This window comes from Hypanus sabinus, chromosome 11, assembly GCF_030144855.1.
Source record: "Hypanus sabinus isolate sHypSab1 chromosome 11, sHypSab1.hap1, whole genome shotgun sequence".
Classification (NCBI taxonomy): Eukaryota; Metazoa; Chordata; class Chondrichthyes; order Myliobatiformes; family Dasyatidae; genus Hypanus; species Hypanus sabinus.
The window spans coordinates 93,913,271-94,057,449 of NC_082716.1; the positions used below are offsets into that span (position 1 = coordinate 93,913,271).

At 41.5% G+C, this 144,179-nt stretch overlaps 1 long non-coding RNA gene across 1 annotated transcript; it reads right to left on the reverse strand.

Annotated features, from left to right (window-relative positions):
- Positions 1-29,867: 29,867 nt before the first annotated feature.
- LOC132401629 (uncharacterized) lies at positions 29,868-108,388 on the reverse strand. Its single transcript, XR_009514644.1, has 3 exons — positions 108,314-108,388; positions 32,909-32,973; positions 29,868-30,717 (listed from the first exon to the last, which is right to left on the reverse strand). It is a non-coding gene; the product is annotated as an uncharacterized LOC132401629 (long non-coding RNA).
- Between the last annotated feature and the right edge of the window lie 35,791 nt (positions 108,389-144,179).

The window sequence follows — 144,179 nt, forward strand, 5'->3', positions numbered from 1 at the left end:
TGTGTATAATAATAAGGGTTCCATCATGTTAGCACACACTAGTATTCAGCAAAATTGAACTGTCCACTCCATTGAGTTGAATGCATTTCTTTGTATTCAATGCATTTTGTGGTAAGGGTGTGTACATATCTACTCAGGGTGATTTGGAGCTGTCTAGATATTGCATGTAGAGTGATCAGTGCCAAGAAATACTCCAATGCAAGCTGAGTTCAGGAACCTAACAGGTACTATTTAGAGTGGAACGGCCAATGACTTCGTATTGCTCTGTAAACGCTAATGTTCCACTGTGTATGGAACGTGATGTTACTGAAAGTAACTTCTGGAGCTTACATAGCACACACATTATATTGGTTGCAGACAACTCTAAATCATATGGTGAGTATAATAATAACGGTTCCATCATGTTAGCACATACTAATTTTCAGCAAAATTGAACTAAACACACAATTGAGTTGAATGCATTACTTTCTATTCAATCCATTTTGTAGTAAGGTTGTGTGCAGAACTACTGAGGTTGATTTGGAAATGTATAGATATTGCATTTAGAGTGATCAGTGCCATGGAATACTCGAAAGCAATCTGAATTCAGGAACCTACCTAGTAACATTTAGAGTGGAACAGCCATAGACTTGCTTTAGTTATGTAATAGCTAATGTTCCACTGTGTGGAGAACAGTGTGTTACTAAAAGTAACTTCTGGAGCGTAGGTAGCACACTCATAAAATTGGTTGCAGTCTACTCTAAATCATATGGTGAGTATAATAATAAGGTTTACATCATGTTAGCACATACTAATATTCAGCAAAATTGAACTGTCAACTCCATTGAATTGAATGCATTTCTTTGTATTCAATGCATTTTTTGGTAAGGGTGTGTACATATCTACTCAGGGTAATTTGGAGCTGTATAGACATTGCATGTAGAGTGATCAGTGCCAAGAAATACTCCAATGCAAGCTGAGTTCAGGAACCTATCAGGTACCATTTAGAGAGGAACGGCCAATGACTTGGTCTTGCTCTGTAAACGCTAATGTTCCACTGTGTATGGAACGTGATGTTACTGAAAGTAACTTGTGGAGCTTAGGTAGCACACTCATTAAATTGGTTGCAGACTACTCTAAATCATATGCTGAGTATAATAATAAGGTTTCCATCATGTTGGCACATACTAATTATCAGCGAAATAGAACTATACACGCCATTGAGTTGAATGTATTACTTTCTATGCAATGCATTTTGTGGTAAGGTTGTGTACATAACTACTCAGGGTGATTTGGAACTGTATAGATATTGCATGAATAGTACTCAGTGCCATGGAATACTCAAATGCAAACTGAATTCAGGAACCTACCTAGTAACATTTAGAGTGGAACAGCCAATGACTTGCTTTACTTTTGTAAAAGCTGATATTCCACTGTGTGGAGAACTGTGTGTTACTAAAAGTAAGTTCTGGAGCGTAGGTAGCACACTCATAAAATTGGTTGCACGGTTCTCTAAATCTTATTGTGAGTATAATAATAAGGGTTACATCATGATAGAACATGCTAATTTTCAGCAAAATAGAACTAGACACACCATTGAGTTGAATGCATTACTTTCTATTCAATTCATTTTGTGGTAAGTTTGTGTACATAACTACACAGGGTGATTTGGAACTGTATAGGTATTGCATGAGCAGTACTCAGTGCCATGGAATACTCAAATGCAAGCTGAATTCAGGAACCTAACTTGTAACATTTAAAGTGGAACAGCCAATGACTTGCTTTAGTTATGTAAAAGCTAATGTCCAACGTGTAGAGAACAGTGTGTTACTGAAACTAACTTCAGGAGCGTAGGTAACACACTCATAAAATTGGTTGCAGACTACTCTAAATCATATGGTGAGTATAATAATAAGGGTTACATCATGTTAACACATACTAGTATTCAGTAAAATTGAACTGTCCACTCCATTGAGATTAATGCATTACTTTCTATTCAATGCATTTTGTGGTAAAGTTGTGTACATAACTACTCAGGGTGATTTGGAACTGTATAGATATTGCATGTAGAGTGCTCAGTGCCATGGAATACTCGAAAGCAAGCTGAATTCAGGAACCTACCTGGTACTATTTAGAGTGGAACAGCCAATGACTTGCTTTACATTTGTAAAAGCTTATGTTCCACTGTTTAGAGAACTGTGTGTTACTAAAAGTAAGTTCTGGAGCGTAGGTAGCACACTGATAAAATTGGTTGCAGACTACTCTAAATCTTATTGTGAGTATAATAATATGGGTTACATCATGATAGAACATGCTAATTTTCAGCAAAATAGAACTAGACACACCATTGAGTTGAATGCATTACTTTCTATTCAATTCATTTTGTGGTACGTTTGTGTACATAACTACACAGGGTGACTTGGAACTGTATAGGTATTGCATGAACAGTACTCAGTGCCATGGAATACTCAAATGCAAGCTGAATTCAGGAACCTAACAGGTACCATTTAGAGTGGAACGGCCAATGACTTGGTATTGCTCTGTAAACGCTAATGTTCCACTGTGTATAGAACGTGATGTTACTGAAAGTAACTTCTGGATCTTACATAGCACACTCATTATATTGGTTGCAGACAACTCTAAATCATATGGTGAGTATAATAATAACGGTTCCATCATGTCAGCAGATACTAATATTCAGCAAAATAGAACTAAACACACCATTGAGTTGAATGGATTACTTTCTATTCAATCCATTTTCTGGTAAGGTTGTGTGCAGAACTACTGAGGTTGATTTGGAACTGTATAGATATTGCATGTAGAGTGATCAGTGCCATGGAATACTCGAAAGCAATCTGAATTCAGGAACCTACCTAGTAACATTTAGAGTGGAACAGCCATAGACTTGCTTTAGTTATGTAATAGCTAATGTTCCACTGTGTAGAGAACAGTGTGTTACTAAAAGTAACTTGTGGAGCTAAGGTAGCACACTGAGAAAATTGTTTGCAGACTACTCTAAATCATATGGTGTGTATAATAATCAGGGTTCCATCATGTTAGCACACACTAGTATTCAGCAAAATTGAACTGTACACTCCATTGAGTTGAATGCATTTCTTTGTATTCAATGCATTTTGTGGTAAGGGTGTGTACATATCTACTCAGGGTGATTTGGAGCTGTATAGATATTGCATGTAGAATGATCAGTGCCTTGAAATACTCCACTGCAAGCTGAGTTCAGGAACCCAACAGGTACCATTTAGAGTGGAACGGCCAATGACTTCGTATTGCTCTGTAAACGCTAATGTTCCACTGTGTATAGAACGTGATGTTACTGAAAGTAACTTCTGGAGCTTACATAGCACACTCATTATATTGGTTGCAGACGACTCTAAATCATATGGTGAGTATAATAATAACGGTTCCATCATGTTAGCACATACTAATTTTCAGCAAAATAGAACTAAACACACCATTGAGTTGAATGCATTACTTTCTATGCAATGCATTTTGTGGTAAGGGTGTGTACATATCTACTCAGGGTGATTTGGAGCTGTATAGATATTGCATGTAGAGTGATCAGTGCCAAGAAATACTCCAATGCAAGCTGAGTTCAGGAACCTATCAGGTATCATTTAGAGAGGAACGGCCAATGACTTGGTATTGCTCTGTAAACGCTAATGTTCCACTGTGTATGGAACGTGATGTTACTGAAAGTAACTTGTGGAGCTTAGGTAGCACACTCATTAAATTGGTTGCAGACTACTCTAAATCATATGGTGAGTATAATAATAAGGTTTCCATCATGTTAGCACATACTAATTATCAGCAAAATAGAACTATACACGCCATTGAGTTGAATGTATTACTTTCTATGCAATGCATTTTGTGGTAAGGTTGTGTAGATAACTACTCAGGGTGATTTGGAACTGTATAGATATTGCATGAATAGTACTCAGTGCCATGGAATACTCAAATGCAAACTGAATTCAGGAACCTACCTAGTAACATTTAGAGTGGAACAGCCAATGCCTTGCTTTACTTTTGTAAAAGCTAATGTCCAACGAGTAGAGAACTGTGTGTTACTAAAAGTAAGTTCTGGAGCGTAGGTAGCACACTGATAAAATTGGTTGCAGACTACTCTAAATCTTATTGTGAGTATAATAATATGGGTTACATCATGATAGAACATGCTAATTTTCAGCAAAATAGAACTAGACACACCATTGAGTTGAATGCATTACTTTCTATTCAATTCATTTTGTGGTACGTTTGTGTACATAACTACACAGGGTGATTTGGAACTGTATAGATATTGCATGAACAGTACTCAGTGCCATGGAATACTCAAATGCAAGCTGAATTCAGGAACCTACCTAGTAACATTTAGAGTGGAACAGCCATAGACTTGCTTTAGTTATGTAATAGCTAATGTTCCACTGTGCAGAGAACAGTGTGTTACTAAAAGTAACTTGTGGAGCTAAGGTAGCACACTGAGAAAATTGTTTGCAGACTACTCTAAATCATATGGTGTGTATAATAATCAGGGTTCCATCATGTTAGCACACACTAGTATTCAGCAAAATTGAACTGTACACTCCATTGAGTTGAATGCATTTCTTTGTATTCAATGCATTTTGTGGTAAGGGTGTGTACATATCTACTCAGGGTGATTTGGAGCTGTATAGATATTGCATGTAGAATGATCAGTGCCTTGAAATACTCCACTGCAAGCTGAGTTCAGGAACCCAACAGGTACCATTTAGAGTGGAACGGCCAATGACTTCGTATTGCTCTGTAAACGCTAATGTTCCACTGTGTATAGAACGTGATGTTACTGAAAGTAACTTCTGGAGCTTACATAGCACACTCATTATATTGGTTGCAGACGACTCTAAATCATATGGTAAGTATAATAATAACGGTTCCATCATGTTAGCACATACTAATTTTCAGCAAAATAGAACTAAACACACCATTGAGTTGAATGCATTACTTTCTATGCAATGCATTTTGTGGTAAGGGTGTGTACATATCTACTCAGGGTGATTTGGAGCTGTATAGATATTGCATGTAGAGTGATCAGTGCCAAGAAATACTCCAATGCAAGCTGAGTTCAGGAACCTATCAGGTATCATTTAGAGAGGAACGGCCAATGACTTGGTATTGCTCTGTAAACGCTAATGTTCCACTGTGTATGGAACGTGATGTTACTGAAAGTAACTTGTGGAGCTTAGGTAGCACACTCATTAAATTGGTTGCAGACTACTCTAAATCATATGGTGAGTATAATAATAAGGTTTCCATCATGTTAGCACATACTAATTATCAGCAAAATAGAACTATACACGCCATTGAGTTGAATGTATTACTTTCTATGCAATGCATTTTGTGGTAAGGTTGTGTAGATAACTACTCAGGGTGATTTGGAACTGTATAGATATTGCATGAATAGTACTCAGTGCCATGGAATACTCAAATGCAAACTGAATTCAGGAACCTACCTAGTAACATTTAGAGTGGAACAGCCAATGCCTTGCTTTACTTTTATAAAAGCTAATGTCCAACGTGTAGAGAACTGTGTGTTACTAAAAGTAAGTTCTGGAGCGTAGGTAGCACACTGATAAAATTGGTTGCAGACTACTCTAAATCTTATTGTGAGTATAATAATATGGGTTACATCATGATAGAACATGCTAATTTTCAGCAAAATAGAACTAGACACACCATTGAGTTGAATGCATTACTTTCTATTCAATTCATTTTGTGGTACGTTTGTGTACATAACTACACAGGGTGATTTGGAACTGTATAGATATTGCATGAACAGTACTCAGTGCCATGGAATACTCAAATGCAAGCTGAATTCAGGAACCTAACTTGTAACATTTAAAGTGGAACAGCCAATGACTTGCTTTAGTTATGTAAAAGCTAATGTCCAACGTGTAGAGAAATGTGTGTTGCTGAAACTAACTTCTGGAGCTTTGGGAACACACTCATAAAATTGGTTGCAGACTACTCTAAATCATATGGTGAGTATAATAATAATGGTTACATCATGTTAGAACATGCTAATTTTCAGCAAAATAGAACTAGACACAGCATTGAGTTGAATGCATTACTTTCTATTCAATTCATTTTGTGGTAGGTTTGTGTACATAACTGCACAGGGTGATTTGGAACTGTATAGATATTGCGTGAACAGTACTCAGTGCCATGGAATACACAAATGCAAACTGAATTTAGGAATTTACCAAGTAATATTTAGAGTGGAACTGCCAATGACTTGCTTTAGTTATCTAAAAGCTAATGTTCCACTGTGTAGAGAACTGTGTGTTTACTGAAAGTAACTTCTGGAGCGTAGGTAACACACTCATAAAATTGGTTGCAGACTACACTAAATCATATGGTCAGTATAATAATAAGGGTTACATCATGTTAACACATAGTAGTATTCAGCAAAATTGAACTGTCCACTCCATTGTGTTGAATGCATTACTTTCTATTCAATGCATTCTGTGATAAGGTTGTGTACATAACTACACAGGGTGATTTGGAACAGTATAGATATTGCATGAACAGTAGTCAGTGCCATGGAATACTCCAATGCAAACTGAATTCAGGAACCTACCTAGTAACATTTAGAGTGGAACAGCCAATGCCTTGCTTTACTTTTGTAAAAGCTTATGTTCCACTGTTTAGAGAACTGTGTGTTACTAAAAGTAAGTTCTGGAGCATAGGTAGCACACTGATAAAATTGGTTGCAGACTACTCTAAATCTTATTGTGAGTATAATAATAACGGTTACATCATGATAGAACATGCTAATTTTCAGCAAAATAGAACTAGACACACCATTGAGTTGAATGCATTACTTTCTATTCAATCCATTTTGTGGTAAGGTTGTGTACAGAACTACTGAGGTTGATTTGGAACTGTATAGATATTGCATGTAGAGTGATCAGTGCCATGGAATACTCGAAAGCAATCTGAATTCAGGAACCTACCTAGTAACATTTAGAGTGGAACAGCCATAGACTTGCTCTAGTTATGTAACAGCTAATGTTCCACTGTGTAGAGAACAGTGTGTTACTAAAAGTAACTTGTGGAGCTAAGGTAGCACACTGAGAAAATTGTTTGCAGACTACACTAAATCATATGGTCAGTATAATAATAAGGGTTACATCATGTTAACACATACTAGTATTCAGTAAAATTGAACTGTCCACTCCATTGTGTTGAATGCATTACTTTCTATTCAATGCATTCTGTGATAAGGTTGTGTACATAACTACACAGGGTGATTTGGAACAGTATAGATATTGCATGAACAGTAGTCAGTGCCATGGAATACTCCAATGCAAACTGAATTCAGGAACCTACCTAGTAACATTTAGAGTGGAACAGCCAATGCCTTGCTTTACTTTTGTAAAAGCTTATGTTCCACTGTTTAGAGAACTGTGTGTTACTAAAAGTAAGTTCTGGAGCATAGGTAGCACACTGATAAAATTGGTTGCAGACTACTCTAAATCTTATTGTGAGTATAATAATAACGGTTACATCATGATAGAACATGCTAATTTTCAGCAAAATAGAACTAGACACACCATTGAGTTGAATGCATTACTTTCTATTCAATCCATTTTGTGGTAAGGTTGTGTACAGAACTACTGAGGTTGATTTGGAACTGTATAGATATTGCATGTAGAGTGATCAGTGCCATGGAATACTCGAAAGCAAGCTGAATTCAGGAACCTACCTGGTACTATTTAGAGTGGATCAGCCAATGACTTGCTTTAAATCTGTAAACGCTAATGTTCCACTGTGTAGAGAATGTGATGTTACTGAAAGTAACTTGTGGAGCTTAGGTAGCACACTGAGAAAATTGTTTGCAGACTACTCTAAATCATATGGTGTGTATAATAATAAGGGTTCCATCATGTTAGCACACACTAGTATTCAGCAAAATTGAACTGTCCACTCCATTGAGTTGAATGCATTTCTTTGTATTCAATGCATTTTGTGGTAAGGGTGTGTACATATCTACTCAGGGTGATTTGGAGCTGTATAGATATTGCATGTAGAATGATCAGTGCCTTGAAATACTCCAATGCAAGCTGAGTTCAGGAACCTAACAGGTACCATTTAGAGTGGAACGGCCAATGACTTCGTATTGCTCTGTAAACGCTAATGTTCCACTGTGTATAGAACGTGATGTTACTGAAAGTAACTTCTGGAGCTTACATAGCACACTCATTATATTGGTTGCAGACAACTCTAAATCATATGGTAAGTATAATAATAACGGTTCCATCATGTTAGCACATACTAATTTTCAGCAAAATAGAACTAAACACACCATTGAGTTGAATGCATTACTTTCTATGCAATGCATTTTGTGGTAAGGGTGTGTACATATCTACTCAGGGTGATTTGGAGCTGTATAGATATTGCATGTAGAGTGATCAGTGCCAAGAAATACTCCAATGCAAGCTGAGTTCAGGAACCTATCAGGTATCATTTAGAGAGGAACGGCCAATGACTTGGTATTGCTCTGTAAACGCTAATGTTCCACTGTGTATGGAACGTGATGTTACTGAAAGTAACTTGTGGAGCTTAGGTAGCACACTCATTAAATTGGTTGCAGACTACTCTAAATCATATGGTGAGTATAATAATAAGGGTTACATCTTGTTAGAACATGCTAATTTTCAGCAAAATAGAACTAGACACACCATTGAGTTGAATGCATTACTTTTTATTCAATTGATTTTGTGGTAAGTTTGTGTACATAACTACACAGGGTGATTTGGAACTGTATACATATTGCATGAACAGTACTCAGTGCCATGGAATACACAAATGCAAGCTGAATTTAGGAACCTACCAAGTAACATTTAGAGTGGAACTGCCAATGACTTGCTTTAGTTATCTAAAAGCTAATGTTCCACTGTGTAGAGAACTGTGTGTTTACTGAAAGTAACTTCTGGAGCGTCGGTAACACACTCATAAAATTGGTTGCAGAGTACACTAAATCATAAGGTCAGTATAATAATAAGGGTTACATCATGTTAACACATACTAGTATTCAGTAAAATTAAACTGCCCACTCCATTGAGGTTAATGCATTACTTTCTATTCAATGCATTTTGTGGTAAAGTTGTGTACATAACTACTCAGGGTGATTTGGAACTGTATAGATATTGCATGTAGAGTGATCAGTGCCATGGAATACTCGAAAGCAAGCTGAATTCAGGAACCTACCTGGTACTATTTAGAGTGGAACAGCCAATGACTTCGTATTGCTCTGTAAACGCTGATGTTCCACTGTGTATAGAACGTGATGTTACTGAAAGTAACTTCTGGAGCTTACATAGCACACTCATTATATTGGTTGCAGACAACTCTAAATCATATGGTAAGTATAATAATAACGGTTCCATCATGTTAGCACATACTAATTTTCAGCAAAATAGAACTAAACACACCATTGAGTTGAATGCATTACTTTCTATGCAATGCATTTTGTGGTAAGGGTGTGTACATATCTACTCAGGGTGATTTGGAGCTGTATAGATATTGCATGTAGAGTGATCAGTGCCAAGAAATACTCCAATGCAAGCTGAGTTCAGGAACCTATCAGGTATCATTTAGAGAGGAACGGCCAATGACTTGGTATTGCTCTGTAAACGCTAATGTTCCACTGTGTATGGAACGTGATGTTACTGAAAGTAACTTGTGGAGCTTAGGTAGCACACTCATTAAATTGGTTGCAGACTACTCTAAATCATATGGTGAGTATAATAATAAGGGTTACATCATGTTAGAACATGCTAATTTTCAGCAAAATAGAACTAGACACACCATTGAGTTGAATGCATTACTTTTTATTCAATTGATTTTGTGGTAAGTTTGTGTACATAACTACACAGGGTGATTTGGAACTGTATATATATTGCATGAACAGTACTCGGTGCCATGGAATACACAAATGCAAGCTGAATTTAGGAACCTACCAAGTAACATTTAGAGTGGAACTGCCAATGACTTGCTTTAGTTATCTAAAAGCTAATGTTCCACTGTGTAGAGAACTGTGTGTTTACTGAAAGTAACTTCTGGAGCGTCGGTAACACATTCATAAAATTGGTTGCAGAGTACACTAAATCATAAGGTCAGTATAATAATAAGGGTTACATCATGTTAACACATACTAGTATTCAGTAAAATTAAACTGCCCACTCCATTGAGGTTAATGCATTACTTTCTATTCAATGCATTTTGTGGTAAAGTTGTGTACATAACTACTCAGGGTGATTTGGAACTGTATAGATATTGCATGTAGAGTGATCAGTGCCATGGAATACTCGAAAGCAAGCTGAATTCAGGAACCTACCTGGCACTATTTAGAGTGGAACAGCCAATGACTTGCTTTAAATCTGTAAACGCTAATGTTCCACTGTGTAGAGAACGTGATGTTACTGAAAGTAACTTGTGGAGCTTAGGTAGCACACTGTTAAAATTGTTTGCAGACTACTCTAAATCATATGGTGTGTATAATAATAAGGGTTCCATCATGTTAGCACACACTAGTATTCAGCAAAATTGAACTGTCCACTCCATTGAGTTGAATGCATTTCTTTGTATTCAATGCATTTTGTGGTAAGGGCGTGTACATATCTACTCAGGGTGATTTGGAGCTGTATAGATATTGCATGTAGAATGATCAGTGCCTTGAAATACTCCAATGCAAGCTGAGTTCAGGAACCTAACAGGTACCATTTAGAGTGGAACGGCCAATGACTTCGTATTGCTCTGTAAACGCTGATGTTCCACTGTGTATAGAACGTGATGTTACTGAAAGTAACTTCTGGAGCTTACATAGCACACTCATTAAATTGGTTGCAGACTACTCTAAATCATATGGTGAGTATAATAATAAGGGTTACATCATGTTAGAACATGCTAATTTTCAGCAAAATAGAACTAGACACACCATTGAGTTGAATGCATTACTTTTTATTCAATTGATTTTGTGGTAAGTTTGTGTACATAACTACACAGGGTGATTTGGAACTGTATATATATTGCATGAACAGTACTCGGTGCCATGGAATACACAAATGCAAGCTGAATTTAGGAACCTACCAAGTAACATTTAGAGTGGAACTGCCAATGACTTGCTTTAGTTATCTAAAAGCTAATGTTCCACTGTGTAGAGAACTGTGTGTTTACTGAAAGTAACTTCTGGAGCGTCGGTAACACACTCATAAAATTGGTTGCAGAGTACACTAAATCATAAGGTCAGTATAATAATAAGGGTTACATCATGTTAACACATACTAGTATTCAGTAAAATTAAACTGCCCACTCCATTGAGGTTAATGCATTACTTTCTATTCAATGCATTTTGTGGTAAAGTTGTGTACATAACTACTCAGGGTGATTTGGAACTGTATAGATATTGCATGTAGAGTGATCAGTGCCATGGAATACTCAAAAGCAAGCTGAATTCAGGAACCTACCTGGTACTATTTAGAGTGGAACAGCCAATGACTTGCTTTAAATCTGTAAACGCTAATGTTCCACTGTGTAGAGAACGTGATGTTACTGAAAGTAACTTGTGGAGCTTAGGTAGCACACTGTTAAAATTGTTTGCAGACTACTCTAAATCATATGGTGTGTATAATAATAAGGGTTCCATCATGTTAGCACACACTAGTATTCAGCAAAATTGAACTGTCCACTCCATTGAGTTGAATGCATTTCTTTGTATTCAATGCATTTTGTGGTAAGGGTGTGTACATATCTACTCAGGGTGATTTGGAGCTGTATAGATATTGCATGTAGAATGATCAGTGCCTTGAAATACTCCAATGCAAGCTGAGTTCAGGAACCTAACAGGTACCATTTAGAGTGGAACGGCCAATGACTTCGTATTGCTCTGTAAACGCTGATGTTCCACTGTGTATAGAACGTGATGTTACTGAAAGTAACTTCTGGAGCTTACATAGCACACTCATTATATTGGTTGCAGACAACTCTAAATCATATGGTGAGTATAATAATAACGGTTCCATCATGTTACCACATACTAATTTTCAGCAAAATAGAACTTTACACACCATTGAGTTGAATGCATTACTTTCTATTCAATTCATTTTGTGGTAAGGTTGTGTATATAACTACTCAGTGTGATTTGGAACTGTATAGATATTGCGTGTAGAGTGATCAGTGCCATGGAATACTCCAATGCAAGCTGAATTCAGGAACCTACCTCATAACAATTAGAGTTGGACTGCCAAAACCTTTTATTTAGTTTAGTAAAAGCTAATGCTCCATTCTATACAAAAGGTGCTCCTACTGAAAATAACTTCTCGAACATTGGTAGCACACTCATAAAATTGATTGCATACTACTCTAACTCATATGGTAAGTGAAATGATGAGGATTACCTCCAGTTAGCACATAGTAGTTTTCAGCATATATCAACACTACACTGTATTGAGTTGAATGCATTACTTTCTATTCTATGCATTTTGAATTAAGGATGTGTACATAACTACTCAGTGTGTGCTGAACCTGTATAGATATTGCCTGTATACTACTCAGAGACATGGAATACTCAAATGGAAGCTAAATTCGGGAACTTACCTCCTAACATTTAAAGTAGAATAGCCAATATCATTGTTTAGTTCTGTAAACGCTAATGTTCCTTTGTGTAGAAAAGGTGATGTTAGGGAAAATAACTTCTCGAACATTCCTGGCAGACTCATAAAATTGTTTGCATACTACTCTAAATCATATGGTAAGTCAACTGATAAGGGTTAGATCAAGTTAGCACATAGTAGTTTTCAGCAAATTTCAACATTACGCTGTATTGAGCTGAATGCATTACTTTCTACTCTATGCATTTTGAATTAAGGATGTGTATATAACTACTCAGGGTGAGCTGTAACTGTATAGATATTGCCTGTATACTGCTCAGAGCCATGGAATACCCAAATGCAAGCTGTATTCAGGAACCTACTTCATAACATTTAGAGTGGAATAGCCAATATCTTTGTTTAGTTCTGTACAAATCAGTACAGACCCAAAGCTGCCTAAAAACTCCTCATGTGTAAACCACTTCATTCCCAGAATCATCCTTGTGAGCCTCCCCTGGACTCTCTCCAGTGACAACACATCCTTTCTGAGATTTGGGGCACAAAACTGTTGACAATACTCCAAGTGCAGCAATAGCCTCAGCATTATCTTCTTGAAGCAAAATATTCTATTGTCCTTGAAACAAATGCCAACATTGTGGTTGCCTTCTTTACTACAGACTCAACCTGTAAATCAACATTCTGGGAGTTTTGCTCAAAAACTCCTAAGTCCTTATGCATCCCTGATGTTTGAACCTTCTCCCCATTTAGATAATGGTTTGCACTATTGTTCCTTTTACTAAAATGCATCAGCATACATTTCCCAACACTCTATTCCATCTACCAGCTTTTTGCTCATTCTTCCAATTTGTCTAAGACCTGCTGCAATCACACTGCTTCCTCAGTACCCCTCCATTTATCTTCATATCATGCACAAACATTGTCACAAAGCCATCAATTTTATTATCTGAATCACTGATAAATAATGTGAAAAGTAACAGCCCCAATACTGACCCCTGAGGAAAACCACTGGTTTCAGGCAGCCAACCAGAGGCATGAATGACAGTTGAATAGGCCCCTTTTATTGTGACTCACTGTCTCCTGCCTGTCAGCCATTCCACTATCCATGCCAGTATCTTTCACGTAACACCATAATTCAATTGGAAGTATTATCCATGTGACTGTGGTAAGGAATTTTCATTCATGACTGGTATGGAGTCCACCATTCACTCAGTCCACAACCCCCTCAGCAGGGAAAGAGCCTGGAGAGGGGCTAATGCATGAGGCTCTGCTCTCTGAGGAGATATTGAGGAATGTTTCAGGAAATGCTGCAGCCCAGCATGTACAAAAGAGCTCTCTGGTCTGTCTACATCGGGAGGATGTGCAAACTCCACACAGTCAGAACATAGTACATACAGTATATAGTACATAGTACATAGAACAGTATAGCACAGGAACTGATACTTTTATATATGTTTTGCCAAACTTATATATGTTTTGCCAAACTAATTAAATCAGTCCCTTCTGCTTGCATAAATTCCATAACTCTACAATCCCTGCACATTCAGTGCTTATCATATTTACCTTCATCACCACCCCTAGCAGCACATTCCAGGCACCCAATTCCCTCTCTGTAAAAAAACTTTACCCCTCTCGCTGTTCTATAGTAAACTTATAAATCTTGCAAATAAAAATACCAACTGTCTATTCTATTCATGCCTCTCATTATCTTATACACTTCTTGAGTTTTTCCTCAGCCTCTGCCACTCCAGAGAAAACAGTCCAAGTTTGACAATCTCTCCTTCTCGCACGTCCTCTCATCCAGGCAACTGGACGTGATCATTGGCCCCAGGTCACTGCAGCCCTGAAGCAGCAGTTCAACCCACTGTACTATTCATTCACTATAACTCCTGCAGAGTGGATTCACATTTGGCCTGGGAGTAGTGTCAACAACCATAAGACCATAACAGAAGTAGAATTAGGCCATTTGCGTCACTGAGTCTGCTCCGCCATTTCATCATGGCTGATCCATATTTCCTGCTTTCTCCCTGTAACCCTGCATGCCCTGACTAATAAAGAATCTATCAACCTCTGCCTGAAATATATCCAATGACTTCCCTCTACAGCAGCCTGTGGTAATGAATTCCACAGATTCATCACCCTCTGGCTAAAGAAATTCCTCCTCATTTCATGAGTTGGTTAGAAACTGGCTCATGTCGGAAGAAGTTACACAATAGTTTTCCAGGGCTATCTTTATCCCTTGTAGTGTTGGATTATCTGAAGGGAGGTGTATCAATGATCATGATGTATCGACTCTGGATATTTTCTGCCTAATGTGTTTTCACAAGCTACAATAAAAGTAAATCTGAAACACCAATTAAGATCATCAGGCAATGTGATGGAGTCAGCTTGTGTTGGTCACAGCTGATTGAGAGTGCTACATTTTGTTGTGTGTTAGGATAGTGGTCAAGTCACTGGACTGTCAATAGAGCTGGGATCACTCATCCAGAGACATGAGTTCAACGTTGATACTGGGAACTGAAGTATTTCAATAAAATGGGTAATAAATTAAAATTGGGATTTATAAAATGTCTCATCATTTTAACAATGATGACACATTTTCTCCTTGGAGCGACAGAGATTGAGAGGTGACCTGATAGAGGTGTATAAGATGATAAGAGGCATTGATCATGTGGATAGTCAGAGGCTTTTTCCCATGGCTGAAATAGTTGCCACAAGAGGACACATGTTTAAGGTGCTGGGGAGTAGGTGCAAAGGAGATGTCAGGGTAAGTTTTTTACTCAGAGAGTGGTGAGTGCTTGGGTGGGGCTGCCATCAATGGTGGTGGAGGCGGATATGATAGGGTCTTTTAAGAGATTTTTGGATAGGTACATGGAGCTTAGAAAAATAGAGGGCTATGGGTAAGCCTAGTAATTTCTAAGGTAGGGACATGTTTGGCACAATTTTGTGGGCCGAAGGGCCTGTATTGTGCTGTAGGTTTTCTATGTTTCTATGAAACTGCTGGATTGTTATTAAAACCCATCTGATTGATTAAATTCCTTTCATAAAGTTTTGAATTACCAGGATGTTGCCTGGATCTTGAGGGTATGAGCTATAAGGAGAGGTTGGACAAACTTGGGTTCTTTGCTTTAGAGTGGCATAGGTTTATGGAATTCTGCAAGATTATGAGAGGGACAGATAAATGGGCAAAATCTTCATCTCAGAGGAGTAATACCTAATACAAGAGGGCATGCATTTAAGGTGGGGAGGGGGAGAGGTTAAACCAAGTGAGGCAGGTTTATTAACAGTCTGCAGAGTCAGCAAGTACTATAGTGTTGTTTCAGAAATTGTTATAAGCAGACAAATTAATATGCAGAAAATGGATGGATATGGATCATGTACAGGCAAAAGAAAATGAGACCATAACACTATAAGACCATAAGACACATGAACAGAATTAGGCTATTTGGCCCATTATGTCACTCTGCCATTACATCAGGACTCATTTATTATCCCTCTCAACCCCATTCTCCTGCCTTCTCCCCATAAACTCTGATGCCCTGACTAATCCAGAACCTATCAACCTCCACTTTAAATATACCTAGTGAATTGGCCTTCACAGTTATCTGTGGCCATGAATTCCACAGATTCACCACTTTCTGGTTTAAGAAATTCCACCTAATCTCTTTTTTAAAGGGACGCCCCTCTGTTCTGAGTCTGTGTTCCCTGATCCGAAACTCACCCACTATAAGAAACATCCTTTCCACATCCATTCTATCTAGGCCTTTCAATATTCAATATTCAATATTATTAAAGGATTTGATAGGATTGAGGCAGGAAATATGTTCCAGATGTTGGGAGAGTCCAGTACCAGAGGGCATGGATTGAGAATAAGAGGTCAGTTATTTAAAACAGAGTTGAGGAAGAACTTCTTCTCCCAGAGAGTTGTGGAGGTGTGGAATGCACTGCCTCGGAAGACGGTGGAGGCCAATTCTCTGGATGCTTTCAAGAAGGAGCTAGATAGATATCTGATGGATAAGGGAATCAAGGGATATGGGGACAAGGCAGGGACTGGGTATTGATAGTGAATGATCAGCCATGATCTCAGAATGGCGGTGCAGACTCGAGGGGCCGAATGTTCTACTTCTACACCTATTGTCTATTGTCTAATTGTGATCAGTATCTCCAAAATGCTCTCCCACTAAGAGACCTGACACCTAACCAGGTTCATTTCCCAATACCAGATCAAGTACAGCCTCTCCTCTTGTAGGCTTATCGACATATTGTGTCAAGACACCTTCCTGAACACACCTAACAAGCTCCACCTCATCTAAACCCCTCGTTCCAGGGAGATGCCAATTGATGTTTGGGAAATTAACATCTCCCACCATGACAACCCTGCAATTATTACACTTTTCCAGAATCTGTCTCCCTATCTGCTCCACTATGTCCCTGTTCCTATTGGATAGTCTATAAAAAAACACCCAATAGAATTATTGACCCCTTCCCGTTTCTAGCTTCCACCCACAGAGACTCAATAGACAATCCCTTCATGACTTCTACCTTTTCTGCAACCATGACATTATCTCTGATCAGCAGTGCAACACTCCCACCTCTTTTGCCTGCCTCCCTGTCCTTTCTGGAACATCTATAGCCTGGCACTTTAAGTAACCATTTCTGCCCTTAAACTATCTCTGTAATGGCCACAACATCATAGTTCCGAGTACTGATCCACAATCTAAGCTCATCCGCTTTGTTTATGATGATTCTTGCATTAAAATAGACACATTTCAAACCACTGGACTGTCATAATTCTCATCCCATTTGTTTTCCCTAAAAACCTGATCTGTTGTCCTGCTGGAAGTGTTTCTAAACAATCACTAATAGAGGGGTGGAAAGTTGCCAGGTCTCCCTGCTGGGAATGCAGGGGAACTTCCAGAGTTAAGGCATCATTCCCTTGGTCAGCAGTGCCCTCTTCTGGTGAGCAGGAGAAGTACCATTCCCAATCAGCAATATCAAGGAACGTGTCTCACACTAAAAACAAGCTCCTCGAGGATCAGCCTTCACATTCCTCAGTCCGAGTTCATGCAAGGAAGGCATGCCAGATTCTCTACTTTCATAAGAGGTTAAGGAGGTTCAACATGTCTCTATACAAATTTCTACAGATGCACTGTTGAAAATATTCTGACAGGTTGCATCATGGCCTGGCACAGCAGTTCAAACGTGCAGGAACATAAGTTGTAGAGAGTACTGGGCTCAGCTCGATACATCACAGGCAGATCCCATTGAACTATCAAAAGGGTAGTCATTGGGAGATTTTAACATGCAGGTCGATTTGGAAAATCAGATTGGAATGGGTCTCAAGAGAGTGAATTTGTTGAATGCCTAACAGGTAGCTTTTTAGTGCAGTTTGTCATTGAGCCTATTAGGGAATCAGCTATACTGGATTGGGTGTTACGTAATGAACCGTGGGCGATTAGGGAGTTTTAGGGAAAAGAACCCTTAGGAACCAAGTGATCACAATATGATTGAGTTCAAGTAGAAATTTGATAAGGAGAAAGTAACGTCTGATGTAGCAGTATTTCAGTGGAGTAAGGGAAATTACAGTGGTATGATAGAGGAGTTGGCCAAGGTAATTTGGAAGGAGCTGCTGGCAGGGATGTCAGCAGAGCAGCAATGGCATGCATTTTTGGGAAAAATAAGGAAGGTGAAGGATGCACTTATTCCATAAAAGAAGAAATACTTAAATGGTAAAGTCGTCCAACCGCGGCTGACAGGAGAAATCAAAGCCATTGTAAAAGCAAAATAAAGGGCATACAACAAACCAAAAAGGAAGATAGAGGATTGGGAAGTTTTTAAAACTTACAGAGAGCAACTAAAAGAATTATTAGAAGGGAAAAGATAAAATATGAAAGCAAGCTAGTAAATAATAAATAATAAATAATTTTGTAATTTTTTTATTCAAGTTCATCAAACAAACATTTCTATAAGATGTATTTCAGACATTGTACATATATATCACAAATCTCCACAAAGTATTTATCCGGGGTATACACTTATAGAAAAGAGTGGAAAGAAAAATCAAGCAAAAGGAAAGAACTATGTACAAGTAGGAAGTGATCTTTTTTTTACAACAGATTCATTGATTTATGAGAATAAAATCAGGCCTATGAGGCATTATGAAGTTAAACCATTTTTCCCAGTATGAATCAAATTGTTCCAGCTTATGGTTAACAGATGCTGTTATCTTCTCCATTTTGTAAATGTCCATTGTAATTTCCATCCATTTATTTAAAGTTGGGCTCTCCTGTGATAACCATTTCCTAGTAAGAGTCTTTTTACCAGTCACCAATAGTATATTCATTAAATATTTATCTTTTTTCAACCATTCTTGAGGTATATATCCAAAATATATGGTCTTACTCTCTAAGGGTATTTCACATTTAAAGATGTCTTGTAGGGAATTGTGTATCCCCCTCCAATAGTCTTTGATAACATGGCAGAAACAAAAAAATATGATAATGATTCGCATTTTGATTTCCACAATTTCTCCAGCAAACAGGGAGGTTACTATCATAATGGATTTCTGAGAGGGCGTAATAAAATATCTTATCAAGTTTTTCCATCCAAACTCCCTCCATTTCTGTGAACTGGTACACTTCCATTGATATCTCCATATTGTTGTCCATTCTTCCTCAGATATAATTATCCCTCCTTCGTTCTCCCATTTTGTTTTAATGTATGAAGTCGAATGTGTTTTAACATTGGACAACCCCTTATACATGCTTGAAATGATTCTACTACCATTATCTGAATTATATGCTTTTCTAAAGAGATCTATCAAGCATGTATTTGCCTTGTTTTGTTTTGTCTTGTTTTTCCAATAAGTGTTTCTCTTTAAGCATTTCAAAACTGAACAGTGTTCCTTCTTTCATTATGTTGCAAAGAACTGTTATTCCTTTAGCTGTCCAGTCCTTCAATCTAGCATCCAATTTATTTGGTGTAAAATCTGAGTCGTATGCACACCATTTAAGAATTGCAATATCTCCCTCTAGATTATATTCTTTTATAGTAGTTTTCCATATTTTAAGAGTCAATTTCACCCTTAGGTTATCAATAGTATTTATGTACCTTTGCAGGTTGTTATCAGCCAAAGTTGCTTGTATGGGGATGGAAAGTACTTGCTCCTCAATGTTTTTCCATTGAGTGTCACATAATGGGTTGTATCAACATATCACAGCTCTCAACTGTGCTGCAAAATAATAATCTCTAAGAGAAGGTAGGCCCCATCCCCCCTTTTCCTTTGCGAATTGCAAAGTTTTGAGATGAACTCTGGCTTTTTACCCTGCCAAATATACCTTGATAGCATCTTGTTCCATTTATTGAATTGATATTGATTAATCTCTATTGGTAGGGTCTGAAAGAGATATAACAATCTGGGCATTATATTCATTTTAATAGACTGGATCCTTGAACTGAGACTGAAAAAAGGAATTAGGTCCCATCTTGTTATATCTAGCTTAATTTTTTTATATAGAGGCTGACAATTACATTCTGATAAATTTGCCAAATCTTTTGGCATAATAATGCTCAAATATTTGAAAGACTCTGTTTGCCATGCGCAGGGGTAGTTATATTTCTCTTGGTGAGCTGTAGTTATATGAAAATAATTGGGTTTTATTTATGTTGATCTTGTATCCTGATAATTGACCATATTGTTCAAAGGTTTGCATCAATTTAGGTAAAGAGTATGTTGGTTGCCCTAAGTACATCAAAATGTCAGCTATGTAACAGGCCAATTTATGATCTGTCCCTTTAGCAGTAATTCCCCAATAGCTTCATTTTGTCTGATGTATTGAGCTAATATTCCAGATATAATATGAAGAGTATTGGTGACCATGCACAACCCTGTCTCACACCCCTTTCTAGGGTAAAACTATTTGACAAATATCCATTGATTTTAATCCTAGCAGTAGGGTTGTCATATAGATCCTGTATAGTTTTAATAATTGTGTCATGGAAACCAAATCTATGTAAACCTCTGTAAAGAAAATTCCAATTAACCGAATCAAATGCCTTTTTAGCGTCCACACATCACTATTGCTTTGATTTTATTCTTTGTATATGATCCAAAATGTGATGAGTCTTTCATAAATTATCTTATGTCATGTATTCAGGCAACAATAAATATATGAGTTTGGCAAGGGTTTTTTTTATAACAAACAACACATTTATTAAACACAGAAAACAAACCCCCCAAAAGTAAACAAACACTAACGTAACAGGAAATCAACTGTGGTGCGGCAGCTCTAACAGTTCTTAAAGCAATATTGCAAAAACAGTTCTTTAAAGTGGTATTGCCAAAAGTTTGATATGCTCACAGTCCATTTAAAAGGAGAGACTTTATAAGATGATTTAAATTCTCTTTCACATCGCTTTGCTTCGATCCCCGGCGTCGAACTTCCCACGAAGAATTTACGAAACGGAACGGCTTAAAGGCACTGACCTTTCCTTCCTCACTATCCTCAATCCTTTCTGGTAAACCCAGGGTAAATCCTTTCTGGTAAACGCGAAGATAGTCAACAAAATCCTTCCAAATAAGGACCAAACAAAGGTTGAAACCCATTTCACCGTAGAAAGTGATTCTCCTCGATCTTTAACTCCCGAACTTCGATCTTCACTCTCCACTGATTTCTCGAACTAGCAGAATCGTAAAGAACCTGCTGGCAATGACCTTTTAAACTTTAGGCATTAGATAAAAACTTCATCCTTCAACTAAACTGCGTCATCACTTAAATCACGCAGTGGCATGAAGTCAACTTGGCAAATCCAGCCCCGAACTGCCCCTCCTCACAGGGTGGGGTCTTCCTTTTATAACCTGTAAAAAAAACCTGTCACATGATCTCTACTGGTGGGAAAATGATGTCACTCCACCATCACAAGACCATTACCTCAAGTCCAGTAAAACTTCAACCCCAGTCACGTGGCAAGGGCACCACTGTCAAGTGTCACGAGTACGTAATACTTGTGCTTGGCATTGTTGTATAAAGCCTGTCTGTTCCTTACGTATCAGTATGGGTAGAAACTCTTCGAGTCATTTGGCCATGATGGTAAATAATCTATAATCTACATTAAGAATGGATATCGGTCTAAATGACCCGCATTCCATTTTATCCTTGCCTTCTTTCGGTATAGCTGAGATTATCGCTTCCTTCCAACTTGGTGGCATTTGTGCCTTTTTTAGAGCCCAGTTCAGTGTGGGGAGTAAAACAGGAATTAACTCATTTCTAAATTCTTTGTACCACTGTGCCATATACCCATCTGATCCTGGTGACTTGCTTAATTTAAGCCTACTAATTGCAGCTTTTAATTCATCTTCAGTTATGTGAGCAGTCATTGTCCTATTTTGTTCTTCACTTAGAGTGGGTAACTATAGAGAATTCAAGAAGGTGTCAATTTGGGTTATGCTTCCCTGTGGAACTTTGGAATATAGAGTTTTGTAAAACACTTCAAATGCTTCTTGAATTTCACCATTTTCATTCCTGGGTCCCTAATTCTATGAATTGTATTTTCTGCTATTTTTTTCTCAGTTTCCACACCAGTATTTTCATAGATTTTGATCCACTTTCATAATGTCTCTGTTTCAGAAAAATGAAGATTTTCCTGATTTCTTGCATTGCCAAATTATTTATTTCATTCCTAATTCTTTTAATTTCCCCAAATGTATCCTGTGCCAAATTCAATTTGTGTTTTTTACTCTAGGTCCTTCAGCCTATTTTGTAATTCATCTGATGTTTTATTCCTTATTATTTTCTTATATGAAGATATCACTATAATTTTCCCTCTTAAGATTGCCTTCAGAGTATCCCATAAAATGGGAGGAGAAACCTCTCCATTACCATTACATTCTAAGTAGAGACCAATTTCTTTTTTAATTTGTTCCTTAAAGTACGGATCATTGAGTAGACTTGAATTTAGTTTCGAACTAGTATTCTTTGGTTGTAGGTCAAAATCAACAGATAAATATATAGGTGCATAGTCACTTGCATCTATTGTCCCAATTCCACAGGTATTTATTTTGTCTTTGTCTTTTCCAAATGTTATGAAGTAGTCTGTTCTTGTATATACAGAATGTGGAGCAGAATAATGACTGTAATCCCTTCTGTCAGGGAAAAGGTCCCTTTATATATCAATTAAACCAACATCCTCAAAAAGTGTATTAACTTTCTTATGTAAAGATTTTGTTTCATAGGTTTTTCTATTGGAAGAGTCTAAGTTTGGTTGTAATTGTAATTTTAAGTTTCCCCCACATATCAGGAGACCTTCTGTTTCCGTTACCATAATATCAGTAATTTTCTGAAAGAAACCAATATCACTTCCTGGGGGTGCATATATATTCAATAGAGTAACTGGATTGCCGTCAATATTTCCCCCTTACCAGAATATATCTGCCCTCTTTATCTCCCATTTCGAATACTTTTTCAAAATTTAGCTTACTTGAGATAAGAATAGCAACTCCTCTCCTATGTCCTGATTTATATGAGGAGAAGAACAAATTAGTGAAGCCCATTCTCTTTAGTTTTTTATGCTTATTATCACTTAAATGAGTTTCCTGTAAATATACTGCACTGGGCTTGTTCTTTTTTCATTTTGGATAAAATTCTCTTACATTTGATTGGATTTAATAGCCCATTGACATTAAAAGAAATGAATTTCACCTTGTCCTTAGCCATCTGTCTTTATCTGTCAATGTATCATTGAAATTAGAATAAAACGTAATCTATCTACTCCCTGAACAAATAAGAACCAAGAAATGCAAATAATAACAAAAACGGCAATGAACGTGTGATTCCAGGGCTAAGGTCTCTAGTAGATGACCCTCCGTTGAGCTAGAGGAAATATCTAGATGTTGGGGATAACCCCTCCTACTTGTGAGTTGAGGGCCCCCATTGCAGTGTTCATAAAAGTCAGTGAACAAATCCATTACACAGAAAAGATTTCCCTGTGTACTCCTCCTATATATCACACACACACACACACACTCATATATATATATATATATATATATATATATATATATATATATATATATATATATATACATACATACACACACACATATCACACATATGCACACACACACACACACATATATATATATATTCTCATTTTGGTGGGGGAAAAGGAGTAAGTGAGCCACTAAAGAGTAACAAGTAAGTAATATAAAGTCCACACTATAAAAAGTATTTCTCGAGATAGGTATATCACCGTGTACTTTTGCTTCTGTTAAGCTTCTCAAAATTTTTTAAGTTAGCCAAACTTTATGGCTCTTCTGAAGGGGGTAAGGACTGTCTTTGGGAAACTCCCGGTCTCTTTCTGATATATTTCTCTCGGCCTCCTTCCGTCTACTGCCTTCTCAATTCTCGCACTATTTCCCAGGTGGAGCAGTATAATTCCTCAGCCAGGCTTTCCCTCGTTTTGGTCATGCTGACATGCAACCCTCTGGCCTTCATGTCTGTAGTCGCCTCTTCCACTGTCTGGTACAACCACATCCTGTTGTCATAAAACACTCGAAGCTTAGCAGGTACAGAGTTTGAAATCTAATCTTATTTTGTTTTAGTACTCACTTTATTTCAGAGTATTCTTTGCATTTCTGGAGGACCATGGGGGGTAATCTTGGTTGAAATATATTTATTTATCCTCTAAAAACACTCTCTTCTTACCCCAGGCCCTTTGTAGAATCTCCGCCTTGGTGCTGTACCGACGGAATTTAATTATTATTGAGCGTGGTTTTCTATCCCGGGTAAGTTTTGGGATGAGAGCACGGTGGGCTCTTTCGACTTCCAGCTCCATAGCCAAGGGAAGATCCAGCACATCCCGCAGTAACTTTCCGATAAACTCCATCATAGACGAGCCCTCTGCTCCTTAGGGAACATTGTAGATTCAGATATTTTTCCGCCATGATCTTCCCTGCGGGTCAAGCAGTTTACCTTCTTGGTGATGCAATATTTTTATTGTCTTACTCAGTATCCATTCCACATTTTGAACGCTATCTTCCACCTTCTCAATTCGAGTCTCTGCCACCGTTACTTTTTGATTGACGCTGGTGAGCTCTGACTTAATATCACAGAGCTGCTGCTTTATATCTTTCTGGACCTTCATTATCTCTTTCAGGATTTTGAAGATATTCGCCACTTTGCCTGAACGAGGCCCAGTGGCCTCCTCACGAGCACGTGGTTGGGTAGGAGAGCCGCTCGCTGCACTCCTCTCGGACGTAGGCTCTGCCGTGTCACTTTTTTTATTTCCATTTTTTTCCCCATTCTTGTACCTTTTTTCAGTTCAAATAGTTTTCAAAAAATATTATATTTGATGGGTTAACAGGGCTTAATATGTGTTTTTCCGGAGGAGCTAGTGACTTAAGCTGCCATTCTCAATGATGACGTCACCAGAAAACCCGTACTAATTATTAATAAGGTAAAAAAAATTAGATCAGCCATGTCCCATACCAAAGACTGAAAAGGTATAGAATGTACTTAACTCAGAAGATCCATAAACAAATCATACAGCAAATACTTCAAAATTGCCTATTGAGTAATCGGAATAACTTTAATATTTTATTCAGTAGGATTAACTTTAAGATTTTTAATGTACTCCCATCCCTCCTGAGGAAAGCGATGGGAGGGGTATAAATCTAATTCATTCAAAACTTCTCGATATTTCCTTCTTTCAGCAAAGATTTCAGGAGGATAATCTTCGACTATACGAATCTGTGCTGAATCAAAGATTAATTTCCGCTTCTTTCTGGCTTCTCGAAGAATAGCTTCTTTAGTCGTATAATAATGCAAAGAAAGTACAACTGGTCGAGGACGTAATTCAGATCCCTTCAGTAGACTGAAGGACGTAATTCCTTCAGTAGAAGTAATAAATCATTAAAGCTAAAAGGGATCTGTCGGTGGGATATAAAATATGTTAAAAGAGAGAGCCACTAGGAATGTGACTTCCTCCATATGCTACAAAATGGAGAATCCTGACTATCATCTAGGTTTCCAGAGGCAGTACGACTTAGGAATATAACAACTAAAACTGTAATATAGGCTCTTATAAAATTCTTTACTTATTTTGAGTTGCCTCAGGAAATACAATCTGATCAAGGTAGTAATTTTATGTCTGGATTGTTTCAACAGATAGTTTATAAACTGGGAGCTAAGCAGATTACCTCATCTGCATACCATCCAGAATCACAAGGAGCCTTGGAGAGGTTTCATTCTATCTTCAAGACTATGGTTAGGACGTATTGTGTGGAAAATGAAAATGATTGGGATGAGGATATATACTAAATTCTATTTGCAGTAAGGGAGTTGGTACAGGAATCATTAGATTTTAGTCCATTTCAAGTTGTATTTGGGCATGGAGTTAGAGGTCCTTTGGCCTTATTAAAAGAACAATGGATTAATAAAGAAGTACACACTAATTTGCTGGACTATGTTTTAAAATTTAAGGACAGATTACATAAAGTTTGTAGCTTAGTCAAGGAAAATTTAAAAATGGCTCATGAGAAAATGAAAACCTGGTATGATAAAGAAGCTAGGATGAAGTCATTTAAGCCTGGAAGTCATTTAAGTGTTGGTTCTTTTTCTGGTGCAAATGACTCCTTTACGAGCTAAATTTCATGGTCCTTATGAAATTATGTCTAAAATTAATGATATAGATTACGTGATAAAGACTCCAGATTGAAAAAGGCCAACACAACTTTGCCATATAAATATGATAAAACCAAATTATGGAAAACAGTCTGCTACTATGACTGTTGTGGTCAATAATAATGAGTCTGACCTCACTAGGAACTTAATGGATGATTCATTTGAAACTCATTCTAAACCCAATATTGTTTCTGCCAGATTACCAAGCTGAACCATTCTGGAAAATATTGATGAGAAATTAGCTCATTTACAGCCAGAGCAGAAGCAGCAAATGAAACAATTGATTTTTAAATATCTCGATTTATTTCCAGGCATTCCTGGAAGTTCCTAGTAGCTTCACATGATGTAGATGTTGGAGATGCCAAACCCATAAAGCAACATCCATATAGGATAAACATGGAAAAATGTGAACTTGCTGAGAAAGAAGTTAAGTATATGTTAGAGAATAATATTATTAAGCCTTCTGGTTAGAATTGGAGTTCACCTTGTGTTATGGTGCCTAAGTCAGACCGTAGTATTCAGTTTTGTACTGACTACAGGAAGGTGAACACTGTAATGAAAACAGATGCATATCCATTTCCTAGAGTGGATGATTGTGTAGATAAAGTTGGAAAAACAAAGTTCCTTACAAAGATTGATTTATTGAAAGGGTATTGGTGTGTTCCATTGACGGATAGAGGTAGAGAGATTTCTGCATTTGTAGCCCCATCTGGGTTATATGAATATGATGAAGATTTGGGATGAAGAGTGCCCCATGTACTTTCCAGCAGATGATTAACTCTGTGATTCAGGGGTTAAAAGATACAGGTGCTTATATTGATGATTTAGTTATGAGAAATGATACTTGGGAAGCACATATTACTGCGGTGGAGAAACTATTTGAAAGGCTTTCAAAAGCTAACTTAACTATTAACCTAGCTAAAAGTGAATGTGGGCATGCCACTGTGACTTACCTTGGTTCTGTTGTAGGTCCAGGCTTGGTTAAGGAAAATGGTTAAGGAAATTAATCAAACTCCAATTTAACAAGGTTTGATGTTACAGGAATATAATATTTTGATAACTCATATTAAAGGCAAAGATAATGTGATTGCTAATTGTCTATCTAGATGTTGAATGTACAATGTAATTTTTTATGAAGTGATATTTTAACAGTTGTAACACTCCTGCTGTATAATAATTTGTAAGGTGCTGTATAATAATACTATGTATACTGTGTATGTTGTAAATTTTTTACATTTTGTATTTTTTTTTGTAAAATTGTTGAAATTTTGGTCATGACAGACCAATTTTTTTTGGAGGGAGGTGTTACATACCCTTGTGGGTATCTTGTGACTGTCTTATGACCATGATGTAATTGAGTATCTGGTGAGCATGATGTAATGGTCTTGTGATGGTGGGGTGATGTAATTTCCTGCCAATGTGAGGTCACATGATGTAATTTTTCCACCAGTGAGAGGTCATGTGATGGCTTGTTTCAACAGGTATAAAAGGGGAAAGCCTTGCTGTGATGCAGGTCAGTTCGCGGGTTTAATTCGTTGGTGACTCCGTTATGCTGCGTTTTTGTCTCATGACTCAGTTTTGTTTTAAAGTGGAGTTTTACTTTCTACCTTAAGTCTCAAAGGTTATTGCCAGCAGAGTTTGCCACAATGCTGCCAGTTTTGATTCCTACCTTTGCAGTCCAGTCAGAGAGTGAAGATTTACTGAAGTACAGAAAACCCGAAGGATCGAGAAAAGTTGGTGTTGTCGGTAATAATGCAGGAACGACCTTATTTAATCTTCATTCAAGGAATTAGTAACCTGCATCCAAGATAGCTCCTGCATTGTGAAAGCAGAAAGAGCTGGACGCAGCAGTATTCACCAAGGAAAGATCAGTGCCTTTAAGCCATTTTACTTCCTTCGTCGTAAATCCTTCAGGCAAGGCATTCGTTACTTCAGGAAATTCTCTCCTAATTGACTGTATAAATCATTTGGACTTTTACATTTACCACTTTTAAGAACTGTGTTTGCACTTAATGCTTTAAGAACTATTCGAGTTGCTGTATAGCCGTTAACTTTGGGTTAAGTTAGTCATCTGTTTACCTTTGGTTTTTTATTGAGCAGTGTTTAATAAAAGTTTTATTTGTTTATGAAAAACCTGTCTCATTTCTATATTCATTGTTGCCATATCATAACAGTAGGTTCTTGATTGGACATGGCATTAAAGGTTATGGGGAGAAGGCCAGGAACTGGGGTTGAGGAGGAGAAGAGAAAAGGATCAGCCGTGATTGAATGGTGGAGCAAACTCGATGGGCCAGATAGCCCATCAGTAGTATCTTCTTGAGGCACCCAGATATCTTCACTTCTCACAGCTGGCATCAAGCAGGATGCACAGAAGCCTCAAGTCCTACATCCAAAACTGTTACAGTACTTCCATTCAACCAATCAGTTCTTGAACCAACCTGCCCAGCCTTAATTACTACCTCAGTTTCACCACACTATGACCAGTTTGACCATTTTGTTGTATAATGGACTGATTTTATTCCAATCATCTTTTTTCTTGTATGGTTTTGTATTATTTGTTTTTCTTGTGAATGTTGCTTCTTTAACACTGTGTGCTTGTGATACTGCTGCAAATTAGCTTTTCATTGCACCTATGTACTTACACAGATGACAATTAACTCAAATTTAACTTTGCAGTATTGGTCCCAGAAATTCTCCAAGCAGGGATTGCTATGGAAGTGCTTTAGTGTTGCAATGAACATTTTCAGAAGGGATAATACACCTGGGCCCTTCCTGCTCTCTAAGGTGAAGATAAAGGATTGCATCCATATATCTAGACAAGGCAGTCCTGCCCAGATTCCAATCAATGTCACTGAAAGAGAAATAAAAATAGAAATCTCTTTTCAAAAAGCTTTCCGAGTTAATTGCCTGCCATTTGCAAGATCATATTCTCTCTGCAAGGATTGGCTACTTTTCCACAATGACCCCTTCAATTGTATGGAGATGTCTGGGATCTTCCTGTATGCAGAAGGTACCAAGCATTGTGATTATTGCTGTTTTGACAAGGCCCCTTGAGAAGAACCCCAAGGGGATTGGAAATTGGGAGGAGGGGAATAATATTGAGGCAGCATCTCACGAACTACTCTGTTATGGATTTTGTACGTTATTGTCTACCTGGACAGCATTTTCTCTGAATCCATAACACTATATTCTGCATTGTAATTATTTTCCCTTGTACCTACCTCAATGGGGTGTAAAACCAAGTTTTCACTGCAGCTCAGTACGTGAGAATAACAAACCAAATTATCCTTCACCACTGGACACTGTAATCTGATGCTTTCTTTACCACCACTCTCACTACAAGCTGTGGACGTCCCCAAAATGTTCTCTCAAATTCACCTCCTTCCGCTACCCATTCTGTTAGGCTGGCTAGTGCTGTACTGTGTTGACTACACCAGTGTCACTGTACGTGCTGACAGACAACTGAACCCAGGAGCAGAGGAAGAATGGATACCCATATTAAGACAGAAACAAAAGTTTATTCATAGGAATTCCAACAGAACATGAGACAAATCATTCTTGACACACAAGGATCAGGAAACATATACACTAATCACAGCCTTCTTTAAATAATCAAGGTACACAGAAAACCTGTGCCAGTCAAAATAAACTTGACAAGATTAAACAGAAAGCAGAAGGGCTTAACAACTCTACACAAGGCAATAATTAATAAATGCAGATACTCAGGCCCATGGGGTTCATGACAGTACCTCCCTCCCTAAGGCCATATGGTAGCCCAGGGAGCCCTGGGGAACTTGAGACAGGGCCGGTAAATTCAAGACAGACCTGATGATCTTGAGATAGGTATGGTAACCTTGAGACAGGACGGTAAACTCAAAACACACCAAATGCTCTTGAGACAGGTATGGTAACCTGAGACAAAATGGTAAACTTGAGACAGACCTGGACTTCCAGTAAGATGGCTATTCCTTAGTTCTATGGTTTGCCTGGAGGTTCCCGTTGAGAGGGGAGTATTGTCACCGTCCTGACCATTGATTCTTCATATACTCCTAATTCCCTTTTCCCCGTGTTCTCCCAGGCTCCTTGATTGTGGCACACTTGATCCTCATCTAAACCTGCAGCATAAATACGCTGGCTTTGCATCCACTCATCGCCAGATCGTTGTTTCAGCAGTGTGGTAATTCACGTTCCCGGCTGCTTAGGATTGTGTATTCTAAGTTTTGTTTCAGCACTGTGGTTGCCTGTGTTAACTCTGTCTCTGTGACAAGAGAAGCATTGCCTCCTGCCTGCCTTTCCATTCATCCTCCGGTTTGCCGTTCAGCTCCAGCCACGCTCACATCCTCATTTGCGTCCCTCTATCTCCGTGTCATTGTCTTGCATTTGGGCTCACCCATTCTCTGTAACAAGAAGATGGCAGAGAGTTATGGACATAGCTCAGCACTTCACAGAAATCAGCCTCCCCTCTATGCACTCTGTCTACTCTTCCCATTGCTTGAAAAATAGCCAATGTAATCAAAGTCTGCTCCCACCGGATGCAATAGATGACCCCAACAGACTCACAAGTGAAGTGTTGCCTCACCTGAAAGGACTGTTCCCAAACAGTCATTTATTGCATCCGGTGCTCACGGTGCAGCCTCCTCTACTTCGGCAAGAGCCGATGCAGATTGGGGGACCGCTTCTTCGAGCACCTCCGCTCCGTCCGCTACAACAGACAGAATCTCCCAGTTGCCACCCACTTCAACTCTGCTTCACATTCTCATTCGGATATGTCCATACATGGCCTCCTCTACTGCCATGATGAGGCCAAACTCAGGTTGGAGGAGCAACACCTCATATACCATCAGAGTAGTCTCCAGCCCCTTAGCATGAATATTGAAATCTCCAACTTCCTGTAATTCACTCCCTCTCCCTTCTCCCATCCCACTTCCACTCTGCCTCCTCTTCCAGCTGCCTATCACCTCTCTTGTGATTCTGTCTTCTTCTATTACACATAGTGCTTTCCCCTTACATTCCTTCTTCAGCTTTCCTGCCTATCCCCTCCCTGCTTCCCCTCCCTCAACTCTTGATCTTTCCTCTGATTGGTTTTTCACCTGGCACCTTCCACCCTCCCTCCACCTTCTTTATAGGGTCCCTGTCCCCTCCTTCTTCAGTCCTGATGAAGGGTCTGGGCCCAAAATGTTGTCTGCTCCTTGCAACGGATGCTGCCCGACCTGCTGAGTTCCTCCAGCTTGTTTGTACGTGTTGATTTGACCACAGCATCTTCAGTGTACTTTGTGTTTCCAAACCACTGTTGTTAGGCTAAGCCCATAATTTCCTGTTTTCAGACTTCTTCCCTTCTTGAGGATTTAAATGACATTTGCAATTTTCAAGTCCTCAAGAACCATTCCAAAATCAAGTGATTCTTGAAAGGTCATTACTAGTGTCTTCACAATCTCTTCAGCTACATCTTTCTGAACACTGGGGTGTAGTCCTTCTGGTCCATGTGACATATCTACTTAATTTTCCACTTCTCAAGCATCTTCTCCTTAGTAATAGCAACAACACTCATTTCTGCCCCCTGACACTCTCAAAATTCTGGCATACTATCAGTCTTCCAATGTGAAGACTGATGCAAAATACATTAAGATCCTCCTCCATTATTACTTCTCTAGCATCATGTTCTGGCTGTCACTTTTGTCTCTCTTTTACTCTTTATATAACTGATATAGCTTTTTATATCCTATTAGCTACCTTACTTTCATATTTCATCTGTTTTCTCTTTATAGCTTTTTAGTTACCTTCTGTTGGTGTTTAAAAGCTTCCCAATCCTTTAACTTCCTGCTGTTTACTATATTATATGCCCTCTCTTATTTTTATGCTGTCTTTGACTTCCATTATCAGCCATGGTTGCCACATTCTAAATACTTCCTCATCTTTGGGATTGATCTTTCCTGCACCTTCCGAATATCCCCCCAGAAACACCAGCCATTGCTGTTCTGCCAATATCCCTTCTAACCAGCTTTGGCCAGCTCCTCTCTTATGCCTCTATAATTCCTAATCAAATTGAGGTAATTTTGCAACACCCATTCCAGCATTGCCATTCCCGTAAAAAGCCATCTCATAGGCATTCTACAAATTCTCTCTCTTGGGATCCAGCACCAATCTGATTTTTCCAATTTACGTGCACATTGAAATCCCCCACATCTGTCATAACATTGCCCTTTTTATATGCCTATTCTATCTCCCATTGTAATTTGTATCCGACACCCTAGCTTCTATTCAGAGGCCTGTATGTAACTCCCAGCAGGGTCTTTTTACCATGGGGCAATCTGTAATTAACTCTGATGGAATTGCTTTATTCTTGAGAGCTTCAGAACAGTCTGGGAGTGACTCTGGTGGATCTCCTATATTCCTGAGAACCTTGGAATAGTCTGGGATTGAATCTGATGGAACTCCTTTATTCCTGAAAAGCCTGGGAACAGTCTGGGATTGATTCTAGTGGGACTCCTTTATTCCTGAGAACCTGTGAACAGTCTGGGATTAACTCTGGAGGAACTGGAGGAACCTGTTGAAGGTGCGAGTGGGGTCTGCTGAGAAGTGACTACTCACCATGGGAAGTGGCAGGACAGATCCAGCTGCAGAAACTGGAGGCTGTCACATGGTGGTGCAACAATCTGAAATGAGAGTGAAACAACAACATAAAACCAGAGAGCAGCAACAACTTGACACCAGAATGCAGCAACAACATGAAACTGGAGTGAAAAAATAAACAATCTGAAACAAGAGTGAAACAACCTGAAACTAATTTGCAGCAACAACCTGAAACCAGAATACAGCAACAACCTGAATCTAGAACCATAGAATACTACAGCACAGAAAACAGGCCATTTGGCCCTTCTAGTTTGTGCCAAAACTTCATTCCGCTCGTTGACCTGCACCCAGTCCATATCCCTCTAGACCATGTATCTATCCAATTTACTATTTTTTTTTAATTTATTTTTTATTGAAGTTCATCATCAAACAAACATTTCCATAAGATGTATTTCAGATATTGTACATATATATCATATATTCATATTTGCCACAAATCTCCACATAATATTTATTGGAGGTATACACATAGAGAAAAGAGGAAAGAAAGAACAAGCAAAAGGAGAAAACTATCTACAAGTAGGGAGTGATCTCTTTTTTGCAGCATATTCATTGATTTGTGAAAATAAAATCAGGCCTATAAAGTGTTATGTAGTTAAACCATTTTTCCCAGTATGAATCAAATTGTTCCAACTTATGATTAATAGATGCTGTTATCTTCTCCATTTTATAAATGTCCATTGTGATTTCCATCCATGAGTTTAAAGTTGGGCTGTCCTGTGATAACCATTTCTTGATAAGAGTCTTTTTACTAGCCACCAGTATAGTATATTCATTAGATATCTATCTCTTTTCAACCATTCTTGAGGTATATAGAACATAGAACATAGAATAGTACAGCATGTTACAGGCCCTTCGGCCCACAATGTTGTGCCAACTCTCAAACCCTGCCTCCCATATAACCCCCCCCCCACCTTAAATTCCTCCATATACCTGTCTAGTAGTCTCTTAAATTTCACTAGTGTATCTGCCTCCACCACTGACTCAGGCAGTGCATTCTACGCACCAACTACTCTCTGAGTGAAAAACCTTCCTCTAATATCCCCCTTGAACTTCCCACCCCTTACCTTAAAGCCATGCCCTCTTGTACTGAGCAGTGGTGCCCTGGGGAAGAGGCGATGGCTGTCCACTCTATCTATTCCTCTTAATATCTTGTACACCTCTATCATGTCTCCTCTCATCCTCCTTCTCTCCAAAGAGTAAAGCCCTAGTTCCCTTAATCTCTGATCATAATCCATACTCTCTAAACCAGAATATATATGGTCTTATATATATGTGTATATTAATTCCATTCCTAATTTTTTAAATTTCCTTTAATGTCAAACTCAATTTGTGTTTTTTTTAGTTCCTTCAGCTTATTTTGTAATTCCTCTAATGTTTTATTCCTGTTTTTTATTATGTGAAGATATTGCTGTAGTTTTCCCTCTTAAGACAGCCTTAGAATGGGAGGTGAAACCTCTCCATTGTCATTGAATTCTAAGTAAAGACCAATTCTTTTTTAATTTGGTCCTTAAAACAGGGATCATTGAGTGGACTTGAATTTAGTTTCCAAGTAGGCATGCTTTGGTTGTAGGTCAAAATCAACAGATAAATATATAGGATGTGATGGGCAAACCGAGTTTGAGATGGGGTCCAGAATTGACCCTATGAACTGTGCTGCTATTGAGAGAGAGAGGGGGAGGCATCCAGTGCAAATGAGAGAAAAGAGAGACAAGATTTAATTTTATGGTTCCTCGGCTGATAGTTTACTTTTCTCCGAGGAAACTTTTGCCTGCTTGTTAAGATTCCTGCAGAACAGCAGGGCAGAGCCGGTTGATGGACAGCCGGTGTCCAGCATGTGGAGATAAAAAGCAGGTCTGTTAAGACACAGGAAGACACACTACGGGACACTGAATGAGCTTTGTGCACCCATTTGAAGTTGGGGTTTTTGGAGGATCGATTCAGGAAGTCGATCAGTGGCTCACAGTATGAGAATGTGCGACCGGTGGAGAACTATTTGTGTTTCCTCTCTTGCCTGGCTGATAGTTCTACCACTGAAGAACTGTCGTACGTGGTATGGTCATAGTCAGTGACCACAACAAAAAGACGACAGGAGGATCGACGGCAAATGCATCACCTCTCATCACCTCTCTCTCTCTCCAATGTTACTCAACCAACTACCTCGAACTGAACTGAAATCTGCATCACATCGTAAGACTGTATCCATTTACCCCTAGCTTTGAAAGAGCCTGGTTTTGGTTCCTATTTCCACACTTCTATATATGTATCATTGCTAACCTGTTTCATATATTTGCATTTTATAGTACCGTATTGCTTAGTTTACTAATAAACACTATTAGTTTACCAGGCTCCAAGGTGTTTTCCATTTCTGTTGGTTCGGTAACCCAGTCACGGGGTATGTGACAAGGTGCATGGTCACTTACATCTATTGTCCCAATTCCACAGGTGTTTATTTTGTCTTCATCTTTTCCAAATGTTATGAGATAGTCTATTCTTGTATATACAGAATTGGGGGCACAATAATGAGTATAATTCCTTCCGTTGGGGGAAAAGGTCCCTCCGTATATCAGTTAGACAAACATCCTGAAAAAACATACCAACTTTCTTAGGTAAGGATTTTGTTTCATAGGTTTTTCTATTGGAAGATTCTAACTTTGGTTGTAATTGTAAATTTAAGTCTCCTCCACATAGTAAGAGACCTTTTGTTTCTGTTACCATAATATTGGTAATTTTCTGGAAGAAACTAATATCACTTCCTGGGGGTGCGTATATATTCAATAGAGTAACTAATTTCCGTCTACATTCCTCCTTACAAGAATATATCTGCCCTCCTTATCACTCATTTGTTCAAACTTGTTCAAAATTTAGCTTGCTTGAGATGAGAATAGCAGCTCCTCTCCTATGTCCTGATTTATATGAGGAGAAAAGCAAATTAGTGAAGCCCATTCTCTTTAGTTTTCCATGCTCATTGTCACTTAAGTGAGTTCCCTATAAATACACTACATGGGCTTGTTCTTTCTTCATTTTTGATAGAATTTTACTGCATGTGATTGGATTTAACAGCCCATTGACATTAAAAGAAATGAATTTTACTTTGTCTTTAGCCATGTGTATTTATTTGTCAGTATATCATTGAAATTAACAGAATAGAACTTAATCGATCTATTCCTTGAACAAATAAGAACCAAGAAACACAAATGAAAAGAAAGCTAACGAAAGTGTGATTCCAAGGCTGAGGTCTCTAGTAGATGACCCTGGGTTGAGCTAGAGGAAATGTCTAGCTGTGGGGGATAGCTTCTACTATCTGTGAGTTGAGAGCCCCCATTAAAGTGAGTGAAAAAATCCATGTCCAGAAAAGACTTCCCTGTGTATTCCTCCCATGTATATATTCTCATTTAAGTGGGGAAAAAGGAGTGAATAAATGTAAAAAAAATAAAATAATTGAGTAATATAAAAGCCACATTGTAGTATGCACTTCTTGAGATAAATGTCTATATTTGCTTCTGTTTAGCTTATCAACACTTTTGAAATGATGGCTCTTCTGGAGGGGGTGGGGTCTGTCTTTTGAAAACTCAGTCTCTTCCTGATATTCTTTTCTCACTCTCCTCCCATCCCCTGCTTTCTCAATTCTTTCACTATTTCCCAAGCAAAGCAAGATAGCTGCTCAGCCAGGCTTTCCCTCAGTTTGTATCCAATTTATTCTTAAAACTTAAGAGTGAGCCTGCATTTACCACTTAAGATGAAAGCTTGTTCCACACTCCCACCAATCTCTGAGTGAAGTTCCCCCTAATGTTCCCCCAAACCTTTCCCCTTTCACCCTAAAGCCAGGTCCTCTTGTATTTATCTCCCCTAATCTAAGTGGAAAGAGCCAACTGGCATTTACTGTCTATACCCCTCATAATTTTGTAAACCTCTATCAAATCTCCCCTCAATCTTCTACACACTAAGGAATAGTCCTAATAAAGAGTGGAGGAATAACCTGAAACTAGTGTGCAGGAAGCACCTGAAACTAGAGTTCAACAACAACCTAAAATCAGTGTGTGCAGCAAAAACCTGAAACCAGAATATAGCAACAACCTGAAACCAGTGTGCAGTAACAACCTAAAACTAGTGTGCAGCAGCAATCTAAAACCAAAGTGCAACAACATCCTGAAGTCCTTGCACGTCAACAACCTGAAACTAGAGTGCAACAACAACCTGTACTTTCTCTGTAGCAGTAAGTGCAACTGTATATTCTACATTCTGATGTCGCTTTGTCAATTTATACCAACTCAATGTATTTCTTTATGAAATGATCCATCTGGGTGGCCTGCAAAACAAAGGTTTGCACGTCTTGGTACACGTGTAATTCTGATTGACCCATCACAGGAAGGATGTGGATGCCTTGGGGAAGTTCCAGAAGAGCTTAATCAGGATGCTAAATACAAAATACTCTGCAGATGCTGGGTCAAAGCAACATGCACAACATGCTGGAGGAACTCAGCAGGTCGGGCAGCATCCATGGAAATGAACAGTCAATGTTTCAGGTCGAAACTGCCTGCATTAGAACAGATGATCTATGAAGAGAAATTGGACAGACTTGGATAGTTTTCTCTGGAGTTTCAGAAGCTGAGAGGAGACGTGATAGAGGTTTATAAAATTACGAGAGTCCTAAAAAAAAGTTGTGATTGACATCCAATGAATTACATCAATGGATGGACAGGCAGAAGTTTTGAAGAGCTTTTTAGAACTTCTCAGATTACATAAATACATGAATACCCATAGATACAGCCAAACAAAACAGTGTTACTCCAGGGTTAAGGTGCAAAACACAATACCAATAGTCATACACAGCACAAAGCACACGTAGCACATACAAATAGCAAGCATGTGTAAGATATCAGTAAAATACAGTCATGCAAAAAAAAAATCCAGACACTCAATCCACAAATACATCAGATCTGCAGTTATCTTCTGCTGGGCAAACACTGGGGACAGCATCAGCTCCAGCCCAGATGCTGCACTTTACTGCCCCCAGTGGAGTGCACCAGCTCTCACTCCTCTCTCCTGGTGGCTGTAAACAGGCAATATTGCAGCTTGAGACTCTGCGTCCATGAATGCCACAGAAATCTGCATCCGACCACAATAAAGCTTGTCTTCTGCCAAGTGAATACTGGTGGGGGGGTGCAGGTAGCTCTGACTCCAGTCTGGATGTTGTGCCACACCGCCCCTGGTGGAGCGCACCAACTTCTATGCCTCTCTCCTGGCTACTGTAAACAGACAACACCATGACTTGAGATCTAGTTCTCACTACATCTGAGGCCACACAACTCCCCCATTGTCCACCCCTGCTGTCTGCCAATAAATCAGTAAATCAGACTTGCAGGTGAAAGACCACGATCATCCACGTCGCGCAACATGCCACATAATAATGATGATAACAGATAGGGTTGTCAATCAGAATCTTTCTCCCAGGTTAGGAATGTTAAGTACTTGCAGGCAAATATTTAAGTTGAAAGGGGCAAAGTGTAAAGGAAATATTTATTTATTTATTTAGAAATGCAACATGGAACAGACTCAAATGGCCCAATGAGCCACACCACCTGAGCAACCCATCTACTTAACCCTAGTCTACTCACAAGCCAATTAACCTCCAAACCAGTTTGCCTTTGGAACGTGGAAGGAAACTGGAGCACCCAGAGGAAACCACATGGTCACGGGGAAACATATAGACTCATTATAAATGGCAGTGGAATTGAACTCCAAACTCCGGAACGCCCCAAGCTGTAATAATATTACACTAATTGCTATGGTGCTGTGGCAAGAAGTGTGAGGCAATTTTTACATTGAGTGGTGGATACCTGCAACAAGCTGCTGGAGTGGTGATGGAAGCACATATTATGATTTTTTTCGAGGCTCTTAGACACAAATCTGCAGGATGAAGAGTGATGTGTGTCATGTACAAGCATAAGAGATTTGATTTACTTTTGTTTAATCGATTCTGGAATCCATTGGAAGTTCCTATTGTTACGTATTCAGGCAACAATAAATATATGAGTTCGGCAAGGGTTTCTTATAACAAACAACATGTTTATTAAACACAGAAAACAAACCCCCCAAAAGTAAACAAACACTACCGTAACCGGAAACAGCTGCTGAGCGGCTGTTCAAACAGTTCGTAAAGTGATATTCCAAAACAGTTCTTTAAAATGGTATTGCCAAAAGTTCAATATGCTCACAGTCCATTTAAAAGGAGAGACTTTACAGGACGATTTAAATTCTCTTTCACGTCGCTTGCTTCGATCCCCGACATCGAAATTCCCACGAAGAATTAACGAAACAGAACGGCTTAAAGGCACTGACCTTTCCTTCCTCACTATCCTCAATCCTTTCTGGTAAACCCAGGGATTAACACGAAGATAGTCAACGAAATCCTTCCAAATAAGGATCAAACAAAGGTCGCCCCCATTTCACCGTAGAAAGCGATTCTCCTCGATCTTTAACTTCCAACCTTGAATCTTCACTCTCCTCTAATTCCCTCGAACTAACAGAATCATAAAGAACCTGTTGGCATTAACCTTTTAAACTTTAGGCATTAAATAAAAACTTCATCCTTCAACTAAACTGCGTCATCACTTCAAACACGCAGTGGCATGAAGTCAACTTGGCAAATCCAGCCACGAACTGCCCCTCCTCACAGGGTGGGGTCTACCTTTTATAACCTGTAAAAAAAAACCGTCACATGATCTCTACTGGCGGGAAAATGACGTCATTCCACCATCACAAGACCATCACCTCAAGTCCAGTCCAGCTTCAACCCCAGTCACATGACAAGGGCACCACTGTCATGTGTCACGAGTACGTAACACTATGTTTTGCTGATGTTATAGTTACAACGCTATTCAGCCGTTCAAATTATATCACTCCTTGATGCCTCCTTGGCTTTTAAGGGTCTTTTGGATAGGTACATGGAGCTTAGAAACATAGAGGGCAATGGGTAAGCCTAGTAATTTCTAAGGTAGGGACATGTTCAGCACAACATTGTGGGCTGAAGGGCCTGTATTGTGCTATAGGTTTTCTATCTTTCTATGTCTGCGATTGGTGGTGTCAATGGTAAATTTGAGGCTTATTGAGAAAGTACGGAGGCATGGAATCCAAGGGGATTGAGATTAAGAGCTGAGAGGTAATGTTGCAGCTATATAGGACCATTTAGAGTACTGTGCTCAGTTCTGGTTATAAGAAGGACATGGAAACCATAGAAAGGGTTCAGAGAAGATTTACAAAGATGTTGCTTGGATTGGGCAGCATGCCTTATGAGAATAGGTTGAGTGAACTCAGCCTTTTCTCCATGGAGTGATGGAGGATGAGAGGTGACTTGATAGAGGTGTACAAGATAATGAGAAGCATTGATTGTGTGGATAGTCAGAGGCTTTTTCCCAGGGCTGAAATGGCAAGCATTTTTAAGGTGCTTGGAAGTAGGTACAGAGGAGATGTCAGGGGTACATTTTTTATGCAGAGAGTGTTGAGTGCATGGAATGGGCTGCCGGTGGCGGTGGTGGAGGCAGAAACAATAGGGTCTTTTAAGAGACTCCTGGATGACTACATGGAGCTTAGAAGATTAGAGGGGTATGGGTAAAGCCTAGGTAGTTCTAAGGTAGGGACATGTTCAGCACAGCTTTGTGAGCCAATGGGCCTGTATTGTGCCATATGTTTTCTATGTTTCTATGTTTTAACCACAGATTCAGCAGTGCAGCAGATATGGCAATTGCACTCATGAATATGCATGTGTCAGTTAATTATTATTTCATTGTGATAGTATTTAACTCCATTCTTTCTGTTGAAGTGCTTATCGAGACTTGAACCCAGCACTGCAACACTTTGCTGCCTGCTTGCATTTGGCCTTGCCTGAGAAATTAGACTGTTGAGTCAAGTGACTCTGAAGACGAGTGGTAATTCAATTTATATTTAGTTATTCCTTTCAGCCGCAGTGCAGGCTTCATTTTCTATTCGACAGTTTTAGTTAACGACCCTGTTTGGCCTAGAGTTTATTGTTTTCTTTCCCTCTGAATCTGTTCACATTAAAGACTGTGAACTATCGACCTGCTTCAGTGTCTCTCACTCTGCACTTGGGCCACATCTGACCCGGTGACAATGTTGAAGAGCTCACTACCAAATTCTGTGTGAAATCCTGGCCATTGAGGATCTTGTACAGGAACTCTGAAAAGTCGTGAGCAAATTTGTAAGGAAATAGCAGATACTTGTAGTAAGCACAAGGTTGTGATTGTGGGAAATTTTAACTTTCCACACATAGACTGGGAGGCCCATTCTGTAAAAGGGCTGGATGGTTTGGAGTTTGTAAGATGTGTGTAGGATAGTTTTTTGCAGCAATACATAGAGGTACTGACTAGAGAAGGGGCAGTGTTGGATCTTCTGTTAGGAAATGAAATAGGTCAGGTGACAGAGGTATGTGTTGGGGAGCACTTTGGGTCCAGTGATCACAATAACATTAGTTTCAATATAATTATGGAGAAGGATAGTACTGGACCCAGGGTTGAGAGTTTTGATCGGAGAAAGGCTAACTTTGAAGAGATGTGAAAGGATTTAGAAGGAGTGGATTGGGACAATTTGTTTGATAGGAAGGATGTAATAGAGAAATGGAGGTCATTTAAAGGTGAAATTTTGAGGGCACAGAATCTTTATGTTCCTGTTAGGTTGAAAGGGAAGGTTAAAAGTTTAAGAGAGCCATGGTTTTCAAGGGATATTGGAAACTTGGTGAGGAAAAAGAGAGAGATCTACAATAAATATAGGCAGCATGGAGTAAATGAGGTGCTCGAGGAATATAAAGAATGTAAAAAGAATCTTAAGAAATAAATTAGAAAAGCTAGAAGAAGATACGAGGTTGCTTTGGCAAGTAAGGTGAAAATAAATCCAAAGGATAACTACAGTTATATTAATAGCAAAAGGATAGTGAGGGATAAAATTGGTCCCTGAGAGAATCAGAGTGGACAGCTATGTGCGGAGCCAAAAGAGACGGGGGAGATTTTGAACAATTTATTTTCTTTGGTATTCACTAAGGAGAAGGATATTGAATTGTGTAAGGTAAGGGAAACAAGTAGGGAAGTTATGGAAACTATGATGATTAAAGAAGAGGAAGTACTGGCACTTTTAAAGAATATAAAAGTGGATAAATCTCCTGGTCCTGACAGGATATTCCATAAGACCTTGAGGGAACAGTGTAGAAATAGCAGGAGCTCTGACAGAAATATTTCAAATGTCATTAGAGTTGGGGATGGTGCCAGAGGATTGGTGTATTGCTCATGTAGTTTCATTGTTTAAAAAGGGTTCTAAGAGTAAACCTAGTTTGACGTCAGTGGTGGGTAAATTAATAGAAAATATTCTCAGAGATGGTATATATAATTATCTGGATAGACAGGGTCTGATCAGGAACAGTCAACGTGGATTTGTGCATGGAAGGTCATGTTTGACAAATCTTATTGAATTTTTTGAAGACGTTACTAGGAAAGTTGACGAGGGTAAAGCAATGGATGATTTTTTTTTAATCCAAGAGGCAGAGAGGGAAGAGATAAAAGAAGCTCAGAAAGAAGTTGTTTTTTTTTAACTGATCGGGGCAAAGAGGCTAGACTGCACAGGCACCTGACGTAGCGCGCCACAGGTTTAAAAGAAAGACTGCCATATACAGCAGCCATCGTTGTAGCGGCCATTGTCGGAGCAGACTGAGGCAGAGTGGGTCGTCCTTGGCTCAATCAGGCTTTGGCGAGAACAGGCAGAGGTGAGGTTGAACGGGGCACGACTGCGCAAACGCGTGAAGGTCGGCCTCTGAGATCAGCGGGAGAGTTTAAAAAGCGAGCAGAGGCTGAGTACGAGCTTCACTCCAGGTGAGATAAGGCCGGGTGAGCTCCTTTAATTAATCTAATTAGCTTAGGAGTAGGTAATGGAGGCAGCAGTTAGGGCAGTTGAGTGCTCCGTTTGCAGTATGTGGGAAGTCAGGGCGAGCACTGTTGTCCCTGATGACTACACCTGCAAAAGGTGCATCCAGCTGCAGCTCCTGACAAACCGTGTTAGGGAACTGGAGCTGGAGCTGGATGAACTTCTGATCATTTGGGAGGCAGAGGCAGAAATAGACAGGAGTTTAGGGAGATGGTCACCCCTAGGAGTCAGGAGACAGGTAGTTGGGTGACTGTCAGGAGAGGGAAGGGGAACAGACAGGAAGAGCAGAGCACCCCTGTGGCAGTTCCCATCAACAATAAGTATACCGTTTTGGATACTGTTGGTGGGGCCGACCTACCAGGGACAAGTTACAGTGGTTGCGTCTCTCACACCGAGACTGGACCCTCAGCTCAGAAGGGAAGGAGGGAAAACAAGAGAGCAGTGGTGATAGGGGATTTGATAGTTAGAGGGACAGATAAGAGGTTTTGTGGAAGAGATCGAGAATCCCAGATGGTCTGTTGCCTCCCTGGTGCCAGGGTCCGTGATATCTCGGATCGAGTTCTCAGTATTCTCAAGAGGGAGGGTGAGCAGCTGGATGTCGTGGTCCATATAGGGACCAATGATGTGGGTAAAAAGAGTGAGGAGGTCCTGAAAGGTGAGTTTAGGGAGCTAGGTGCCAAGTTAAAGGATCCTCCAGGATAGCAATCTCAGGATTGCTACCAGTGCCACGTGCAGGTGGGTTTAGAAGTAGTAAGATAGTGCAGATCAACATGTGGCTGAAGACATGGTGTAGGAGGGAGGGCTTCAGATTTATAGATAATTGGGCAGTTTTCCAGGGAAGGTGGGATGTGTTTCGGCGGGACGGTTTATATCTGAACTGGAGGGGGACAAATATCCTTGCAGGTAGGTTTGTTAGAGAGGCTCCAGTGGATTTAAACTAGATACAAGGGGGGATGGGAACCAGAGTGTAGGAGCAGATGTACGGGAGAAGGAAGAAAAAGAAGACAGTAAAGATCTTTGAACTGTTAGAGATAAACAGAGAGGAAGAGGTGGAGAATTTCTTAAATGCATTTATTTTAATGCTAGGAGCAGTGTAAGAAAGGTGGATGAGCTTAGAGCATGAATTGATACCTGGAAATATGATGTTGTAGCTATTAGTGAAACATGGTTGAAGAAGGGGTGTGATTGGCAACTAAATATTCCTGGATTTCGTTGCTTTAGGTGTGATAGAATCGGAGGATCAAGAGGGAGAGGTGTTGCATTGCTTGTCAGATAAAGTATTACAGCGGTGCTCTGGCAGGATAGATTAGAGGGCTCATCTAGAGAGACTATTTGGGTGGAATTGAGGAATAGAAAAGGTGTTGTAACACTTAGAGGCATGTATTATAGACCACCTAATGGGGAGCGAAAATTGGAGGAGCAAATTTGCAAGGAGATAGCAAATATTTGTAGTAAGCACAGGGTTGTGATTGTGGGAGATTTTAATTTTCCACACATAGACTGGGAAGCCCATACTTTAAAAGGGATGGATGGTTTGGAGTTTGAAAAATGTGTTCAGGATAGTTTTTTTGCAGCAATACATAGAGGTACTGACTAGAGAAGGGGCAGTGTTGGATCTTCTGTTAGGGAATGAGATAGGTCAGGTGACGGAGGTATGTGTTGGGGAGCACTTCGGGTCCAGTGATCACAATGCCATTAGTTTCAATATAATTATGGAGAAGGATAGGACTGGACCCAGGGTTGAGATTTTTGAATGGAGAAAAGCGAACTTTGAGGAGACGTGAAAGGATTTAGAAGGAGTGGATTGGAACAATTTGTTCTATGCGAAGGACGCAATAGAGAAATGGAGGTGATTTAAAGGAGAAATTTTGAGGGTACAGAATCTTTATGTTCCTGATAGGTTGAAAGGAAAGGTTAAAAGTTTGAGAGAGCCATAGTTTTCAACGGATATTGGAAACTTGGTGAGGAAAAAGAGAGAGATGTGTTACATACCCGTGACATGTGACAGTGGTGTACTTGTCATGTGACAGGTGTTGAAGCTATACTGGACTTGAGGTAATGGTCTTGTGATGGTGGAGTGACATCATTTTCCCGCCAGTAGAGGTCATGTGACAGGTTTTTTTTACAGGGTATAAAAGGAGGACCCCTCCCTGTGAGGAGGGGCAGTTCGTGGCTGGATTTGCCATGTTGACTTCATGCCACTGCGTGTTTAAAGTTACGACGCAGTTTAGTTGAAAGATGAAGTTTTATCTAACGCCTAAAGTTTAAAAGGTCATTGCCAGCAGTTTCTTTATAATACTTCTAGTTGATAATTAGTGGAGAGTGAAGGTCGGAGTTCAGGAGTTAAAAGATCGAGGAAAGTCGATATCGACGGTGAAACAGGTTTGACATTGTTTGATCCTCATTCGGAAGGTATTCGTTGACTGTGCTCGTGTTAATCCCTGTGAATAGCAGAAAGGATTGAGTACAGTTTTGTAAAGGAATGGTCAGTGCCTTTAAGCCATTTCATTTTCCATCTTCGTGAATTCTTTGTGGGAAAAGTATAGTTCAACTGGGAATTGCAACAACACAACGTGAAAGAGAATTTAAATCATCTTAAAAAGTCTCTCCCTTAAATGGACTGTAAGAATTTTGAACTTTTGCAATACTACTTTGAAGAACTGTTTAAGCTTCCTTGCTTTAAGAACTGTTTAAGCTGCCACACAGCAGCTGATTTCCGGTTACGTTAGTGATTAGTTTACTTTTGAGGGTTTGTTTTTCAGTGTTTAATAAACGTTTTGTTTGCTATCAAAACCCTGCCTTACTCATATATTTATTGTTGCTGAATCCGTAACAGATCTACAATAAATATAGGCAGCATGGAGTAAATGAGGTGCTCGAGGAATATAAAGAATATAAGAAGAATCTTAAGAAAGAAATTAGAAAAGCTAAAAGAAGATACGAGCTTGCTTTAGCAACTAAGGTGAAAATAAATCCGAAGGGTTTCTATGGTTATATTAATAGCAAAAGGATAGTGAGGGATAAAATTGGTCCCTTAGAGAATCAGAGTGGACATCTATGTGTGGAGCCAAAAGAGATGGGGGAGATTTTGAACAATTTCTTTTCTTCGGTATTCACTAAGGAGAAGGATATTGAATTGTGTAAGGTAAGGGAAATAAGTAGGGTAGTTATGGAATCTATGACGATTAAAGAGGAGGAAGTACTGGCGCTTTTAGGAAATATAAAAGTGGATAAATCTCTGGGTCTTGACAGGATATTCTCTAGGACCTTGAGGGAAGTTAGTGTAGAAATAGCAGGGCCTCTGACAGAAATATTTCAAATGTCATTAGAAATGGAGATAGTGCTGGAGGGTTGGCTTATTACTCATGTGTTTCAATTGTTTAAAAAGGGATCTAAGAGTAAACCTAGCAATTATAGGCCTGTCAGTTTGATGTCAGTGGTGGGTAAATTAATGGAAAGTATTCTTAGAGATGGCATATATAATTATCTGGATAGACAGGGTCTGATTAGGAATAGTCAGCATGGATTCGTGCGTGGAAGGTCATGTTTGACAAATCTTATTGAATTTTTTGAAGAGGTTACAAGGAAAGTTGATGAGGGTAAAGCAGTGGATGTTGTCTATATGGACTTCAGTAAGGCCTTTGACAAGATTCCACACGGAAGGTTAGTTAGGAAGGTTCAATCGTTAGGTATTAATATTGAAGTAGTAAAACGGATTCAACAGTGGCTGGATGGGAGATGCCAGAGAGTAGTGGTGGATAACTCTTTGTCAGGTGGGAGGCCAGTGACTAATGGTGTGCCTCAGGGATCTGTACTGGGTCTAATGTTGTTTGTCATATACATTAATGATCCGGATGATGGGGTGGTAAATTGGATTAGTAAGAATGCAGATGATACTGAGGTAGGTGGTGTTGTAGATAATGAAGTAGGTTTTCAAAGCTTGCAGAGAGATTTAGGCCAGTTAGAAGAATGGGCTGAATGATGGCAGATGGAGTTTAATGCTGCTAAGTGTGAGGTGCTACGTTTTGGTAGGAATAATCCAAATAGGACATACATGGTAAATGGTAGGGCATTGAAGAATGCAGTAGAACAGAGTGATCTAGGAATAATGGTGCATCGTTCCCTGAAGGTGGAATCTCATGTGGATAGGGTGGTGAAGAAAGCTTTAGGTATGCTGGCCTTTATAAATTAGAGCATTGAGAATAGGAGTTGGGATGTAATGTTAAAATTATACAAGGCATTGGTAAGGCAGAATTTGGAGTATTGTGTACAGTTCTGGTCACCGAATTAGAGGAAAAATGTCAATAAAATAGGGAGAGTACAGAGAAGATTTACTAGAATGTTACCTGGGTTTCAGCACCTAAGTTACAGGGAAAGGGTGAACAAGTTAGGTCTTCATTCTTGGGAGCATAGAAGGTTGAGGGGGGATTTAAACAGAGGTTTAAATAGAGGTATTTAAAATTATGAGGGAGATAGATAGAGTTGACATGGATAGACTTTTTCCATTGAGAGTAGGGGAGATTCAAGGGTTTTCGGTAAGAATGGTCATTGTGGAGAATGGCAGCTTAAGTCACTAGCTCCTCCGGAAAAACGCGTATTAAGCCCCATTAACCCATCAAACATAATATTTTTCAAAAAATATTTGAACTGAAAAGTGGGGGCAAGAATGAGGAACAGGAATGGAAATTAAAAAAGCGACTCTGAGAGGAGTGCAACGAGCGGCTCTCCGACCCGACCGCGTGCGAGCAAGGCAGGCTCTGGGCCTCGTTCAGACGAAGCGGCGAATATGTTTGAAATCCTGAAAGAAATAATGGAGGATATGAAATCCTGAAAGAAATAATGGAAAGATATAAAGCAGCAGCTCCGTGATATTAAGGCAGAGCTCGCCTGCGTTAATCAAAAAATAGCGGTGGCAGAGACTTGCATTGAGAAGGTGGAAGATTGCATTCAAAACGTGGAACAGATACTGAGCAAGACAATAAAAATCATACATCACCAAGAAGATAAACTGCTTGATTTGGAGGGAAGATCACGGTGGAAAAATATCAGAATCTACAATGTTCCCGAAGGAGTGGAGTTTCCATGACGGAGTTTGTTGGAAAGTTACTGTGGGACGCGCTGGATCTTCCCCCGACTATGAAGCTGGAAATCAAGAGAACACACCACGCGCTAGTCCCAAAATCTACCCAGGATAGAAAGCCACAATCGATTATAATTAAATTCCTTCAGTACAGCACCAAGGCGGAGATTCTATGAAGGGCCTGGGGTAAGAAGAGAGTGTTTTTAGAGGATAAATTAATATACTTCGACCAAGATTACCCCCACTGCGGTCCTCCAGAAAAGCGAAGAATACTCCGAAGTAAAGCGAGCACTAAAGCAAAATAAGATTAGATTTCAAACTCTGTAACCTGCTAAAAATTGAGTGTTTTATGACAACGGGATGCAGTTGTACCAGACAGTGGAAGAGGCAACTACAGACATGAAGGCCAGAGGGTTGTCCATCAACAAAACAGAAATGAAAGAAAGCCTGGCTGAGGAATTGTCTCGCTCGGCTTGGGAAACTGTGCGAGAATCGAGAAGGCAGGAGACGGTAGGAAGCCGAAAGAAACATATCAGGAAGAGAACAGGAGTTTCCCAAAGACTTTCCTCACCCCTATCAGATGAGCCATAATGTTTGGCTAACTTTAAAAATGCTGAGAAGCAAGACAGAAGCATAAGTACACGGTGATATACCTATCTCGAGAAATACTTATTTTAATGTGGGTTTTATATTACTTAGTTGTGGTACTTTATTCACTCACTTCTTTTTCCCCACCAAAATCAAAAAAATATATATATATGTATATGTGTGTAATGTGTGTGTGTGTGTGTGTGTGTGTGTATATATATATATATATATATATATATGTGTGTATGTGTATATATATATATATATATATATATATATATAGGAGTACACAAGCAAATCTTTTCTGTGTCATGGATTTGTTCACTGACTTTTATGAATACTGCAATGGGGGCCCTCAACTCACAAATAGGAGGGGTTATCCCCCACAGCTAGACATTTCCTCTATCTCAACGGAGGGTCATTTACTAGAGACCTCAGTCTTGGAATCACGCGTTTGTTGCCATTTTCGTTATTATTTGAGTTTCTTGGTTCTTATTTGTTCAGGAAGTAGATCGATTAAGTTTTATTCTAATTTCAATGATACATTGACAGATAAATACAGATGGCTAAGGACAAGGTAAAATTCATTTCTTTTAATGTAAATGGGCTATTAAATCCAATCAAACGTAAGAGAATTTTATCCAAAATGAAAAAAGAACAAACCCATGTAGTATATTTACAGGAAACTCATTTAAGTGATAATGAGCATAAAAAACTAAAGAGAATGGGCTTCACTAATCTGTTTTTCTCATATAAATCAGGACATAGGAGAGGAGTTGCTATTCTTATCTCAAGTAAGCTAAATTTTGAAAAAGTATTCAAAATGGGAGATAAAGAGGGCAGATATATTCTGGTAAGGGGGAATATAGATGGCAATTCAGTTACTCTATTGAACTTATACGAACCCCCAGGAAGTGATATTGGTTACTTTCAGAAAATTACTGATATTATGGTAACAGAAACAGAAGGTCTCCTGATATGTGGGGGAGACTTAAATTTACAATTACAACCAAACTTAGACTCTTCCAATAGAAAAACCTATGAAACAAAATCTTTACATAAGAAAGTTAACACACTTTTTGAGTATGTTGGTTTAATTGATATATGGAGGGACCTTTTCCCTGACAGAAGGGGTTACACTCATTATTCTGCTCCACATTCTGAATATACAAGAATAGACTATTTCATAATGTAACACTTACCCAACAGGCTGGTATATGTCTAGGGGAAAAGGAGATCCAGCCAAACACCAAGCCCACCTCCCGTACACGCAGGTGCTGTGAGAATCGAGTTTATGCCTCGTGCCCGCCCAAAGTATCAAACCCACAACAAATACCATTATGAAATACACTTTAAAGAGTTTACTAAAATTAAGAGTATTAGGCAATACAATATATATGCAAGGGAAAAAAACAAAAAGGCGCCAACTTATCAAAGTTTAGTCAGTTTAGTGGACATTGTTGGAGCTCAAACATCAAACCATTCGACCCCTCGTTGCTTGCCTCCGACCTCCACGTCTTTGCACCTAGGACCACCCCCGGTGGTCTTCCGAGCAGTGCAGCGCACGTCCACCTTCCTCTGCGTCTTCCTCCCGACTCCCCATCAAAAGCCCGCGAAAACCCCTCCCCCAAGTTCCCAGCTTCACAAGACAAAATAATGTTCCCTATTGGTTAACAAATGAATACAATTACCATATCAGCAAGTATAAAGCAAAACAACTGCGAGAGAAACACTTATCAGTCAAAGAAGCATTCCTACTCTTAACAAACCAAAAAAACCCATTTTGAGTAACATACACAGGACATTGTACAATAACATTTAGAAAAGACAAAGATAAAATAAACACCTGTGGAATTGGGACAATAGATGTAAGAGACCATGCATCTGTTACCATGCATATTTATCTGTTGATTTTGACCTACAACCATAGAATACTATTTGGAAACTAAATTCAAGTCTACTCAATGATCCGTACTTTGAGGAACAAATTAAAAAATTAGAATTGAATAATAATGGAGAGGTTTCACCTCCCAGTTTATGGGATACTCTGAAGGCAGTCTTAAGAGGGAAAATTATAGTGGTATCTTCATGTAAGAAAAAAATAAGGAATAAAACATTAGAGGAATTACAAAATAGACTGAAGGAACTAGAGAAAAAACACAAATTGAATTTGGCACAGGATACATTAGGGGAAATTAAAAGAATTAGGAATGAAATAAATAATTTGGTTACGCAAGAAATCAGGAAAAACTTAATGTTTCTGAAACAGAGACGTTATGAAATCTATGAAAATACTGGCGTGGAAACTGAAAAAAAAAGATAGCAGAAAATACAATTCATAGAATTAGGGACCCAAGAACGAAAATGATAAAAAATAAGCTAAGGGAAATTCAAGAAGCTTTTGAAGTGTTTTACAAAACACTATCTTCCAAAGTTCCAGGGGGAAGCATAACCCAAATTGACACCTTCTTGAATTCTCTAGAGTTACCCACTTTAAGCGAAGAACAAAATAGAACGATGACTGCTGACATAATGAAGTTGAATTAAAAGCTGCAATTAGTAGGCTTAAATTAAGCAAGTCACCAGGATCAGATGGGAATATGGCAGAGTGGTACAAAGAATTTAAAAATGAGTTCATTCCTGTTTTACTCCCCACACTGAACTGGGCACTAAAAAAGGCACGAATGCCACCCAGTTGGAAGCAAGCAATAATCCCAACTATACCGAAAGAAGGCAAGGATAAAATGGAATGCGGGTCATTTAGACCAATATCTGTTCTTAATGTTGATTATAGGTTATTTCCCTCCATCATGGCCAAATGGTTAGAGGAGTTTCTACCCATACTGATATGTAATGATCAGACAGGTTTTATACGACAACGCCAGACTCAAGACAATATATGAAGGACACTTCAAATTATGGATCATATACAAAAAATAAAATCGAAGCAATAGTGTTAAGTTTGGACACTGAAAAAGCATTTGATTTGGTTAATTGGAATTTTCTTTACAGTGTTTTACATAGATTTGACTTCCAAGACAAGTATTAAAATTATGCAGACACTGTATGATAATCCTACTGCTAGGATTAAAATCAATGGATATTTATCAAATAGTCTTACCCTAGAAAGGGGCACTAGACAGGGTTGTGCATGGTCACTACTACTCTTTGCATTATATCTGGAACCGTTAGCTCAAAAGATCAGACAAAATGAAGATAACAGGGGAATTACTATTAAAGGGACAGAGCATAAATTGGCGTTATGTGGATGACATTTTGATCTATCTAGGGCAACCAACATTCTCTTTACCTAATTTGATGCAATCCTTTGAACAATATAGTCAATTATCAGGATATAAGATCAACATAGATAAAACCCAATTACTTTCATATTACTATAACCCACCAAGAGAAATTGAAAGTCGATACCCCTGGGCATGGCACACAGAGTCATTCAAATATTTGGGCATCATTATGCCAAAAGATTTGGCAAAATTATCAGAATGTAGTTATCAGCCTCTATATTAAAAAAATTAAGGAAGATGTGGCAAAATGGAGCCTGATTCCCTTTTTACAGTCTCAGTTCAAGGATTGAGTCTATTAAAATGAGTATACTGCCCATACTGTTATATCTCTTTCAGACCCTCCCAATTGAGATTAATCAAAATCAATTCAATGAATGGACAAGATGCTATCAAGGTATATTTGGCAGGGTAAAAGGCCTAGAGTTTGTCTCAAAACTTAGCAATTAGCAAAGGAAAAGGGGGGATGGGGCTTGCCTTCTCTTAGAGATTATTATTTTGCAGCACAGTTGAGAGCTGTGATATGTTGGTGCAACCAATCATATGATGCTGAATAGAAAAACATTGAGGAGGGAGCAATTTTGGCTTATAACAACCTGCAAAGGTACATAAATACTATTGATAACCCATGGGTGAAATTGACTCTTAAAATATGGAAAACCACTATAAAAGAATATAATCTAAAGGGAGATATTGCAATTCTTAAATGGTGTGCATTTGACTCTGATTTTACACCAAATAAATTGGATGCTCGATTTAAGGACTGAACAGCTAAAGGAATAACAGTTCTTTGCAAAATAATGAAAGAAGGAACACTGTTCAGTTTTGAAATGCTTAAACACTTAGAAAAACAAGATTTTTATCGGTATTTACAGATGTGACAATATGTTGATAAGATGCTTAAAAAAGTAACCAAAGCAAATACATGCTTGATAGAGCTTTTTAGAAAAGCATATAATTCAGATAATGGTAGTAGAATAATTTCAAGCATGTATAAGGGGTTGTCAAATCTTAAAACACATTCAACTTTATACATTAAAACAAAATGGGAGAAGGAAGGAGGGATAATTATATTTGAGGAAGAATGGACAACAATATGGAGATATCAATGGAAGTGTACCAGTTCACAGAAATGGAGGGAGTTTGGATGGAAAAACTTAATAAGATATTTTATTACACCCTCTCAGAAATCTCATTATGATAGTAACCTCCCTGTTTGCTGAAGAAATTGTGGAAATCAAAATGCGAATCATTATCATATTTTTTGGGACTGCTCTGTTATCAAAAACTATTGGAGGGGGATACACAATGCCCTACAAGACATCTTTAAATGTGAAATACCCTTGGAGAGTAAGACCATATATTTTGGATATATACCTCAAGAATGTTTGAAAAGAGATAAATATTTTATGAATATACTGTTGGTAGCTGGTAAAAAGACTCTTACTAGGGAATGGTCATCACAGGCGAGCCCAACTTTAAATGCATGGATGGAAATTACAATGCACATTTACAAAATGGAGAAGATAATAGCATCTGTTAATCATAAGCTGGAACAATTTGATTCATATTGGGAAAAATGGTTTAACTACATAATGCCTCATAGGCCTGATTTTATTCTCACAAATCAGTGAATCTGTTGTAAAAAAAAATCACTCCCTACTTGTACATAGTTCTTTCCTTTTGCTTGTTTTTTCTTTCCACTCTTTTCTATAAGTGTATACCTCTCATAAGTACTTTGTGGAGATTTGTTATATATATGATTATATGATGTATATGTACAATGTCTGAAATACATCTTATGGAAATGTTTGTTTGATGAACTTCAATAAAAAAATAAATTACAAAAAAAAAAGGGAGTAGGGGAGATTCAAACAAGAGGACATGAGTTTAGAGTTGGGGGCAAAAGTTTAAGGATAACACGAGAGGGAATTTCTTTACTCAGAGAGTGGTAGCTGTGTGGAAAGAGCTTCTCGTGGAAGAGGCAGGTTCGGTATTGTCATTTAAAGTAAAATTGGATAGGTATATGGACAGGAAGGGAATGGAGGGTTATGGACTGAGTACAGGTAGGTGGGACTACGTGAGAGTAAGTGTTCGGCACTGACTAGAAGGGCTGAGATGGCCTGTTTCTCTGCTGTAATTGTTATATGGTTATATGGTTAAGTAACCGTGTTGTTCAGTGCTGAGTCAAGCACATGGCAAGGCTGAGTCTCAGCAGGAATGTGCTGTTGAAGATGCCTGCAAATGCTCAGTTTGCCACATGTTGTACTGCTCACGTTTTGTAATCGCACTTCTTATTATCAGGTTAAAAGTAAGGGAGCATGAGGTCATAGAGGAAAATGAATCACCACAGCAACCTTAGACCTTCCAGTCATCCATTCCCTTCTCACTCATGTCCTTCATGAAGAACAGTAGAAAAGTTTAATAATTGCATGGCAAACGACTTTGTCGTATAAAAGCCCTCACTGTGAAGTAGGGAATGTAGAGGAGACTGTGGACTGATTTGTTCAACAACATGCAGAGAACAAAACACCAAACATCTCTCAACAAACAAAGCTCTCCCCAGTGTTAATCCTAGCACTTTCAGAGGACATACACTGGGAAAGCAAATGATTATCCTGATGTGACCTATCTGGAACTGTGCCTGTTCATTACTGAGTTCATGAGCACACTTGTGGTAAAATCATGGGAAATTCAGTTGATTATAAAAGGATTAAGTTGGATCGCTCTTTCCAGTTGAGGCAGTCCTTCACAGGTGAACCATCTGTTGTCATTTATTACATCTGGTGCTCCCAATACAGCCTTCTCCACATCAATGCAGATTGAGGTTCACTTTGTCAAGCACTTTCAGTCTGTCTGCCACAAAAGCCAGGACCTCCCAATGGCCAGCTATTTTAACTTCCAATCACCCTCTACTGTCAAGTTGACACTAGGTGCAGATTAGAGGAACAGCGCCTCATATTCTGTCTTGAGTCTCCAACCCAAAAGCATTAACATCAGTTTCTCTAGCTTCCAGTAACCATGCTTCTTTGTCTGTTTTTTCCTTTACTACACCAGACCTCATCACCCTATATTTTTCACTTCCTCTGCCCTCTTATTTTACCCATCATCCACACGTTTCTCTCTCTGGTTTCTCTCCTTCTCTTCCTTCTCTTTATTTCATTATCCTCTCAGATTCCATTTTTAGCCCTTTGTCACTTCCACCTATCAGCTCCTCCCTCCCTTCTCCATTTGCCTTGCATCCCTCCCCCCTCACCTGGATCCACCTGTCACCCATCAGCACTCACTCCACCCACTCCTTTCCAGCACTATATACTAGCAATCTCCAGCTGGATGAAGGGTCCTCGACACAATGACAATTTTCCTCCACAGACACTGTCTGAGTCAGAGTCCCTCCAGTTCTTAGTGTGATGCTATAGATCCCAGCAACTCTTGTGTTTCCTCGGAGTTGGATCAAGTAGTCATTGCTTCTCTATTCCTACCACCCCATAGATAAATTAGGCTGATGTACCTGTTCCCTTGCTGTTTATCTAACTATCTCTCAGTTTCCCAAATCAATCCCTATCTAGACTGAGTTGTCTATTCAGAGTCTCCTTCACTTAACACTGGCGTAACAGACCTGCACCTTAACTTCATTAACTCAATTGCTCGATATAGTATGACTGCCAATTACAAAACTTTTCATTAATCATAACACCTGAGGGAAGCCTTCTCATAAAGAGGGTGGTGGGTATAGGGAACAAGTTATCAGAGGAAGTGGTTCAGGCAGATACAATAACGTTTAAGATATTTGGACAGAAAAGGTTTGGAGGGGTGTATATTAAAAGTGGGCAAATAGACTAGTTTAGATGGAGACTTTGATTAGCGTGGACAAGTTGAGGCAAAGGGCCTGTTTCTGTCTTGTTAAAGAGTCATTGAGTCATACAAGCATGTTTTGTTACAGTGGTGTAGAAAACAGAGAACATCTGTGACAGGGTGTGCAGATCAAGGTAGCTAAGATCAAAAGCAGTCTTAAAAAAGTTGGAGGCAGAAGAGAAAGGAAACAAAGTTAAGCTGGGCTATTCATCAACACTTGTGGAGACAATAAGAAAATGTCTACCTGAGATTGAGTCCATTGTTGGGCCCTGAAGGCTGACATGCCCACAGGCTGTAATATGTCCTCCATAGTAAAAATAAGATGATGGGGGCCAGGGAACTTGAAATTGTTGAAAAGATCCAGATCGTGTGAAGTGTCATGGACATAGGTAGGAAGAGATTTCACTCCCTTGCCTCCCCCCCCCCCCCCCCAGTTCAGTAGATTCACTCTGTTTTATGCCCCCTAGTTCAGTCATACCTCAACTTTGTTTTAACCCCCTCGTTCAGTCCCTTCCTACCTACAGGACATGAAAGTCGACCCATGTGGCAGTGGGAGAGTTTAAAAAGCAACCAGATTGAAAAGGGACGGTCATTTCTTCGATAGTTTGAATGGGGCATGACTGCACAAGCGCATGAAAGTCGGCCAATGAGGCAGCGGAAGAGTTTAAAAAGCATCCAGATTAACGGAACAGGCAACGGAGTCAGAGTAGGAAGGCTTTGGCTTGCGAGGCTTCAGCGAGCAGAGGCTGAGGACGAGCTTGCTCCCAGTGAGGTAAGGCCAGGTAAGCTCCTTTAATAACTCTAATTAACTGAGGAGTAGGTAATGGAGGCAACAGTTAGGGCAGTCGAGTACTCCGTTTGCAGTATGTGGGAAGTCAGATGTCCCTGATGACTACACCTGCAAAAGGTGCAACCAACTGCAGCTCCTGACAAACTGAGTTAGGGAACTGGAGCTGGAGCTGGATGAACTTCGGATCATTCATGAGGCAGAGGCAGAAATAAACAGGAGTTACAGGAAGATAGGCACCCCTAAAAGTCAGGAGGCAGATAGCTGGGGGACTGTCAGGGGAGGGAGGGGGAATAGACAGAATGAGCAGAGCACCCCTGCGGCCATTCCCATCAACAATACATATACTGTTTTGGATACTGTTGGTGGGGACGACCTACCAGGAACAAGTTGCAGTGGTTGCATCTCTGGCACTGAGACTGGACCTTCAGCTCAGAAGGGAAGGAGGGAAAAGAGGAGATCAGTTGTGATAGGGGATTCAATAGTTTAGGGGACAAATAAGAGGTTCTGTGGAAGAGATCGAGAATCCCGGATGGTCTGTTGCCTCCCTGGTGCCAGGGTCTGCGATATCTCGAATCGACTTCTCGGTATTCTCAAGAGGGAGGATGAGCAGCCAGATGTCGGGGTCCATGTAGGGACTAATGATGTGGATAGAAAGAAGGAGGAGGTCCTGCAAAGATAATTTAGGGACTTAGGTTCAAAGTTGAAGGACAGTACCTCCAGGGTTGCAATCTCAGGATTGCTACCCGTGCCACGTGCTAGTGAGGCTAGAAATAGGATGATAATGCAGCTAAATACATGGCTAAGGAGTTGGTGCAGGAGGGAGGGCTTCATGTTTCTGGACAATTGGGCCTTGTTCCAGGGAAGATAGGACCTGTTCCAACAGGACGGGTTGCGCTTGAACTGGCGGGGGACTAACATCCTTGCGGGAAGGTTTGCTAGTGCTGCTCCGGGGGTTTAAACAAGATTTGCAGGGGGAGGGGAAGCAGAGTGTTAGAGCAGATAGTGAAGTGGAGGAGCATAAAGGGAGAGCTGCAAGTATAGTGCATGGAGTAAAGCCAGATCTAACATATAAAGAGGTTTTGAGGAAAGAGAAAAAGAATAAAGGGTGTAAAGGTAGTAAGGTAGAAGGGCTAAAGCGCTTCAATGCAAGAAGCGTCAGGAACAAAGGTGATGAACTGAGAGCTTGGATACATACATGGAATAATGATGTAGTCGCCATTACAGAGACTTGGCTGGAACACGGCAGGAATGGATTCTCAATATTCCTGGATTTCAGTGCTTTAAAAAGGATAGGGAGGGGGGAGAAAGGGGAGGATCGGTGGTATTACTAGTCAGCGATACTATTACAGCTACAGAAAGGGTGGGTAATGCAGCAGTGTCCTCTTTTGAGTCAGTATGGGTAGAACTCAGGAACAGGAAGGTAGCAGTTACTCTATCGGGAGTATTTTATAGGCCCCCTGGTAGCAGCAGAGATACCAAGGAGCAGATTGGGAGGCAGATTTTGAAAAGGTGCAAAAATAACAGGGCTGTTATCATGGGTGACTTTAACTTCCCCAATATTGATTGGCACCTGATTAGTTCCAATGGTTTAGTCAGGGCAGAGTTTGTTAAGTCTGTCCAGGACGGATTTCTGTCACAGTATGTTGACAGGCCAACTAGGGGGAATGCCATACTAGATCTCGTATTAAGTAATGGACCAGGTCAGGTCACAGATCTCTCAGTGGGTGAGCATCTGGGGGACAGTGACCATCTGGCCTTTAACATTATCATGGAAAAGGATAGAATCAGAGAGGACAGGAAAAATTTTTATTGGGGGAGGGCAAATTATGAGGCTAAGGCCATAATTGCAGGTGTGAATTGGGATGATGTTTTTGCAGGGAAATGTACTATGGACATGTGGTCAATGTTTAGGGATCTCTTGCAGGATGTTAGGGATAAATTTGCCCCAGTGAGGAAGATAAAGAATGGTAGGAGAAGGAACCATGGGTGACAAGTGAGGTGGAGAATCTAGTCAGATGGAAGAAGGCAGCATAGGTGAGGTTTAAGATCAAGGATCCGATGAATCTATTGAGGAATATAGGGTAGCAAGAAAGGAGCTGAGGAGACCAAGAAGGGGGCATGAGAAGGCCAAGGTAAAGGAAAACCCCAAGGCATTCTTCAATCATGTGAAGAACGAAAGGCTGACAGGAGTGAAGATAGGACTGATTAGAGATAAAGGTGGGAAGATGTGCCTGGAGGCTGAGGAAGTGAGCGAGGTCATCAATGAATACTTCTCTTCGGTATTCACCAATGAGAGGGAACTTGATGACGGTGAGGACAATATGAGTAGGGTTGATGTTTTGGAGCATGTTGATATTAAGGGAGAAGAGGTGTTGGAGTTGTTAAAATACATTAGGACGGATAAGTCCCCGGGGCCTGACCGAATATTCCCTAGGCTGCTCCACGAGGCGAGGGAAGAGATTGCTGAGCCCCTAACTAGGATCTTTATGTCCTCGTTGTCTACGGGAATGGTACCGGAGAATTGGAGGAAGGCGAATGTTGTCCCCTTGTTCAAAAAGGTAGTAGGGATAGTCCGGGTAATTATAGACCAGTGAGCCTTACGTCTGTGGTGGGAAAGCTGTTGGAAAAGATTCTTAGAGATAGAATCGATGGGCATTTAGAGAATCATGGTCTGATCAGGGGCAGTCAGCATGGCTTTGTGAAGGACAGATCGTGTCTAACAAGCCAGGTAGAGTTTTTTGAGGAGGTGACCAGGCATATAGATGAGGGTAGTGCAGTGCATGTGATCTACATGGATTTTAGTAAGGCATTTGACAAGGTACCACACGGTAGGCTTATTTAGAAAGTCAGAAGGCATGGGATCCAGGGAAGTTTGGTCAGATGGATTCAGAATTGGCTTGCCTGCAGAAAGCAGAGGGCCATGGTGGAGGGAGTACATTCGGATTGGAGGGTTGTGACTAACGGTGTCCCACAAGGATTGGTTCTGGGACCTCTACTTTCTGTGAATTTTATTAACGAACTGGATGTGGTGGTAGAAGGGTGGGTTGGACAAGTTTGCAGATGACACAAAGATTGGTGGTGTTGTGGATAGTACTGAGGATTGTCAAAGATTGCAGAGAGACATTGATAAGATGCAGAAGTGGGCTGAGAAGTGGCAGATGGAGTTCAACCTGGAGAAGTGTGAGGTGGGACACTTTGGAAGGACAAACTCCAAGGCAGAGTAGAAAGTAAATGGCAGGATACTTGGGAGTGTGGGATCTGGGGGGGTACATGTCCACAGATCCCTGAAAGTTGCCTCACAGGTAAATAGGGTAGTTAAGAAAGCTTATGGAGTGTTAGCTTTCGTAAGTCAAGGGATAGAGTTTAAGAGTCGCGGGGTAATGATGCAGTTTTATAAAACTCCGGTAAGGCCACACTTGGAGTACTGTATCCAGTTCTGGTCGCCTCACTATGGGAAGGATGTGGAAACATTGGAAAGGGTACAGAGGAGATTTACCAGGATGCTGCCTGGTTTTGGAGAGTATGCATTATGATCAGGGATTAAGGGAGCTAGGCTTTACTCTCTGGAGAGAAGGAAGATGAGAAGAAACATGATAGAGGTATACAAGATATTAAGAGGAATAGATAGAGTGGACAGCCAACGCCTGTTCCCCAGGGCACCACTACTCGATACAAGAAGACATGGCTATAAGGCAAGGGGAGGGAAGTTCAAGAGGGATATTAGAGGAAGGTTTTTTACTCGGAGAGTGGTTGGTGTGTGGAATGCACTGCCTGAGTCAGTGGTGGAGGCAGAAACACTAGTGAAATTTAAGAGTCTACGAGACAGGTATATGGAGGAATTTAAGGTGGGGGGTTATATGGGAGGCAGGATTTAGGGGTCGGCACAACATTGTGGGCCAAAGGGCCTGTACTGTGCTGTGCTGTACTATTCTATGTTCCATGTCGTAAGATGGAGAACAATGCAACCCAACCATCAGTCACCTGGGCTGCACATTTTCTGAAATATCTCCATACAAAAAAATGCCCAATGAAGTCATTTAGTAACCATGGAGGTGTACAATGTTGCTAAGGTTCTTAAGGAGAACTTTAATCTAAGCTTCAGAAAATGGGAAAGATACACATTATATTGGGGAATGAAATAATGTATGGGAAAGACATAAGGGGGAAGGACTTGGCAACTTTGAAAAGTCAGTAAATCACAGGCTCATGATGAAGTGAAGTTTGGGTTGTTAAAAGAAAGCAGGAAATGGCAAAAGATCATTTTCCGACCAACTCTGGCAGAACAAGTAACATGACAAGACATGCGATTTTACAACATTGTATCATTTCTCTAAAATGACAAAGTAAGTAGGTAAACACGAGGAAGTCTGCAGATGCTGGAAATTCAAGCAACATGCACAAAAAGCTGGTGAAGCGCAGCAGCCCAGGCAGCATCTATAGGAAGAAGTACAGTCAACGTTTCAGGTTGATACCCTTCATCAGGACTAATTGAAAGAAGAGAGGGTAAGACATTTGAAAGTGGGAGGGGGAGGGGGAGATCCAAAATGATAGGAGACAGGAAGGGGATGGATGAAGCTAAGAGCTGGAAAGTTGATTGGCAAAAGGGACACACAGCTGGAGAAGGAAGAAGATCATGGGACAGGAGGCCTAGGGAGGAAGAAAGGGAGAGGGGAGCACCAGAGGGAGATGGACAGCAGGCAAGGAGTGATTGTGTGAGGGACAGAGAATAAAGGGGGGGTGGAATATTAAATAAACAAACAAACAAATAAATAAATAGACAAACAAACAAATTGATAAATAAATAAATAGATAGATAAGGAATGGGCTAAGAAGAGGAGGAGGGACATTAGCGGAAGCTAGAAAAATCAATGTTCATGCCATCAGGTTGGAGGCTACCCAGACAGAATATAAGATGTTGTTCCTCCAAAGTGAGCATGGCTTCATCTTGATAGTAGAGGAGGCCATGGATAGATATATCAGAATGGAAATGGGACATGAAATTAAAATGTGTGACCACTGGGAGATCCTGCATTCTCTGGCAGTCAGAGTGTAGGTGTTCAGCGAAACGGTCTCCCAGCCTGTGTCGGGTCTCACCAATATATAGAAGGCTGCTCCTTCTTAACCCATCCCTCATTTATTTATTTATTTAGTTTCCCTCCCCCTTTCCTTGTTTTCTCTCTCTCTGTTCCTCTCACAATCACTCCTTGCCTGCTCTCCATCTCCCTTAATCCAGCCTGCCAAGGCAAGATGTGTCTATTTTAATGCAAGGAGTGTTGTGAACAAAGTGGATGAGCGTAGAACATGGATCAGTACTTGGAGTTATGATGTGGTGGCCATTACAGACTGGTTACTTCAAGTGCCACGTGTTTTTTCTAACACACAAGTTAGAAAAGCATTTAATTGGAGTAAGGGGAATTATGAGGTTATCAGGCAGGAAATTGGAAGCTTAAATTTGAAACATGTTCTCAGGGAAAAGTACAGAAGAAATATGGCAAATATTCAGGGGATATTTGTGTGGATTTCTGTATAGGTACATTCCAATGAGTCAGAGAAGTTATGGTAGGGTACAGGAACTGTGATGTACAAAGGCTGTAATAAATCTAGGCAAGAAGAAAAGAAAAAGGTTCAGAGAGCTAGGTAATGTTAGAGATCTAGAAGATTATAGGGCTACTAGGAAGGAGTATAAGAAGGAAATTAGGAGAGACAGAAGGGGCCAGGAGAAGGCCTTGGCGGGCAGAATTAAGGAAAATCCCAAGGAATTCTACAAGTATGTGAAGAGCAAGAGGATAAAACATGAAAGAATAGGACCTATCAAATGTGACAGTGGGAAAGTGTGTATGGAACTGGAGGAAATAGCAAAGGTACTTAATGAATACTTTACTTCAGTATTCACTATGGAAAATGATCTTGGTGATTGTAGTGATGACTTGCAGCAGACTGAAAAGCTTGAGCATGTAGATATTAAGAAAGAGGATGTGCTGGAGCTTTTGGAAAGCATCGTTAGATAAGTTGCCGGGACAGGACGAAATGTACCCCAGGCTACTGTGGGAAGTGAGGGAGATTGCTGAGCCTCTGGTGATGATCTTTGCATCATAAGTGTGAAGTGGTTCATTTTGGTAGATCAAATATGATGGCAGAATATAGTATTAATAGTAAGACTCTTGGCAGTGTGGAGGAGCAGAGGGATCTTGGAGTCAGAGTCCACAGGATGCTCAAAGTAGCTGCATAGGTTGATTCTGTGGTTAAGAAGGCATATTGTGTTTTGGCCTTCATCAATTGTGGAATTGAATTTAGGAGCCGAGAGGTAATGTTGCAGCTATATAGGACCCTGGTCAGACCCCACTTGGAGTACTGTGCTCAGTTCTGGTCGCCTCACTACTGGAAGGATGAGGAAGCCATAAAAAGGGTGCAGAGGAGGTTTTCAAGGATGTTGTCTGGATTGGGGAGCGTGCCTCAACTCATAGGTTGAGTGAACTCGGCCTTTTCTCCTTGGAGTGAAGGAGGATGAGAGGTGACCTGATAGAGGTGTACAAGATGATGAGGTCTTGACTGTGTGGATGGTCAGAGGCTTTTTCCCAGGGCTGAAATGGTTGCCACAAGAGGACACAGGTTTAAGGTGCTGGGGAGTAGGTACAGAGGAGATGTCGGGGTAAGTTTTTTATGCAGAGGGAGATGAGTGAGTGGAATGGGTTGCTGGCAGTGGTGTGGAAGCAGAAATGATAGGGTCCTTTAAGAGACTCCTGGATGGATACATGGAGCTTAGCAAAATAGATGGCTATGTGTAAAGCCTAGGTAGCTCTAAGATAGGGACATGTTCTGCACAGCTTTGTGGGCCGAAGGGCCTGTATTGTGCTGTATGTTTTCTATGTTTTTATGTTTCCAATTGCAGAAGATTTCAATCATGTTAACCTGCAGGATATTTTACCCAAATTCCATCAACACATCACCATGGTCATGAGGGGAACAAACAGACTCAACTATGTTTATACAAACTGAAGTGGTACTTACAAAATCATCCCATGTCCTCATCTTGCCTCTCTGATCACATCTCCATGATATTAATCCCAGCCATACCAAATACAGCTGAAAACAGAGAAACTAGTCAAGAGGGACATCACTGTATGGCAAGGCAATCTCTTTGCTTCAGGGTGGCTTTCAATGGACTAACTGGCAGATGTTCAAGGAGGCGGCCACAAGCAGAGAAGACACAAACCTTGAGTATTATGCCTCACCTGTTTTTGGCTGCATCAGTAAGTGTGTAGAATATGTTGGTACCTCAAGAACTGTCATCTCTCAGTCAATAGACAATAGACAATAGGTGCAGAAGTAGACCATTCGGCCCTTCGAGCCTGCACCGCCATTCTGAGATCATGGCTGATCATCTACTATCAATACCCGGTTCCTGCCTTGTCCCCATATCCCTTGACTCCCCTATCCATAAGATACCTATCTAGCTCCTTCTTGAAAGCATCCAGAGAATTGGCCTCCACTGCCTTCCGAGGCAGCGCATTCCAGACCCCCACAACTCTCTGGGAGAATAAGTTTTTCCTTTACTCCGTCCTAAATGACCTACCCCTTATTCTCAAACCACGCCCTCTGGTACTGGACTCTCCCAGCATCTGGAACATATTTCTTGTCCAATCCCTTAATAATCTTATATGTTGCAATCAGATCCCCTCTCAATCTCCTTAATTCCACCGTGTACAAGTCCAGTCTCTCTAACCTCTCGGTGTAAGATAGTCTGGGCATCCCAGGGATTAACCTCGTGAATCTACACTGCACTTCCTCTATAGCCAGGATGTCCTTCCTTAACCCTGGAGACCAAAACTATACACAATACTCCAGGTGTGGTCTCACCAGGGCCCTGTACAAATGCAAAAGGATTTCCTTGCTCTTGTACTCAATTCCCTTTGTAATAAAGGCCAACATTCCATTAGCCTTCTTCACTGCCTGCTGCACTTGTTCATTCACCTTCAGTGACTGATGAACAAGGACTCCTAGATCCCTTTGTATTTCTCCCTTACCTAACTCTACACCGTTCAGATAATAATCTGCCTTCCTGTTCTTACTCCCAAAGTGGATAACCTCATACTTATTCACATTAAACGTCATCTGCCAAGTATCTGCCCACTCACTCAGCCTATCCAAGTCACCCTGAATTCTCCTAACATCCTCATCACATGTCACACTGCCACCCAGCTTAGCATCATCTAACCAGAACCCCTGGCTGAATGCAGAGGTGCAAGAGGACACAGGTTTAAGGTGCTGGGGAGTAGGTACAGGGGTGATGTCAGGGGTAAGTTTTTTACTCAGAGAGTGGTGAGTGCATGGAATGGGCTGCCGGCAATGGTGGTGGAGGTGGATACGATAGGGTCTTTTAAGTAGCTTTTAGGTAGTTATATGGAGCTTAGTAAAATAGAGGGCTATAGGTAAGCCTAGTAATTTCTAAGGTAGGGACATGTTCGGCAACAACTCAGTGGGCCAAAGGGCCTGTACTGTGCTGTAGGTTTTTAAAAAAAGGCCTTCTCATGGCGCCTTCTGGCTCTCCTAATTTCCTTCTTCAGCTCCTTCCTGTTAGCCATCCAAGTGTCTGTAATGGCACCACATCATAACTCCAAGTACTGATCCACAGTCTAAGCTCATCCGCTTTGTTCACAACACTCATTGCGTTAAAATAGACACATCTCAAACCTTCGGTCTGAGCGCATCCCTTCTCTAACTCCTATCTATCCTCCCTCTCGCACTGTCTACAAGCTTTCTTTATTTGTAAGCCAACCTCCTCTTCCCCAGTCTCTTCAGTTTGGTTCCCACCCCCCCCCCCCAACAATTCTAGTTTAAGCTCTCCCAGTAGCCTTAGCAAACCTCCCCTCCAGGATATTGGATCCCCCCGGGATTCAAGTGTAACCTGTCCCTTTTGTACAGGTCACACCTGCCCCAAAAGAGGTCCCACTGGTTCAGAAGTCTGAATCCCTGCCCCCGCTCCAATCCCTCAGCCATGCATTTATCCTCCACTTCATTCTATTCCTATACTCAACATCACATGGCATAGGCAGTAATCCTGAGATTACTACCTTTGCAGTCCCGTCTCTCAACTTCCCTCCTAACTCCCTGTATTCTTTTATCAGGACCTCTTCCCTTTTCCTACCAAAGTCATTGGTACCAATATGTACCACGACCTCTGACTGTTCTCCCTCCCACTGCAGGGTATGTTGGACGTGATCTGAAACATCCCAGACCCCGGCACTTGGGAGGCAAACTACCATCCGAGGTTCTTTCTTATCTGAGGGACAATATTATTCATCTCTTGGGAAGAAGCAGAATAAGAACAAACATTGTGGACTGGTAAGTCCTCAGGCCTGACCAGTTTGATTCAAGACACTGAAGAGTTCATAAAGAGGCTTGAGGTCAGCAGCACTTTTTGGACTGATGCAGAGATTTTTGCATGGCTTTGAATTGTCCCACCTGAAAGACCGGCTGGAGAAGGAAAAGTGCTATAATGGGTCTAAAATTGTCTTCTTGCAGACTGGGTTAACGGAAGGAGTAGGCTACTAATGTGGATTCAACTCTGCCTTTCATACTACAGGCAGGGTGTGACGGGTCTAGCGTTGGTACAAAGAACATTTGCAAGCATGGTGGATTGATTAGGTTGGTCTTTTCTATAGAACAGGAGAGGATGAGAGGAGATTTAACTTTGGAGTGTCAGAGGCCTGACAGAAGGAAACTAAACATTACGATAAGCCTAGATAGTTAGAACCTTTCTCCTGTGGTAGAAGTGTCAAGTACTGGAAGACATACAATTTAAGGTGAGAAGAGTAAAATTTAAAGAAAATATGTGGGGTGAACAGAGTGAACAGGCTGGTGGAAGCTGATATAGTAGTAATGTTTAAGAGGCTGATAGATTAAAGATTTTAAAGATGTACATCAGAACACTCAGTGAAATGCCATCACAGTCTGAAGATGTGCTGGGGATAGTCTGCAAGTGTCACCATGCTTCCAGCACCAACATAGCATGCTCATGTTTACTAACCCATACATGTTTGGAATATGGGAGGAAACCATACGGTCATGGGGAGAACATACAAACTGCCTACAGGCACTGGCACCATAAGGTGTTATGCTAGCTGCTATGCTGCCATATGAATAGATATGTGATAGACAGATGAAAATGACAGAAGAGATTTATTTAATTTGGCATTGTGTTCTGTGCCTGGCCCTGTGTATTATTTTTCTATGTTCTATATTCCATGCTAAATGAGACAGATAAAACCTGAAGAGACGAAGATTGAATGGGAAGTAGCTACTTCCCTGAACTCAGCAGTCTACAATTTGGGATGTGGGTTTAAAGTGATTGGTGAAATAATTATGGGAAATTTAATGTTTTTTTGTTTCAACATGCATGTGGTAGAACACAGTGCCTGGATGAATGCTTGGGGGTTGAAGTCTCACCATGGTTCCTTCTTGTCAGCAAATGGCAGCTCCTTGATTGACTGGGAAAAAGTGGGAATAAAGTTACAAACAATATCTAATCCATCACCTGCATGGTTTAAGTCAGGAGTGTAATAGAATACTCTCCATTTGCCCAGATAAGTGCAGCTTCAACAATATTCATGAAGCTCTACACCAAACATGACATTGCAAATCCATTGTTAGCATGCTCATCCACCACCATTCACTCATCCGCTATCTACTATAGCAGTGATAATTTCTACCATTGACAGAACACACTGAAGCAACTCACCAAAACTCCTTGGGCTGTACCTTCCAAACCCACCACCTCTATAGGTAAAAGGTCAAGGTCAGCACAAGTATGAAACAAAAATCTTTGGAGGTCAGGCATTGTGATTAGACAGTCAATACACATCCCACAATGCTCCTTGGGCAACAGTGTGATTACAACCACATTGTCTGCATTTAGGATTGTTTGAGGTTATAGATGTTGGTTAAGACCTGGGGAGATTTCTTCCGCTGCAAACTTTGATGGTCTTCTTCACTGTCCACTACACCCCGTAATCTTGGTGTCATCCACAAATTTGCTGGTCCAGTTTATCACATTATCATTTAGATCATTAATACAGATGACAAACAACAAGACCCAGCACCGATCACTGTGGCACACTACTCACACATTCCAATTTACTACTTCCTCAAAGCCAATGTCTAATTTAATACCTCATCTGAATGCTGAGCAACTGAACCTTCTTGACCAACTTCCCATACTGACCCTCATCAAAGGCCTTGCCAAATTCCATGTAGACAACACCAATTTTGGTTCAGAATGCTGTTGTTCATTTCAATTGTTAGCGTGATTCGTACTTTTTTTCTTTCTCTTGCGCACCATGTTGGTTTGTTATTTTTATTTTTATTCTTTTTTTCTTTTATTGGGTTCTTTCAGGTTTCTTGCTTTGGGGCTACCTGTGGGCAAGCAAATATTAAGGTTGTATAATTTATACATTCTTCGATAATAAATGCACATGAATCTTGAATCTGCTGCCTTGATGCCATCACATGGTGTTACATAGAAAATAGAAATTTACAGCACATTACAGGCCATTCAGCAATGTTATGCCAACCATGAGTAGTCCAGAGACTGCCTAGAATTTCCCTAGTGCATAGCCCTATATTTTTCTAAGTGTTAAGTGATCTTTTTGCCCCAGGAACCTACATCAATCAAAAAGTACAGCTAACACTGCCACCTACATGTTCTCTTTCACCATACCTGGGAAATATATCTCCAGTCTTCCACTGAGTCTAAACCCTGGAGCTCTCCACTACCATATGCCACCCCCAACGGAACTGAGAGAGTACCTCGACCAATGGTTCAAAGGAGGCTACTCACCTCCATCTTCTCAAGGTCAAAGTAAGATGGTCAATAAATGCTGCATTTTCAGTAATTATATGAGTGAATGAAAAATTATTCTACATCCACCTGAGTAGACGGTTGGTATGTAATGAAAGTTGCCACCTATGGTACTAGCTCAGTAACCACATGAGTGACAGCATGGTGCATTGTTCCACTCCTTGGACTCAGCAGTGAGTGGTCTACTGGCTGTGGCTGTCATCAGTGCTATCAAGGGTTTCGCCACTCTAACCAAAGAAAGGTAGGCATGCATATCCACCACCACCAGCAAAAACTCTGAGTCATTCATTTTATCTTTCTGGGCATGATGGTGGTGTCCCTGTCCTGGTTAACAACTATGATAGCATCCTAAAATGAATTCTTTGAATGAATCAGAATCCACTTGGAGTACTGTGCTCAGTTCTGGTCACCTCACTACAGGAAGGATGTGGAAACTATAGAAAGGGTGCAGAGGAGATTTACAAAGATGTTGTCTGGATTGAGGAGCATGCCTTATGAGAATGGGTTGAGTGAACTTGGCCTTTTCTCCTTGGAGCGACAGAGGATGAGTGGTGACCTGATAGATGTGTATAAGATGATGAGAAGCATTGATCATGTGGATAGTCAGAGGCTTTTTCCCTGAGCTGAAATGGCTATCATGAAAGGGCATAGTTTGAAGGTGCTTGGAAGTAGGTACAGAGGAGATGTCAGTTGTAAGTTTTTTATGCAAAGTGATGAGTAATGAGTGCGTGGAATGGGTTGCCGGCGATGATGGTGGAGGCGGATAAGATAGGGTTTTATAAGAGACTCCTGGATAGGTACATGGAGCTTAGAAAAGTAGAGGGCTATGGTAACTGGGTAATTTCTAAAGTAAGTACATGTTTGGCACAGCATTGTGGACCGAAGGGCCTGTATTGTGCTGTAGTTTTTCCATGTTTCTAGGTTTCTATGGATCAAGGATCTACATTGAGAAAGTTGCCTGGAATCTGTCTTGGTGCTGCTTATGTTACTTGTGTTGGCATTGGTGTTGGTCTGTTATTGTCACGTGTACCAAGGGACAGTGAAAAGCTTGCCTTGCATATTGTTCATACAGATCAAATCATTACCCAATGCAGTGAGGTAGAATAAAGTAAAACAATAACAATTTAGAATAAAGTATAACAGCTATAGAGTAAAGTATGGTACAGGTTAACAACAAAGAAGTAGATTTTGAGGTCAAGAGTCCATCTTATCATACAAAAGGTCCATTCAACAGCAGTAGAGAAACTGTCCTTGACTCCAGTAGTAAGTGCTTTCAGGCTTTTGTTTCTTTTGCCTGATGGGAGAAGGGAGAAGTGAGAATGTCTAGGGAGTGGGATTTTTGATGAGGCTCACTGCTTTACTGAGGCAGTGAGTATAGGCAGATTCCATAGAGGGGAGATTGGTTTTCATGATGTGCTGAACTGTGCCACAGCTCTCTGCAGTCTCTTACAGTGTTAAAGTAACAAGCTGTATGAGGATCATAAAGCTATCACTAGAAACCAATTTTTATGTTGCCAGGCTTTCTGTAAAGTCTTATTTTTGTTGATGCTCTACCCATGTCACTGCCGAGAGCTCTGGATGCAATTCTGTCCAATGGCTTCGTCTGCTTCCCAATAAGGCACTGAGAGAGAAGATTGTCCAGATTCCTTATTCTAACCTAGTAAACAAGCCAAAAGAAATTTCACAGAAAGTAATGTTACAAAAGGTGTCTGCAGGTTAATCTTGAGAGCTGTCCTTCTGTTCTGAGCAATGTTTCAGTACCAAAGAGAGTGGAGAACATTGTACAATTGTAGCTGCTCATGCCAAGTACAGCTGGATGAGATTACTAGGTCAACAGGCTTGAATGGTCCACTTACAAACCCCACAGTGGCCCCTCTTCTGTGTCCCTGTGCCCCAGCATGCTGAGGGTGATCCAAGCTGTGTACTGACCTCACACTCAGCAAACATCTCCTTTCCTATGTTTCCTCTTCTTCACATGTAGGTGGTCGGGAGAGACTCTTTGGGTAAATCCAAGTCAAATTTATTGCCATGTACACATGTACATTTTGGTTCAGTACAGAACACTTATAAAGTTCCTCACAGCAGCATCACAGGCACGTAGATACAGACAAAATACAGAATATCAATTACATATCAATTATACATCAACTTATACCATACAGTGAAAAAGACAGTGTAAAAGCAAGACCTTAGTGCAAAGCAAAACCAAAGGCACAATTGAAGACATGTCCATGAGGTGGTCTTATTTTTATATCATTGGAAAACCTAGAAAGTTTCCATTTTGTTCCCACCCTCTTGACATTAATGTAAATGACAAACAACTGATGGCCCAGAACCAATCAATGAGCTATCCCATTAATTACATCCACCCAGTCTGAAAAGGAGTCATTTATTCCAACTTCTCCAGTATCTTGAACTCTTAATTTATGCACGAGCCTCTTATCAAATACCTTTTGGAAATCTAAATACACATCAAAAATTTTAAATTAATTTGTCAAATGCTTTATCTTTCATAAAATGATTTTAACTTGATGACTATAGAAATGACATTATATTACAGGGGAGCCGTATAACAAGAAAACATCTGTATCATCATTTTTTATAACACAAATCCACATAATCTGTACATGCATCAGGGGACTCAACAGGAAATAAATAAATGTTGAATTGATTTATTAACATTTTTCATATAAATTGAAAGAGATATTTTTCTTTTTTATATCTCAAAATTTTCAATAGTGATTTATGTATTTCCATAACCCAAATGGCCATTACAGGGCAATCACTGTATCAATCTTCTCTAAATTATTTTTTTTTATTTGACTACTAAATCTAGCATTCATTTTGAGAGGCATAAACTTTAAAAGCAAGGAAGTAATGTTGAGGCTTTCCAAGGCAATGGGCAGACCACACATGGAATATGATGAGTAGTTTTCGGCTTTTTATATAAGAAAAGATATGTTGTCATTGGAGACGGTCCAGAGGAGGATCACAAGAATCATCCCAGGAGTGAAAGGGTCAAAATTCAAGGAGCATTTGATGGCTTTGGGCCTATGCTCATTGGAAATTAGAAGAATGAGGGGGGATTTCTTTGAAACCTATAGGGTTTCCTATAGTGGGGGAGTCAAGGACCAATGGGCACAGCCTCAGAATAGAAGTACTTCCCTTGAGAACAGAGATGAGGAAGACCTGCTTTAGCCAGAGAATCTGTGGAAGTCATTGTCACAGACAGCTGTGACAAGCCATTCACATTTTTAAAGAAGAGATTGATAAGTTGTTAGTTAGTAAGGGTGTCAAAGGTTATGGGGAGAAGACAGAATAAGGTTGAGGGGATAATAAATCATCCATGATGGAATGGCAGAGCATAATTGATGGGCTGAATGGCCTAATTCTACTCTTATGTTTTATGGTCTTATGGTCATCTTCTTGGTCTTATGATCACCTTCCTAATCTTCTAACTAACTGGCCTATAGTGACTTCACTTCTGTCTTTCTCTTCTTGCTTTTTAACAAGGGAGTCATATTTGTTGTTTTCCAGTCTTCTGGTACCCTTCTAAAATCTAGTAGGTTTGACTGAGTCTGCAGCCACTTCCTTTAAAACCCTTGAGTGCAGTTCATCTTTTGACCCATGTTTCTCTAATACTTTACCCTTTATCGTTGCAATTACTTATGTTCCTCCCTGTGAAGATTGCTGCAAATAACTGATTTATCTCATCTGCCATTTCTTTGCTTCCTGTATTAATTCACAACTTTATTCTATAGAGGTCCCACACATTCCTTGGCAATTTCTTCCTATGTACATAACCATAGGAACTCCTACTAATTGATTTGCTACCACTCACAAGTTTTCTCTCAAAAGCATTTTTCCCCTTCTTACGAGCTTTTTAGCTTTTCACGTCTACAACCTAAAAGCTAGTCCCCTGGTCTATCACCAGCCCTTGCAACTTTATATGTCCTGATTTTTAATTGTACATTTTCTATGACTTCCTTAACCATAGAGTTTGCCTCTCTCATGGAATCCTTTCTAATGAGAAAGGATTCCTGCTGTAAATTAAATTCCTGCTGAGTGTAATGGGTCAGCTCATTTACTGACAGATCTCTCAGACAGCTCTAGATCCATATGATCATAAATGCCCTTATTTAAGGTGAAGACGCAGATTTTGGTCCTGTGCTGTGAATCATCTCTCAAAATGTATCAGAAATTCTAGTATATTATTCCTTGGGGAATCTTTAACCCCATAATCCCTTAATACTCCTTCCTCAATATTCACAACCAGATTAGAACAACTTATTCCCAGGTATTCTGAAAATATAATATAAACCATATAACAATTACAGCACAGAAACAGGCCATATCGCCCTTCTCGTCCATGCCAAACACTTACTCTCACCTAGTCCCACTAACCCGCACTCAGCCCATAACCCTCCATTCCTTTCCTGTCCATATACCTATCCAATTTTACTTTAAATGACAATACTGAACCTGCCTCTACCACTTCTGCTGGAAGCTCATTCCACACAGCTACCACTCTCTGAGTAAAGAAGTTCCCCCTCGTGTTACCCCTAAACTTTTGCCCCTTAACTCTCAACTCATGTCTTCTTGTTTGAATCTCCCCTACTCTATCTATCCCCCTCAACATTTTAAATACCTCTATCAAGTCTCCCCTCAACCTTCTACGCTCCAAAGAATAAAGACCTAACTTGTTCAACTTTTCCCTGTAACTTAGGTGCTGAAACCCAGGTAACATTTTAGTAAATCTTCTCTGTACTCTCTCTATTTTGTTGACATCTTTCCTATAATTCGGTGACCAGAACTGTACACAATACTCCAAATTCAGCCTTACCAATGCCTTGTACAATTTTAATATTACATCCCAACTCCTATACTCAATGCTCTGATTTATAAAGGCCAACATACCAAAAGCTTTCTTCACCACCCTATCCACATGAGATTCCACCTTCAGGGAACTATGCACCATAAGTCCTTGATCCAAATGCTCTAAGGAGAAATTCCTGATGCATTCTATGAATTTTTCTTCTTTTAAATTTTAGCCCATTTTGTTTGTCCAATCAATACATAGATTAATATCTCCCATGACAACTGCAGCTCCTTTCAGACATGTCCTAGATATTTCCCTATATATGCTCATCCCCATCAACAGGTCGTATTTCGGGATCCTTCCCCATTATATTCATGATTTCAATCCAAGCTGATTTTGCATTGCTATTCATTGCCTTTATATCATAACTCAACACCACTCTGACACTTGCTTGATTATCAAGACCACTCCAAATCTTCTCCCTTGTGTCCTGTTCTTTTGGATCATTGGACCTGGACCTTTCCTGGTTCTTTTAGACCTAGAATACTGAGAACCCAGTCTCAGTTACCCTGCCAGCCTGATTTTGTAACACCTAGCAGATCATCCTCATATGTTGCTATCAGTGGTGTTAACTCATCGATCATTACAAATACTATCTGTATTCAGATATTAGCCACTAAGCTTTGACGTTAACAGTTTTCACTAACTCTGGATTTGCTCTGAGCTGAATATTTTTGTTTATATTTTCTGTCTCAGTCTATCACACTTTACTTCTCAATTTCTCCCTAGCTATCCTGCATCACTGTGCTCTCATTTCTGTTTGATTTGTTGAACGTATCATTCTTGGATTCCTCCAAGAAAGACAAGGAAGGAAACATACGTTTCTTTTCAGGTCAAAGACCCCTTGTTCAGAAGTGTTTCTGTCTCCACAAATGCTGCCTGACATGCTGAGTGCTCCCAGCATTTTCTGTTTGTATTTTGGATTTCCAGTATTTTACTGATTTTCAGCTTCTGTTCCTGAGAGGGTCAGGGGAGATTGGAATTAGATGGAAGTCTTCCCTCGACTATGGAGCTGGAAATTGAGAAGGCGCTTTGTGCACTCATCCTGAAGCCTACCCGAGATACAGCAGATAAGCCACGCTCAATAATAATTAAATTCCTTCAATACAGTACCAAGGCGGAGATTCTACGAAAGGCCTGGGGTAAGAAGAGGGTGTTTTTAGACGATAAATTAATATGTTTCGACCAAGATTACCCACCCCCCGGGGTCCTGCAGCAATATAAAGAATACTCTGAAGTAAAGTGAATACTAAAGCAAGGAAAGATTAGTTTTCAAACTCCGTACCATGCTAAACTTTGAGTGTTTTATGAAGACGGGACGCGGTTGTACCAGACAGTGGAAGAAGCGACTACAAACATCAAGCCAGAGGGTTTCCAGTCAGTGTGATCAAACCGAGGGAAAGCCTCGCAGAGGAATTATCCCTCTCCACTTGGGAAATAGTGCGAGAATCGAGAAGGCAGGAAATGGAAGGAGGCCAAGAGAAGTATATCAGGAAGAGACTGGGAGTTTTCCACAGACAGCCCTCACCCCCTCTAGAAGAGCCATAACGTTTGGCTAACTTTAAAAATGTTGAGAAGCTACATGGAAGCAAAAGTACACGGTGATATACCTATCTTGAGAAATACTTATTATAATGTGGATTTTATATTAGTTAGTTGTTATTCTTTATCCGCTCACTTACTCCTTTTTCCTCACCAAAATGAAAATATATATATACATACGTATATGTGTATGTATGTAATATATATGTATATGTGTGTGTGTATATATGTGTGTGTGTGTGTGTGTGTGTGTATATATATATATATATATATATATATATATATAGGAGGAGTACACAGGGTTATCTTTTCTGTGTAATGGATTTGTTCACTGACTGTTATGATTACTGCAATGGGGGCCCTTGACTCACAAGTAGGAGGGGCTATCCCCAACTGCTAGACATTTCCTCTAGCTCGACGCAGGGTTATCTACCACAGACCTCAGCCTAGGAATCATACATGTGTTGCCATTCTTGTTATTATTTGCGTTTCTTGTTTCTTATTTGTTCAGGGAGTAGATCAATTAAGTTTTATTCTGCTAATTTCAATGATACATTGACAGATAAATACAGATAGCTAAGGACAAAGCAAAATTCATTTCTTTTAATGCCAATGGGCTATTAAATCCAATCAAATGTAATAGAATTTTATCCAAAATGAAAAAATAACAAACCCATGTAGTATATTTAAGGGAAACTCATTTAAGTGATAATGAACATCGAACACGAAAGAGAATGGGCTTCACTAATTTGTTTTTCTCCTCATATAGATCAGGACATAGGAGAGGAGTTGCTATTCTTATCTCAAGTAAGCTAAATTTTGAAAAAGTATTTGAAATGGGAGATAAAGAGGGCAGATATATTCTAGTAAGGGGGAATATAGATGGCAATTCAGTTACTCTATTGAATATACACGCACCCCCCGAAAGTGATATTGGTTTCTTTCAGAAAATTACTGATATTATGGTAACAGAAACAGAAGGTCTCCTGATATGTGGGGGAGACTTAAATTTACAATTACAACCAAACTTAGACTCTTCCAATAGAAAAACCTATGAAACAAAATCCCTACATAAGAAAGTTAATACACTTTTTGAGGATGTTGGTTTAATTGATATATGGAGGAATCTTTTCCCTGACAGAAGGGATTACACTCATTATTCTGCTCCCCATTCTGTATATCCAAGAATAGATTATTTCATAACATTTGGAAAAGACAAAGACAAAATAAACTCCTGTGGAATTGCGACAATAGATGTAAGTGACCATGCACCCATATATTTATCTGTTGATTTTGGCCTACAATCAAAGAATACTATTTGGAAACTGAATTCAAGCCTGCTCAACGATCCATATTTATAGGAACAAATTTAAAAAAGAAATTGGTCTTTACTTAGAATTCAGTGATAATGGAGAGGTTTCACCTCCCATTCTGTGGGATACTCTGAAGGCGGTCTTAAGAGTGGAAATGTCTTCATATAAGAAAAAAAGGAATAAAACATTTGCGGAATTACAAAATAAGCTGAAGGAACTAGAGAAAAAACAGAAACTGAATTTGACACAGGATACATTAGGGGAAATTTTTAAAAATTAGGAATGAAATTAATAGTTTGGCTATGCAAGAAATCAGGTAAAATTTAAAGTTTATAAAACAGAGTCATAATGAAAGTGGATCAAAGTCTATGAAACTAAAACCAAAAGATTGCAGAAAATGCAATTCATAGAATTAGGCACCCAAGAAAAAATATGATAAAAAAATAAGCTAAGTGAAATTCAAGAAGCTTTTGAAGTGTGTTACAAAACTCTATATTCCAAAGTTCCAGGGGGAAGCATAACCCAAATTGACACCTTCTTGAATTCTCTAGAGTTACCCACATTAAGCGAAGAACAAAATAGAACGATGACTGCTGACATAACTGAAGTTGAATTAAAAGCTGCAATTAGTAGGCTTAAATTAAGCAAGTCACCAGGATCAGATGGGTATATGGCAAAGTGGTACAAAGAATTTAAAAATGAGTTAATTCCTTTTTACTCCCCACACTGAACTGGGCACTAAAAAAGGCACAACTACCACCAAGTTGGAAGGAAGCGATATTCTCAGCTATACGGAAGGAAGGCAAGGATAAAATGGAATGCGGGTCATTTAGAATATCCGTTCTTAATGTAGATTATAGGTTATTTACCTCCATCATGGCCAAACAATTAGAGGCGTTTCTACCCATATTGATACTTAACCATCAGACAGGTTTTATACAACAACACAAGACACAAGACAATATTCGAAGGACACTTCACATTATGGATCATATACAAAAAAATAAAATTGAAGCAATAGTGATAAGCGTGGACACTGAAAAAGCATTTGATTTGGTTAATTGGAATTTTCTTTACAGTTTTACATAGATTTGCTTTCCAAGACACAATTATTAAAACTTTACAGACACAATGTGATAACCCTACTGCTAAGATTAAAATCAATGGATATTTATCAAATGGCCTTACCCGAGAAAGGGGCATGAGACAGGTTTGTGCATGGTCACCACTACTCTTCGCAGTATATCTTGAACCATTAGCTCAATACATCAGACAAAATGAAGATATCAGGGGAATTACTATTAAAGGGACAGAGCATAATTTGGCTGGTTACGCGGATGACATTTTGATCTATCTAGGGCAACCAACATACTCTTTACCTAATTTCATGAAATCCTTTGAACAATATGGTCAGTTATCAGGATACAAGATCAACATAGATAAAACCCAATTACTTTCATATTACTATAGCCTATCAAGAGAAATTGAAAGTAGATATCCCTGGGCATGGCAAACAGAGTCTTTCAAATATTTGGGCACCATTATGCCAAAAGATTTGGCAAAATTATCAGAATGCAATTATCAGCCTTTATATAAAAAATTAAGAAAGATAATGGCAAGATGGAACCTGATTCCTTTTTTCAGTCTCATTTCCAGTATTGAGTCTATTAAAATGAATATACTACCCAGACTGTTATATCTCTTTCAGACCCTACCAATAGAGATGAATCAAAATCAATTCAATGAATAGAACAAGATGTTATCAAGGTATATTTGGCAGGGTAAAAGGCCTAGAGTTCATCTCAAAACTTTGCAATTAGCAAAGAAAAAGGGGGGATGGGGCCTACTTTCTCTTAGAGATTATTATTTTGCAGCACAGTTGAGAGCTGTGATATGTTGGTGCAACCCATCATATGACGCTCAATGGTAAAACATTGAGGAGCAGGTACTTCCCATCACTATACAAGCAATTTTGGCTGATAACGATATCTAGAGGGAGATATTGCAATTCTTAAATGGTGTGCATATGTCTCGGAGTTTACACCAAATAAATTGGATGCTCGATTTAAGGACTGGACAGCTGAAGGAATAACAGTTCTTTGCAACATAATGAAAGAAGGAACACTGTTCAGTTTTGAAATGCTTAAAGAGAAACACTTATTGGAAAAACAAGACTTTTATCGGTATTTACAGATGTGACAATATGTTAATAAGACACTTAAAAATGTAACCAAGGCAAGTAAATGCTTGATAGAGCTCTTTAGAAAAGCATATAATTCAGATAATGGTTGCAGAATCATTTCAAGCATGTATAAGGGGTTGTCAAATCTTAAAACACATTCCACTTCATACATTAAAACAAAATGCAAGAAGGAAGGAGGGATAATTATATCTGAGGAAGAATGGACAATAATATGGAGGTATCAATGGAAGTGCACCAGTTCACAGAAATGGAGGGAGTTTGGATGGAAAAACTTGATAAGGTATTTTATTACACCCTCTCAGAAATTCCAATATGATAGTAACCTCCCTGTTTGCTGGAGAAATGGTGGAAATCAAAATGCAAATCATTATCATATTTTTCGTGACTGCCCTGTTATCAAATACACAATGCCCTACAAGACATCTTTAAATGTGAAATACCCTTAGAGAGTAAGACCATATATTTTGGATATATACATATATATCCATTAAATATTCATTAAATATTTATCTCTTTTCAACCATTTTTGAGGTTGAAAAGAGGTTGATGGTTGGTGGCTGGTAAAAAGACTCTTACTAGGAAATGGTTATCACAGGAGAGCCCAACTTTAAATGCATGGATGAAAATTACTATGGAAATTTACAAAATGGAGAAGGTAACAGCATCTGTTAATCATAAGCTGGAACAATTTGATTCATACTGGGAAAAATGGTTTAACTACATAATGCCTCATAGGCCTGATTTTATTCTCACAAATCAATGAATATGTTGTAAAAAAAGATCACTCCCTACTTGTACATAGTTTTTTCCTTTTGCTTGTTTTTACCCTCTACTCTTTTCTATAAGTGTATACCTCAGATAAATAGTGTGTGGAGATTTGTGACATATATGATTATATGATATTGTGGCGACCCACTTTCTGCGCAGGCAAACTGGCTCACAAGTAGCCTGCGCGCAGGGAGGGACTTTGGTAATACACCTCTGATGTCATTTCCGCCCGGAGAGGGCGGGAACTAGGGCTTCTGTGTAATAAAAGCCAGCGCCGTGAAGTTTGAATAAACTAGTCTCGAAACGACTTACCAACTGTGTGTCGTTGTTTCTAGGCCTGTATGTAGTACATCGCTACATTGGTGACCCCGACGGTCCAAACGGGATTTGGACCAAAGATGACCGACTCTTCACCTGTTCACGCAGTTTCGCTAAAACTGCCGACTTTCTGGACGCTGCGACCATGCGTGTGGTTTAGCCAAGCAGAAGCCCAGTTCCAGATTCGGCAGATATCTTCTGATTCCACGTGTTACTATTACATGGTAAGCTCCCTTGACCAGGAGACAGCCGCCCAGGTTGTGGATTTCATACAGTCGCCCCCGGAAGAAGGCAAATATGAAGCATTCAAAGCACTGCTCATCGGGAACTTTGGCCTCTCACGGCATGAGCGAGGTGCCCGCCTGCTGCACCTGGACGGCTTGGGAGACAGACCGCTGTCAGCATTAATGAACGAGATGCTGGCCCTGGCTGATGGACTCAAGCCCTGCCTCATGTTTAAGCAAGCGTTCCTAGAGCAACTGCCCAAGGACATACATCTGCTGCTGGCTGGTGCAGATTTCAGTGACCCCTGGAAGGTGGCGGCCCGGGCAGATGTGCTATGGAAAGCCAAGAGAGAGAGTGTGGCATCCATCGGTCAGATTACTAACCCTTGCGCCCAACAGCAGACCAGACCAGGCCTGGCAATGGGGTGCACACAACATAGAGGCAGGAGTGAGGAGGCCAGTGAACAGTGCTGTTTCTAACACCAGCGGTGGGGGACAGAAGCCCGCTGTTGTCGCCTGCCCTGCAAGGGCCAGGGCCAGGGCCAGCTGCTGTTAATGGCTATGGAGGCTGGCCACCAGGATAGCCTCTTGTACGTCTGGGAGAAACAGTTGGGACGCCGCTTCTTGGTCAACACCGGGGCGGAAATCAGCGTCTTACCCCTGACGGGGTACGACACCTGCAACAGGAAGCCAGGACCCACGCTGAGGGCCGCAAACAGCAGCACAATACGGACCTATGGCATCCGCTGCAGTTTGGTGCCAGCCGGTTCACGTGAGACTTCACACTGGCCGCAGTGGCCCAACCACTCCTGGGGGTGGACTTCTTGCGAGCTCACAGCCTGCTGGTCGACTTGCAAGGGAAAAGACTGGTACATGCCAAGACTTTCTAGACGTTCTCCTTGGGTGAAGCCAAGTTGCCGGCCCCACACCTGGACTCCATCATGCTGTCAGACAACGAACTCACCAGAATCCTGGCGGATTTTCCATCGCACCGCATGCCCATACACGGGGTACAGTACCACATCCCAACCCAGGGACTACCCCTCCATGCCCGCGCACGAAGGCTACCCCTGGAAAAGCTCCGCCTGGTGAAGGAGGAGTTCAAGAGAATGGAGGAATTGGGGATCGTATGGAGGTCCGACAGCCCATGGGCCTCCCCCCTGAACATTGTACCCAAAGCAGCCGGGGGCAGGAGACCATGCGGCGACTACCGCAGACTGAATGAGGCTACAACTCCAGACTGCTACCCTGTGCCGCACATACAGGACTTTGCAGCAAACCTGCACGGGGCAAGAATCTTTTCCAAAGTAGACCTCATCCGGGGATACCATCAAATTCCAGTACACCCTGAAGACATCTCCAAAACAGCACTCATCACCCCGTTCGGCCTGTTCGAATTCCTCCAAATGCCATTCGGTGTGAAGAATGCTGCACAGACATTCCAACGGCTAATAGATGTGGTGGGACGCGACCTGGACTTTGCGTTCATCTATTTGGACGACATGCTCATAGTCAGCAGTAGTCATCAGGAGCATCTGTCCCACCTCCGCCAGCTCTACTCCTGCCTGAGTGATTTCGGCCTCACAATCAACCCGGCCAAATGCCAGTTCGGTCTCAACACCATCAACTTCCTGGGCCACAGGATTACCAAACACCTCTGCCCGCCAAGGTAGACATGATCCGCCACTTTGCCCGCCCCAACACAGCCAAAGGCCTGCAGGAGTTCGTTGGTATGGTGAACTTCTACCACCGTTTCCTCCCCTCCGCAGCCCGTATCATATGCCCTTTGTACACCGTGATGTCAGGTAAAGGCATGGACATTACTTGGGATGAAGAGGCCGCGGCCACTTTCGTTAAAGCCAAGGAAGCCTTGGCAGATGCCATGATGCTGGTGCACCCCAGAACAGACGTTCTGACCACCCTCACAGTGGACGCATCCAACACAGCAGTCGGTGGGGTGCTGGAGCAACTCATCGATTGGTGCTGGCAACCTTTGGCATTCTTCAGCAAGCACCTACGACCACCCGAACTCAAGTACAGCGCCTTCGACCGGGAGCTGTTGGCACTGTATCTGGCATTTCAGGTACTTCTTAGAAGGCAGGCCGTTCACTGCATTCACGGACCACAAACCGTTTACCTTTGCATTCACGAAGGTGTCCGATCCCTGGTCGGCTCGCCAGCAGCGACATCTGTCCTACATCTCTGAGTACACGATGGACATCCAGCATGTCTCGGGAAAGGACAAAATCGTGGTGGACGCACTCTCCAGACCAGCTATCCAGGCTCTGTCCCTGGGGGTGGACTATGCAGCACTGGCAGAGGCGCAGCAGGCAGACGAATAGATGCCCAGCTATAGGACCACAGTCTCGGGTTTTCAGCTGCAAGACCTCCTCATAGGCCCAGGTGAGAGGACCCTCCTGTGCAACGTGGGTAGCGGCCAAACTCACCCCATCGTCCCCATCGCAGCCTCGCAGCGGCGAGTTTTCAACTCCATACATGGTTTGGCACACCCATCTATCAGGACAACCGTCTGGCTGGTCTCCAGAAAGTTCGCGTGGCACGGACTTTGCAAACAGGTGAGTGAATGGGCCACAATGTGGACGCAGTGCCAAACAGCCAAGATGCAGTGGCACATAAAGCAGCAGTTCAAACCCACCCACCGGAGGTTCGACCACATTCATGTGGATATCATGGGGCCCCTACCAGTGTCACGAGGAGCGTGGTACCTCCTAACTGTGGTAGACCGGTTCACAAGGTGGCCAGAGGCGGTCCTGCTCACTGACATATCTGCCAATTCCTGTGCCCAAGCGCTGATTGCAACCTGGGTAGCACGCTTCAGGGTACCGGCCCACATTACCTCCGACAGAGGCGCCCAGTTCACCTCCAGCCTATGGTCGACTGTGGCCAGCCTGTTGGGAACCCAGCTACACCACACTACTGCCTACCACCCACAGTCAAATGGACTAGTGGAATGCTTCCACTGTCACTTGAAGTCGGCTCTCATGGCCCACCTGAGAGGACCTAACTGGGTGGACGAGCTTCCCTGGGTCCTGCTTGGAATTCACACAGTGCCCAAAGAGGATCTGCACACCTCGTCGGCCAAGTTGGTGTACGACGCACCCCTGGTCGTCCCAGGAGAGTTCATACCAGCCCCAAGGGGGCAAGAGGAAGAACCTGCAGCAGTCCTGGACAAACTACATGAAAGGCTTGGCAACCAGACCCCCGTCCCAACTTCACAGCACGGACGGACCTCGACCTACGTACCCAAAGACTTGCAGGACTGTAAGTTTGTGTTTGTATGAAGGGGCGGACACCGGGCACCGCTACTGCAGCCGTACGAGGGGCCGTTCAAGGTGATCAACAACAATGGGTCCACTTACATTCTGGACATTGTGGGGAAAGAAGAGGTTTCACGGTGAACCAACTCAAACCAGCCCATGTGGACTTGGCGCAGCCAGTCAAGGTTCAGGCACCGCGACGCAGAGGCAAATGGCCAAACAGACTGATCCAGACTATGGACATTGGGGGGGTGAATCGCCGGTTCTGGGGGGGTGGGATTATGTGGCAACCCACTTTCTGCACAGGTGAACCGGCTCACAAATAGCCAGCACGCGGGGAGAGACTTTGGTAATGCACCTCTGATGTCATTTTCGACCAGAGTGGCAGGAGTTTGAATAAACTAGTCTCAAAACGACTTACCAACTGCCTGTCGTTGTTTCTAGCTCTGTATACATTACTACAATATATATGTACAATGTCTGAAATACATCTTATGGAAATGTATGTTTGATGATGAACTTCAATTAAAAAAATAAATTACAAAAAAAAAGGAATTAGATGGAAGTGTTGAAAATGATCCTGTATTTTTACAGGGTGTATGTGGTAGTGACAGGGGTAACCAGATTTATAACCATATAACAATTACAGCATGGAAACAAGCCATCTCGGCCCTTCTAGTCCGTGCTGAACACTTACTCTCACCTAGTCCCACCGACCTGCACTCAGCCCATAACCCTCCATTCCATTCCTGTCCATATACCTATCCAATTTTTTTTTAAATGACAATATCAAACCTGCCTCTACCACACAGCTACCATTCTCTGAGTAAAGAAGTTTCCCCTCATGTTATCCCTAAACTTTTGCCCCTTAACTCTCAACATGTCCTCTTGTTTGAATCTCCCCTACTCTCAATGGAAAAAGCCTATCCGCGTCAATGCTATCTATCCCCCTCATAATTTTAAATACCTCTTGTGGTGAACTACATATACCTGTCTGGACACGACCCCCCTGCTGACTGCTCCTGTGGCTCCTCCCACTGACCCCGGTATAAAGGCGATTGAGGCCTGAGCCCTGCCCTCAGTCTCCAGGATGTAGTATGGTGGTCAATTGCTGCTTGTTCTTTCTTCCAGTCAATAAAAGCCGATATCTCGCCTCACGTCTCAGAGAGTTATTGATGGTGCATCAATTTTATTGACTGGAAGTTTAAACCATGGACAGCATTTTACGTCCGGAAAAATTAGACCTTGATCTGCAAGACTCCGAAGCAGCTCTTGCCTTTGAACTCTGGCTTGCATGCTTCCAATCATACTTGGAACAGATTCCAGTGACTGAGCCTGCCGTGAAGTACAAAATATTATTATCTAGAGTAAGTCCGAAAGTATTCTCCCTTATCAGGGACCTACCAACCTACCAAGGCGCACTGGATGCCCTTAAAAGACAGTACCTGCGGCCGGTGAACACCGTCTACTCAAGACATCGCTTAGCGACATGGAGACAGCTGGCTGGAGAGTCGAGCGCCGTGTTTCTCCGAGCCCTACAGACACTCGTGCGAACTTGCAACTGCAAAGCTCTGACGGCGGAGCAGCATTCGGAGCTCCTGGTAAGAGACGCCTTTGTTACGCGGATCAGGTCAGTGTACATGCGCCAGCGGCTGCTGGAAAATGCCGATCTTACCTTACGCTCGTCGATCGAGATGGCCGACACACTGGAGGCTGCTCAGCACAACGCTGATGTTGTCCAGCCGCGTGATCCCCCGTCGGTTCCATAGACACCTCAGACCCTGCTGCCGCTGGTTCCCACAAGCAAATTCGCCAACGCCGCTGCCAGTCGCGATTCCACGAACTCCCCGAACCCGACCACAGCTGCTGCCAGTCGCAAGCCCGCATAGTGTTACTTCTGTGGACTCGAAAAGCACCTCCGAAAACACTGCCTGGCTCGAGAAGCGACCTGTTCCAGCTGCGGGAAGAAGGGCCATTTCGCCAAGGTCTATAAGTCTAAACCACGAGCGGGGTCGGGCAGCGCTGCGTGTGAGGCATGGGGGCCGCCATCTTCCCTGCCCGCCTCGTGCGAGGCATGGGGGCTGCCATCTTGCTTGCCCGGATGGGGGCGGCCATCTTTCTCGGCGCCAACACGCCCCGCCCCCGACCCACCGGGGCTTACCGGGCACCAAGACAGCAGTTCAACTCTGGCCTCCGTAACCCTCGACCAAAGCGCCCCACACCAGCTTGCAAGGTCAATGATGGACATCCTGGTGGAGGGGCACAGGACTAGCTGCCTGTTTGACATGGGCAGCACTGAAAGTTTTATTGACCTGGACACAGTGCAACGCTGCAGACTCGTGACACGGCCGGTAAGCCAGAGGGTCACCATGGCTTCTGGGTTGTGTTCCACAGACATCCGGGTGGGTTGTGTAGCGAGTGGGTGGTGCAGGGCACAGAATATCAGAACTTTGCGCTACTGGTCATGCCTCAACTGTGCGCACCTGTGCTATTGGGGCTGGACTTCCAGAGCCACCTCAAAAGTGTGACTATGGCAAATGACCCTCCAACCACTCACTGTCAGGAATCCTCAGTTTTGTGGGACTTTGTCATATACCCCGCTGCTGACCACACACACACATCGACTCACACATCCCACCCAGCACCATGCCAACAGCTGCGCTACTGACACCACTTGCAGCCTCTCCACCCTCAAGATCCCTCCCCCACTGCTGTTCGCCAACCTGACCCCTGACTGTAAACCTGTGGCAACTAAAAGCAGGAGGTACAGCGTGGGGGACAGGGCCTTCATTCAGTCAGAGGTGCAGCGGCTGCTCAGGGAGGGGATCACTGAGCCAAACATATGTCCTTGGAGGGCCCAGATGGTAGTTGTTCAGACCGGGCAGAAAAATAGGATGGTCGTGGAATATAGCCAGACCATCAATAGGTTCACGCAGCTTGATGCGTACCCCCTACCCCGCATCGCGGATATGGTCAACCAGGTAGCTCAGTACAAGGTGTACTCGACAATAGATCTGAAATCCGCTTATCATCAGCTCCCCATCCACCCAGAGGACCGCCCCTACACCGCCTTTGAGGCAGGCGACAGGCTCTATCACTTCCTGCCCCCTTTGGTGTCACAAATGGAGCCTCTGTCTTCCAGAGGGAAATGGACCGGATGGTGGACCAATGCCAACTGAAGACCACATTTCCCTATCTGGATAATATCACCATCTGTGGTCACGACTGGTGGGATCACAACGCCAACCTCCAACGATTTTTCCAAGTAGCCAAAGCCCTGAACCTTACTTATAACAGGGACAAGTGTGTGTTCGGAACCACCCGACTTGCTATCTTTGGGTATGTCGTGGAGAACGGGGTCATTGGCCCTGATCCCGACCGTATACGCCCCCTGTTAGAACTCCCTCTTCCCACCACCCTCAAAGCCCTCAGACGGAGCCTGGGCTTCTTTTCCTATTACGCCCAATGGGTCCCCCATTACGCAGACCTTATCTGCGTAATGGGGGACCCTGGTCAAGTCTACCACATTTCCCCTCTCAGCCGAGGTCCGCGCAGCCTTCAGCTGCATTAAAGGGGACATTGCCAAAGCAACGATGCATGCGGTGGATGAGACCATTCCCTTCCAAGTAGAGTGTGACGCCTCCGACTTCGCGCTGGCTGCTACCCTCAATCAAGCAGGCAGGCCAGTAGCATTCTTCTCTCGTATCCTTCAGGGCCCTGAAATTCAGCACTCCGTGGTGGAGAAAGAAGCCCAGGCCATAGTGGAAGCTATTAGGCACTGGAGGCACTATCTCGCCGGCAAAAGGTTCACCTTGCTGACCGACCAGCGCTCAGTTGCATTCATGTTTAGCAACCATCAGCGGGGCAAAATCAAAAATGATACAGTTTTGCGGTGGAGAATTGAACTCTCCACCTACAACTATGATATCCTGTACCGGCCTGGAAGGCTCAATGAGCCCCCTGATGCCCTATCCCGCGGAGCATGTGCCAGCGCACAGCTCGACCAGCTATACATGCACATCTTTGCCACCCGGGGGTCACCCGATTTTACCATTTTTTGAAAGCCCGGAACCTGCCGTACTCCCTTGAGGACATCAGGACGATGACCAGGGACTGCCAAGTCTGCACTGAGTGCAAACTGCAGTTCTACCGTCCTGAAAAGGTGCAACTTATCAAGGCCACCCGCCTCTTTGAGCGACTGAGTGTTGACTTTAAGGGCCCCCTTCCCTCCACCGACTGCAATGTCTACTTTCTCAACATCGATGAGTACTCGCGGTTCCCCTTTGCCATCCCCTGCCCCGACACCACTGCCACGTCCGTCATAAAAGCCCTGCGACAGCTCTTCACTCTGTTCGGATATCCCTGCTATATCCACAGTGATAGAGGGTCCTCCTTTATGAGTGACGAGCTGCACCAGTACCTGCTGGCTAGGGGCATTGCTACTGGTAGGACCACGAGCTATAATCCCCGGGGAAATGGACAGGTGGAGAGGGAGAATGCCACAGTGTGGAAGGCCACACTTTTAGCCCTTAAGTAAAAAGGGTTGTTGGTCTCTCGATGGCAGGAAGTCCTCCCCGAGGCACTCCACTCTATCCGCTCCCTGTTATGTACGTCCACCAATGCCACCCCTCACGAGCGCCTATTCTCTTTTCCCAGGAAGTCTGCCACTGGGACCATCCTACCAGCTTGGCTAACATCCCCAGGGCCAGTGCTGCTCCGGAAACATGTGAGGAGCAATAAATACTCCCCGCTGGTCGAGAGGGTTCACCTTCTACATGCGAACCCCCAGTATGCTTACGTGGTCTTACCTGATGGGCGGGAGGACACGGTCTCCGTCCGCGACCTGACGCCCGCAGGAGCAGCAGACCACTACCCCAAACACTCCACGGTAACTATGAACCCTGTACCCGAGGTGACACCACGCACACCGAGCCCTACACAGACTCCTCACAACACTCCTATACCGGGCGTCTCGCACGCACATATATCAGGCACACGCATGAGTGATCACTGACGCCTAGTGGGCTGACACCTCCAGTTAGGCCGGAACCAGTACAACCACCATCTCCGGTGCAATCACCACCGGCACCTGTGCAATCACAGCCGGCGCTACGTAGATCGCAGCGACAGATTTGACCACCTGATAGACTTAACCTGTAAATATACTTGTAAGAAACTTCGCCCCATGGGGACTCTCTTTTAAAACAAAGGGGGGGTGAATGCAGTGAACTACATATACCTGTCTGGACACGCCCCCCCCCCCCCCCCGCTGACTGCTCCTGTGGCTCCTCCCACAGACCCTGGTATAAAGGCGATTGAGGCCTGAGCCCTGCCCTCAGTCTCCAGGATGTAGCATGGTGGTCAATTGCTTTTTATTCTTTCTTCCAGTCAATAAAAGCCGATATCTCGCCTCACGTCTCAGAGAGTTATTGATGGTGCATCACCTCTATCAAGTCCCCCCTCAACCTTCTATGCTCCAAAGAATAAAGACCTAACTTGTTCAACCTTTCTCTGTAACTTAGGTGCTGAAATCCAGGTAACATTCTAGTAAATCTTCTCCGTACTCTCTCTATTTTGTTGACATCTTTCCTATAATTCGGTGACCAGATCTGTACACAATACTCCAAATTTGGCCTCACCGATGCCTTGTACAATTTTAACATTACATCCCAACTCCTATACTCAATGCTCCGATGTATAAAGGCCAGCATACCAAAAGCTTTCTTCACCACCCTATCCACATGAGATTCCACCTTTAGGGAACTGTGCACCATTATTCCTAGATCACTCTGTTCTACTGCATTCTTCAATGCCCTACCATTTACCATGTATGTCCTATTTTGATTATTCCTACCAAAATGTAGCACCTCACACTTATCAGCATTAAACACCATCTGCCATTTTTCAGCCCACTCTTCTCACTGGCCTAAATCTCTCTGCAAGCTTTGAAAACCTACTTTATTATCTACAATGCCACATATCTTGGTATCATCTGCATACGTACTAATCCAACTTACCATCCCATCATCCAGATCATTAATGTATATGACAAACAACATTGGACCCAGTACAGATCCCTGAGGCACACCGCTAGTCACCGGCCTCCAACCTGACAAACAGTTATCCATCACTACTCTCTGGCATCTCCCATCCAGCCACCGTTGGATCCATTTTACTACTTCAGTATTAATACCTAATGATTGAACGTTCCTAACTAACCTTCAGTGTGGAACCTTGTCAAAGGCTTTAATCATGGAGCCGTAGGATTGTACAACACAGAAACTGAACCCACCATGTCCATACCAAACTTTTTTCCCATTTCACTAATCCCAGTTGCCTGCATTAGGTCCATATCCTTCAATGCTTTGTTTATTTAAGAGTCGTAGAGTAAAACAGCATGGAAACAAACTCTTCTGCCTAAAACATCCTCCTGCTAGTTCTGCCCACAACTCTCCAAGTACCTAACCTATCTAAAAACCTCTTAAACGTAGTGTATATTTGATGTCTTTTGAACTTTGACTTTGATCCCACCACCTGCTCAGGCAACATGTTCCAGATATCAACCACTCTCTGTGTAAAAAAAACTCAGAACATGGGTAGGTATAGCACAAGAACACACCCTTTGTCCCCTGATGTCTGTATCATGCATGATAGCAAGTTTAAGCTGATCACTTCCACCAGCACCTGATTCATATCCTTCCCTTCATGCCTTTCTAAAAGCCTCTTGAACATGACTGTTGCATTTGTTTTCCCACACTCTCTGGTAGCTTTCACCTTCTGACATACAGCACTAAATCGATCTGAACTGAACTAAACTGAACATTCCTAGACTGTTTCAAAACCTCTGTAGTCTTGCTGTTTTATATTTTTGCCATTTGTGTGATTTATTCTTTTTTTTTGTAAGCTCGGTGTTTGATGCTTTCTTTGAACGGGTTCCATGCTGTTTCTTTGTTTTGTGGCTGTCTCACACAGAAGAATCTCAGGGTTGTATACTGCATACATACTTTGAAAATAAATATACTTTTTACTGTACAAAGTTGTATACTGCATACATACTTTGAAAATAAATATACTTTTTACTGTACAAACATCTTGCCCTGCACATGTCCTTTAAATTCTCCCCCACCTTTATTTGACTCTAATATTTGACTTTGCTACCCATGGGGAAAAGGTTTGATTATCTACATCTAGTTTATTAAAATAATCAACAAAAGCTCAAGAAATTCTGGATGGATATTTTTATGCAACAAGCTATTATCTGGGACACACAGCCAAAAGGTGATGAAAGCAAAATTAATAACAATTTGCTGTAATTGTTATATGGTTATATGTGTGCGGGTCAGTGGGATTAGGTGAGAGTAAGTGTTCGGCATGGACTAGTAATTGTTATATGGTTATATGTTATATGGTTAATAATTGTCAACATGAAATTAGGAAATGTTCAGTAGAGTGATGTTAAATACAAACGTGAGGAGCAGCTCCTCATATTCTGCCTAGATAGTCTACAACCTAATGGCAGGAGTGTTTAATTCTCTAACTTGCATCGACACCTTCCCTCTGTCCTGCTCCGCTCTCCTGATCTACCCATTTCCTCTGACACTCACCACAGACCTCATAACCCAGTGTCTTTTCCCTCCTCCACATGCTCCATCTTCCGATCAGTCATACAATCTCCTACCAATGGGACTCTTCCCCCCAGAGTTCCTATCTGCCCTCCTCACCACTCTACCTTAATTCTATGGTCTACCTTCCTCTCCTATAAGGTTCCACCATCTTTGTCACCAACACCTCTCAGCTCCCAGCTTCTGTTGAGCACCTCCACTCCACGGAAAGCAAAACCTCCTGGTGGCTGAATATTTTAATTCCCATCTCCATTCCAGATCCATCTTGTTCATTCATGGTCATCTTCCACGATGAGGTCATTCTCAGGTTAGAGGAGCAACACTTCATATTCTGTCTAGGTAGCCTCGAACATGATGGCATGAACATCAATTTCTTTGTCAGGTAATTTTTTCCTCTCCCCCTTTCCCTTTTATCTTTTCCCCATTCTTCCCCCTTACCTCTTCTCCTCACCCACTTATCATCTCCTCCAGGTCCCCTTCTCCTTCCCTTTCTCCAATATCCATTCTCCTCTTCTATTAGATTCTGCAGCCCTTTACTTTTCTGCTTATCATCTTCCAGCATCTTAGTTCGTCCCCGTCCCCACTCATCTGGCTTCACCTATCACCTTTTATCTTGTCCTCCTTCGCCTCCACCCACTTTTTTATCCTGTCATCTTCCCCTTTCCTTTCCAGTCCTGATGAAGGGCTTTGGCATGACTGTTCATTCCATTTCCATAGATGCTGCCTGACCTGCTAAGTTCCTCCAGCACTCTGTGTGTGTTTTTCTGTTGGTATATCCTCTTTCCCTTTCTTTATCTGTCTATTACCTCTCCCCAACCGGACCCATCTTTCACTTGCCACCTTTTTCCCTCAACTGTTTGTACAGGCTACCTTCCCTTGACTCTCTCAGTCCAGTTGACAGAGTCTCATCCCAAAACTTCTCTCCATATCCCCCCAAAAATCTGCCTGTTCCACTAAGTTCCTCCTAAATCTTTGCTCCAGATTTCAGCATTTACATTCTTTTATGTCTCTGATAGCCTCCATCCCTCAGTGAAAAGTGGGAAAATTTAAAATATCAATATTTTTAATCACTTCACAATTGACAGCTAAAGAGAGAGTCCTTCTCAAGTTCCTATCAGCCCTACATTGCCTGATGGAAAAAACAACGGCTGTGGAATTTGTCAACCAAGAGCATTTATTAAGGAACTCATAAAGGACGGATCACTTCTCGTTGAGTGGTGATTGATGACACCTTGCCTTGCTCTTTGTTGTCAAATGGATGGCTTCCTAGCCTGATCAAAGGCCAGGAAGGGAAACACGGATGGAATTAGCTCAAGGAAAATCCCTGTCACACAGTCTCTGCCTTTAGATCACACATATGCAAGTGGGGACACCTCCCCAGAGAACCACTAGCTAGCAAAAGTAATGAAAATAAATAAATTATCCTCACATCATTTGAGGATCATATTGTTACCAGATATCTTATATATTTCATATCTGCTAGTTTCAGGTCCATAATTAGAATGTGTAGGAATTCCCTTATTACTCACTTAAAATTCCAATTTTTATAAAAGTTCAAAGAGGCATCCTGGGTTGCCTTTTGTTCAGTGAAAGCTTCCTATGACTAAGCCATATGCTGTGGGTTCAAGTTCCTTGACCACAGATTTCATGCTGATATTAGCACTTACTATCTTCAGTACTACACTCTTTTGTCCAAGGGAGGCATTATTCACAGGATTCTTTCCTTGCTCATTCAGGAGCTAAAGGTATTGTGTTGTTAACTGATGACCAGCGACAAATTTTTCTGGTTCCCCTCTTCACAGCATTACCAAACTAGCCATTGACTGAATCATGATTTCTATAAAATGTCAACGATTTTCATATATACAACAGCAGAAATTCAGCCACCACAGCACCTCCCACCAAAACCTTAGCTGGCCTGGTGATCACGGAGAAGGATGCAAAAGGAACTAGAGTAACTGGGACTCATGCTTGCAATTAAAGGCTATGTGCCTGGTCAAATATCACACGTCATATTGTCAAAAGAAAGAAGTCAGTCTTTCGTTCTTGATTTTCTTCTAACTCTGAATGGGGAATTTGTAAGCCTTCTGGCAATTAACCCTTGGTTGACTTGAACATAGGCTCTTTAACATTGAGATTTTAAATCTTTAAATTGCATTTATTGTCATATGCACAAGAAATGTGAGCACAATGAAAATCTTGTTTCAGCAATGCCATAAGCATGAAGGTTTAGATAACACATATAATACAAACTATACATAAAATCATCATCATCATTATGTGGTATGTCGTAAGACACGGGCTATCATGGTCTCATAACCATGATTGTTTTTGGCAATTTTTTCTACCGAAGTGGTGTGCCATTGCTTTCTTCCAGGCACTGTCTTTACAAGATGGGTGACCCCAGCCATTATCAATACTCATCAGAAATTGTCCGCCTGGTTGCAGAACCAGAACTTGTGATATGCACCAGCTGCTCATACTACCATCCAGTACCTGCTCCCATGGCTTCACATGACCCTGATTGGTGGAGGAAGAGGGGCTAACTAAGTGCCCAAGGGTGTCCTGCAAGGCTAGCAAAGGGAAGAAGTGCCTTTCACCTCCTTTGGTAGAGATGTATCTCCACCCTGCCACCCAACATATTATTATAGCATAGAATTAAAAAGGACAGTTCAAAAGCAAGATCTCAGTGCAACAAATGCAAAGAAACAATAGAAAATAATCCATGGAATTGCAAGATGTAGTCTGTAGTGTTTCATAGATGAGGTGGAGTTAAAGTTCTGAGTTTGGCTCAAGAACTTTAAAGGGACCACTCACGAACAAGAGAAAATCTGCAGATGCTAGAAATCCAAGCAACACACACACAAAATGGATCCTCGATTTCCTTACTTACACACCTCAGTCAATTTGGATTGGCAACATCTCCTCCACTATCTCCATCAGCAGAGTTGCACAACTAGGCAGTGTGATTAGTCCCTTAATATATTCAATTTACGCTTATAACTGTGTGGCTAAGCACAGCTCGATTGCTGTATTCAAATTTGCTGTTGACACCACTGTCATTGGCCAAATCAAAGATGTTGACGAATCCGCAAATAGGAGCGTGACTGAAAATCCACTTGCACAAGGAGGCCAATGTTGAGGTCAACGTCTAGGAGTTTATTGATTAGTTTTGAAGAGATGGTGGTATTAAATGCTGAGCTGTAGTCAATAAAGAGCATCCTGATGTATTTATCTTTGCTGTCCAGATGTTCAGTTGTTATGAACCCCATAGCTGGGTTACTTACAAGCAAAGATAGAGGCGTCCATTGGAGTCTGGTGATACTATTTTAACAGTATTTATCAGTAAAAATACACAAAAATAATATCAATGCAAATATACAGATAACATACGTCATTAATACTAAACCTAAAAGTGTGGGTATAATAATAATCAATAAGAAATAAGATCTATCGTTGTCTAGGGGATAATGAATTGTCCGATGGAAATATAAAGTTCACTGCAGTTCACACAGGCTGCCATCATTTATTTGTCGCTATGTTGCGATAGTTGGGGAGAGAGAGAGAAAGAGAAAAACTTGCCGACTTTCCTTTATGATTTCGATCCGTCAGGTGTCTCGTTGTCGTGGCCGTTCAAGTGTGACCTCTCCTTTAGCTAAACTATTCTTCCGTGATGAGCCTGCCACCCAGGCAAGGGAGGACACATACGAGCTCCCACTGGCTTTCGCTATAAAACGCTGTCACTGGATTTCTAGCGTTTCTCCTGGTGTGTCTGAGGGGTGTTCCCTAGACCCATCTTTTATCCTCACTCACGGGGTCTCAGATGTCAATCAGGTTGGGATGATGCAATCCCTCAACCAGACCACTCTGGTTGTCCCCTGAGGGGTTTCAATGAATAGTACAGTACTCAATACACAATTCCTTCTCCAAGAGACAATGGCAGTAATCAGTGGTTCCGTTCCGCTTGTGTTAGGAGGTATTCCCCTACCTTGTGTATTCTGTGTTGTCTATGGCAACTGCCTTTGCTGTGATCCTGCGTCTCGCTCTCTCATTATGGACATGATGTATATCTCTCTCATTTCCTGGGTATGATGTGTATCTCTCTCATTTCCTGGGTCTCAGACCCGAAATAATAGCGATTTTGTGATTCTCAAAAAGGAGGGGGTGACTTTGTACCCTTCGGCCCCTCAGAGTTGCTCCACATTCGTAACAGTGGTATTAAATGCTGAGCTGTAGTCAATAAAGAGCATCTTGATGTATTTATCTTTGCTGTCCAGATGTTCCAGGGTTGAGTGAAGAGCCAATAAGATAGCTCTGCTGTGAACCTGTTAGGGTAAATGGAGTGGATCTAAGCCGCTTCTCAGGCAGAAGCTAATATGTTTCATCACCTCTCAAACTATTTCATCATTGTGGATATAAGCGCTACTGGACGACAGTCACTAAGGCAGGTCACCACGTTCTTTTTAGGGCACCAGTATATTTGAAGCCTGCCTGAAGTAATCAGACTGCCAAAATGAGAGGTTAAAGATCTGAGTGAACATTCCAGCCAGCTGATCAACACAGGTCCTTAGTACCCTGTCTGGGCTGGATGTTCACCATCCTGAAGTTTATTCACCAGTCCCAGAGGCTGAAATCATAGGATCATCAGGGGTTGTGGAGTTCCTGATAATTCCTTCATGTCTTGATGATCAAAGCAAGCATAGAAGGCACTGAGCTTATCTGGAAGTGAAGCCCTAATGTTGCCTATGTCTCTTGATTTTAAGTTTATAAGAGGTAATAGTATTAAAGCCCTGCCACAACTGTCTATCATCGATTTAAGTTTAGACCAGAATTGCCAGAGATTGTACTTGGACCACAGGGGCTTGAATGCCTCTGATCTGGCTCTCAGTAGATTGCTGATCTCATGGTTCACCTAGGACTTCTGATTGGGAAAGACTAAAAGATTTTGTGGGGACACAGTCACTTACAACTTGTGATGGTATGTACCCAACCGCACCAACGTCTGGGATTCTCCTGAGTATGGATAGCTGGCGTGGTCCCTTTAAAGGTTCTGACCCGCTTTGCTAAATGGTGCAAAGATTTGGATATTTGAAGAATATCAATCATCAGCTCAACCTTGCTTCAGTCTGCGATTGCGTTTAGGATTTCTGTCTCATTTTGATTCTTGTCTAACATCTAGTCAAGAAATATGTTCGCTTCTCAGTCTCAAAATCATATCTCGATTCTAGTCTTGGATACTCCAGCACTTGGTCCTCAACATCCTCGCCAGGCCTCTTGTTTTAATAAAGTTCAGAACAACCATAATGTATTCATTCAGACCACTGATGAATCCATGAACACGGCCCAGTCCATTGACTCGACGCAATCCCGTAGCCGTTCCTTTGCCTCCCACGGCCACCTCTTTGTTGTCCTAAACTCTGGAATTTTGTGCTTTAGAAGGTAGGATAAGGACAGCCAAGTGATCCAATTTACCAAAATGCAGTTTGGGCATTAAACAATAGGCATTTGTTGTCTTGTATAACAGTGGTTTCGTGTGTTGGGGCCTCTGGTGTTACAAGTTATATGATGAGGGTAACTGCCCAGAGTTTTCTGCAAACAAGCCTGGATTAAATACCTGACAATGATTTGAAATGTGGCGGGATGGACTATTTCTTGTTTGGAGATGCATCGTGAAGCATCTCGAGCGCTTGATTATAGTCGGCCGCTGGTGGTATGTAAACCAGTTGGGATTATGGCGAAGAATTACCTAGGTGAACAGAGCAGGCCGCTTTTGGTGTTACAGATCAGGGGAACATGAGTCCGATAAAACCGCCACATCAGAACACCTCTGAGAGTTGATCATGAAACACATATCTCCACCTTTTGCCTTTTCTAAATCAGTTCAGTTCATACAGAAAATCAACAAGCTGTTTCCAGCGTGCTGGGAGAGAGCCAAGCTTCACTCAGACATACAGAGAATACAGTACAGTCGGCCCTCCTTATCCACGGGTTCTGCACACGCGAATTGAACCCACCGCGGATCAGGAAAACCCGGAAGTTCTCTCTCCAGCATTTGTTGTTTGAGCATGTACAGACTTTTTTTTCTTGCATTATTCCCAAAACAATGCAGTATAACAACTATTTACATAGCATTTACATTGTATTAGGTATTATAAGTAATCTGGAGATGATTTAAAGTATATGGGATGATGTGCATAGGTTACTGCGGATAGAGAATCAAAAAAACGGAAGTTCTCTAAGTTGGAACAGGTACATCTGGTATTATTTAGCATCAGTTAGTCAAAAGTTTGTCTTAATATAGAGTATATAGTATATATTTTACCTTTCTATGCATATGAAACACTTAAACGTATGTATTTCAATAATTAAACCATTGCGTTGCTTAGTAATAATTGTAGCTTTCATCAGGGCAGGACCTTCACATGCTCCATTATTCTCACTTTATCCTTTAAAATTGTTCCGATCTTTGACCGACTGTAGCCTAACATTTTTCTAATGACCAATGGCGTTTCACCTCTTTCCAATCGCTTTCCACTTTATTTTCAATCGTGATCGTTTTCCATCAACAGAACAGAAAAACCGTTCTGACTTGAGCGTTCATATTTTTTGGTATCCATGGGGAGTCCTGGAACCAATCCTCTGCAGATAAGGAGGGCTGACTTTACAGCAGTCCCTCATTGTCTTTCAATATGGCTAAAGTACTTCTGCAGAGATCTTCAAGGCTGGTAAAGGTAAAACAATTTCTGCATTGTGGAATCAAGGCCCTGCTAGTACCAATTCATGGGAAAAATCATGAATGTTATCTCTCTGTCACAGTACTTCCATCCTGGCTGAAGTGTTACTAACTGGTTGAATCTACTGGTATCATTGAACTGACAGAGATAACATTCCTCTTGCACACCTGATAACATCCTAATAAAAGGGTTAGTGGAGATAAAGGTTTATCTCCAGTTGAAAGGGATGACTCAGACACTACCACAAAATTTCGTTCCAGCCTGCAAACCCTTCTGGAGAAATTATCTTGCAGCTAAATATGATTGCAATTGGTAACTCACTCCCAGGTACTGTATTTTTTAATATATCCCCCAAACACCTTGTTTAGATTTCATTATGTAACTCAGTCCCAGCCGTTATTCTGTACACTGTATAACCTCCTGAAACTCTTTAAATAGACCTCAATCTGTATCTCACTTCTTGGTCTCTGTTACTCTATATCTAAACCCTATCAAATTAATTCATTCAACCAATGAGTGGTAATAGGGGATTCGTTAGTTAGGGGGGAACGGACAGGAGGTTCTGTAGGTGAGAATGAGGTTCCTGGGTGCCAGGGTCTGGGATGTCTCGGATTGAGTCCTCAGCATTAAGTGAGAGAATGAATAGCTAGAAGTTGTGGTCCATGTAGATACCAATGACATCAGTAGGACAAGTGACAAGGTTCTGCACAGGGAGTTCGGGGAGTTAGGTGTTAAAGTGAAGTGAAGGTCTTTTAGGATTGTGGTCTCAGGATTGCTACGCGTGCCACATGCTACTGAGGCTAGAACTAGGAACTAGTTTAGGTTTTCCGGTGATGTCATCATCGAGAATGGCAGATTAAGTCACTAGCTCCTCCGGAAAAACGTGTATTAACCCATCAAATATAATATTTTTTGAAAAATATTTGAACTGAAAAGAGAGGCAAGAATTGGGAAAGGGAATGGAAATAAAAAAAAGCAACACTGCGGAGCCTGCAGCCGAGAGGAGTGCAAGCGAGCGGCTCTCCTACCCGACCGTGTGCTAGCGGGCCTCATTCAGATGAAGCGGTGAATATCTTTGAAATCCTGAAAGAAATACTGGAGGTCCAGAAAGATATAAAGCAGCAGCTCCGTGATATCAAGTCAGAGCTCACCAGCGTCAATCAAAAAATAGCAGCGGCAGAGACTCAAATTGAGAAGAAGATTGCATTCAAAAAGTGGAACGGATACTGAGTAAGACAATAAAAATATTACATCAGCAAGAAGGTAAACTGCTTCACCTGGAGGGAAGATCACGGCGGATAAATATCAGAACCTACAACGTTCCCGAAGGAGTGGAGGGCTCATCTATGATGGAGTTTGTCAGAAAGTTACTGCGGGACACACTGGATCTTCCCCCGGCGATGCAGCTGGTAGTCAAAAGAGCCCACTGTGCGCTGGTCCCGAAACCTACCCAGGATAGAAAGCCACGCTCAATAATAATTAAATTCCTTCGGTACAGCACCAAGGGGGAGATTCTACGAATGGCCTGGGGTAAGAAGAGAGTGTTTTTAGAGGAAAATTAATATATTTCAAACAAGATTACCCCCCCCCCCATGGTCCTCCAGGAACGCAAAGAATATTCTGAAGTAAAGTGAGTACAAAAGCAAAATAAGATTAGCTTTCAAACTCCGTACCCTGCTAAACCTCAAGTGTTTTATGACAACAGGACGCAGTTGTACCAGACAGTGGAAGAGGCAACTACAGACATGAAGGCCAGAGGGTTGCCTGTCACCATGATGAAAACAAGGGAAAGCCTGGCTGAGGAATTATCCTGCTCCGCTTGGTAAATAATGCGAGAATCGAGAAGGCAGGAGACGGGAGGAGGCCGAGAGAAATATATCAGGAAGAGACCGGGAGTTTCCCAAAGGCAGTCCTCACCCCCTCTCAGAAGAGCCATAACGTTCGGCTAACTTTAAAAATGTTGAGGAGCTAAACAGAAGCATATATATCTATATAGGAGGAGTACATAGGGAAATCTTTTCTGTGTAATAGATCTGTTCACTGACTTTTATGAATACTGCAATGGGGGCCCTCAACTCACAAGTAGGAGGGGTTATCCCCCACATCTAGACATTTCCTCTAACTCAACACAGAGTCATCTACTAGAGACCTGGAATCACACATTTGTTGCTGTTTTTGTTACTATTTGCATTTCTTGGTTCTTATTTGTTAAGAGTAGATCGATTAAGTTTTATTCAGATAAATACAGATGGCTAAGGACAAGGTAAAATTAATTTCTTTTAATGTCAATGGGATATTAAATCCAATCAAACATTAGAGAATTTTATCCAAAATGAAAAAAGAACAAGCCCATGTAGTATATTTACAGGAAACTCATTTAAGTGACAATGAGCATAAAAAACTAAATAGAATGGGCTTCACTAATCTGTTTTTCTCCTCAAGTAAATCAGGACATAGGAGAGGAGTTGCAATTCTTATCTCAAGTAAGCTAAATTTTGAAAAGTATTCAAAATGGGAGATAAAGAGGGCAGATATATTCTGGTAAGGGGGAATATAGACGCCAATTCAGTTAATCTATTGAATATATATACACCTCTGGAAAATGATATTGGTTTCTTTCAGAAAATTACTGATATTATGGTAACGAAGGTCTCCTGATGTGTGGGGGAGACTTAAATTTATAATTACAACCAAACTTAGACTTTTCTAATAGAAAAACCTATGAAACAAAATCTTTACATAAGGAAGTTAATACACTTTTTCAGAATGTTGGTTTAATTGATATATGGAGGGACCTTTTCCCTGACAGAAGGGATTACACTCATTATTCTGCTCCACATTCTGTATATACAAGAATAGATTATTTCATAACATTTAGAAAAGACAAAGACAAAATAAACACCTGTGAAATTGGGACAATAGATGTAAGTGACCATGCACCTATATATTTATCTGTTGATTTTGACCTACAACCAAAGAATACTATTTGGAAACTAAATTCAAGTCTACTCAATGATCCGTACTTTAAGGAACAAATTAAAAAAGAAACTTGTCTCTACTTAGAATTGAATGATAATGGAGAGGTTTCACCTCCCAGTTTATGGGATACTCTGAAGGCAGTCTTAAGAGGGAAAATTATAGTGGTATCTTCATGTAAGAAAAAAATAAGGAATAAAACATTAGAGGAATTACAAAATAGGCTGAAGGAACTAGAGAAAAAAACACAAATTGAATTTGGCACAGGATACATGAGGGGAAATTAAAAGAATCAGGAATGAAATAAATAATTTGGCTATGCAAGAAATCAGGAAAAACTTAATGTTTCTGAAACAGAGATATTATGAAAGTGGATTGAAATCTATGAAAATACTGGTGTGGTAACTGAAAAAATAAGTTAGCAGAAAATACAATTCATAGAATTAGGGACCCAAGAACGAAAATGATAAAAAATAAGCTAAGTGAAATTCAAGAAGCTTTTGAAGTGTTTTACAAAACTCTATATTCCAAGGTTCCAGGGGGAAGCATAACCCAAATTAACACCTTCTTGAGTTCTCTAGAGTTACCCACATTAAGCGAAGAACAAAATAGAACGATGACTGCTGACATAACTGAAGTTGAATTAAAAGCTGCAATTAATAGGCTTAATTTAAGCAAGTCACCAGGATCAGATGGGTATATGGCAAAGTGGTAAAAGGAATTTAAAAATGAGTTAATTCCTATTTTACTCCACACACTGAACTGGGCTCTAAAAAAGGCACAACTACCACCCAGTTGGAAGGAAGCGATAATCTCAGCTATACCGAAAGAAGGCAAGGATAAAATGGAATGCGGGTCATTTAGACCAATATCTGTTCTTAATGTAGATTATAGGTTATTTACCTCCATCATGGCCAAACGATTAGAGGAGTTTCTACCCAAACTGATACTTAACGATCAGATAGGTTTTATAGGACAACACAAGACACAAGACAATATTCAAAGGGACTTTACATTATGGATCATGTACTAAAAAATAAAATCAAAGCAATAGTGATAAGCGTGGATGCTGAAAAAGCATTTGATTTGGTTAATTGGAATTTTCTTTACAGAGTTTTACACAGATTTGGTTTCCAAGGCACAATTATTAAAACTATACAGACATTATATGACAATCCTATTGCTAGGATTAAAATCAATGGATATTTATCAAATAGTCTTACCCTCAAAAGGGGCACGAGACAGGGTTGTACATGATCACCACTACTCTTTGCGTTATATCTGGAACCATTAGCTCAATACATCAGACAAAATGAAGATATCAGGGGAATTACTATTAAAGGGACAGAGCATAAATTGGATTGTTATGCGGATGACATTTTGATCTATCTAGGGCAACCAACATACTCTTTACCTAAATTGATGCAACCCTTTGAACAATATAGTCAATTATCAGGATACAAGATCAACATAGGTAAAACCCAATTACTTTCATATTACTATAGCCCAAGAGAAATGGAAAGCCGATACCCCTGGGCATGGCACACAGAGTCTTTCAAATAATTGGGCATCATTATGTCAAAAGATTTGGCAAAATTATCAGGATGTAATTATCAGCCTTTATATAAAAAAAATAAGGAAGATGTGGCAAGATGGAACCTGATTCCTTTTTTCAGTCTCAGTTCAAGGATTGAGTCTATTAAAATGAATATCCTGCCCACACTATTATATCTCTTTCAGACCCTACCAATAGAGATTAATCAATATCAATTCAATGAATGGAACAAGATGCTATCAAGGTATAGGTTTCAAGGACAGGGTAAAAGGTCTAGAGTTCATCTCAAAACTTTGCAATTAGCAAAGGAAAAGGGGGGATGGGGCCCACCTTCTCTTAGAGATTATTATTTTGCAGCACAGTTGAGAGCTGTGATATGTCGGTTTATCCCATCATATGATGCTCAATGAGAAAACATTGAGGAGCGGGTACTTCCCATCCCCATACAAGCAATTTTGGCTGATAACAACCTACAAAGGTACATAAATACTATTGATAACCTGTGGGTGAAATTGACTCTTAAAATATGGAAAACTACAATAAAAGAATATAATCTAGAAGGAGATATTGCAATTCTTAAATGGTGTGCATATGACTTGGATTTTACACCAAATAAATTGGATAAAATAAAAAGAAACACTTAGAAAAACAAGATTTTTATCGGTATTTGCAGATGAGACAATATGTTAATAAGATGCTTAAAAATGTAACCAAGGCAAGAACCTGCTTGATAGAACTATTTAGAAAAGCATATAATTCAGATAACGGTAGTAATGTGGCGACCCACTTCCTAGTGCACTCGAACCGGCTCACAAATAGCCAGCGCGCCGGCACAAAGGCCAGTCCCAAAAGGGCGCCAGGTCTGCTTCACCAACAAAGGGAAAAGCCTGCATGGGATTGTGAGTATGTGCCCCCTACAGCATCCGTGCCTGGGGAGGGTGGGATCAGGGAGGCTTTAAAGCAAGGTTGTGAAGTTCGAATAAAATCTTTCTTTAACTGCAGTTTACCGACTCCGTGTTGTTATTTTAGCGCTGCGTGTAGCACACCACTACAATTGGTGACCCTGACGGTCCAAACGATTTTTGGACCAGAGATGAACGACGCCGCATCTGTTCATGTGGTTTCATTGAAACTGCCAAGCTTCTGGATGCTGCGACCTTACCTATGGCTCCAACAAGCAGAAGCCCAATTCCACGTTCGGCAGATAACCTCAGAGGACACACGTTACTACTACGTGGTGAGCTCCCTCGACCAGGACACAGCGGCCCAGGTTGAGGAGTTTGTACAGTCTCCCACAGCAGACGGCAAGTACACGGAATTCAAAGCCCTGCTCATAAGGACTTTCGGACTCTCACGGCACGAGCAGGCTACCAGTTTACTGCACCTGGATGGCTTGGGAGACAGACCTCCATCGGCTTTAATGAATGAGATGTTGTCTCTGGCCGGCGGACACAAACCCTGCCTCATGTTTGAGCAGGCATTCCTGGAGCAGCTGCCCGAGGACATACGCCTGATGCTGTCCGACGCAGATTTCAGCGACCCCCAGAAGGTGGCAGCCCGGGCGGACTTGCTGTGGAATGCCAAAAAGGAGAGTGGGGCGTCCATCACACAGATCACCAGGCCACGCTCCCAGCAGCAAACCAGACCAGGCTCGGCCACGGAGCCCACTAACCCCAGAGGCAGGGGTGAGGAGACCAACGAACAATGGTGCTTCTACCACCAGCGGTGAGGCGCAGAAGCCCGCCGCTGTAGCCCGCCCTTCAAGTTCCTGGGGAACGCCAGGGCCAGCCGCCGCTGATGGCTACGGCAGCTGGCCATTGGGATAGCCTCCTGTATGTGTGGGACAAGAGGTCGGGGCGCCATTTTTTGGTCGACACCGGTGTCGAGATCAGCGTCTTACCTCTGACAATTTACGACACCCGCAACAGGGCATCGGGGTGGCAAGAAGAAGAACCCGTAGCAGTCCTGGGCAGACTACATGAGAGGCTCGGTGACCTGGCTCCCATACCCACCTCACAGCATGGGCAGAACCCAACCTGCATACCCCAAGACCTGCAGAACTGTAAGTTTGTGTTTGTTCGAAGAGGCGGGCATCAGCCACCGCTGCAACGGCCCTATGAGGGGCCGTTTACAGTGCTCAGGAACAACGGGTCCATGTTCGTGCTGGACATTGGGGGGAGAGAGGAGGTTTTCACGGTGGACCAACTCAAACCGGCCCATGTTGACTTGGCGCAACCGGTCGAGTTTCCGGCACCGCAGTGCAGAGGCCGACCTCCCAAACAGGGTCCAGCCCAGACTGTGAACATTGGGGGTTGTATCGCTGGTTCTGGGGGGGGGTGGGTTATGTTGCGACCCACTCGAACTGGCTCACAAATAGCTAGCGCGCTGGCACAAAGGCCAGTCCCAAAAGGGCGCCAGGTTTCCTTCACCAACAAAGGGAAAAGCCTGCGGGGGATTGTGAGTACGTGCCCCTACAGCATCTGTGCCCAGGGGGGGTGGGATCCGGGATGCTTTAAAGCCAGGCTGTGAAGTTCGAATAAAATCTTTCTTTAACTGCAGTTTACCGACTCCGTGTCATATTTTAGCGCTGTGTGTAGCACACCACTACAGTAAAATCATTTCAAGCATGTATAAGGAGTTGTCAAATATTAAAACACATTTGACTTCATACATTAAAACAAAATGGGAGAAGGAGGAAGGGATAATCATATCTGAGGAAGAATGGACAACAGTATGGAGATATCAATGGAAGCGTGCCAGTTCACAGAAATGGAGGGAGTTTGGATGGAAACACTTGATAAGATATTTTATTACACCCTCTCAGAAATCCCATTATGATAATAACCTCCCTGTTTGCTGCTGAAATTGTGGAAATCAAAATGCAAATCATTATCATACTTTTTGGGACTGCCCTGTTCACAAAAACTATTGGAGGGGGATACACAAGACATCTTTAAATGTGAAATACCGTTAGAGAGTAAGACCATATATTTTGGATATATACCTCAAGAATGGTTAAAAAGAGATAAATATTTAATGAATATACTGTTGGTGGCTAGTAAAAAGTCTCTTACTAGGAAATGGTTATCACAGAAGAGCCCAACTTTAAATGCACGGATGGAAATTACAATGGACATTCTACAAAATGGAGAAGATAACAACATCTGTTAATCATAAGCTGGAACAATTTGATTCATACTGGGAAAAATGGTTTAACTACATAATGCCTGCTTTTATTCTCACAAATCAATGAATCTGTTGTAAAAAAAAAAGATCACTCCCTACTTGTACATAGTTCTTACCTTTTGCTTGATTTTTCTTTCCACTCTTTTCTATAAAAGTATACCTCAGATAAATACTTTGTGGAGATTTGTGGTATATATGATCGTATGATATATATGTACAATGTCTGAAATATATCTTATGGAAATGTTTGATGATGAACTTCAATTAATTTTTTTTAAAAAGATGATTATATAGCTTAACTTGGAGCTAAGGAGTTAGTGTAGGAGGGAGGGCATTAGATTTCTGGATCATTGCACTCTCTTCCAGGGAAGGTGGGACCTGTGCAGAAGGGACTGTTTGCACCTGAACTGGAGGAGGACTAATATCCTAGTGGGAAGGTTTGTTAATGCTGCATGATGGGGTTTAAATTAGAGTTGCAGGGGGATGGGAACCAGAGTGCCAGAACAGTTTGTGGGGGTAGATGTTTCTAAGACCTCAGACAAAGTTAGAAATCAAAAGGTGGAGCATGGTGCAACTAGTGCAAAAAGTTTTGTAGATACTGTGGATAATAGTGCTGAAGATGAGGTATCTGGTTTACAAACAGAGGCAAAGTGTAGTGAGGAGAGGCTGTTGATAGGGTAAAATTGCAGTCAACAGGATGAGTTGCAATGTAAAAGGCAGACAAAATCAAAATTAGTGAATACAGGACTGAAGATGTTGTATCCAAATGAGTGCAATATACTGAATAAGGTAGATGAACTTGCAGCACAGTTGCAGATTGGAAAGGAAGGTATGATGCAGGCATCACTGAATCATGGTTGAAAGATTATAGATGTGAGCTTGATGTCCAAGGATACACATTGTATTGAAAAGGTAGGCAGGAAGGCAGAGGGGGTGGCGTTGCTCTGTTGGTAAAAGATGAAATCAAACCATTAGAAAGAAAAGACATATGATTGAAAGGTGTTGAATTATTGTAGACAGAGCTGAGGAAATGCAAGGGTAAAAAGACTCTGATGGGAGGTGCATACAGACTCCAAAACAGTAAAGATGTGGCCTACAAATTACAAGGGGAGATAGAAAAAACATGTCAAATAGGCACTATTACAATAGTCATGGGGGACTTCAATAAGCAAGTAGATTGGAAAAATTAGATTGGTGTTGGAATCCAGGAGGGGAATTTCTAGAGTGCCTACAAGATGGCTTTTTAGAGCAGCTCATAATTGATCCCACTAGGTGATCAGCTATTCTGGATGGAGTGCTGTGTATTAAACCAGAATTGATCAGAGAGCTTAAGGTAAAAGAACCCTCAGGGGAAGTGATATAATATGATAGAATTCACCCTGAAATTTGAGAAGGAGAAGTTGAAGTCTGATGTATCAGTATTACAGAAGAGTAAATGGAATTACAGAGGCATGAGAGAGAAGTTGGCCAGAATTGATTGGAATAGAACACTGTCATGGATGACAGCAGAGCAGCAATGACTGGAATTTCTAGATGCATTTCAAAAAGTAAAGGATATATACATCCCAGGAGGAAGAAGTATTCTAAAGGAAAAACAACATAACTGTGGATAACAAGAGAAGGCAAAACCAACATAAATGCCAAAGATAGGGCATATAATACAGAAAAAAAATTAGTAGAAGCTTTTAAAAACCAACAGAAGGCAACTAGAAAAATTCATTAAGAAGTTAAAGATAGAATACGTAAGTAAGCTTGCCAATAATATTAAAGAGGATACCAAAAGTTTCTTCAGATACATAGAGTGTAAAAGAGAGGTGAGAGTGGATATCGGACTGCTGGCAAACAATGCTGGAGAGATAATAATGGGGGACAATGAAATAGCAGACGAACTGAATAAGTATTTTGCATCAATCTTCACTTCACTGTGGATGACATTAGCAGTATGGTAGAAATCAGGTGACAGGGGTTATGAAGTGTGTGAAGTTACCATAACTAGAGAAAAGGTTCTTGGGAAACTGAAAGATCTGAAGGTAGGTAAGTCACCTGGACCAGATGGTGTACACACCAAAGTTCTGAAAAAAGGTGGCTGAAGAGATTGTGGAGGCATTAGTAATGATCTTTCAAGAATCACTAGATTCTGGAATGGTTCCAGAAGACTGGAAAATTGCAAATGTCACTCCATTCTTCAGGAAGGGAGAAAAACAGAAGAAAGGAAATTATACACCAGTTAGCCTGACTATATGGGTTGGGAAGACATTGGAGTCAATCTTTAAGGTTGAGATCTCAGAGTTCTTGGAGTCACATGATAAAATAGGCCACAGTCAACCGGGTTTCTTCAAGGGAAAATCTTGCCTGACAAATCTGTTGGAATTCTTTGAAGAAATATCAAGTAGGATAGTCAAAGGAGAATCAGTTGTGCACTTGGATTTTCAGAAGGCCTTTGATAAGGTGCCACATATGAGGCTGCTTAACAAGCTACAACCCCAAGGTATTACAGGAAAGATTCTAGAATGCATAAAGCAGTGGCTGATTGGCAAGAGGCAAAGAGTGGGAATAAAGGTTGCCTTTTCTGGCTGGCTGCTGGTGACTAGTGGTGTTCCACAGGGGTCTGTGTTAGGACCGATTCTTTTTACCTTACATGTCAGTGATTCGGATGATGGAATTGATGGCTTTGTTGCAAAGTTTGCAGATGATATGAAGATAGGTGGATAAGGCTGTACTTTTGAGGAAGTAGAGTGGTCACAGAAGGACTTAGATTAGGAGAATGGGCAAAGAAATGGCAGATGGAATACAGTGTCCGGAACTATATGGCCGTGCACTTCAATAGAAGAAATTAAAGGGTTGACTATTTTCTAAATAGAGAGAAAGTACATAAAAACTGAGGTGCAAAAGAACTTGGAATTCCCTGAAGGTTAATTTGCAGATTGAGTCTGTAGTGAGGAAGTCAAATGCAACGTTAGTGTCACGTTCTCCTTCGGGTGTAACGAACGCCGAATTTAACGTCCGGATAAACCACAGCCAATGCAAACCAGATCGCAGTAAGATTAACCATTTACTGTTCACTCTTCACATTAACATATGGTGAAAACTGTTGATAAAACAATACAAGATTGATACAGTATTTGTTCCTTCCTTAATATCACATTTCAAGTGTAAATACTTGCAAAGGTGACTATAACTACATTACACTAAGGTGCAGTATACAGGGAGAGTTTACCTGCTCCATTGACTACTTTAAATACACTTCCACGCAAACTATCCGCGACTCTTTAGCTAACGAAAGCATAAACATTATCTACCGTCGTTACTTCTAACAGGATCGGCATTAACATCTTAGTTCAATATATCGATTATCTATTAACTTACAGCGTTGCTCTCACTGTGATTTCTCATGCCTGCAAACTAACTTCTGCTCAGGTGAGCCTCGTGGAAAGCCCCCACCCTCGCGCTGATTTCAAACCGGTGTTTTCCCACAAGACGCGGCGAAACCGGATGTGACGTCATCGCATGCCGATATATTTTACATGCAATGAATATACTTTAAACACTCCTAATTCTAACTAGAAAATACTATTGAATGAATTACTAAGCGAAAATATTATAAACTAAATAACTGTCGTAAAGACAGCACAGTTAGCATTCATTTCAAAAGGATTAGAATATGAAAGGATGTAATATTGAGACTTTATAAAGCACTGGTGAGGCCTCATGGAGTACTGTGAGCAGTTTTTGGCCCCTTATCTTAGAAATGATCTGAAACTAGAGAGTGTTCAAAGGGGTTTCACAAAAATGATTCCTGAATTGAATGGCTTGTCATATGAAGAGAATTTGATTGGCTCTGGGCCATATACAGCAGCTATTGTCGTAACGGTCATTGTCAGAGTGGACTGAAGCAGAGTAGGATGTCTTTGGCTCAATCAGGCTTCGGCAAGAACAGGAAGAGGCAAGGTTGAATGGGTCATGACTGCGCAAGCACGTGAAGGTAGGCCTCTGAGATCAGCGGGGGAATTTAAAAAGCGAGCAGAGGCTGAGTACGAGCTTCACTCCAAGTGAGGTAAGGCCAGGTAAGCTCCTTTAATTAATCTAATTAGCTTAGGAGTAGGTAATGGAGGCAGCAGTTAGGGCAGTTGAGTGCTCCGTTTGCAGTATGTGGGAAGTCAGGGCAAGCACAGCTGTCCCTGATGACTACACCTGCAAAAGGTGCATCCAGCTGCAGCTCCTGACAAACCGTGTTAGGGAACTGGAGCTGGAGCTGGATGAGCTTCGGATCATTTGGCAGGCAGAGGCAGAAATAGACAGGAGTTTCAGGGAGATAGTCATCCCTAGGAGTCAGGAGACAGGTAGTTGGGTGACTGTCAGGAGAGGGAAGGGGAATAGACAGGAAGAGCAGAGCACCTCTGTGGCCATTCCCAGCAACAATAAGTATATCGTTTTGGATACTGTTGGTGGGGACGAGTCATACCAGGGACAAGTTGCAGTGGTTGCGCCTCTGGCACCGAGACTGGACCCTCGGCTCAGAAGGGAAGGAGGGAGAAGAGGAGAGCAGTAGTGATAGGGGATTTGATAGTTAGGGGGACAGGTAGGAGGTTCTGTGGAAGAGATCGAGAATCCCAGGTGGTCTGTTGCCTCCCCGGTGCCAGGGTCCGCGATATCTCAGATTGAGTTCTCAGTATTCTCAAGAGGGAGGGTGAGCAGCTAGATGTCGTGGTCCATGTAGGGAGCTAGGTGCCAAGTTAAAGGACGGGACCTCAAGGATAGCAATCTCAGCATTGCTACCAGTGCCACGTGCAGGTGGGTTTAGAAATAGTAAGATAGTGCAGATCAACACGTGGCTGAAGACATGGTGCAGGAGGGAGGGCTTCAGATTTATAGATAATTGGGCAGTTTTCCAGGGAAGGTGGGACCTGTTCCGGCAGGACAGTTTACATCTGAACTGGAGGGGGACAAATATTCTTGCAGGTAGGTTTGCTAGAGAGGCTCCAGTGGATTTAAACTAGATACGAGGGGGGAGGGGAACCAGAGTGTAGGAACAGATGTGTGGGAGAAGGAAGAAAAAGAAGAAAGTAAAGTTCGTTGCACCGTGAGAGATAAACAGAGAGGAAGAGGTGGAGAATTTCGTAAATGCATTTATTTTAATGCTTGGAGCATTGTAAGAAAGGTGGATGAGGTTAGAGCATGGATTAATACCTGGAAATATGATGTTGCAGCTATTAGTGAAACATGGTTGCAGGAGGGGTGTGATTAGCAACTAAATATTCCTGAATTTCATTGCTTCAGGTGTGATAGAATCCGAGAGACAAGAGGGGGAGGTGTTGCATTGCTTGTCAGAGAAAATATTACAGTGGTGCTCTGGCAGGATAGATTAGAGGGTTCGTCTAGGGAGGCTATTTGGGTGGAATTGAGGAATAGGAATGGTGTAGTAACACTTATAGGGGTGTATTACAGACCACCTAATGGGGAGCGAGAACTGGAGGAGCAAATTTGCAAGGAGATAGCAGGTATTTGTGATTGTGGGAGATTTTAATTTTCCACACATAAACTGGGAAGCCCATACTGTAAAAGGGATGGATGGTTTGGAGTTTGAAAAATGTGTGCAGGATAGTTTTTTTGCAGCAATACATAGAGGTACTGACTAGAGAAGGGGCAGCGTTGGATCTTCTGTTAGGGAATGAGATAGGTCAGGTGACGAAGGTATGTGTTGGGGAGCACTTCAGGTCCATTGATCACAATAACATTAGTTTCAATATAATTATGGAGAAGGATAGCATTGGACCCAGGGTTGAGATTTTTGATTGGAGAAAGGCTAACTTTGAGGAGATGTGAAAGGATTTAGAATGACTGGATTGGGACAATTTGTTTTATGGGAAGGATGTAATAGAGAAATGGAGGTCATTTAAAGGTGAAATTTTGAGGGTACAGAATCTTTATGTTCCTGTTAGGTTGAAAGGAAAGGTTTAAAGTTTGAGAGAGCCATGGTTTACCAAGGGATATTGGTAACTTGGTTAGGAAAAAGAAAGATATCGACAATAAATATAGGCAGCATGGAGTAAATGAGGTGCTCGAGGAATATAAAGAATGTAAGAAGAATCTTAAGAAAGAAATTAGAAAAGCTAAAAGAAGAAATGAGGATGCTTTGGCAAGGAAGGTGAAAATATATCCGAAGGGTTTCTACAGTTATATTAATAGCAAAAGGATAGTGAGGGATAGAATTGGTCCCTTGGAGAATCAGCAATGTGTAGAGCCGAAAGAGATAGGGGAGATTTTGAACAATTTCTTTTCTTCGGTATTCACCGAGGAGAAGGATATTGAATTGTGTAAGGTAAGGGAAACGTAGGGAAGTTATGGAAACTATGACAATTAAAGAGGAGGAAGTACTGGTGCTTTTAAGGAATATAAAAGTGGATATATCTCCAGGTCCTGACAGGATATTCGCTACGACCTTGAGTGAAGTTAGTGTAGAAATAGCAGGGGCTCTGACAGAAATATTTCAAATGTCATTTAGAAACGGAGATGGTGCCAGAGGATTGATGTATTGCTCATGTGGTTCCATTGTTCAAAAAGGGTTCTAAGAGTAAACCTAGGCCTGTCAGTTTGACGTCAGTGGTGGGTAAATTAATGGAAAGTATTCTTAGAGATGGTATATATAATTATCTGGATTGACAGGGTCATATAAGGAATAGTCAGCATGGATTTGTATATGGAAAGTCATGTTTGACAAATCTTATTGAATTTTTTGAAGAGGTTACGAGGAAAGTTGACGAGGGTAAAGCAGTGGATGTTGTCTATATGGACTTCAGTAAGGCCTTTGACAAGGTTCCACACGGAAGGTTAGTTAGGAAGGTTCAATCGTTAGGTATTAATTTTGAAGTAGTAAAATGGATTCAACAATGGCTGGATGGGAGATGCCAGAGAGTAGTGGTGGATAACAGACTCTCCCAGCTACCTGGACTATTCCTCTTCTCACCCTGTCTCTTGCAAAAATGACATCCCCTTCTCACAATTCCTCCGTCTCCTCCGCATCTGCTCTCAGGATGAGGCTTTTCATTCCAGGTTGAAGGAGATGTCTTCCTTTTTTAAACAAAGGGGCTTCCCTTCTTCCACCATCAACTCTGTTCTCAAACGCATCTCTCCCATTTCCCTCACATCTGCCCTCACCCCATCTGCCCACCATCCCACTCGGGATAGGGTTCCCCTTGACCTCACCTACCCCACCAGCCTCTGGATCCAACGTATAATTCTCCGTAACTTCCGCCACCTCCAACTGGATCCCACTACCAAGCACATCTTTCCCTCCCCCACCTTTCTGCTTTCCACAGGGATCGCTCCCTACTCGACTCCCTTGTCCATTCATCCCCCCCCCCCATCCCTTCCCACCAATCTCCCTCCTGGCATTTATCCTTGCAAGCGGAACAAGTGCTACACCTGCCCTTACACTTCCTCCCTCACCACCATTCAGGGCCCCAGACAGTCCTTCCAGGTGAGGCAACACTTCACCTGTGAGTCGGCTGATGTGGTATACTGCATCCGGTGCTCCTGGTGTGGCCTTTTATATATTGGTGAGACCTGACCTTTTTTTTTCTTTCTCTGCCCATCACTCTGCCTGTTCTCCAGGCCAAGCAGTATCTATGGAAAAGAGTACAGTCAACGTTCTGGCTTGAGCTAAACTGTTATATTAACACTTTTCACCTTCCTGAAGAGATTCTAGTATACATTAGGTCAGGGTGTTAAGGACTGTGGTGACAGGGCAGGTAGACAGCCACAATCTAATTGATGACTGGAGCTGGCTCAATAGATCTTCTCCTGTTTTGGTCTGATACATATGCTTGTTACTCACATATAACATGTGGAAGACAGTTGTGGTGGCTAGAACTCAATCATCTTAGCCATGCGACATCTCTGTAGGAGTTCCTCAGTGTAGTGTTCTATGCCAATGATCTTCATCATGACTGTCCTTCAGACATGGTCAGTACCGACATTCACTGATGATTGCACAATGTTCAGCACCATTCATGACTCTCCTCAGTTCAGATATAATCCACATCCAAATGCAGCAAGACCTGGACGATACCCAGCTTTGCGCTGAAAGGCTGAAGTAAAATGCAGAGTGGACCCTTTCCGGTCCTTTGAGCCACACTACCACAGCCACTCCCAACAACCCCAATTTAACACTAACCTAATCATGGAACAATTTATGACAAATTAACGTACCTTTGGACTGCAGGAAAAAACCGGAGCATCCAGAGAAAACCCACGCAGTCCATGGGGAGGACGTATGGAGACTCCTTGTAGAGGATGCTGGGATTGAACTCTGAACTCCAATGTCCCATACTGTAATAACATCACACTAACTGCTAGGCTATCACGGTGCCCATTCATGCTACAAGAGCCAAGCAATTACAACATCCAACAAGGGAAGTTCCATCTATAAACCCCTGACAGTCAGTGTATTACCATAATTGAATCCTATCCTAGGATGATCATTGTCAAGAAACTGGAGCAGCCATGTACACAATGTGGCCACAGAAGTAGGTTGAAGGCTAGGAAAACTCACCTCCTAACTCCAAGTCCTGACCACCATCTACAAGGCTCAAGGGTGATGAAATACTCTCTATATGCTTCAATGAAAGCAGCTTTAGTACTCAAGATACTTGACACAATAGTAACCACTTGAAAGGTACCCCATTCACTCACCACTGACTGCAGCAACTCATTAAGACTCCTCAGCTTTCAATTCCATGACTTCTACCAGCTAGAAGGACAAGGGCAGCAAAAGCACAAGACCTTTGACCCTGCACTGACCTATAAAGACCAGCAAAAAGGTCAAGACCATAACAGAGCATACTTCTCAGCAAGTTTTCAGGCTCTGTACGTGGAGTGGGTTCCTCAGCCTGAGGATCTTGTACAGTTCATGTACCATGCCCCAGTACAGAGTAGAGTCCAAGCACCAAAACCTTGACCTCATCTTGACCGCATCTGTCATCACACAACCCTCCGACCACCTTCTCTTCCTTGGCTCCCAGTGGTTGAACTGCACTGCTCACACTCAACTGACAAGAGGTTGGATGAGGTGCGCACCATCCCAGATCTACCCATGCCCACAAGCTCTTTAACACAACTTGGATCACACCATCTTTTGTGGTTCTGTCTGGCAGAACAGAACATGGGTTGTTCCACACACATTCCAAAAACGTACAAGTTAGTGGGTTAATTGGTCACTTGTAATTGGGTGGTTCAGGCTCACTGGGCTAGAAGGGCCTGTTAATGTGCTGCATTTCCATATAAATAAATACAATTAAATAAGATTGTGGAGGGGTGAGTGGTTCACAGACTGAATATAGGGTGCCATTAGTGAGTTGGAGGCTGATATCAAATTGAAGGGTTTGGGGGCTTTAAAGGGATCCTATGAACATGACTTCACTACCATCTTAGCTCTTTTTTTCACTACTTATTTAATGTTTAAATATAGATAGGTTTCCGAAAGCAATTTACAGTTTGTATTATTAGGTATTGCATTGTACTGCCACTTAACAACAAATTTCACGACATTCTGATTCTGAACAATGGATACACAGGAGTCATAAACTGGGATTTAATTGAGGGGCTGAAGCTGAGGGAGGCTTTGTATATAGAACTGCAGATAGTCAGGAAAATGGTACAGACTATAAGAAAAGGAGCAAAATTAAGCCATTTGACCTATTGAGTCTACTCTACCATTTCATCATGGCTGATCCAATTTTGCTCTCAGCCTCAATCTTCTGTCTTCTCCCCATACCCCTGACCAATTAAGAATCTATCAATCCCTCCCTTTAGACTTGGTCTTCACAGCCATTGGTGGCAAAGAATTCCACAGATTTTCCACTCTCTGGCTAAAGAAATTCCTCCTTATCTCTGTTCTAAAACGACACCCCTTTTTTTCTGACTGTGTCCTCTGGTCTTAGATTCTTCAATCATAAGAAATATGCTCTCCACATCCACTCTATTATGCCCTTTCACCATCTGATAGGCTTCAATTGAGTAACCCCCCCCCCCCATTCTTCTGAAGTCCAGTGAATACCATATAACAATTACAGCACAGTAAGTTGGCGATTGTTTAGTTGCTCCGAACTTTTGCTCCGTCATTTTTCTGTTTATAGCCAGTTCTCTGGCTATAAACTTAATTTACATAAGAATGAACTTTTCCCAATTAATAAAGAAGCACAAGAATTAACATTCCGTGATCTCCCTTTTAAAGTAGTTCATAATCAATTTACTTATCTTGGGATTACAGTCACAAGGAAGTTTAAAGATCTTTTCCGTGAAAATTTTGCCAATCTTTCATATACTATAAAACAAAGTCTGTTACAATGGTCACCTCTATCTATGTCTTTGGTAGGTCGTATTAATGTTGTTAAAATGTATGTTCTCCCTAAACTTTTATATTTATTTCAATCAATCCCAATTTTTATTCCTAAATCTTTTTTTGATTCCTTAGACTCTATTATATTGTCATATCTGTGGAAGAATAAGCGCTCTAGAATTAATAAAGTTTATCTCCAAAAATCTAAAAAAGAGGGTGGCATGGCTTTTACCTAACTTTCGTTTATATTATTGGGCAGCTAATATACGTTGTGCTACCTTTTGGTCTTTTTTCCCTGGCCAACCCAAGTGCCCTAATTGGGTGGCAATGGAGTTGAGTTCCACTAAAGATTTATCTATTTCTGCACTTCTTGGCTCTGTACTCCCTAGTAGTTTGTCCAGATTAATTGTTAATCCTCTTGTTAGACACACTTTGCGTATATGGGCTCAGTTTAGGAAATTTTATGGTTTCCATGGTTTTTCCTTTTCTAGCCCTATCTTACATAATCACCTTTTTTTACCTACTACGTATGATTCAGCATTCCATGATTGGTATAGGAAGGGCATTAGACATTTTGAAGATCTTTTTATTGATAATCGCTTTGCATCTTTTCAACAGCTCTCTGCTAAGTTCAATCTGCCCAATGCTCATTTTTTTAGATATCTCCAAATTAGACACTTTATTAATCCTTTAATTCCTAACTTCCCTGAAATGACTGAGAAAAATGTTATGGATTTATTTCTTTCTATTAATCCACTAGGTAAAGGTTTAATATCATTTATTCGTGATAAATTAGCAGCCTTACGACGTGCCCCTGTGGATAAAATTAAAATGGCTTGGGAGCATGACTTAAATACCTCCTTATCTGATGAGACTTGGGACTCGATTCTCAAATCGGTTAATTCAACCTCTCTTTGTGCACGCCATTGCCTTTTACAGTTTAAGATTGTTCATAGAGCCCATATGTCTAAATCTAAACTATCTTGATTTTACCCTAATATTAGTCCTCTTTGTGATAAATGCAAAAGTGGCGAGGCCTCTCTCATTCATATGTACTGGTTTTGTCCTAGCTTGGAGAAATTTTGGAAAGATGTCTTCATAACGTTATCGTATATTCTGAATCACCACCTAGAACCTAACCCTTTAATTGCTTTGTTCGGTTTTTTTGGGTGAGACAGATTTACGTCTGAGTTCGATTATGTGTCAAATAATATCTTTTGCTTCTCTCCTGGCTAGACGTTTAATCCTTCTTAGATGGAGAGATGTTGCCCCGCCCACGCATGCTCAATGGCTTAACGATATTGTGTCCTGCTTAGACTTTGAAAAAATTCATTATTCAGTTCTTAATTTGGATATAAAGTTCCATAAGGTCTGGGGACCTTTTATTGAGTACTTTCATAACCTTCCTCTTAACTAAGGTTTTTTTCTCGGTCCCTTGCTTTCAGCTCCTTTATTTTGGTAGTAGGCATTAATATCTTCTGTTGGTCTGGAGTTCTTTTTTTGTTGCGGGGCTTGGGGAGGATACTAATTTTACAAGTCTTCAATTTGGGTGCTTTCGCAATTATCTTTTTTTGTATTATATTATTATTGTATGTTTATTTTTGCACTGTATTAATGTTCTTCATTTTGATCTGGGTTTTTTTTATCTGTAGCGATGTAGAAAATGTATTAAAAAAACAAATTAAAAAAAACAATTACAGCACAGAAACAGGCCATCTCGGCCCTTCTAGTCCATGCCGAACGCTTACTCTCACCTAATCCCACTGACCCGCACTCAACCCATAATCCTCCATTCCTTTCCTGTCCATGTACCTATCCAATTTTGCTTTAAATGACAATACCAAACCTGCCTCTACCACTTTTACTGGAAGCTCATTCCACACAGCTACCACTCTCTGAGTAAAGAAATTCCCCCTCATGTTACCCTTAAACTTTTGCCCCCAACTCTCAACTCATGTCCTCTTGTTTGAATCTCCCCTACTCTCAATGGAAAAAGCCTATCCACGTCAACTCTATCTATCCCCCTCATAATTTTAAATACCTCCCTGTAACTTAGGTGCTGAAACCCAGGTAACATTCTATTAAATCTTCTCTGTACTCTCTCTATTTTGTTGACATCTTTCCTATAATTCGGTGACTAGAACTGTACACAATACTCCAAATTTGGCCTCACCAATGCCTTGTACAATTTTAATATTACATCCCAACTCCTATACTCAATGCTCTGATGTATAAAGGCCAGCATACCCAAAGCTTTCTTCACCACCCTATCCACATGAGATTCCACCTTCAGGGAACCATGCACCATTATTCCTAGATCACTCTGTTCTACTGCATTCTTCAATGCCCTACCATTTACCATGTATGTCCTATTTTGATTAGTCCTATCAAAATGTAGCACCTCACACTTATCAGCATTAAACACCATCTGCCATCTTTCAGCCCACTCTTCTAACTGCTCTAAATCTCTCTGCAAGCTTTGAAAACCTACTTCTTTATTCACAACGCCACCTATCTTAGTATCATCTGTATACTTACCACCCCATCATCCAGATCATTAATGCATATGATAAACAACATTGGACCCAGTACAGATCCCTGAGGCACACCACGAGTCACCAGCCTCCAACCTCACAAGCAGTTATCCACTATTACTCTCTGGCATCTCCCATCCAGCCACTGTTGAATCCACTTTAGACAGACAGACAGAACTACTTTATTGATCCCGAGGGAAATTGGGTTTTGTTACAGTCGCGCCAACCAAGAACAGTGTGGAAATATAGCAATATAAAACCATAAATAATTAAATAATATTAAGTAAATTATGCCAAGTGGAAATAAGTCCAGGACCAGCCTACTGACTCAGAGTGTCTGACACTCCGAGGGAGGAGTTGTAAGGTTTGATGGCCACAGGCAGGAATTACTTCCTATGACGCTCAGTGTTGCATCACGGTGGAATGAGTCTCTGGCTGAATGTACTCCTGTGCCTAACCAGTACATTATGGAGTGGATGGGAGACATTGCCCAAGATGGCATGCAACTTGGACAGCATCCTCTTTTCAGACATCATCGTCAGAGAGTCAAGTTCCACCCGCATGTCACTGGCCTTACGAATGAGTTTGTTGATTCTGTTGGTGTCTGCTACCCTCAGCCTGCTGCCCCAGCACACAACTGCAAACATGATAGCACTACTTCAATATTAATACCTAACGATTGAACCTTCCTAACTAACCTTTCATGTGGAACCTTGTCAAAGGCCTTACTGAAATCCATATAGACAACATCCACTACTTTACCCTCGTCAACTTTCCTAGTAACCTCTTCAAAAAATTCAATAAAATTTGTCAAACATGACCTTCCACGCACAAATCCATGTTGACTGTTCCTAATCAGACCTTGTTTATCCAGATAATTATTTATAACCATATAACAACTACAGCACGGAAGCAGGCCATCTCGGCCCTTCCAGTCCGTGCCGATACCATCTCTAAGAAAACTCTTAGAACCTTTTTTAAACAATGAAACAACATGAGCAATACGTCAATCCTCCGGCATCATCCCCATTTCTAGTGACATTTGAAATATTTCTGTCAGAGCCCCTGCGATTTCTACACTAAGTTCCCTCAAGGTCCTAGGGAATATCCTGTCAGGATCTGGAGATTTATCCAATTTTATATTCATTAAAAGTGCCAGTACTTCCTCCTCTTTAATCATAGTTTCCATAACTTCCCTACTTGTTTCCCTTACCTTACATAATTCAATATCCTTGTCCCTGGTGAATACCGAAGAAAAGAAATTGTTCAAAATCTTCCCCATCTCTTTTGGCTCCACACATAGCTGTCCACTCTGATTCTTTGAGGGATCAATTTTATCCCTCACTATCCTTTTGCTATTAATATAACTGTAGAAACCCTTTGGATTTATTTACACATTACTTACCAAAGAAACCTTGTATCTTCTTTTAGCTTTTCTAATTTATTTCTTAAGGTTCTTTTTACATTCTTTATATTCCTCGAGTACCTCATTTACTCCATGCTGCCTATATTTATTGTAGCTATCTCTCTTTTTCCTCACCAAGTTTCCAATATCCCTTGAAAACCATGGCTCTCTCTAACTTTTAACCTTTCCTTTCAACCTAACAGGAACATAAAGATTCTGTACCCTCAAAATTTCACTTTCAAATGACCTCCATTTCTCTATTACATCCTTCCCATAAAATAAATTGTCCCAATCCACTCCTTCTAAATCCTTTCACATCTCCTCAAAGTTAGCCTTTCTCCAATCAAAAATCTCAATCCTAGGTCCAGTCCTTGCATTGTTACCTGGGTTTCTGTTTGAGTGATTTGCATGTACACAGTAAGTACAATGCTCTTGAGCAGATCACATCTGGGGACAGATAAGCCACTGGGAACACCAGTATGAAATTTAAATTTTGGCCAGGAGACCTAGGGACAATAGTCTTACATTTCTTCAAGACTGTCCTTCAAGCTCTTTGATCTCCGTGTCTATGCTGCCCCCCCATCCCCCCATTCTGAACCTCACTGACAGCAACAGGCAGGGGCGTATCTATGGAAAATAGCACCTATGGCAAGCACTGAAATTGCACGCCTGTCCAAACATCTGACACCGAACTTTTAGATAATCTTACATAATATCTCTCAAAAATACAAGTCAAGCTCATTAATCTTTTAATTAACAAATTATGGAACTACATGAAAAATATAACTGCACCTTCCTTGCTTTCACTGATGCAAATTGGTCTATGACGTGATCAAAGTCAGTTTTTTTCAGTTCCTTCGCTTTCTATACTCAGCAGAGCAAGATCACAGAGTCTGCCTTGACCCATGGAGGTTCTCAAATACTAAAGTATTATTTTTAACTTGCTGAATGATCTCTCACAGCTGGCGATGGAAACTGCGATGGTTAGCATTATCTGAACAGCAATGCGAAGATTGGGGAAGACGGTCTCATCTCCATACTGAACAATAAATTCAAGAAGCTCTTTAGGTCTTGATATTTTCATGTTGACCCGCCATGATAGCAACATTCTGCAATCCAAAATTTTTTCATATAGCTGCTGTCTATCAACATCAGAGCTGTACAATTTGCCCAAATTTTTTGCACTTCTTTCGGTTGTTACTCTCAACACTGTAACACAGTCCCTCGACATCGAAGAGGAACCTAAACTTGGCGCCAGTGTCGTGCAAACGAGTGAACCTTTCATCCATTTCTCTGTGAAGACGGTAGAGTGATCCCTTCATGACTCTTTCCAATTCCTCCTTAGTTGTTAACCCAGCATCTGTCGAGTTCTTATCAGCCATTTGTTTCTGTCGTCTCCGATGTCGTTCAACTTCAATATTCCATTCTTGACAGAGACCAAGTCCTTCTTCATGTGACTCACTGACCAACATTTCTCTTTCATCATAAAAATGATCTTGGAGGGCTTTCAAATCCAGGGCAGCATCATAGAAGTTCAAGCTAGGATCCTGCAGCCTCTTTTGAATATGGTCAATGAGAATGAGTACTTTGTTCCAAAATCCTAGCAAAATCTGAAAATCGTAACTCAACATGTACAGCTGCCTTGTGTCACTTCGTGTTTCACTGGTCTCGTTTTCATTGTCTATCATGTCCTGGAGAACATTAAGTATCTCTTCAAGGTACTTGTTGATGTGCTTCACTGCTTCTGTCTTTGCATTCCACCTGGTTTCAGACTCCAACTTAACAACCACAGCCACGGCATTTTTGAGTTTTTCCCAGCATTGTGCTGAACGAGAGAAAAACACATAGAGAGCTTCGATAGTTCCAAAAAACATGACCATTGTTGTATCCTGGTTGGCTGCATGTACACCCACCAAGTTGAGTGAGTGATTGTCACAATTCACAAACGCTGCTCGGTTGTTTTTTCTCACTTATTCTTTGATGAACACCACTTCTGTGTCCAGCCATCACAGCAGTGTTGGCATAGCTCTGTGACCGACGATTTTGTAACTCCATTTCATCCTTATCTAGCAGTTTCAAGATGTCTTCAACCAAGCTCTCAGCATCGTTCTGGCTTATCTAAATAAAACCAAGGAAGGACTCTCTAACATGGACTGTTTTCCTCTCAAAATAAACTTCTACATACCTCACTACTTCTGATATCTGCTCACAGTGTGCCTGATCAGGAGTTGAGTCGAACATGAAACCATAGTACTTGGCTTTACAAATGCTTCTCAGTAAACTCTGGCAAACAGTGGATCAATTCGTTCTGGACAACCGGTGAAAGATAAGACGTGGATCCAGCATGACTTTCCAAATGAGTGAGTTGTTCTTTTATGACAGGGTCAAAGATGGCCAGTAGTTTCAGTAAGCCAAGGAAATTTCCCATGTTGGAGTCATTGTTTAGCTGAGGTGGCTCCCTGTGTCCTCACAAAGCCAGGCTCTATGTCACAAGGAATTTTATGCAGCGAAGGATTCTCGTCAAGATATCACACCATTTCTGCTCTTCCTTCTCAATCTGTGACTGAGATACCGCGTCAATAACTCCTCTGTTTCCAGCTAGATTTCTTTCCACTGTGTGAAGCATTCCCGATGATTCTTGGCATTTTCATGAACACTAATCCTTTCAGGTGCTTTCCACTGGTTGAATCCACTTTACTACTCCAATGAGGATTGATGGTCCAACCAGGAATAGAGAAGACAACAGATACAAAATGCAGACTTTTTAGAAGGGGAATAGACCAGCCATGAGCAAGTCACTTCCTCACCACGACCATTTCCCAATTTCCTCGAACGAAGTTTTGTTCATTGATTGGTTATTTGTTGGTAGGAAAGGCCCCTCACTGTTCTAGAAATACTTCGAACCCAGCTTTATTATTTCTGTTCTCAACGCATCAGGCAGAATTGCTTTTCCAGTATCCTTGTCGAATTTCAGAAATCCAATGTTATGCTGTTCAATCACTTCTGGTATGATAGGTCGAGGCTCTTTGACACCTTGCAGTTCACTAGGTTCAGTGTCATCAGGTTCAATCTTGTTAGGTAAAATCTCGTCAATAAACTCAACATCACCATCACCACCATCGTCTTCCCCTCCTGTCATGTCCATATTCTCTGTGGCAGCCTCACTCTTAATCTCATCATACCTGGATTTATCTGACTGACTTTCTCCTCGGCTTGTGACGCATTTGTACTTGACCCACTTTTGAATTCCAACAAACTTGTAGCAGGTGCAGGCAACTCCATGGAACGTGTCGAACTACTTGTTCCGGGCTTTTCAAAGAAGGGCATGAAGAACTTGCTCTTCTTGGCTTCCTCCACCATCAACTTTCATCTCTTCTGTCCTTCAGCTCCACTTTCTTTCTTCATGAAGAAACATTTCATGGTTGTCTTACACAATGCTCTGAAATAAGGCCATCCTGAGCTTCTCACCCATGATAATCAAAGACAGATCATAGATCTGAAGAAAATTCTTTTTTCACTATCCGAGGATGGCATGTCTGGCTTTAATAGAAACTGCTCAGTGGCGCCCCCACTTCAAGCTGCACCCAGGGCATGTACCATACCTGCCATACCTTAGATACGCCACTGGCTACAGGCAAAATCAGCCTCAGTTGTGCAGAATACTCCCTCACTTTGCTGGAACCACAAGCACAGCTGGACTGTTCCTTTAAGCTGTTTTTTTTGCCATGGGGGAGGGGCTTGCAGGCCCTGGGAGAGGGTGATGGGCAGGTGATGATGTCCTGACGAAGGGACTCGGCCTGAAACATTGACTGCTTGTTTCAACGGATGCTGCCTGACCTGCTAAGTTCATCCAGCTTGTTTGTATGTGTTGATCATGTGCTTGTTGTATTACTCCCACCCAGACTTCATCACAAGCATGGTGAGTAAGAATAACCAGACCTATCTGCATGCAGCCCTGCAAAAGTGAAGAATTGTAAGAAATACAAGTTTATAAAAGGAGAGGGGCTCTGCTCATTAGAACAAAGATCACAACTGAGCACTATATAAATGAATTTATTTAATTGAAAAACATTCTGTTTCTCATAATCTGAATATCGCAACAATAATTGCTACCAAAATAATCCTGCATACAGAATCTAGTTGACAGAAACAGATTTGACATAAAGCAGCCCCTTTAATAAGCAGAGTTCTCAGTGTCTCCACACAATTTGAAGTACATGTTTTTTGAGTGAAGGATGGTTTCTGCTCAACTAGATTCAGCAAAAAGAAATGAAGAGGCTGATCTACAATGATATGAGGAACTGTGAGACTCCAAAAGCAAAAGGACTCTTTGAATTGTGGAGAGATTCATAAACTGAGTTGTACAATCTGTGTAACCCAGCATGGTATCAAAAGCAACAGCCTTTTCCTCAAAATCAGCAAAACAAATGAGCTGGTTATTGACTTCAGGAAGTAAGGCTGAGTACACACCCTGCCAAGTTGGAGATGGTTGTGAGCTTCAAATTTATACATTAAATATCACCAATACCTTGTCCTGGTTGAGCTACATAATAGCTGCCTGGTCTTGCTGCTACTACTTCTTCAAAAAGCTAAGGAAATTTGGCATACCCTGATGACTCTTAGCAATTTATACAGATGCACTATAGAAAACATCCTACATGGATGAATCATAACTTGGTATGGCAACAGCTCTGTTAAAGACAAGAAATAGCAGAGAGTTGTGAATGCAGCTCAGTCCATCACAAAAACCAGCCACCCCTCCATTGACTCTGGCTACACTTCCCAATGCCTTGCAGAAGTGCCCAGCATGTTTCTGGACGTGTCCACAATATTCTGAAAAGGAAGGTTGAGCATTCAGAAATTGTGGTACATATTGGTACCAACAACATAGGAAGAAAAGGGCAAGAGGTCCTGAAAAACACAATATTGGCAGTTAGGAAGGAAGCTAAGAAGCAGGATCTCAAGAGTAGTAATCTTTGGATTGCTGCCTGTCCCACACGACAGAGAGGATAGGAATAGAATGAAGTGGCAGATAAATGGTGGCTGAAGAACTGGAGCAGGGGACAGGGATTCAGATTTCTGGATAATTGGGACCTCTTCTGGGGCAGGTGGGACCTATACAAAAGGGGCAGTTTGCACTTGAATCCAAGAAGGCAAATTTACTGCAGCTGTTGGGAGTGGTTTAAACTAATATGGCAGGGGATGGGAACCAGGATGATAGAGCTGAGGATGAGCCAGCATGCTAACATGAATGTAAGGAAGGACAAGTCAATGATTGGGTACAAATGTAGGCAGAGCAAAGAGTTAAATTGTACCACAGAGGCAAAATTCAAAAGGGCAAAGAATGAAGGATTGAAGGTGCTGTATTTAAATATGTATAGCATATGTGAATGATTTCGTGGCACAATTAGAGGTTGGTCATGGCTGAAAGAAGGTCATATAACTGGAAGCTTATCAAAGAATGTACTTTGTATCAAAAGGACAGGCATAGGTGATGGTATGGTTCTGTTGGTAAGAGATGGAATTACATCTTTAGAAAGAGGTGACATAGGGTCAGAAAATGTTGAATCTTTGTGGGTAGAGTTAAGAAGTTTCAAGGGTAAAAAACCATTATGGGATTCATATATAGGCCTTCAAGTAGTAGCCAAGATGTGGGGTTGAGATTGCACAGGGAGCTGGAAAAGTCATGTAATAAGTGTAGTGGCACAATTATAATATATCAGTATGCAAGGAGATTGGGAAAATCAGGTTGGTGTCAGATCGCAAGAGAGGGAATTTGTTGAATGCCTGCAAGATGTCTTTTTGGTGCAGCTTCTGTTTGAGCCTACTTGGGGAAAGGCTATCTTAGACTGGATGTTGTGTAATGATCCAGATCTTATTAGGGAGCTTAATGTAAATGAACTTAGGAGGCAGTGATCATAATATGATTGAATTCATACTAAAATTTGAGTCACATGTATCAGTATCGCAGTAGAATAAAGGTGTCATAAGGTGGACGCTGGGAGTGGACCCAAATGCAAGACACAGACACTGAAGTACTAGGAACTGGACTGGACTAGAGTTAGGGATGGGACAGGACACAGACTAGGAGCTGGGACAGGAACACAGACTTGGGCTAGGACTTTGGCTAGGAAAGCGGGTCCAGGACAAGGAACTGGGAACTAGGAGCCTGGGCTTGGACTCCAAGCCAGAGACTAGACAAGGACCCAGAACCTGGGTCTTGACTTGGGCTCGGACCCCAGAACTAGGCGAGGACATGGCTTGGGTTCTTCGAGGCTTGGCTGCCGGACAAAACATGGAACTCCTGCAGAGAACAAGGCACATGGACAGGAAAAGAACCCGAAGCCATGACTCGATCTTGGGACACCTGAACCCACACAGGGCCTTGTTCTGGCGAACGACAGGAACACGGGGCCTTGTTCTGGCGAGTGACAGGAACACGGGGACAAGGAACATAGAGCCAGGTCCTCTCCTTAGGTACAGGACTTAGGGCTAAGGCTCTACACAGAGTGAGGACCCCTCCTAGGGAGCAGGACATAGGGTCAGGACTCATACACAGAACAGAGAGACTGTTCCCAATGCAAGGTAGCAGCAAACAGCTAGACCTACCTAGCAAAGGCACAGACACAGTCAGTTCCTTATCCAGATACAGCAAGGCTCCAGTCTTACTCCAGAGGTAGAACTTGCCAGCAATATAGGGAAAAGCTCCAAAAGGGAACAGTTCCACAAATGAAGCTGAACCCAGAAGCTATTTATGAAGCCAGCCCAAATGAGAATCAGGTGCCTCAACGGAAACCGGGGAAAACTGGAAAACCTGGTATAAGGAATATTGGACCGGACTGTGAACCGGAATGCGGGTTCACGGATCGGACCATGACAAAAGGGAATTACAGAGGCATGAGAGAGAAGCTTGCCAAGGTGGATTGGAGGGATGACGACAGAGCAGAGATGACTTAAGTTTCCAGGAATATTTCACAAGCTGCAGGGTAGATAAGTCCCACAAAGGAAAAAGTTCTCAAAAGGCAGGGGTAGACAACTGTGGCTGACAAAGGAAAGGGATTTCTTCTTTATATTACTGCATATGTTAATCAAAATGGCTTCTTTGTTATGTTAACTGTGGAGAGAGTGCTTTCTCTCGCAGTTTGTTTGGGTTATAATTACTGATAACGAGAATTGTATTCATTTGTTAACCAATTGGGATAGATGTTATTCTTTCTTGTGGGTCTGTAAGCTAGTGTTGCACGGCCTTTTGGGGAGCGGGAGGGGAGATCGAGCTGGGAGTGCTCTGGTCGATCACTTCAGGTGGTCCCGAGCTATGAGTTGTGGGGTCAGAATGGATCGCAGGGGAAGAAGGAAGGTCCTGAGCTCCAACTGTGTGTGCACGAAGAAACTGAACTTTGATAAGTCTGGTGCCTTTTTTTGTTTCCATTCATTCCTTTTTGTATTGTATCTTTATTAATTTCATGGTCCAAGTAAGATTTATAAAGTGTAATTTGTAAAATGTACATTGTGTGCTGGCTGATGATTGATGTTTGAGGCCATATCAGGTGGCATTGCACAGCAACCGACACAACCATGAGACAAGGTTGGACGGGGACAGGGTCTCCCCTAGATGCGTACGAGCCGATATAGCTGAGTGTTACAATTGTTACGTACTCGTGACATATGACAGTGGTACCCTTGTCACGTGACTGGGGTTTAAGCTATACTGGACTTGAGGTAATGGTCTTGTGATGGTGGAGTGACGTCATTTTCCCACCAGTAGAGATCATGTGACAGGTTTTTTTTACAGGTTATAAAAGGAAGACCCCACCCTGTGAGGAGGGGCAGTTCGTGGCTGGATTTGCCAAGTTGACTTCATGACACTGCGTGATTTAATGTGATGACGCAGTTTAGTTGAAGGATGAAGTTTATCTAATGCCTAAAGTTTAAAAGGTCATTGCCAGCAGTTGCTTTACAATACTGCTAGTTTGAGAATCAGTGGAGAGTGAAGATCGGAGTTCGGGAGTTAAAGATCGAGGAGGATCGATTTACGATGGTGAAACAGGTTCGACCTTATTTAATCCTTATTTGGAAAGGAATTTGTTGACTGTTCTCGTGTTAATCTCTGCGGGATAACAGAAGATTGAGGACAGTGTGATAAAGGAAAGGTCAGTGCCTTTAAGCCATTTCGTTTCGTAATTTCTTCGTGAGAAGTTCGACGCCGGGGATCGAAGCAAAGCGACATGAAAGAGAATTTAAATCGTCATATAAAGTCTCTCCTTTTAAATGGACTGTGAGCATTTTTTACCTTTTGGCAATACTACTTAAAAGAACTGTTTGAGCTGCATCACTTTAAGAACTGTTTAAGCCTCTGCACAGCAGCCGATTTCCGGTTGTGTTGGTGTTGGTTTACTTTTGGGGGGTTTGTTTTCAGTGTGTAATAAAAGTGTTGTTTGTTGTAAAAACCCTTGCCAAACTCATATTTACTGTTGCCTGAGTATGTAACACAATAGAAACTTAGAAACACTGAAAACCTACAACACAATACAGGTTCTTCAGCCTTCAAAGCTGTGCCAAATATGTCCTTACCTTCGAAATTACCTAGTATTACCCATAGCCCTCTATTTTTTTAAGGAAGTTAAGGACTGCATAAATGCCAAGGAAAGGGCAAAAAGGTGGCAGATGGAATACAATGTTAGGAAATGTATGATATGCATTTTGGTAAAAGAAACAATAGTGTAGACTATTATCTAAAGGGGGAGAAGGTTCAAACATCAAAGGAGCAGAGGGACTTAGGAGTCCTTATGCAAGACTCCCAGAAGGTTAATTTACAGGTTGAGTCTGTGGTAAAGAAGGCAACTGCAATGTTGGCATTTCTTTCTTTTTCAATCTTTTTATTAATATCAACATATTAAAAATAGCAAATATTAATACACAATTATTGGGATTACATTGTCAATAGTTAACATAAATGAATATATACTCAATTGATACAAGGGAATTAAGCCTCTCAAAATCGTACAAAATACAAATATGGTGTACACAGAGCAAAAGAAATGGAAAAACAAATAGAAAAAAGAAGAAAAGAAAATATATATACCCCCAAAAAACTGATCTATCCAAATCTGACCAATAACTAAAAAAAAGAAGAAAAAGAAAAAGAAACATGGGCTGTTTATAATATCTAAAAAGAAAGAAAAAGAACCATAAGTGTCATCAACTCTGATCCTCTCTACATGTATAGAAAAAGAAGGAAAAAGAAATAGGTTTGAAAAAGGTCAAATTACATCATGTGAAAGTATTGAATAAATGGCCTCCGAGTCATTTCAAATTTAATAGAAGGATCATATATAACGCTTCTAATTTTTTCTAAGTTTAAACATAGCATAGTTTGAGAGAACCAATGAAATGTGATCGGAGGATTGATCTCTTTCCAATTCAACAAAATAGATCTTTTAGCCATTAATGTAAGAAATGTAATCATCCGACGAGCTGAAGGGGTTAAATAATTTGGCTCTATCATTAGTAGACCAAAAATTGCAGTAATAGGATGAGGTTGTCAATCAATACTCAATACTGTTGAAATAATATCGAAGATATCTTTCCAGAAAGTTTTCAAAGACAAACATGACCAAAACTTATGAGTTAGAGAGGCTGTCTCAGAGTGACATTGATCACATATAGGATTTATATGTGAATAATAACAAGCTAATTTATCCTTGGACATATGGGCCCTATGCACTATTTTAAACTGTATCAACAAATTTATTTCAAGGGGAATGGAATATAAAAGCAGGGAGGTAATGCTGAGGCTTTATAAGATACTAGTCTGGCTGCACTTAGAGTACTGTCAACAGTTTGAGGCCCCCTGTCTCAGAAAGGAAATGTTATCATTGGAGAGTGTCCAGAGAAGGTTCATGAGTATGATATCAGGAGTGAAAGGGTAACATAAGAGGAGTGCTTGACAGCTTTGGGCCTGTACTCACTGGAATTTAGGACAATGCACAGGATCTCATTGAAACCTCCTGAATGTTGAAAGGAGTAGATAGGGTGGATGTGGATAGAATGTTTCCTATGGTGGAGGTATCCAGAACTGGAGGGCGCAGCCTCAAAATTGAGGATGACCCTTTAGAACAGAGGTAAGAGGAATTTTTTAGCCAGAGATTAGTAAGTCTATGGAATGCTCTGCCACAGAGGCAGTGGAGGCCATCCATGCATTTATTTAAGGGAGAAGTTATAATTTTCTGATCAGACAGGGCATCAGAGAATATGGCAAGAAGGCGCATGTATGGGGTTGAGTGGGATCCAGGATCAGCCGTGGCAGAGCAGACTCGATGAGCTGAATGACCTAAATCTGCTCCAATGTCTTATGGTCTTATGGTCTTATAATCTAAAACCTTTCCCACCCCAGTAATTCTCTCTTCTCCCTCCTTCTACCAAGCAGAAGATACAAAACTGTGAAAATATGTACCACCTGGTTCAAGGCATCTATCCTATGTTGCCTCCCTGGTGCCGGGTTCCAGGACATCTCAGATCGGGTGCAGGTTATTCTCGAGAGGGAGGGCAAGAACTCAGATGTTGTGGTCCATGTAGGGACCAACGACATGGGTAGGATGAGTGAGGGGGTCCTGTGTAGAGAGTTCAGGGAGTTAGGTGCAAAGCTGAAGGGCAGGACCTCCAGGGTAACAATCTCAGGATTGCTACCTGTGCCACGTGTGAGTGAGGCAAGGAACAGAAGGATTATACAGATTAATACGTGGCTGAGAGGATGGTGCAGGAGGGAGGGCTTCAGGTTTTTAGATAATTGGGCTTTGTTCCAGGGAAGGTGGGATCTGTTCCGACGGGACGGTTTACACCTGAACTGGAGCGATACTAACATTCTTGCAGGAAAGTTTGCTAGTGCATCTCGGAGGGGTTTAAACTAAATTTGCAGGGGGCTGGGATCCAGAATGTGGGAGAGGATAGCGAGATGAAGAATAAAGGACAGGTGGGGACTACACGGTTCCGGAATATTAAGTGTGTAGTAGAGAAAGGTGAGGCGGAACAAGTGATAAGGAGGACACATGCACAGAGGGATGGTCTGACGGAATATGGAGTTAAATGTGCAGAAAGAATAAGTAAATTTAGGAAGGACAACAAAATTTAAGGGGCGTATAGCCCGATGGGAATTCGGGGAGCTGGGTTAAGCACAATAGGCAGCGATTTAAAAAGAGAGAGGAGAAATGGGCTAAGAATATCTAAATGCACGGTATCAGAAATAAGGCGGATGAGCTTGAAGCTCAGGTGCAAATGGGTAACTATGATGTTGTTGGGATAACGGAGACATTGCTGCAGAGAGATCAGACCTGGGAAATGAATGTACAAGGGTATACGTGCTATCGTAGGGACAGAAATATGGGCAGAGGGGGTGGGGTGGCACTGTTGGTGAGGAATGAGATTCAGTCCTTTGCAAGGGGGGACATAGGATCAGGAGAAGTAGAGTCTGTGTGGATAGAACTAAGGAACAGTAAGGGCAAAAAGACCCTAATGGGTGTTGTCTACAGGCTACCAAACAGTAGCATGGATATTGGGTGCAAGATGAGTAGGGAGTTAACATTGGCATGTGGCAAAGGAAATGTCACAGTAGTTATGGGGGATTTCAACATGCAGGTGAGCTGGGAGAATCAGGTTGGTGCTGGACCCCAGGATAGGGAGTTTGTAGAATGCCTACGGGATGCATTCTTAGAACAGCTTGTATGAGAGCCGACAAGGGACAAGGCTATTCTGGATTTAGTGTTGTGTAATGAACAGGATTTGATAAGCAATCTTGAAGTAAAGGAGCCATTAGGAGGTAGTGACCATAATATGGTAAGTTTTTATCTGCAATTTGAGAAGGATAAGGGCAGATCGGAGGTGTCAGTGTTGCAGTTGAACAAAGGAGACTATGGAGCCATGAGGGAGGAGCTGGCCAAAGTTAACTGGACGGATATCCTAGCAGAAAAGACAGTGGAACAGCAATGGCAGGTATTCTTGGGAATAATGTACAAGGTGCAAAATCAGTTCATCCCCCAGAGAAGGAAGGATTCAAAGGGGGGAAAGGGGCCAAAGTGGTTGACAAAGGAAGTCAGAGATTGCATAGCATTAAAAAAAAGGAAGCACGACAGAGCTAAGGTGAGTGGGAGGACAGATGATTGGGAAATTTTTAAGGAACAACAGAACTTAACTAAAAAGGCAATATGGGGAGCAAAAATGAGGTACGAATGCAAGCTAGCCAGGAATATAAAGGAGGATAGCAAAAGCTTTTTTAGGTAGGTGAAGAGAAAGAAGATAGTTAAGAACAATTTTGGGCCTTTGAAGAATGAATTGGGTGAAATTGTTATGGGAAACAGAGAAATGGAAGAAGAATTCAATAAGTACTTTAGATCTGTCTTCACTAGGGAAGAAACAAGCAATCTCCCAGATGTATGGATGGGCCAGGGACATAGGGTAACAGAGGAAATGAAACAGATTGACATTAGGAAAGAAACGGTGATGAGTAGACTGATGGGACTGAAGGCTAACAAACCCCCAGGTCCAGGTGGTCTGCATCCTAGGGTACTAAAGGAGGTGGCTCTGGAAATTGCGGAAGCATTAGTAATCATTTTCCAATGGTCCTTAGATTCAGGATCAGTTCCTGAGGATTGGAGAATAGCTAATGTTATCGTCGCAGTGATAGGATTGACTAATCTATTGGAGTTTTTCGAAGATGTAACCAGGAAGTTAGACGAGGGAGATCCAGTGGATGTAATGTACCTCGATTTTCAGAAGGCATTTGATAAGGTCCCACATAGGAGATTGGTGGGTAAAATCAGAGCTCATGGCATTGGGGGGAAGATATTGACATGGACAGAAAACTGGTTGGCAGATAGAAAGCAAAGGGTAACAGGGAATGGGTGTTTCTCGGAATGGCAGGTGGTGACTAGTGGGGTGCCACAGGGCTCTGTATTGGGACCACAGCTGATTACGATTTATATCAACGATTTAGATGAAGGCATTGAGAATAACATCAGCAAGTTTGCTGATGATACTAAGCTGGGTGGCAGTGTGACATGTGATGAGGATATTAGAAGAATTCAGGGTGACTTGGATAGGCTGAGTGAGTGGGCAGATACTTGGCAGATGACGTTTAATGTGAGTAAGTGTGAAATTATCCACTTTGGGAGTAAGAACAGGAAGGCAGATTATTATCCGAACGGTGTAGAGTTAGGTAAGGGAGAAATACAAAGAGATCTAGGAGTCCTTGTTCATCAGTCACTGAAGGTGAATGAGCAAGTGCAGCAGGCAGTGAAGAAGGCTAATGGAATGTTGGCCTTTATTACTAAGGGAATTGAGTACAAGAGCAAGGAAATCCTTTTGCATTTGTACAGGGCCCTGGTGAGACCACACCTGGAGTATTGTGTACAGTTTTGTTCTCCAGGGTTAAGGAAGGACATTCTGGCTGTAGAGGAGGTGCTGCGTAGAATCACGAGGTTAATTCCTGGGATGTCTGGACTGTCTTACGCAGAGAGGTTAGAGAGACTGGGCTTGTACACGCTGGAATTAAGGAGATTGAGAGGGGATCTGATTGAATCATATAAGATTATTAAGGGATTGGACAAGATAGAGGCAGGAAATATGTTCCAGATGCTGGGAGAGTCCAGTACCAGAGGACATAGTTTGAGAATAAGGGGTAGGTCATTTAGGACAGAGTAAAGGAAGAACTTCTTCTCCCAGAGAGTTGTGGGGGTCTGGAATGCACTGCCTCGGAAGGTAGTGGAGGCCAATTCTCTGGATGCTTTCAAGGAGCTGGATAGGTATCTTATGGATAGGGGAATCAAGGGATATGGGGACAAGGCAGGAACTGGGTATTGATAGTAGATGATCAGCCATGATCTCAGAATGGCGGTGCAGGCTCAAAGGGCTGAATGGTCTACTTCTGCACCTATTGTCTATTGTCTGTTGTCTATTGTCTACTGCTTTCAGACTCTTGAACAGATCTCATACACAAAATTGGCCCCAGATGAACCCCAGCAAGCATCCAAGTTTCGGCACTCCAATTCCCTGGAGTATGTTCGGTTGCTACTGTCCCTTTAAGACTTGGACTGCCAATTATTGTCTGTCATATTCCTTTATGGAAAATCTGTACTTAAAGGTCTCATGCTGACCACTCAGTGCTCAATCATAGGAGTTCCATTCCTAGTACTACCGTTTGTGGCAGCTTGTTTATTTGAAGTCTGAGTCTGAATTAATTCTAGACTTTACTCTGCACTTGGTTTTACCACCATCATACCTCTCCCATTACTCAAAAGATGAACTTCTGATCTCTCACACTACCTCATTGTACCTCTGCACCTTTTTTGTCTTCCTGCACTGCAGTTTCTCTAACTGTAATGCTACATTCTGCGTTCTACAACCCTGATTTGAGTTTGAGCCGAGAGGTAATGTTACTGCTATATCGTACCTTAGTCAGACCCCACTTGGCATACTGTGCTCAATTCTGGTCGCCTCACTACAGGAAGGATGTGGAAACTATAGAAAGGGTGCAGAGGAGATTTACAAGGATGTTGCCTGGATTGGGAAGCATGTCTTATGAGAATAGGTTGAGTGAACTCAGCCTTTTTTCCTTGGAGTGATGGAGGATGAGAGGTGACCTGATAGAGGTGTACAAGATAATGAGAGGCATTGATCGTATTGAAAGTCAAAGGCTTTTTCCCAGAGCTGAAGTGGCTAGCACGAGAGGGCATAGTTTTAAGGTGCTCGGAAGGAGATACAGAGGAGATGTCAGAGGTAAGTTTTTATGCAGAGAATGGTGAGTGTGTGGAATAGGCTACCAGCGGCAGTGGACGAGGCGAAAGCAATAGGGTCTTTTAAGAGACTCCTGGATGGATACATGGAGCTTAGAAAAATAGAGGGCCATGGGTAAGCCTAGGTAGTTCTAAGGTAAGGATATGTTCGACATAGCTTTGTGGGCCGAAGGGCCTGTATGGTGCAGTAGGTTTTCTATGTTTCTATTTTGTTATTGTTTTTCTCTTTGTACTACCAAAATGTATTTGTTGTATAGAATGATCTTTAAAACAAAGTTCTTCATTGTATCTTACTATATATGACACAATTAAACCGATTACCTCATAAATTTGTTGCTAGGAATGAAGGAATGATCAAAACAACCCTGACTGAACTGGAGAAATAAAGCTTCCACGAGCACATCAACTTCACTGGAACTGTTGACTGTAAGAGTGAATTATTCACTTTAAATAAAGTGAATTAGATTATTCACCTTATTTAACTAAGGGCGGCTGAATGCAGATGATGGAATTTCATAAGGCGGTATTTCATGCTGTTATAAGACTATTGAATAGATTCCTAGTATGATAAGATAGACTCATGACCTCACGACCTACCTCATTATGATCTTGCCCCTTACTATCTACCTGCACTGAAGCTTCTCTGTAGCTGATACACTTTATTCTACGTTCTGTTATTGTTTTACCATGTAGTACCTCAATGCATAGTGTAATGAATGATCTGTATGAACAGACAAGACAAGACAAGACAAGCTTTCTAATGTATCTCAGTACATGTGACAAAAATAAACCAATTCCATTCCCGTACAGAGGGACTGATTGGGAGGTGTTCAGTCCTAATATTTAAAACAGCGGGAATAATTTGATTAGAGGCATGAGACTGCAGATGCTGGAATCTAGAGCAAAAACAGAACTGGAGGATCTTATTGGGTCAGGCAGCATCTCTGGAGGCACAGTGATGGTCGATATTTCAGGTTATATCCTGCATCAGGACTGAGGGTAAAATGGGGAGATAAGAGGTGAGAGGGAGGAATGAGGCAGAGCTGCCAAGTAATAGTTGGATCCAGATGAGGGGGTTTAATTTGCAGTTGGAGGTGCAAGCTTCTATAGTTGTGTAGTCCTAATATGAAAAAGAATAGACTTATTGTCTATTCTTTGAACTTTCACCACCTTTCAATGAGACTGTTATTTAATCATGCAATCCTTTGGTCCATCAGGTCCATGATGACCATTCATCCTAAACCCACTGACCATCAGTAGCCTTCGATGATTTGGTTGCTCAAGCATTTGTGTAAATACCTTGGCCTCAATACCTCCTTGTGCAACATGATCTTCAGTTTCCTCACTTGCAGACTCAGTTAATTCAGATTGTCAAGAACATCTCCTCCACAATCTTCATCAGCACAGCTGCACCACAACTCTGAATGGTTGGCCCCCTGCTTTACTTGCTTTACACTTATGACTGTGTGGCAATGCCATATTTAAGTTTGCTGATGGTACTACTGATGCTCATTGAATCAAAGGTGGTGTTGAATCAGCACAAAGGCAGTAGTTTGAAAATTTGGCTGAGTGGTACCACAGCAACAGCCAGTCATTCAATGTCAATAAAACCAAGGAGCTGATTATTGACTTCAGGAGGAGGAGGAAAAGGGAGATCCATGAGCCAATTATCATTTCAGAGGATCTGTCCTGGGTCATTCTTCGTAAGTGCCAATATGAAGAAAGCATGGCATGGTCTGTACTTACTTATTAGTTTGCAAAGATTCAGCATGGCATCTAAAACTTTAACAAGTTTCTATAGATGTGTGCTGGAGAGTATATTAACTGGTTGCAACACAGTCTGGTATGGAAACACCAATGCCCTTGAACAGAAAATCCTACAAAAAGTAATGGATATAGCCCAGCCCAGTCCATCATAGATAAAGAGCACATCTACATGAAACATTTTCGTAGGAAAATAACATCCATCATTAGGATCCCCCACCACCCGGGATATGTTCTCTTCTTGCTGCTGCTGTCAGGAGCCTCAGGACTCACACCACCAGGTTCAGGAATGGTTATTAACCTTCAACCATCAGACTCTTGAACCAAAGAGTCAAATTCACTTCATCATTGAAATGTTCCCATAACCTATAGATTCACTTTCAAGGACTCTTCATCTCATGTTCTCGATATTTATTGCTTATTTATTTATTATCATTATGTATTTCTTTTATATTTGCACATTTTGTGTCTTTTGCACACTGGTTGAACACCCAAGTTGGTTCAAAAGTTCAAAGTACATTTATCATCAAAGTATGTATGCAGTATACAATGCTGTCTTCCCCTAGACACCCACAAAATGAAGAAAACCAGGGAACCCATTCAAAGAAAAAACATCCAATGCCCCCCCACACTAAAACAAAACAAATTGAACACAGAATATATAACACAAAATCAAAAGAGTCCAAGCGTTTTCACTTCAGCTCAGTTCAGTTCAATCCAGCACTGTGTCATTCGTTATCTGCAGGTTGCCCCAATTAAAATTGGCCAAATAGCAACAGAAAAAGGAATGAGTAATGACGTATCCTATCATAACATGAACTACAGAATCCAATCCACAAACTGCTGATTAAACTTTGCCCAAAACCCAAGACTTCAACACAATCCTCTGGCAGCATTGAGCAAGAGGGAAAGAGAGAGACAATTCTAATGCAGAGACCTTCTTCCGGAGTGCAGCAAATAAGATGGAGAGGGAGACCGTCACACATGGACACCTTCTTCAGGTAGCAGCATGAGGCTGGTAGACAGCACAGAACACCCGTTCACCTTCTGCTCTTCCCTTGATGATTTCAATCTTCCTCATTGATGAGATCAGTGAGAAATGGAATTGATTATGGGCTCACTTTCTTGATTGCGAACAACATTCACAACCCTCCAATCCTCAAGAACCTCTCCCATCCCCATTGATGATGCAAAGATCATTGCCAGAAGCTCAGCAATCTCCTCCCTCGCCTCCCTCCATAGCCTGGGTTGCATCTCATCTGGTCTTGGCGACTTATCCAACTCGATGCTTTCCAAAACCTCCAGCACATCCTCTTTCTTAGTATCAACAAGCTCAGCATTTCAATCTAACATTACCTAGCTCTATGAACCTTTTGTAAGCTTTTCTTTTCTCCTTGACTAGATTTATTACAGCCTTTGTACACCAAGTTTCCTGTACCCTACCATAACTTCCCTGTCTCATTGGAACGTACTTATGCAGAACTCTACACAAGTATTCCCTGAACTTTTGCTATCCTATCTATCTCTGCCTTAAATGTACCCAATGACTTGGCCTCCACAGCCACTTCAAACCATAGAACATTACAGCACGGAAACAGGCCTTTTGACCCTACTTGGCTGTGCCAAACCATTTTTCTGCCTAGTCCCACTGACCTGCACCTGGGCCATATCCCTCCAAACCGCTCTCATCCATATACCTGTCCAAGTTTTTCTTAAATATCAAAAGTGAGCCCGCATTCACCACTTCATCTGGCAGCTCATTCCAAACTCCCACCACTCTCTGTGTGAAGAAGCCCCCCAATGTTCCCTTTAAACTTTTCCCTCTTCACCCTTAACCCATGACCTCTGTTTTTTTTCCCCCTTAGCCTCAGTGGAAAAAGCCTGCTTGCATTCACTCTGTCTATACCCATCATAATTTTATACACCTCTATCAAATCACCCCTCATTTTCTACACTCCAGGGAATAAAGTCCTAACCTATTCAACCTTTCTCTGTAACTCAGTTTCTCAAGTCCCAACAACATCCTTGTAAACCTTCTCTGCACTCTTTCACCCTTATTAATATCCTTCCTGTAACTAGGTGACCAAACCTGCACACAATTCTCCAAATTCGGTCTCACCAATGTCTTATACAACCTCACCATTACATTCTAACTCTTATACTCAATACTTTGATTTATAAAGACCAATGTACCAAAAGCTCTCTTTTCAACCCTATCTACTTGTGAAGCCACTTTTCAGATTCAGATTCAGTTTATTGTCATTTAGAAACCACAAATGCAAATTTAGGGAATTATGTACCTGTACTCCCAGATCCCTCTGTTCTACTACACTCCTCAGTGTCCTACCATTTACCTTGTATATTCTACCTTCCAAAGTGCAATACCTCACACTTGTTCGCATTAAACTCCATCTGCCATTTTTCAGCCCAATCCTCCAACTGGTCCAAATCCCTCTACAAGCTTTGAGAACCTTCCTCACTGTCCACCACACCTCCAATCTTTGAATCATCAGCAAATTTGCTGATTCAATTTACCACATTATCATCCAGATCATTGATATAGATGACAAATAACAATGGACCCAGCACTGATCCCTGTGGCACACTACTAGTCACAGGCCTCCACTCAGAGTAGCAATCCTCCACTAGCACTCTCTGACTTCTTCCATTGAGCCAATGTCTAATCCAATTTACTACCTCTCCATGTATACCTAGCGACTGAATCTTCCTAACAAACCTGCCATGCGGGACCTTGTCAAAGGCCTTACTGAAGTCCATGTATACAACATTCACTGCCTTCCCTTCATCCACTTTCCTGGTAACATGCTCGAAAAACTCTCATAGATTGGTTAAACATGGCCTAACACGCACAAAGCCATACCGACTTTTTCTAGTAAGTCCCTGTCTATCCAAATACTTGTAGTTCCTATATCTTAGTACCGACTACCGATGTCAAACTTACCGGCCTATAATTTCCCGGCTTACTTTTTGAGCCTTTTTTAAACAACGGAACTACATGAGCTATCCTCCAATCCTCCAGCACCTGACCCGTGGATATCGACATTTTAAATATTTCTGCCAAGGCCCCTGCAATTTCAACACTAGTCTCCTTCAAGGTCCGAGGGAGTACCCTGTCAGGTCCTGGGGATCTATCTACTCTGATTTGCCTCAAGACAGCAAGCACCTCCTCTTCTTTAGTCTGTATAAGTTCCATGACCTCCCTACTTGTTTGCCATTTCCATAGACTCCATTCCAGTTTCCTTAGTAAATACAGATGCAAAAAACCCATTTAATATCTCTCCCATATCTTTTGGTTCCATACATAGCCAACCACTCTGATCTTCAAGAGGACCAATTTTATCCCTTATTATCCTTTTGCTCTTAACATACCTGCAGAAGCTCTTAGGATTATCCTTCACCCTGACTGCCAAAGCAACCTCATGTCTTCTTTTAGCCCTCCTGATTTCTTTCTTAATTATTTTCTTACTCTTTTTATACACTTCAAGCATCTTATTTCCTCCCTGTGGCCTATACATGTTATACATCTCTCTCTTCTTCTTTAACAGAGTTCCAAAATCCCTCAAGAACCAAAGTTCCTTATTCTTATTCATTTTGCCTTTAACCCTGACAGGAACATACAGACTCTGCACTCTCAAAATTTCTCCTTTGAAGGCCTCCCACTTACCAATCACATCTTTGCCAGAGAACAACCTGCCCCAATCTATGCTTTTTAGATCCTTTCTCATTTCTTAAAATTTGGTCTTTTTCCAGCTTAGAACTTCAACCTGAGGACGAGATCTATTTTTATCCATGATCAAGTTGAAACTAATGATGTTATGATCACTAGAACCAAAGTGTTCCCCTACACACTCTTCCATCACCTGCCCTAACTCAATTCCTAATAGGAGATCTAATATTGCATCCTCCCCAGTTGGTACATCTATATATTGATTTAGAAAACTTTCCTGAACACATTTCACAAACTCTAACCCATCTAGACCTTTAACAGTATGGGAGTCCCAATCAATGTGTGGAAAATTAAAATCCCCTACAATCACAACTTTCTGTCTCCTGCAGTTGTCTGTTATCTCTCTACAGATTTGTTCCTCCAATTCTCACTGACTGTTGGGTGGTCTATAATACAACCCTATTAATGTGGTCATACCTTTCCTGTTTCTCAGCTCCACCCATATGGCCTCAGTAGACAAGCCCTCTAACCTGTCCTGCTGAAGCACTTCTGTAACATTTTCCCTGACTAGCAAAGCTGCCCCCCCCCACCCCACCCTTCATCCCTTTGCCTCTATCACGTCTGAAACATTGGACCCTGGAACATTGAGCTGCCAGTCCTGCCCCTCCTGTAGCCAAGTTTCAGTAATGGCTATGGTGTCATAATTCCACGTGTCAATCCAGGCCCTCAGCTCTTCTGCCTTTCCCACAATACTCCTCGCATTGAAATATACACACCTCAGAAGATTATTACCACCACACACAACCTTACTATTTGTGACTTTGCATGAACTACTAACATCATTTATTTTTATCCCCGTTTCACTATCTACTCTGGCACTCTGGTTCCCATCCCCCTGCAAATCTACTTTAACCCTCCCCAATAGCACTAGCAAACCTCCCTGCCAGTATATTGGTCCCCTTGTAGTTCAGGTGTAACTGGTCTCTCTTGTACAGGTTCCACCTGCCCCAGAAGAAGTCCCAATGATCTAGAAATCTGAAACCCTGCCCCCTAAACCAGTTTCTCAGCCACGTGTTCATCTGCCAGAGCATCCTACTCTTACCCTCACTTGCATGTGGCACAGGCAGCAATCCAGAGATTACCATCCTCGACGTCCTGTTTTTCAACTTCCTACCAAGCTCTCTGTACTCACTCTTCAGGACCTCTTGACTCTTTCTACCTATGTCATTGGTACCGATGTGTACCACGACATCTGGCTGATCACCCTCCCATTTCAGAATGCTATGCACGCAATCAGAGACATCCCTGACCCTGGCACCAGGACGGCAACAAACCATCCCGGAGTCTCTGTTACAACCACAGAATCTCCTGTCTGTACCCCTGACTATGGAGTCCCCTGTCACTACCGCTCTCCTCTTCTTCCTCCCTCCCTTCTGCACTGCAGAGCCAGACTCAGTGCCAGAGATCCGGCTGCCGCAGCTTGTCCCAGGTAAGCCATGCACCCCCCCCCCCCCACAGAATCCAAAGTGGTATACCTGTTCTGGAGGGGAATGGCCACACGGGAATCCTGCATTACCTGCCCTTTTCCCTTCCCTCAATTACCTGTGCCTTGTTCCTTAGGTGTAACTATCTCCCGGAAGCTATTACCTATAAACTGCTCAGTCTCCCGAATGATCTGGAGGTCATCCAGCTCCAGCTCCAGTTCCCTAACGCGGTCTGTTAGGAGATGCAGCTGGATGCACTTCTTGCAGGTATCGTTGTCAGGGACACCAGAGGTCTCCCTGACTTCCCACATCCTGCAAGAGGAGCATTCCAACATCCTGCCTGGCATATTCTCTAGTCTGAACAAAAAAAAAGGAGAAAACAGAAACTTACCGGAACCTACCCTCGCCTCTGCCTGTTTCTCGCCAAAGCCTGATTGAGCCAAAGCCGTCCCACTCCGACTCAGTCCACTCCAACGATGTCCGCTATGATGATGGCCACTGTATATGGCAGTCTTTCTTTTAAACGCTTGTGGCAACAAATTCCACAGATTTACCACCCTCTGACTAAAGTAATTTCTCTGCATCTCTGTTCTAAATGGATGCCCTACAATCCTGAAATCATGCCCTCTTGTCCTGGACTCCCTTACCATGGGAAATAACTTTGCCGTATCTAATATATTCAGGCCTTTTCACATTCAGAATGTTTCTATGAATTGCCCTCTCATTTTCTTAAACTCCAAGGAATACAGCCCCAAAGCTGCCGGTCGTTCCTCATAAGGTAACCCTTTCATTCCTGGAATCATTCTCATGAATCTTCTTTGAACTCTCCAATGTCAGTATATCCTTTCTAAAATAAGGTGCCCAAAACTGCACACAATACTCCCAAGTGTGGTCTCATGAGTGCCTTATCGTATTCCATTTGCTAGCCAGAATAGGATTCCTTTATTCCCAAACTCTGTATTCTGCTGATCAGCCAATGCTCCAACTATGATAGTAACTTTCCTATAATTCCATGGGATCTTATCTTGCTAAGCAGCCTCATATGTGGCACTTTGTCAAAGGTCTTCTGAAAATTCAAATACACCACATCTACTGCATCTCCTTTGTCTACCCTGCTTGTATTTTTCTCAAAAAATTGCAGTAGGTTAGTCAGGCAGGATTTTCCTTTCAGGAAACCATGTTGGCTTTGGCCTATCTTGTCACGTGCCTTCAGGTACTCCATAATCCCTTCCCTAATAATCAATTCCAACAACTTCCCAACCACTGATGTCAGGCTAACAGGTCTATAGTTTCCTTTTTGCTGCCTCCCACCCTTACACCACAGGAGTAATATTTACAATTTTCCAGTCATCTGGTACAATGCCAGAATCTATCGATTCTTGAAAGATCATTGTAAGTGTCTCCACAATCTCTCCAGCTATTTCCATCAGAACCCAAGGTTGCATTCCATCAGGTCCAAGAGATTTATCCAACCTCAGACCATTAGGCTTTCTGACCACCTTCTCAGTCATAATTTTCACTGCACACACTTAACTTCCCTGACACTGTTCAATGTCTGGCATACTGCAGATGTCTTTCACTATGAAGAATGATGCAAAATAAACATTCAGTTCCTCTGCCATCTTTGTATTTCTCATTACAATATCTCTAGCATCATTTTCTATTGATCCTATATCTACCCTCAACTCTCTTTCACCCTTTATATACTTAAAACAGCTTTTAGTATCTTCTTTGATATTTGACGAGCAGATCAAAGGTTGGCGTCCGGGCAGATCGGTGTGTTGGGGGAGATGGAAGATCTAAGGCTGTGTGCCCAGAGACCCGAGATCTTTGGGCACAGAGCTGGAAAAAGTAATGCAGCGGATTTTTAACATCATAAACCAGCCAGTTGTTTGTTATGTCTCCCATCTTGCTGTGAAACGGAGACACCTTTTTCTCCCTTATTAGGGAAAGAGAGCCTGTGGTATGTTGAATACTAAGTGAACAAGTAGTCTTTGGAGTACTACAAGTCTGTGTCTTTGCTGTTGCTTTGCTCACACTTAAGTGCCCGGTAGTAGGTGCTGATGCTTTTTTTGCTGGTGGGGGTAGGGAGGGGATTGTTGTTTGCTGCTGCTTATGTGTGGGAGGGAGGGGAGTGCAGGGGGGCTTTGGCGTTCTGACATTTAACTGTCATTCATTCTTTAGGGCATTCCTCTGTTTTTGTGGATGGTTGCAAAGAAAAAGCATTTCAGGATGTATATTGTATAAATTTCTCTAACATTAAACGTACCTTTGAAACCTTTTGGCTTCTATCCCTTTCCTTCCCGGTCCCGAAGAAGGGTCTTAGACCAAAATGTCAAGTTTATTCCCCTCCATAAATGCTCCTGATTTGCTGAGTTCCTCCAGAACTTTGTGTGTTCAAGATTTCCAGTATTTGCTGAATGTCTTATGTTTATGACTTTTCACAGTAGCGTAGTGGCAAGCATAATGATTCACAGTGCCAACAATCCAGGTTCAATTTCCACTGCTGTCTGTAAGGGGTTTATACGTTCTCCCTGTTCTCCCCAGATTTCAAGCTTGTGGGAGTAAGAATGTTATGGGCATGCTATATTGGTGCTGGAAGCACAACCCAGCACATCTTCGGAGTATGTTACATTTCACTGTATGTTTTGATGTACATGTGACAAATAAATCTTTAAATCTTTAATCTTTGGGACAGGAGAAAAAATAGGTTATGATTAGATGGTGAGACAAGTTTCAAGATGAGTCAAGATGAGTTATGTCAGTTTTTCTAGCGGTTTGTCCAAACTGCGTACTAAAGTGCCAGGACCGAGTGTCCTGCCCTTTTAAAGAGCTGAAGGTATCAGATGATGAGTTTAATGCCTAAAGGAAAGTATGAAAAGTGCCTGGAATCAACAGTGGCCCATGCTGTTCCCAAGTTAAAGAGACCTCCAGTAGGACCCTCACTGCCTTCTATTTGCACAATGCTATAGTGCCCTTAAAGGAACTCTCCATTCCTGAGAGAATTGTTAACTCCACACCTTTGCATCTACTGAACCCACCCCATTCAATTCAGAAATGCAAGAGAAGATATCACTTCAATCAGTGCCGCAATCTGTCATAGTAATCAGTACATGATCCCTAACTGAAATCAGTAGCGGATTGTCACTGTAATCAGATTCCTCACTATAATCAGTAGTGGGTCATCATTGTAATGAACTGTGCAATCCTCATTGTAATCCATAACACAATCTGTCAT